Raw genomic sequence first — 140406 nt, 5'->3', positions numbered from 1 at the left:
ATGGAAACACCATCAGCCAGCGAGCCAAGCCTGCAGCCTTTCCGGGACCACACCCCCCTGCCAGGGAGTGACTGAGTTCATCTATTGCACGTTTCCCCTTGGATCTCTTCAAGTTCACCATCCACATGAGAGAAAATGGACTCACTCAACAAACACTGACGCCTCTATGAAATTTGGCCCTTTGGAATTAAGTCTCTTTCCATCACAAGGAAGCCCTCTTCCCCAAGCTCCATATCTGCGTATATGCCATTGCCGTCTCAGTTCCTACTTCTCTTTTGCCTTCTGTTAATTAAAAAAAAAAAAAACAAAAACCACTACTAGAAGGCCCCCTCCATGTGCCAGGGACCTGAGGACAGGTAGTTCATCCAGATGCACGCTTATTTCAGAGACGTTTCTGGGGGGTGTCTTCCTCCTCCGGGGGCTCTCAGCATCCCTTGGACCAGAGCACGGCTTTCTAGTTGGTCAGCATCCCACCAACTTGGAGGTCTGGTCCAGAGACAGGGCCTGCAGGTGGGCGCTGCCGTTGTGGGGACCGCACTCACTCCATGCCTGCAGTGTCGAGATGGTGGCCCCCGTTCTCGGAGCTGACCGCCTGTCTGATCAGTCCGGCCTCTCTGGCTGGAAGTGCCCAGTGGGAACTGCTCAGGGCAGAGCCACCATGTACCCACCGGGACAGGCTGTGTCCTGCCAGCCCCTCCCACCTCGACGTCTTCGCACCTTCTCACCTAACCAAGCCCACGACCAGTAACCTCCAGCAAAAGAAAGGAGGGTGTTGCTACTAGTCTTGGTGGAGGCAACAGACTTGGTTGGGATCACACCAGTGTCCTGGTTCTTAACGTAAGGGGGACAGTTCCCTCTCAGAGCATGAGACTTAGCCCAGGGGGGTCTCTCAAAGATGACCAATGCCATGGTTCTTTGGGTTGACAAGACCTTCAGTGGTGACCCAGGAAGAGAGAGAGGAAGGTGATGGGGTGAGGAACGTTCCTTCCCTCTAGACTCCTGGGCCAAGATGGAAACCCCAGGGGTCTCATCCCAGGGCAGACTCTGGTACTCACAAGTACCACTGGGACTCAAGAGGCACTCTCCAGACGCCAGGGGAGCTGTGGGTCTCACTTCCTCTCCTGAGTCCACGCAGAGGCTCTGGGCAGCAGGCTTCTCACTCTTCGGAGAGTATTCCATGGGGGTGGAGGCTGGGAGAAGCAGGGAGGGGAGGTCACGGCAGGCTTGGGCACTCGGGACCCTCATACACTCTTTTCACCCTCGCTCTGTTCCTTGCTGGGAGGGGTCTTGTCCTGGCTGCCATCCGGAGGCGCCGGCTTGGCCGCGGGGCTGGGGCTGCTGCTGGCCGAAGGCAGGAGGTTGGCCGACTGCAGGACGGCCTCCGAGTGCTCGCGGGCCTTCATACGCAGGGCAGCCACGCTGGCCGTGCGGTTACTCTGGCAGCCGTAGGTGGGGAGGAAGGAGAGCCCCATGTGGTCTGGGACGCAGCAAGAGCACAGTGGGCCCCCTGGAAGGAGGAGAAACAACAGGCTGCCATCACTGTCCACATTTCGGTCTCATGGACTTGGGGTGGAGGCCAGAGGATGATTGATTCTGTTTGGTTCCAAACACTAAGGGGAGAGGTGCTCAGGACCCTGAAGATGCACAACTCAAGAGATCCAGTTGATAGTCCAAACGATTACCAGAATATCAGAACTCATCAGTTTTGGTTCCCTCACCAAAATGCTGTGTGACCTTACGCTAATATCTTGGCCTCTCTGAGCCTTGGCTTCTCCTTATGTAAAATGGAAATATATTAGATATAATCCTCACAGGATCATTATGAGGATCCAATGACATAATCCCAGCCTCCCCAAACCATGTGCCAAAGCACGTCTACGAACTCCCAGGGGCCCTGCAGGAGTATTTTAAATTTTCAAAGGCAAGGGGAGGCCAACCACATCTGTCTGACCACATGCAGGTGCTGGTCGAGGCAGTTCACAGCTTCAGCCTGAGATCTCACAGCACTTTTTTCAAGGATGTCATATTTTTGGGCAGCTGGATTTTACAAGCATCACACGAATATCTACGTGGAACCGAAAATGAAGGGTGGTGGCATCCAACCTGATTCCAAGTTCAGACAAGCCTGGCAGAGCCCACTGGGTACGCATCCCATTAGAAAGTACTGGAAGCTATTTAACAGTAAAAGAAAAATACCATTTTTCTTTTAATTTCTAACTATTATCTTTCAAATGGCTACTAAGTTCACGGGACATAAACACATACTGAGTTGCTTAAACTTAACCATTTAATGAACCGAGCCAGTAGGCCATGGCCCAAGAGTCCCAAGACATTAATTGAGGTTTCAGAGAACCTCCGGGCACCATGAACTAAGGTTTGAGACCCTCTGAAGGAATCAGTGTGGAAAGCACTCAGCACAGGTCCAATGTGTGGAATGGGGCTTAAGAACAATTGCCTGGCCCCCTGCCCGCCAGCCAGTGCTGCAGGAACCACTCCAGGAACAAGGCCAGGAGGGCCCTCTGCTGTGCCGGGTTTGAGAAACCTCCCTCCTCCCAGGTCATCCTCAACTGCGCATTTATTCAGTGATTATCCCATGAGCACCCGGCACTGTTCTTGGCCCTAGTGACCACACAGCAGGAATAAGGCAGGAAGACCCTGGCCTCACGGAGCCCAGTTCCAATGGAGAGGCACACAGTAGCCCGTCGATCCCTGACGCAAAGACAGGCAGTGGTAAATTCTAGTAAAAAAGTGAATGGCAGGGGAGAGGGTATAGCTCAGTGGAAGAGCACATGCTTAGCACGCACGAGGTCCTGGCTTCAATCCCCAGTACCTCCATTGAAATAAATAATTTTTTTTAAAGGAATGGAGCATGATGCTTGGCAGAGACCTCAGCAAAATGTCAAGAAACAGGCATGTGACTGTCCAGGAGAGAGCATGACAGCTAGGGAGAAAGCAGACCAGTGCATGGGCACCGAGGTGGGGACAGAAGTCACCTGCTGAGGGAGCAGCAGGGTATTCAGAGTGACCAGAGGCAAAGACTGCAGGGGAGAAGGCAGCAGATGGGTCCGGGGCCACCAGGGTCAGGCAGGACACAGTGAGGGGAAGCCTCAGTGGGTCTGAGTAGAAAGCATCTCAAGCTTAACTGCATGGAGGAGAAGAGGAGGAGGCTACTGTGATAACGCAGTCCCAGCGGACGCAGCTCGGCCCAAGGTGGCTGGAGGGGAGGCGATGAGAAGTGGCCAAATTCTGGGTTGATGCTGAAGGTGAGAGCCTGCGCGAATTGCTCGTGGACCACAGTGGAGGGTGATGGAAAAGAAGGATTCACAGGCGACACCCAGGTTTGGGCCTGAGCACCCAAATGAATGAACAGAGGTGTCATTTCCAAGATGACGACAGAGAGGGGTGTGTGTGAGTGTGTTTGTGTTTGTGTATGTGTGTTTGCATATGCATGCATGTAGGGGCTATGGAGAGTCTGGGGAGTTGAGCAGTGCGGCCACCACCACATGGGCAGGTGTGGAGGCGGGAGTCACACAGACCTGTGCCCAGACCGGGTGGGTGGATTCAGCCGCTGGCATGACACAACTTGAGAGACTTCCCACCCCTCTGGACAGGTCAGATGGTGCCCCCCCCACCCCTTACATGTGATGCCTGTGGGAGACGTGCACCCCACAGTCTCTGCCCCCAGCTAGCCTAGGCCAGCTCCAGAGCCCGATCCCACCAGGGGAGCGGGAGATGGTGCACCGCGGCCCTGCCAAGGACAGCTGGGAGTCAGTGCCTGTTCCTGAGGCCTGAGACCTGGGAGGGGGCAGCAAAGCCAGCCCCTCCATGCTCCGCCCACCCTTCGGCTCTCCTGCCCGCGCTCGCCAGCTTTGGAAGAAGCAGTATTGCAAATCAGGAGTATTTGGGGATCAAAACCCCTATCTGTTGAATGAAACCAAATTCCTCCCTGTGGCCTTCAAGCCCTTGTGTGCAGGGGCCTCCACCACCCTCTCCTCCTTCTCATGTGCTGCCCAGGCCTCCTTTCAAATGCTCGGACCACCGTCACAGCGAAGCTGTGCACAGGAGCCGTACTAACTACAGCAAACACTCGTATGGACCAAGCACACGGTGCATATGCATCATGCCTTCATGCATCTCAGCTTTGGAACAATTCTAGGAATTCACCTTTAATATTATCCCCTTTTGCAGACGAGGAGACTGAGGTTAAATAGTAAGTGGCAGAGCTGGACCTCGTGCCAGGCAGGGGGCCAGCTCCTTAACCACTGTGTCCCTCTGTCTCAAAAGAGGACACATTCCTCCCCCGATCATCCCTCGGGCACTTCACCGGGCTCCCCCTAAGAGTGAAGATGCCCTCCCTCCGGCATGGGGCTCCCTCTCTCTCTTTAGGGCTCCATTGGACCATCACTCATGGAGCCCTGTGGGACTCCCCATTCAAGGCAGCCTCCCCGGTCATGCCCCATCCCAGCACTGTGCTCACTTCTTCACGGCCCTAGTCACAGGCAGTGGGTGGAGCTTTAATGGTTCGTGACTGGTTTGCCATCTGTCTGCTCCTTCACATCTCCAAGGGGGCAAGTATCTTTCTGCCTTGTCCACTACTCTGTCCCCAACCCCTAGCACAGTCCCCCGATGGAGCCAGGCCCTTGGGAAATATCTGTGGCTGGAAGGAAGGAGGCAGCACGGCGCCCACTCGGAGGCTCGGCCTTCAGGAGGCAGCCTCCGTGGCATCAGCGATGCCAGCAGCTGGGGCGACTCCACCCTCGGTTCCCAGGGCCAGGCTCCCTTCTCTCCTGTCAAGCACATTGGGCATCTTTCTCTTCCTTTCCAAGCCTGCTCGGAGAGAAAAGGAAGCCCAGCTTTACCAGCACCCACTGTCACCTCTCGTCACCATTCTGGCCACCCTGAGGGGTGGGCATCACTCAGCCCCACATTCCAGGTAAGGAAACGAGGCTCCGGGAGTAACAGCCCAAGTTTGCACAGTTTATTGCAGAAGTGGGACCAGAACCTTCTAGTGGACTTTTTCCCTCCAGTGTAATAGGAGGTTAAAATTCAGCCGTCACTTCCTGCCTCAACGTTGATGGAGGGGCAGACAGAGCAGGCAGCAGCTACCAAGATGAGTGTGAAAGGAGTCCCAAGTGCCCAGTTTACAGAAGGACTCCTGAGAGCCCGGTCCACAGCCCCGCACCCCTGGCCAGCTACAGCCTGGTGATGTTTCCAGCCACAGTAGGAAACAAACAAAAAGTTACATGGGCTCAAACCCCGAGTCCTGATGGTCCCCACCTCTCCCAGCAGCTCTCACAGAGACACAGCCACAGCCACACGCTGACACCAGTCTCAGCCCCGCAGGAAGCTGCGGTCTTTGCTGGGAATTGTGCCTGTGCCCTGAGCCCTGGGAGCCATCCCGAGGCCTAGGACCCACCCTACGAGGGAGGCCATCCTCCCTACCAGGTCTGCTTCCCGGAGGGGGCACACGTGTGAAGAGAACAGAATACGGAGAACAGTGAAACCTGAGCAGGTGGAATATTGAAAATTTTCCTCTGTGTCTCCTTAGAATTTTTCTCACTTTTCTCCAGCACCTGTGAATTTCTTCTCAACTCAGAAACATCGCTTTAATTTTAAATGAATGTTAAAAAAAAAAAAGGGAGGGAGACTGAAATTAGAACCCCTCACCCCCAGCACATAGGAAGAGAGGTTTCGAGGGGCTGGGGGTCCAAGGGGAGCTTGACTGTAGGTTGTGGAGGACCCAGAGTGACCGTGGTCCCTAGACTCAGACCTGGGCAGCCAACCCCACGTCAGGCCAGCCCGAGAGGAGCGAGCTTAACACCATATCTCAGGCCGATTCTTGTCCTCAGCAAGGCCTTGCTCTGACATAGGCATCAAAGGGGGTGTTAACTAGTCTGTGACTTGCTGATGACCACATCACCTTCAGGATGAAGAAGTACCCCTTGGACAAGACAGAGCCTCCTGGACCCACAGCCCACACCTGCGAGGTCACACCTGCAACAGGCAAGGCCCCACAAAAGCCACTGGTAACCACATTCCCAGTCTGCAAATCCCAGATTCAGAGATCAAAGAAAGAAGTTAACCCAGGGAACTGAGGCACAGCTCACCTGAAGTGGGAAGTCCCATAAAAAAGACCAGCAGGATCCCCAGGCAGGGCCACTACTCTCCTGCCAGCACCATCCAGTTCCCTGTCCTGGTGGCGTTATCTCACTCTTTGCCTCTGAAACAGCTTACTTCTAGGAAAGTGGAACTTACCCATAAAATTCTATTGGTTCCTTGAGCTAACTCCTGATCGGTCCATTTGTAGTACTTCATTTGCATGGAGCTCACTCCTGATTGGTTATTTCTGTCACTCCTGATTGGTCCATTTCCCCCACTCCTGATTGGTTATTTCTTTCCCTCCTGATTGGTCCATTTCTACAAAGCTTGTTCCTAATTAGTCAACTTTTGTTATACCTTATTTGCAAATGATGTTGCAAAGTATAAACTGGCAGCCTATAAAAACCTGTGTAAACCTACAGTCGCAGTTTAGAGTGTGAACTCTTCTGGGCCTGCTGTTGTAATAAATCTGAGTTCTCCAAGTCTCTGAGTGCTGCTTGGTCTCTCGCCCAGATCCAGGTTGCTGTCACAACTGAGCTGTAGCACCGAGCTGTAACACATTTTTCTGCAACAACCTAGTTCACCCCCCTCACTGGATGCGGGGAAACTAAGGACCAGACGAAGCCAACGACTCTGGGAGACACTGGTGAAAAACTCTAAGGGCTGTGCATACAATGGAGTATTTGTTCGGCCCTAAAAAGGAAGGAAATTCCGACTCGGGCTACAACATGCATGAACCTCAAGCACATTCCGCCAAGTGGACTAAGCCAGTCAGAAAAAGACAAATTCTGTCTGAATCTGTTTGTAGGAGGTGCCCAGAGTCAAATTCAGAGAGACAGAAAGTAGGATGGTGGCTGCCAGGGCTGAAGGGAGGAGAATGAGGAGTTAAGGTTTAGTGGGGACAGAGGTTCAGTTTGGGATGATGGGACCATGACAGAGTCCTGGTGACGGATGGTGGTGATGGTTGCACAGCAGTGGGAATGTATTTAACACTTGGAGCTATACACTTCGACATGGTTAAGAGAGTAAATTTTATCATATGTGTGTTTTACCAAAATTACAAATAAAATATATTCTTAAAAACAAAACTATAATACCAAGGCAGAAAGGGGGTGGGAAGGGATAAACTGGGAGTGTGAGATTTGCAGATACTAACTACTATATATACAATAGATAAGCAACAAGTTTCTACTGTATTGCACAGGGAACTGTATTCAGTATCTTGTAGTAACTTGTAATGAAAAAGAATATGAAAAGGAATGTATGTATGATATATATATATCTAAAACAGTATGCTATACACCAGAAATTGACACAACATTGTAAACTGACTGTACTTCAATAAAATAAAATAAAATGCATCAGAGGTAAAAAACTGTAAGAGCCAAAAGATAGTTCAGGTGAACGTCATCGGGCAGATGAGGACAAGCCGAGGCTGGGATTCCTTTATGGTTTCTTCAGCGGGTTTGGACTTCCAAAGTGCCTGAGGCCACCCACACTCACCCACTGCACACCCACTCACATTCGAGGGTGGCACCCTCGACCCACCTGACCTGCAGGTCTTTGGCTGAGGAAGCATCACGTGGTTTGCACACTCCCTTGAGCCCTGCCTCGGTCCTGTGACTGAACCGTGCCCGTGGGGTGGTCATTTCCACAGCAGAGGGCAGACCCTGCGAGATAGACCCAGCCCAACAAAAGTCTTTGGCATTAAGCCCCTCACAGACATCACCCTCTTCCCTCATCTACACTCCAAGTGCCCATCAAAGCAGGGCGATACTCATAACGTCTGAACAGCCACATCGAGAAATGCTGAAAAAATGAACCACTGGGGGAGTCCCCTTCTCTCTGTCTTGCCCTTCCCTGGAGGAGAACACAGATGAGATCCAGAAGGCAGGTACAGACAAGGCTGAGATTGGCCATCTGGACAGCAGACAAGATCGAAAGCAAACCAGGAGACAAACCTAATTGGACAGTATTTTTCAGGGAAACAGGTAAAGTGTATAATCAGCACCCAAGGATCCAATTGTACAGATGGGGATGTGTCTCAGCAGTAGAACATGTATCAATATGACTTCAGTAAGTCGTAATAAGTAAGTTCACTGTGACGCCGTATGGTAGTGGGTTGCCTTAACAGAGGCAGAACCTGTAGAAAAAGGGAGGGTAAAATCCTGGTCAGATCATCAGACCAGAGAGAGCAAGGGGAGAGGGAAGGAAGGAGAGAAGAGTGAAAAAGTGAAAGAACTGGGGCAATTGAGTTGAGCTGATCCCAAGACAGTGGATCTGAGGTAACTGCCTCTCTCTGGGTGCAGGTGGAATAGAAGCCATGGTGGAGTGAGAGAGAAAGAGGGGCTTTCCTTTCTTCACCCTCAGAATGCTATGCACATGCAGAGGGCTCTCTCCAGAGGATGGTGGATTTCCAAGTCCCCTGGACTGGATGTTGTATAGAATCTTTGTGCATCATATGGGCTATTGGACAAGACAAGTTTCTGAATCCCTTTCAATGAGAAAAGGACTGGTTTTAGAATGAGACGTGAATTACAAAGCAGAGTTCCCCTTCCAACTTTAACAGGTTTTCAGAATTTCAATTGATTTCAATCTAACTTAAATTGTCCAACAACCCGCATCTCCCCTAACTCTCACAACCATCTTTTAACACACACACACACACACACGCACACAATGATTTCTACAAATGGATCCTTTTAGAACGAACTCTTGATCTCTCCAGGATATCACAGTAGCAAGAGCATCACGAGGTTTCTCCATGTGCCTCCTGCCCAAACAGCTTGGTCAAAGCTGGAGCACTACTGAAAGCCAGATGTAGCCAAATGGGGAAGTCTCCCCTGCGATGCTCAGGGCGGCAGATGAACAAATAGTTACCGAGTAAAAACCTAGACCCCAAAGCACGTGCACTTTGCCCACGAAAAGCAGGCTCAAGGCTCTCACCAAGTGCTTAAAGACTCTTCCAAGTGCACTTCTAAGTTCTAACGTAAGTTGTCTGACTTACCAGGCTGCCGCTAACTAGAAAGCAATGAAGCTGCTAATGGCCGACACATTGATGGGTAATATTGAGAAAAGAGACAAAAACTTATAAAACAGCCCCAAAAGTCAACACACACAGTAACCTGGGGCCACTGAGTACAAGACAAGCAAAGTAGCATAGCTGAGGATGGGTGAGGCCAGCTGTCACCAGGGGAACCATCACAAGGGATGGTGTTTGAAAGGGCTTTGAAAACCACACCAAGCCTTTGTCTATTAGTGATGGAGTGACGCCGAGTCGGCTCTAAGAGGCTCTGTACTGATTTCATTATGTCAGGGTGGTGACAGGCACTTTGGAAAACGTCTACCCCAAAATTGAGAAATAATTATCAAAATCCTATAAAATGAGAGTGGCAATAGGACGTCTCTGGGGTCTGAAAGCCAGGGGCAGCCTGACGAGGACGGAGAAAGTGGGCTTTGAAGTTTGGTACCACCGTTAACCAGTCATGGGACTTCTCACCATCTTTCCAACCTCTGGCTTCCTCATCTGTAAGAGGAGGTGACACACCTACCTTGGGGAGAAATTCTATGAAGCCCGAAGCCCTCCAACAATGATCATTTCCATGACCCCATATAAATGAAAGGGCAAGACTAAGTCACCACTCACAGCTTATTTCAATTAACAATGCGATTCAACGGACAGATGAAGAACTTGACTTGCTCTGAGCATCCCTGGAGGACACGCAGGATGAACAGTGGGATCTGCCTGAGATGCAGGATGCGGGGAGGTCCGTGAGCATCCTCCCCCGCCCTGCTCCTCCATCCTGCGTTACAAGCAGTCCTCCACTGTCTTCACAGCTGTGAAGCCTTTCCCATCAGACCAAAAAGTAGCACCTTTTATTCTGCCAATAAAATTTTGAGGAGTAAGCCAAAGAAACTTTAAAAATCTCGTCTTTTAATGACTAGATTTCCAGACTGGGGGCTCTAGTTTTTTTTTTTTTTTCCTTTTCTTTTTTAATCTCTCAGAAAGCTATCATCATGAATGGGCTAAAGATTAAATTAGCTGCAAAGGAAGTTATCCCAGTGTGGCATAGAGCAACAAAAAACTATAGATAACCTAATTGCCCAATAATAGAAAATTGACTAAGTTATAATCACCATATTGAATGCACTGAAGCTGTGACAAAATTATATTGTAGGAGGCTACTTGGTGCCATAAAAATAATAATAATAATATAATATTAAGTTTAAAAAGCAGGTTAAGAAAGAGTAAGTCAGTATGATCCCATTTTGGTACATGTATGTCTATGTACATACTCATATATACACAGTACATACATATATATGAGTTCATAGGTATATATAGTATATAGTTTTATTTAGAATCAGAAAATATCAATAAATTTAACCTTTTTTGGTTAAAAAATTTTAAATTTCTAAATAAGGTCCAAAATACATAAATGTATTAGAGATATCTATTTATAAATGGGAAGAAAGCAGATGTGCCAATAACAAATATTCAGAGTGTTTGGTTCTGGATGTTAAAAATTATGAATGATTTTTATATTCTTCTTTGTGTTTTGCTGTTTTCTCCCCTTTTTCTAAGTGGACCAAGTATTACTCTCACAATAAGGGTATCTTTTTATGGTGACTCGTGATTTCTCATCTCCTTTCATTCAGAGGATGGGATGGATGCTTTCCACTGAGGTGGCTAAGGAATTAGGACTGGGTCCTAGGCACCCAACTGAGACCCCACGACTGCTAATGGCCTCAGTCTGCACTGGAGTTAGGGACCAGAGAACATGCAGCTAAGGGCTGACCATGGAAGATCCACCAGGAGCATTCCATCCATCTCCCTTTCAGTGGGGATTGAAGTCAGTGGCCCCTTGCCTGGGATGCAACCACCTCCCACCAAGCCAGCAAAGCACCTAAAAGGCCACGACTTCCTTCCTCCATCTCTACCACGTGTCCCACCACCAAAGCCCTCGACCCCCAAATGCAGCCTGAAAATCGTTTTGTTTGGAGAACCTACTACCTCCTGGACCCTAAATTAAAACACACAATTAGATTTCCATTAAGTCACAGCAAATTCTGCTGAATTGATCTAATCGGCCTCCATTCCTACATGACATCATGCTTTAAAGGCTCGGCCTGAACATAAATACTTAATGTAATAAATACAGTCTGAAATATTTGATCTCCTTGGCAGTTTAATTGATCTACTACAGAGACTGACAGGAAAAATTAAGTTAGTTCTGTCTCGTCTCTGCCGAGAGCACTTTTTCACCATCAAAAGGGAACAGGAACTACAAGTTTGGTTGCAAGGAGCGCTCTCGAACGCCGATTTCTTATTGAATGTTCACGTTAAGGGTAAAAGAATTGAGCAAGGAAATGAGGAAGTGGATTTATGAGACCTTCCACACAAATGCTGTAGTTCATTTCTTTTTGCTTTAGAGCTAAATTAATAAATTGACATATTCTGTGATTCTTAGTACCGGTTCCTTACACTTCAGAAGGAGCGTTTGCGTGGCAGGGCTGGTAGACACCTGCGATATTCAAGCAGAGATTTTTTTAGATGCTATGACTGACTGTGTTCACCAACAAAAACACAACAAGGTCAAATTCACTCCCAGATGACTTCTCCCACAGAACCCCTGACGTGGTTTCTCCTGTCCCTGGGTTAGGGTTTTTATTGCCTCTTTGCCACAAGCTGTATTTATTTTTATACCCACCTCACCTCCCAAACTTGCAGGGTAAGCGCCCTTTGACCACGCTCAGCCCACCCTCTGTCCTGATTCCAGAGCTAAAAATGGCCAATTTTGGTACAAAGTAAACACTCGAGTCTTTGGGGAAGGGAGAAAGGGAGGGAGCGTCTATCTTTCCTGCCTGAGTGGATGTATTTTAGTTCCTCAATGTTACCATCTCCCAGGTTCTAAGCTTCCTCAATACCCCACGAAAAGAAAAACTAAGGTCATCACAGAGTTATCCGGTCTGATTAATGCCCAAGTCCCCAGGTTAATTTGGCAGGTTATTCTGGGGGAGTTGATGCTACACCCCTCCCCTGGCTCCACTGCACATGTGCGCCCACTGTCCCGTCAGCTGCTTATTCACTCAGCACACCCTCCCCGACAGGAGTCAGCTCAGCCTGTGCCTCAGGGCCAGCGCCAATGCCCCCTTTCTGTTTGGATACCTCTGGAAGGGCAAGCAAATAATGACAGCGCCCAGATCCAGGACCCCGGTCCAGCCAGAGGAGCAGCAGGGATGCACGCTCCAGGCGGTCCGATGCCAGTGAGCACCGTCCTCCCTCCTCCCGGCGGGAGCCAGCACTCTGGCCGGGCAGCCTGCTTCTCCTGCTGCCTCTGGGCACAAGCCAGGAGCCCTCTGCTCAGCTCCCTGCACTCCAGGGCCCCATTGATTAGCAGGAAGGGCAAACCCATCAGCACCCATAGGAAATGGCTTCTGGAAAGTGAATTGCAGTTTTGAAAGCCAGAGAATGACAGCAGGTGCCTGTAAAAGGCAAAGAATCAATACAGGGCGTGGGGAGCTGGGAGGTGGGACACCGGGGTCCCTGGCTCGTCTGACAGAGGAATTGTGTGACCTCGGACAGTCTTACCCCCACCCTGGGCCTCAGTTTCCCCTACTGTTTCCTGGTAACATACTCAACAAACAGATTCCTTCCAAATATCAACTGCTGGCTCTCTACCCCCATCTTCCTAACATCAGCTAGGCATGGAGGGGCCAGGGCTGACCCAACCATGAGGGGTTGGGTCATGAGGACAGAGCACGTTCTATCCTTCCAGTTCCCTGTTCCCCAAACATCTGTACCTTCAGAAACCAGCCCAGAGCCCCTGGAAGGCTGTCCTGCTCTCTGGGAGCTGCACATTGTGGACCTTGTGGACTGAGCACAGGGTCCTGGGAGCCTCTCCCTTGAGGAGTGAGCCCCTGCAGGAAGTAGGATCCTCTGCCCCAGAGATCCAAACCCAAACCCTAATCAGATCACAAATGACCTTTGGCCTCATCGTCATAACCCTAACAACAATCACCAGCACCTACTGGGCACCAGGACGTGCCAGACACAGATACACACCCTATAGACCACAGGCAATCTCGGGTACTGAGGCCATGATGACCCTCATTTGACAGATAAGGAGACCGGGGTCTGCCCTAAGTTGACCTTATAACAGGAGGGGCACAGTAAAGGGCCGTGGCTGGTCTGACTCCAGAGCCTGGATTCACGTGGAGACTACACCATCCTCTCCTAGGACCGTGGCTCCATCCAACCTCACGCTTTGCCCTTTCCTCTACATTGCATCCCCACTGGCTCCAGGCCCTTTGCTCATATTGTTCTGTCTGCCTGGAGTGGCCACCCACACTGGGTAACTCCTCTACTTCCTTCAAGGCCAACTCAAGCATTTCCTCTGGAAACCCCTCCTCATTCCCACAGAGAAAGAGTTCCTCCCGCCTCTGGGCTTCCCCCACACCTTCCATGCCCTTGTTGGGAGTACAGGACTGTGTCCCATGCCATAGCATCCTTTATTGACCTGTTTGTCTCATCAAGCCCATGCCCAGCCTGTGAGCCCCATAGGATAGGGATGTGTCTAATTCATCAAAGGATGCTCAGTTCAGAATCGGGCAAAGTAGGGTGCTCAGTGGGTGCTGAATGAAAGACAGGAGGGCCCAGCAGTTTCTAGGCCCAGCAGGTGGCCAGTGGTGCAGGGCCACACCTAGTAGACTGGGGTCTCCCAGAGCAGCATGACCTTCTTTCCTCCTTCACCCAACTTCACTATCTCTCACTCTGCACCAGACCCCGTGTTAGGGGCTGAGTGGTCTAGAAGGGGGTGAGTGGCTTAGGAGGACCTAGAGGTGAGTCAGGTATGGCCAGTGCCCTTAAAGTGCTCATAGTCAGGACTGAGAAGTTAGGTCGGTTCAAAAACAAATGAACACCCCGTCTCATGTCACGAGGCCCAAGTATTCTCAATGCCTGTGTAGTCAGTCTCTAAAGAGGGCCTTCAATGAACCACTCTCCCAACAGTCACAACTGTGTGCAGGTCCCTCCGCTTGAGTCTGAGCTGGCTCTGTGAGCAGTTTTAGTCAATAGAATAGGGCAGAAGCAACGCTGCCTGTTTGAGCGTAAGCTGACATCGTCTGCTTTTACATTCTTAGGACCCAAACACCATCCAAATCCCACCAGGCTCACCATGGAGAGAGTGAGAGAGAGACAGGAGAGAGAGACAAAGTACCCAGCCTCCCAGCACCCCTGCCAAGGCACCAGGCAGAGAAGTGACGCCATCTTGGATGGACCAGCTCCAGCTGCCATCTGACTGCAACCTCATGAGACACCCCAGGCAAAAGCAGCTGCAGAACTGCCCGGCTGAGCCCAGCCAGTCCTCAGAATCAGGAGAGATAATAAAACTGCAGGGCAGTTTGGCTTCTGCTTTTTTTTTTTTAATAGAGATCCTGAGGATGGAACCCAGGACCTCATGCATGCTAAGCATACACTCTACCACTGAGCTATACCCTCCCCACTGCTGCTACTTCTATTATACTAAGTTTGCAGGTAAATAAAACACTACTGAAACCTGGAATGAAGATTATAAGAAAAGAAAATCAGAAGCTAATTTCTTCATGATCATACATGCAAAAACTCTAAACAGAGTATCAGCATATCCAGCTATACATGTAATTTGGGTTTATTCCAGGAATGCACAGTTGGTTTAACACTAAACAATCAATCAATGTAACCAACCATATTCATATACTGAGAAAGAAAAATCATGTGATTGTCTGAACAGCAGCAGAAAAAATGTTGGATGAAACTCAACATCCATTGATAGTCATGATTTTTTAAAGAATAATTAAAAATAAAACTCTAGGGCAAGAGGAAAATATCTTTACTTGATAAAGGGTATCTTTAAAATTAAAAAAAAAAATAGACAGACAGTAAACACGATTGCGATTATGAAATTGTGAGGGCTTCCCCCGGAGATCAAGAATAAGGGAATGAGGCAAGGATCAGGCACAAAGACCACACATGTTATGATTCCACTCATGTGAAATGTCCACAATGGCAGTCATGGAATGTCCAAGTTTTATAGACGCAGAAATGTTCGTGGTTACCTGGGGCAGGGGGAGTTGGGGGAAATGAGCAGTGACTGCTAATAGGTCTGGGGTGATGAAAAAGTTCCAAAGTCGATGGTAGTGATGGTTGCACAACTCTTGACTACACTAAAAGTCATTGAGTTGTGCGTTCTAATGGATGAACGGAACGGTATGTGAATTGCATTTCAATAAAGCTGTTATTTTTAAACAAACAAACAAACAAAAGAACAAAGCAAGGGTGCCCATTATCACCACTTCTATTCAATACTGTACTAGAGGTTCAAGCCAACATGGCCAGACAAGAAAAAGACAAATAAAAGGTACAGTCTGACCTTCTGTTTCTGTGGGTTTCGCATCCCCAGATTCAACCAACCGATTAAAATCAATCTGCAGGTGATAGAATCTGCGGATGTGAAACTTGCGGATACGGAGGGTCACCTGCATTCCTTACACCACATTTTACATAAGGGACTTGAGGATGGGCGGGGTTTGGTACGGAGGTTGTGGGAGGAGGTCGTCCTGGAACCAATCCCCCAGGGGTGACTATATGAAGACTGGAAAGAGAGAGACAAACTGTCTTTAACCGCAGATGATCTGATCATGTACATAGAATATCGTGAAGAATCTACAACTAACCCTAGTTACGTGGATAAATCTCCCAAACATAATGCCAAGTCAAAGAAGCCAGACACTAAGAATACATACTGTATGACTCCAGTTATATGTATATACACACACAGGTCCAAAAATTTAAGACTAGACAGTAGTGTTTTTGAGTGCCTACTCAGCTGCTTGGCAAAGCTGTGTTATCAGAAACATTAGGGCCGTGGTTTCCTCTCTGGGAAGGAAAAGTGATGTGAGTAGAAAGGGGCCCAAATGATGTGGGGGCTTCCGGGGTGCAGGCTGCATAAGTGCTTAAAATCATTCATTAAGCTCTCGATGTATGTCGTCTAAATTTTTCTGGTTATCATGTTTCAAAATAAAACAATTTTCATTGTTTTCAAAAACTGTGATTTAAAAAAGAAATCACAACACAAAGGAAAAGGTGATTAAAGAGAAATAGGGGGGAAACGCTTTGTGGGGGACTTGGAGGGGGAAGAGGCTGCCTCCGGCTCTGAGCTGAGCCTTGGTGGGCAAATGTTTACTGGCCAATAAAGCCCTTCCAGTCTCAGACTCTGGGAGATTTACTCTGGCCTGGAAGCCCAAGGGCCAAGGCCAATGTGAAGCAGTGGGGTGCATTCTTGGCTAACTAAGGGGCCTTGCCCTCAGGAAGGACATGGTCAGACCGTTTCCCAGCTCTGGACACCCTGCCCTTCACCTCCTGCTTCGTCCTCACACACGTGATGCAGGCCCAGGACTGTTAGTCCAATTGCTAGCATCTGCTGAGCACTCACCGCGTGTCAGCTCCAGGCAGGGTGCCTGGCACACAGCATCTCCATCAGCCCTCACAGTCTCTGCAAGGCCTGGGTTGACAGAGCTCAGCTGCAAAGGTGGGGACAAGTCTCTCTGTCTCTGGGCTCCTCCTCGCCCGGGCGACCGAGGAGCCATGCAGGACCACAGGGGCCATCTCTCCTCCCAAGGAGCGGATGGGGAGGGGAGCTTAAGAGAGTGTCAGACCTCATTCCTCTGCTCTGCTGCTGTTCTCTCACCTGAGACCTGACTCCAGGGTATCACACCGGGGACTGAGTGCCCCCACAGGCCCGGCGTGCCCCGCCGGCTGCCCACCCTCCCTCCTGCCCCCTCCGGTTGTGGAAGGCCAGCCTTGATGCCTCCGCCCTGCGCACCGCCCCGCCCAGCGTGGGAGAGTGGCTGTGACTCCGGGCATGAGCGTGGGCTGGGTTCGGCAAGCTCTCCCCTGGCAGCTGTAATGAGCTTCCCCCTCACACCCAGCTCTCCGATCACAGGTTAGAGGCAGCCGGGCTAAGTGCGCCAGGGAGTGGGCCTCGGCTGACTGCGGCCCGTCCTGCGGCCAGCACTTCCCCGGAACAAACCCAAACGCTTCCCTCGGCCATTAATAACCTCCTCTGCATTAATGAATTGTGAACGCAAGGCTGGCCATTAAGACCGGGCAGGAAAACTCTTTGTGTTGCAAAGGCTTTTTCTCTGGATGCTCATTATTGTTATGTAAACCCTGGCTTGCAGGGGGGGCGGGTCTTGCTGCCCTTTGATTTTTGAATTTTTGTGAAACACCCCATATAGAAACATACTGACTCCCTGCCTGGCTGGGAGGGGCCCTCTCTGGCCACCCCAGAGTGCAAAGCACATCACTGGTTTCATGAAGCCCCGGGGAGGGGACCGGCACCCTGATCAGAAAATCTTCCCAGGGGCGGGAAGGGCCTCCATCGTTGCCAAAAATCAGAATGTGAGGGTTACAAGCAAAAGGTGAATGTTAGAAACAACATGGGAGACATTTGGGAGAAAAGGCATTTCCTGGGGTCTTTTAAAGATGTGAGGGACCCAGTGACTGGGAAATGAGAATGGAGGAATCTGGTTAATAATGAGAGTGTTTACTGAGCACCTCCACTGGTCTAAGAACCTCAGATGTTCTAACTCACTCTCTCCTCATTCCGTCCTATGAATCGGTCCTATGATGGCCAAGATGGCCAATTCACAGACAGAGGGAGAGTGTCCCACACGACATGAAATAGTGAGCTTTCCTCTCGGGAAATACCCGGCAGAGCCTGGATGACCACAGGAAGGGATGTGTGGACAGAGGTTGAGTAAGATGCCGACCTTGGTCCAGTCCAATTCTAAGATCATATAATTGTTGAATAAATCAATAGGTACTTAAATCAGTTTTAAAAAAAAATAGGTAGAAGGTTCCAGTACTTTACTCACGACTTACAAGGTTAGAGAATGGAAGGATGAGGATTCACACGAGGCAGACCACCCAGAGCCCTTGCTTGAAGCCACTGTGCTAGTTGACTGCTTGAAAATTAAAGGATAATCAAAGGAGGGAAATTCCACAAGTGCCTGGTTTTTGATTACCTGGCTCTGTCCCGGTGGGCAGTTTCCTGGCCCTCTCTGATGGGCCACAGCCTAGCAGAGGCCTGCCTAGCAGAGCCTGGGGGGTTAGTCTGCCACACCTCCACGTGTAGACACCCCATTTAACCAGCCATTCCTGAGGGACCACAACCTCAATTCTTTCCAGGGCGCCACCCCCACCTCCCCTGTTCCCTGGCTGCTGACTGCCTGAGCAGCCTTGCTGACCTGTCCAGACACATCCTTCCATGCACACGCCACCGCACACCCCAATACTGAGCCTTGCTGTGTTGTGTGAATGGATGACCCCAGTGCTTCAGCCCCAGGGCTGCAACTCAGCCTCTTGCCCAAGCCGGGGGGCAGGAGAGGGGGAGCTGGCAGCAGATCACAGTCCCCCAGCACAGAATGGCAGTACTGTAGCAGATGGCAAGGCTCCAGAAGTTCTCCCCCCTCATCCCCCTACCAGAGGCAGAACCACCAAGCCCCTCGGCATGTACTGTGGCAGTTCCAAGCTGTGCAGGTTTTCCAAAGACAGACGTCATTTCCAGCCCCATCTTGGTTTCTCTAGCCCTCCAGCCACTTTCAAAACCCCAGGCCCCTGCCCTCAACAGGTATCCCCAGGGAATGAAAATTAGGGCCTCTAATTTCCCAAGAAAACTATAATCTGAAGTTTTCTGCTACTGACTTAGTCTGTGTGTCAAAGCTCAGCAAAGCAGCTGAAAGACCTGTCATTTCAGGGTCACGTCCCCCCACCCCATAACCTAAAGCTAAAAAAGCAGAGTCTAGATACCCCAGCATGTTCTGGGTCACAGTCACAGAGCTGCCTGGGTCCAGCTCGTCCACCCGCTCACATTGGAGGCGAGGCTTGGAGACACAGCATAGCTCTGTGTTCTGGGAATCGTGGGCGCCCCCACCTGGCACATTCCCTCTACATCCAGCAGCCCCCTCTCCATCCGTCCCCTCTTGCCCTCCCCCCCCACCCCACCCAGTGCCACCTGCACCCGGAGCAGATCACCAGTATTCCATGAATGCTCCTGTTATCAGAGCACTTTCAAAACCGAAGTGTTTCTAGGCGAGCACAACTACTTACAGTAACTAAGGACTTCAAGGACCACTGCTTAGAAGAACTCAGCCAACTGTACCTCAACAACCCCCATGCTACACCCACAAACACTCTTGGAGGCTCTCTCAGTGGTTCCCAGGCAGCGACATCGCATCAGTCACAACAACGCCTAGAACCAAAAGACCAGGACCCTCAAATCAGAGTCCTTCGACTGTACACAAAGCTCCTCAGGCAGTTAGTTGGCTCTGGGACCACTCCTTGGGGTGCTCCATGTGCCCCGTGGGAGAACTGACCCTGCCCGGGCCCTGGGAGCCCGCATTCCTCCCGGGCCAGGTGCTGGTGCAGCACAGGTCAGCCCTGGCTTGGATTCTCAAGCCCTGGTCTGGAGTCTCCAGTCTGGAGTCTCGGGAGCAGCTGGAACCTTGGTGGCCTCCCCAGACACTTGGCATCATGAGTCCAGGGCTCTGGGATTCCACTAGGACCACAAAGCCTGGGGAAGGAGCCACGACTGCTGATTTGGGGCTGGAGGCTGAAATTCACTTTGATTTCTTTCTTGTCATTTGTAAGTGCCCTCAGGCCTGGAGAAGTGGGTTGGGTTCTCTGGGCTGGAAGGGGCTGCGTTGCTTAGCTCACAATGGTCCTGGTCTCTTGGGTGAGTCCAGACTCCTCCTCCAGGGCTCACAGCCAATGGACTCACAGCTGTCCTCATTTGCCGGGAGAAGGGGGTGGGGATCCCAAGCCTCTACCAACAGGTGCCCACCCAGAGGAATGAATGAATAAATCGTGACTGGAGGAAAGGGCACATCAGGATAGTGTGGAGAGCAGCCTCCATCTCAAAGGGGAGACCTCGCTGATAAGTGACATGTAAGCAAGTGGTTTCCCCTCCCGGAGCCTCGGTTTCTTGTTTGTATAAAGAGGGATGGGCACAGAAACCTTCCAGCACCCGCAGGCATGAAGCTCCTCCCAGTTAGCTGAGGGAGCCCCCTCGCTGGCCAGAGTCCCCTGGGAAGCAAGGCTCAGACCACCAGGCCTGCCAGCATCCAGCTGCTCAGTCACCTCTGGGGGTGAGCTCACGTAAGGGAGGCTGGGTCACGGCCCACAGGTCCTGACACTGAGCCAGGACTAGAAAATTGGGTCCGTTTCTCTCTTGGGTCCAGACTAGGTCATGCACCTAACTTCTATAGCTTAAGGAATCCTGGGAGAAGAAGATGTAGGCTGTAAAACTCTCAAAGATGTTGGCCTCGGACCACTTAAATGTTCCACCAAACAACTGAGGGTTGAACCCCAGACTGCCCAGCACCTGACTTGTAGGTACATTTTGTCACCCCCGGTCCTGAGGCAGAGGCATGTCCCACAAGCGCATCTCCAGCGGAGCGAGGCTGTGATGACCAGCTGACTCAGAGACTTCCAGCTCACTATATCTCACTCTGCGTGGTGCCACCACACGGGGTCTGGCACTTTTCAAGTGCACAGATATCCCACCCAGTGCTATCTCGGAGCAATCTCAGCTCCACTGATGACCTGTGCAGCTAGAGAGCCTCCTGGAGACGATGTTTGCTACGCCACCCTACCGTGAGAATTCAACGGGACCCCACAGGAGACCACCGGGCAGAGCAGAGCAAAGGTTTTCAATAATCACTCATTTCCTTCCCTCTCCAACATGACTTAGAGACTAAAAAGCCAGCTGCTTGGTGAGGCCAGGTAACAAGAGCCAAGGTGAGTAAGGGGGTCACAATGAGCCACAGGAGGGGAGCTTTGCTGGGGGGCAGGCTTGGGGAGGAGCTGTGCATGCCAGGAGGAGAACACAGAAGCCTGCGTGCGTCTAATGAGCAAAAGCTTATTTGTAGGTGGTGGGGCAGGCGGGCGGTGGGGAGGGTGGTGAAGATAGTGCTTACACAGACTCAATTCACTCATCGCCTGCCTGGTTCTGGAAACATCTGAGCGTGCCACTGGCCCCAGCACACCTCGTCTCCCTGACTGTGGCCAGGAAGGCCTTCCAGTGGGGATGTGCAGGCTGACTAAGCAAGTGCCACCACAAGGCACAAAGATGTGCCCTAGTTCGGTGAGCACACAGTGACTTCTGTCACCTCTGCAGAATTCTGCGCACCCCCACCCCAGCCCCCACCCCCCTGCCATCAAAGGAAAGTGTGTTTCCAGTGAGATAGGCACAAGGCAGACCCCAAGGGAGGTGCTGGGGTTGAGGGGAGTACATAAGAGTGAGGAACAAAGAGGAAGGGTGACAGGTTACTGGCCCCTCCCTTCAGCCCTGCTTCCTTCTGCTCTGTCCCTCTCATCACTGCCTTATTGGCTGGCAGACACCATCCCGCCCTCCCTGCCAGCAACCTAGCCCTCTCTCCCTTCCTTCAGCCCCTTCCGACCTCCACCAGGGTCTGGGCTTGTTACAGACCAACCCCGAGGGCTACCCCACCAAAGAGACATAGAATTCACCTCCAACTCATCATGAGGCTGGAGCGGAGCAAGCAGAGAACATTTAGGAATGAGACGGTTACTCTCAGGAGCTGAGCTGATCCTCACCAAAGTAGAGAGGATTCGACAGACAGATGGATATAGGAGTGCTCCTCTGCCCAGACCAGTTCCTTGAATGATACCCACGTCCCATTGGTAATCTGCTTCCAGAAGCCCCTTCCAATTGGGACTCCACCTCCACAGTGCCCTACCAGCCTATTGTGTCTGTGAATATGTCCCAGGGCCACTCTGTCGGGGGTAGAGGGGACTCTACTTGGCCCCTGAAGCACACAGACCCTGGAGCTGAAGGAAGCGCCGGGGCACACGGCACCCAGAGTTGGATGGAGCTGAGCCTCATCCTCCCACTCCAGCCATCTGAGCCCAGGGATTCGCCCAGCTGCCTGGACCACTCAGAACTGGCTCCAGGCCTCAGGGCCCCAGCTCCTACAGAGGAAAATCCAGATGCGGGGGTGCGGTGTCCAGGGCCTGCAAGCTCGGGCCCCTCCACTTTATCTCTGGGCACTCTCCTGTGGGCACCCAATGTACCGGCCATTCTCCAGACAAACCTGGTTCTCCTCCCTGCTCCTGGCACTCTGCACGTCCTGCTCTCTGGGCCTAGAATGTTCTCTCCTTTTTGGAGAATCCCCAGGGGGGCTCCATCATGCCTTCATTCAGCTTCCAGAAACCACATTTGCAATGCAGATCATCACTCTGTGTGTGTGTGTGTGTGTGTGTGTGTGTGTGTGTGTGTGTGTGTGTGTGTCTGATCAATCTGCTGGAGGAGGACCCCTCAAGGGCAGAAGACCCCAGACCTTAATGCAGAACAAGCAGGAAACACCCTAGGGGGGGCTCCCCCACTGCCTATCATCAGGAAAAAGCCTACAGCCAAGCCTGCACCCCCACCTCCCAGACCTGCAGAGACAAGACAACCGCCAACATTAACACTCACTGCCCTGGACCCACTGTGGGGCCCCGCCCTGCTCCCGGCCAGCACAGCTGGCTGATCTCATGGCAAGAAGAGTGGGTTTGGGACCAGGAATTGACAGATACTGGATGGGCCGATTCATCCAGTGTGGGTGCCCCGGTGATCCCCAAGGAACAGTCCCATCAGAGTCCCCCTCTCTGGACCTGACAAAAATGTCCCTAACAATATAAACTGTACAAGGACCTAGGTATAGCACAGGGAACTATATTCAATTTCTTGTCATGAGCTGCAATGGAAAAGAAACTGAAAAAATGTATATATATATGTGTATATATATATATATGTATATATGTATAACTGAATCACTTTGCTATACACCTGAAACTAACATGGTAAATTGATTACACGTCAATAAGAATAAAAAAAAAATGTACTTGCAAAAAAAAATGCCCCTAATAGTTTCCAGCCTTCAGACAACAACAGCCTTTGAGAAGAAAGCAAATCTTAGAAAACCACAAACCCTAACAATTCAGAGTCCTTGATATTAGGAGACCCTGGAGAAGGCGGGTGGGCAAACTACACGAATGAAGAGGGTCTTCATGAGCTGGGACAATTGTCCATCACAGGCCTCACCCAAAAGCTTCAAGCTAGCACCCAAAACTGGGACCAGTGAGAGGGAGCAGTCTGTGAACACTGAAACAGCCGTCCCTCAGTCAGCCCCCAGTCAGGTGCAGGGATACGAGCTTCACCTAGGTTCTCAGGTCATGTAGAAGAGGAACAAGAGAGCATGTTTGGAAACTGACTCTGGCTGTGACTGACAGAAGAAGGAAAGGAGCTGCACCGGCCCCAGGTGCAAGGATGGGCCGGACTGAGAAAGCAGGACAGGCAAATGATCATCACAATCCCCTTGGAAGTGGTGCAGGCCAGCAGGGCCAAGCAGGGTCCCCACCCGGCCCAGCAGGCAGCAGAGCCCAAACTCACCTTTCAGGGAGGCGACGTGTGACAGGGCCTGGGCATACGTGGCTGTGTTCAGGAGGGTCCCCGGCAAGCAAGAGGGGAAGAAAGGCCCTGTGGGACCCACAGTTCGCCCGAGGCTGGCAGAGAAAGAGAATCACACACTGAGTTTCCAACCGTGTGTACCCGCCAGCCCTCCCGGCCCAGGGGTCCAGCCAGCCTCACCTCTGCTGGGCCTCCAGGGCCTCCTTCTTGCTCCGGGCCTGGTCCCCGGGGGGTGGGGAGTTGATGTTTCTTGTGGGCGGGGGCGTCACCTCTGCCATGGACTCCTTGGCTCCTGGCTCCTGGTCAGAGGCCCCTCTCTCTGTTTTCCTCCATTTGGCCCTTCGGTTCTGGAACCAAACCTGAACCCCCGATGGAAACCCACACCCAATGGAGGCAAAAAATCAGACAGAAGGAGGGAACTAGAACTCAAACCCAAATGCCCGGTCCCCGTGCCATGGCTCACAGTTCACCTTGCAGCAGGCGCGCAGGAGCACAGCCTCCTGTCTCCAAAGGTCTACCAAAACAGAACTCTCTGAATTACAGCTTCAGACCCACGAGTGGCTCAGAAAATCAGAGTAGAAGGTGTGACAGGCATTTTTAAATGAGTGTTAAGGAAGAATCCAAATGCACTGGCCACAGTGAGGGTAAAAGTACATCTCGTGGAAAGTCTCAGTGTAGGCAAGTACATTTATTTGATGTGAAATGTATTCCCTATGGGGAAAGGGGGGGACTCATCATCAGAGCAGTTTATAAAACACCACCCTGGGGTTTCTTCCTCAAAAATACTTATCCTGTCTTCCAGCAGGTCTGGCCTGAGTGTGTCCAGCCTCATACATGTGATTTCACCCTGAAATCATCTCTGACACATCACGACAAGTTCATGACCAGCAGCACTAGAAACACTGACTCCGGAGTCATCCCTGGTTTAGAATTCTGGACCCCAGTGAATCTGGCTTAGAGACCCCTGCAATCCTTGAAGTCAGGTAGTTCTACTAGCCCCATTTTACAGATGAGAAAACTGAGCACAGAGAGTGTAATTAACTTGCCCGAGGTCATTCTGGTGGCAAATGGCAGATCTACAATTTGAAGCCCAGTGGCTTGGCTGGGGACGGTGATCCAAATTGTCTGGGGGTGATAATAGTGGCCACCCCCAAGCATTGTTAGGAAAATTAGCATAGAGAAATGTGACTGAGCATGGAGCCTGGCACATAGCAATCACCCGGTGAATATTAGCAGTATTATTTGCACCATCCTCAGGTTAGGAAGCGGCTTGTGATTCACTTGCTCTAATTGCCTTCTTACAGGCTGAGGTGGAATTCTTTAAGCCTTGGAAACCAAGACTGCATTTACCGGACAGCCTCATGGCAACCGGGCAGCCTGGGTCCAAGGTGTTCCTGGAGGTCAGTGAAATCCTGCAGCTCTTTACTCCATCCAGCTAAATCTCTTCCCCCTTTCTCCTGGGAGATAATTCCTGGCTTTAAAAAAAAAAAAAAAAAGGCTGGCAAGACCTTCCTCCTATTCCCCTGGGCATCCTCTCCTCCTGCTGCAGGCAGACTGGCCCCAGAGAGAGCCTGGGTCCCTACGCTGAGCCTTCCGCCAGCCCACCCCACCTCTGAATCTTCATTCTCTTTTAACTGGTTTCTTTCCTTTTAAAAAAAAAATCTAGTTGGCTTTTAATTGCACATATCAGCGACCATTGAATAATGATTTTATCTATATTCTAAATTTAGGGCAGTTAAATACAAAGCAAAATGCAGACACTTTCTCGCGTCTTAATTGAATGAAGGTCACAGCTATAACAACATTTAATTGAGCTATTTTTCATTATCATATTTTAATGACTTTGCACTGACAGTTCACCTGCTTCTGAGGAAAGAGCATGATGGAGTCGTTTATTTCCCTATTTAGTTATTGTTTGACAACATCAGCTTCGATTAAGACCCTGCTTTAGAGAACATTAATCATATTTGAATGAGCAAGGGGTCTAAATGTAAACACATCTCCCTTCCCGCCACCGAAGCCATGTCCCCACACGCAGGCTCACTAAACAAATGCTTCAGAGCCATTGTCTGTTTGTAGAATAGCCAACAATAGCCCCAACAACAGTTCCCCGCTTTAATTGTCACCACCCCTATCTCACCCTTGCACCTTTCAGGGAGAAGTTATGATCTTCCACTTCTGAATGCTCAATAATTGTGTCATTTATCTCAATTTGCAGTTCAGTCTTTAGGCAGCTATTGGCAAGCTGGCATTAAAAAAAAGAAAGGATAAACGACATGCTGGCCAAAGGAGATTTTCATTTCCAAATAATAATCAGTTTAATTTGCCCGCATATGACCAATGATTCATATTCAGATTTAATAATCAGGATCACATAATCTGATTATAGGGGAAATAATTTGTTTACAACCCCCAATTTACTGCTCAGAATTCCATTATCTCTCTTCAGCCATTGGTTTTTAAGAGATACTAACATGACCCAGGGGAACCAAAAGCAAACTATTATATTTCCTACAATTAGATCTTTTCATAGTCTTAACCCCAAGCCCCTACATAAAAAAAAAGAACAGAAACAGCATGGAGGAAACCCCATAAATAAAATGAATATATAATTGTGCTCAAAGAATGGCTCGCCCCGGAGAGGCGGCGCTGCGAATCTGTTCCTCCCGTGTCCGGGCACATCTGCTGGGCTCGGCGGGTTTGTGCACTTAAACATAATCACCATGTAGCTTCTAAAAGAGAAATCCTGCTTAGAGACAGTCACCGTGGGCCACGCTCGTCTCCAAGGCAGCCCTTTCGCTGCTGCCGCTTAAAGACTTTTCAATTGCCCATGGTCTTCGGGTCCACTTCACTGAAAGAGTCCGCGTGCTGGGGAGAAGTTGGACATGATGCAATTTCTGGAAAGCAGATCCTACCCTGTTCCCATATGAAAACACAGTTCTCTGCAATTGACCGGCCTTACCCCAGAGCGGTCAGAGCGGCTTTGAGAATAGCATCTCAGCTCTTTTTTTTTTTTTCCAAAGCAAGGAAATGGATGTGCATTGATGTAATTTAGTACCTTAGAGACGCGGACAAATTAGTGTAGAACATTATCACTAGTTAATTATGAATGACCGATTAATCAACCTAATCTAATATTCCACATTATGTTGATGTTATTAAAGTGCATCATGAAAATGACAGATCATCTTCATTTGCTTTCTTTGGCCAAATGTGCACTCTGCAGTCGTGATGTCAGGGAAAAAAAAAAAAAAGTTTGCCAGTTTTAATATTCGAGAGTTAAATAATTAAAAAGAAGGTTTACCTGCACTCTGGCTTCTGTGAGGTTTATTTTCATGGCTAGCTCTTCTCTGGTGAAGACATCGGGGTAGTGTGTTTGGGCAAAAACTGCCTCGAGAGCTTCCAGCTGGTAAAAGGAAAAAATACTTACTGGTGAGAGGTTGCAGCTAGGTGAGAGGAAGCAGATGTATATTTCCAATTTGCTATGAGTGGCGAGGAAGTAGTTCCCCAGACCAAATAGAGGAAGAAGGGTAGAAAAGGGCTCTTTGAAAAAAAAAAAAAAAAAATCCCACAGAATTAAAATTGCAACCGTGGATGACTTAGGAGCTAAGCTTGACTAGCAACCTCAGTGCTACCCCAAGAGGTAGAAATAAGAGAGGCACAAATATTTATATGCGATTTCCATTTAAATGGATCCAGAGGACTCAAAATCTAAGGCTGGCCTTATGAATTAGCGCAATCCACGCAGCTTCCACCATCGGGTATAGGAGAAGAGCAATCACTTGCAGAAGCCCTCACTGTGTTGTGCCCACAGAAACCGCCGAGGGTCTCTGCTCCAGGGCGCTCTGGGAGAAAGACAGATTTAAGGGAAGGAGCTCGGATCCTGGAAATACAATGTCAAGGCTCCAGTGGTAGCCCTTCCGTTTATGGGCAGTGATAACTTCTACAAAGCAGTCAACCTCTTGGGCCCCAGTTTTCTCGTCTATCTATTGGGTAAGAATGTCTGACTGTCCCCAGACTCAACCTAAGGCAGACCAGAGCCGCCATCATTGTCTCCTCACTTACTATCTGGGATTGAGGTCGAAGTCCTCTGCCCCCTGCCCAGATTCCTTGACACATAAATTCAAGAAAACAGAAAGATCCAATTAACACAATCAGTTAGCCTTATTCTGAAAGACAAAGAAGAGCTCCTCAAACTCTGATTTTTTTTTTTCTTTTTTTTTGGAGGCAGGAGATAGCTGACTCTCAGAAGGGGGGCATCATTACCTGCTGGAGAGTGAACGTGGTCCGGTTCCGGCGCTGTTTTCTCCGTAGAAACCCATCGTCGAAATCTCCCGTAGAGTGGTTACCAAAGGGAGCGGTGCCTGCTGGGAGAAAACCGGATCAGCCTGAGCAGAGGGCCCCCCAGTCCTCACACTGACCCCCTGCCGTGCACACTTACTTGGAGGCAGCAACCTGTCCCCTCTAGACAGAGCCCTGTCTGTCCCAAAGCATCCTTCTCTGCTCCTGTAATTAAGGCTCCCTCTTTTCCACTCTTTTGTGCTCTCTCTCTCCCAGTAACCTTTGACTTTAAGCCCTACTATGCCTATTTCATAGCGTGAGTGGTGACCTTACTCCCCAACACAGCCACGTCCACTTCATGTGGAATTCTGGACTCCAAGCCAGAAAGGGTCACTGACTTGAGATGGAGTCTTCACTGGCCCTCCAGCTCCCAGCTACACCTTTGTCCCAAGCATCTTCATCTCATCCCTCCTACCTCTGATCCTTCAGTAGAAGCCTCTAGGTTTCCTTTTTTCTCACCTGTTATTTTACTTTCCCTTGTTTCTATAAACAATAAGGATTCAAGGCTAGGGAGGACGGAGGAAAGAAATCACCAAGAGTTTTCCACAACACTTTTCTCCTAGAACTTCAGGACACGAGGAGGTAAGAGGTTTAGAAATGAATATTAATTACCATTGGTCACAGCTCATCAGCACCATAGTGGATCTGTTATAGAGATGTCAATTAACAAAAAATCTGCACCAATAGCAACTTTCCTGAATTCCAAGCAGACTTAAAAAGGACCGCTCTCAAAGGGCATCCCACCCTCTGGCCAGGCTTATAAAAGACCCTCTGCTCCTTGAAAAGAAAGGCTTCTTTTCCACAGTCCTCCCTTGCCGCCTCCAAAGCTTCTATTAAGCCAGAACAGATTTTGGCCCCAAACGTATATTCAGATCATTTTCCAAATGTGCGCCATTTACTTGACAGTCCACAATGGCTTCTTAGGAAAACAAATGAGCAAGCTCCCATTAGCCAGTGAAGGCTGTACCTGCCACAGGCTCTGGTAGCAGAATCACTGCGTGTTAGGCATTAGGAGCCGCCAAGTCACACTGCCCAGCCATCGTTTCTCAGAAGGACCTCGGTCCAAAGAAGCAAGGTCTTTTAGGCTTTTTAAAATTCTGTCTACTACAGGGAGTCCCTCCTATCTATTTCCAGTGCCACATCCTTTGCCACAAGACCTCCACTCTCTGGGGAAGCCTTCTCCTTCCGTCGTCCTGTCCAAATTGCTTTCTTCCTCAAAACCCCAGTTACAAATATTTCTCTCCAGCCCACTGGAAACTTCAAAGAAACAGTCTCAGTATTTTTTTTCAAAGCAGTCTTATTTCCATTTTTATGGACAAATTGTCTCCTTTTGAAACAAAGTTCTTGACGGGTGAGGATGAGATGCAATCTCTGAGGCTCTCCAATCACAACCAGCCTCACAGACGTATACCTGCCTGTCGCAATTATTTCACAAAGTGTGCATATAATATCTTTAAACGAAACACGGCATGTCAAGCTGAATCCTGAAAAAGGCTGACAGTTCATCACATTAAGAAGAACAAAGATGGACAACCTAATAGAAAAAAGGAAACTATGAGAACAGGCTTTTTACTTAAAAATAAATAGAATGGGGGGAGGGTATAGCTCAGTGGTAGAGCACATGCTTAGCATGCACAAGGTCCTGGGTTCAATCCCCAGTACCTCCATTAAAAAAATAAATAAATAAACCTAATTACCTCCCACCCCTCCAAAAAGAAAAACTAAAATAAATAAATAAATAAATAAATAAATAAAATGGTTGATAATGCAACAACAATGTTGAACCTTGCAACAGTTAAAGAAAATATTTTTGCAAAAAAAATGCATAATTATATCCAGTACAGATTAGAGTGCAATGAACTGTGCACACTACTCACCATTTGTAGGAGAGTGAATTGGTGCAGCCTTATTAGAGGGTAATTGGACAATATCCATCAAAAATTTAAGTGCACACACAGCTTTGTAATCTATGAATATACTTATAAAGTGTGCCTAAATGGAGAGAGACTATTGTTCCTGGTAACATGGTAAGAGAAAAAAAAAAAACTGGAAACAACCAAAGTGCCCAAGAGTAGACACTTTCTGCACAATGTATAATGGAATACTACACAACACAGCTGTTGAAAAGAAGCCGTAGCTCTGCCTAAACTGACATGGAAGAATCACCAAAATGTGTATAATGAAGTGAAAAAGGCAAAGTTCTGAACGATGTGCTGTATGATCTCAGCACAAATAAGACATAACTTACCGAGAAAAAATACATAAATGACAATATACACAGGTAAAAGCATGTTTTTCCTGTAGAAATCACAGGAAACCAGCAATATGGAGTATCTTTAGAAAAAGAGGTAGAGAAGGAAGATTTCACTTTTCAAGGGGTTCTGTTCTATTTGAATTTCCAATGCAGGTGTATGTAGTACTTTTTAAATTTAGTATCAGCAGAATTATCTGAGAAGCAAGATTATGAGCCATGCTTCGCTTTCTCTTGCATGCCTCTCTAAATAAAAAATAAAAATTAAAATGCTGATAGGCAATAATGAGATGTCATATTCCAAGGGTCTGCCCTTAGCCTTTCCCTCTGCCGCTGGTCACCTCCTCCCCAGTGACATTAAACTAAAATACAACATCCCTTTTTGCAAAACTGGTTTCGAAACACATCTGTGAAGGAACAAAAAGGGTCTTAAAGACCCGTCTCCTTTTCTTCTGGTCACAGCAACCAGAATCAGCACCGGGATGTGGGATGTGCCCCAGGTGTGGGAAGGAAAGGTGAACTGAGACGAGAGCAGCAGGCACCTCAGTGTGCTGTGGCCACGACAGGCTGGCCAGGGCTCTCCCCAAGCGACTTCAGCCTCCCACCCTGCAGACAGAACTTTCCCCTTCAGTCACCCAGGCAGCCCACCGCCTGCTAAGTGCCCAGATCTCAGCCTTCCTACTTTAACCAGAAGGGTGGGCTACTGGGTGTCAGTAAGTCCTAACCTGAGGTTCAGAGAGGAGCAGAGGCTCCCCCTCCAGTCCTGCGGTACAGTGTCAGGGGATGCACCACTCAGACCTTTACATGACACCCATCTGCATGAGTCCTTGGAGGTAAAAGCAGGTGAAATGGAGCCAAGTGTCTGGCCTTCCCTTCCTAGGGATGCTGACCGAGCTGGCAGGGATTAAACACTGGTCCTCATTGGCCTCCTTTAGAAACTCCTGCTGAACTCTTAAAAGCTTCCATGGGAAAACAAAACAAACTTTCTGAAATCCTGGTGTGCATTGGCCAGCTGAGGGCAGCTGCTGCTCAAGGTAACGGGGGCAAGGTGAAGGAGTATCCTCTGATTTCTCAGGTTCCCCAGTGTCTCACCACCTTTTGCCCTGCCCCATGCCTCCCTCAACTTCTTTGCCTCCAAAATTCTCCCACCACCCCCCACCAAAAAAAAAATCAAAGGAGTAGGTTGCCAAAGCCAAGTGCTGGTATTGCTCCCAGTTATGTAAGTCCTAATAGCCCGTGGCGGAGACTACTGGTCTGAGGAAAGCGCTGTTAAAGGGCCAGAGTGTGTTAAAGGGCATTTGCCTGATGGATAGTACAGCCCTCCTTGTGTGGAGGCCCCACCCTGCAGGATCCCCCAAGACCAGAGATCCAAGCTGTCCCCTTCTCACCAACCTACCCGCACCTAACAATCCAGTGCAGAGACCATACCAAGGATCCTGAAACAAAATTTCTTCTAAGAACTGGAGCCCCTCAAAGACCCAAACCCTGGCCACAGGCTGCCCCTGGGAGTGGGAAGTGGTTAGCATTTGGTGTCAGAAACCCAATGAGTCACAGAGGAGGGGCCATACCTGGGCACTTCTGGCAGTGGTGGGCAGGGCCACCGGCTCCTGAGGGCCACATCGGCCTGGAACAGAACTTGAGGACCTGGAGCAAGACGGCCTTGGGCCAGGAGTAAGCGCAGCCTGGCAATGGGTCCTTCCAAGCTCATGTCCAGTCAAAGACCATGCCGGCCAACTCCCTAGTCCACACTGGCTTATCGGGATGTTTGCAAAACACCGTGAAAGATTGATGCGGCCCCCTGGGCAGGGGAGCCCCGATTAGAGGCGTGACACCAGCATCTGTGCTGGGAGGACCCCCGTCCCTGCAGCGCTCATAGCCCGGGGCACCGAGCCCAGGAGGGGAGGGAGGTGGGAAGCAGGTGGCGACGACGGGGAGGAAGGCCGAAGCGGGATGTGGGGAGGGGGCCAAGGGCGCCCCTACCCACGGCCAGGCGGCTGCGTCCCTCTCAGGGCAGGGACCCAACCACCCGTCAGACTCCGCTGCTGATCTGGCCCTTTCTGGCCGCCGCCGCCGGCCTTTTGGGTCACCTCCGGGCATGGCGCTTACTCACCCTCTAGCTGTGGCGGACAGTGGAAATAAAACATCTCCGACGGCCGGATGGGCTGGACAGCCAGGACTCGGGAGGGTAACCGCGGGACCCACAAGGCGTGCGTAGATCTGGCCTGGCTGCAAAGCAAACAGCGGCAGAGCCTAAGTCTCCCTCAGCCTTGGCCCCGGACCGGCCCTGGAGCGCCTCGGGCGCTCCCTTCCTGGAAGATCCCCTCCCAAAGCCTTCAGCTCACTTTGGGGACCGGGTGGGAGGTGGCAGCGCCATCGCAAACCAGGGCCCCAGTGGGAGAACCCTTCGGTTCGGGTCTGCCACCCTGATAGTCGTCCCCCAACCTCCGCCCCAACCCCAAACCCACGCAGTCTGGTTCCCAGCTCTCAGGAGTCCCCGCCGCAAGCCCTGCACCCAGGCCACCGCAGCCGAGTCCGGCGAGCGCGCCAGGCGATCTCCGCGAAAGACAGCCCGGGCCGGGAAGGCAGCCCAGCCCCAAGGCCGGGCGCGCAGGGCTCGGTGTGTGGGTCCGGAGCCGCTTGTACCTCGGCGGGCGGCGGGCGAGGAAGCCCTGAGCGTGACCGCCTCTGGTCCGCTCGCCCCGCTCGACTGGAAGCGGGCGGGGCTCCGCGCGGCTGGCGCCCGCAGGACCAAAAAAGTGACTCGGGAAGTGGCCAGATGTCTTGCTGTCTGTCTACAGCGCGCGCCGCCGCTCAGCACTCCCCTTTATAATCTCACGCATAATTGGCCTTAATCTGATTATTTCCAGCGCTGTCTACAGCGAGTAACTTGGATAGGTCTATTGGGCCTTACAAATGGCCCACGTGGTGTAAAAAAAAAAAAAAATCCGTCATTTCTCAGCAAACATCAAGAACGTTTTTCCTCTTTTCTTTTAAAAAGAAAATTGAATCAACCACCACTACCACCACCCGCCATAAAGCATTAATTTCTGAACACTCCACCCCACCCCCACCCTGAGTCCCCTCTTACTCAAACCTTTTTCGGTGAGAGCTTGGCTTTGGGCTCCCCTTGTCAGAGGCCTGGCGACTACCGGGCTGCAAATTGACAAAGCGCTGCTAATTGTCACCGCCGGATGGGTTTTGGGGGGACTCTTTGCACACGGCTTCCCTTTCCAAGCGACCGTACAAAAGGAAAGTTTGATTTTGTTCTCAGCAAGGGGTCCCTGAATTTATGTTCGCTTCTCCATGCAAATGATATGCGGTGGGACCCTTCGCAATTACTTTTAAAATGCATCCGAGGCAGACACTCAGCGGAGAGAGACCGCCCTTCCCTCTGCCTGGGTGAAAATTAAACTCTAAAGTACCGGGCTGAAATTTTCAAGTCAGGGGCGCAGGATTGGATCAAATCACATAAACTGCAAAAAAAGCAAGTCTAATGGCGCATAATTGGTTCTGTAATAGCATTACACCAGGATAATAGCCCGTTACGGCCCCCTGCACTATTAAGTGCTTCCCTGGCGGAAAGCCTTTATGATATTAAAGGGGGAATATAATGATATTTTGGTTATTAAATGCGTGTAATTAATTTATGCACCACTGAAAATAAAGTTGGCATTATGACCCACTCAAGATGCATCAGAAGATGCAAGTCAGACAACTGTTGATAAGTTCTGGTGTCTGTGTTCCGTCTAGACTGCTGATTTTATTTTGGGACGATGGCTTCTTGGACAGACTGCATAAATTGAATATTTTATGAACATTCTAATGCTGCGTTCGGGAGCCCGAACTAATTCTGGTGAGGCGGTGGGTCGGGTCCCTGCATCGCCTGGGATCCAACCTTGATCTTAAAGACTTAGTGAGTTGGAAACAAAAGATCTGGCGGGCCCACACGTGGACAGCTGCCCCGGACGAGACGCGTCGAGCTGGCGGGCAGAGTGCCGGGGCCCTGGCCCGCCCGTGGACATCCCTCCGAAAACCGCTAGGAAGAGGATGCAGCACCTCTCTGGAAGAGGCAGGTTGAGGCCTGGTGCACTTCAGCGGCCCCTCCTGGGCTCAGCCCGCCCCCGCGCGGAAAGTCGACCCCGCAACGCGGAGGAACCGCTAGAAACGCCGGCTCAGTTCAGAGCTGAGAGAGCCCGCGGCGCCAGCTCCGCCAGGGCCTCTGACTCTGCGAGTCCAGGCGGCCCGCCAGCGGGTAGCACGTCCGCAGGTCTGGGAGGCGGGTGCGGTAGCAGGTAGGGCAACTGAGAGCGCCGTTTCCGCTTCATCCAGAAAGGGCTGCAGCCCTGAGAACCGAGCCTAATTCAGCTCAAGCCAGGAAGCTCGGCGCGGTCTCTGTCTCTCTCCCTGTCTCCCTCAGAGCACCCCTGCTCTCTTTTCAAGAGCCCGAGTCTCCCTTTGCGCGCCTCGGTCTGCCAAAAGCCCCCTCAGACTCCCACCTGCCCTAGGCGGCAGCTTCCCGCCTGAGGGCCCTGCGCGTCCGGAGCCGAGTGCCTGTGGAGGGAGGTGAGCAAGATATCCGGTACGGGAACCCTCGGCACCAGGCGCCCAGCGCTGCGTTGGCCCCAGAAACCAAAGTTCCAAGCCCCAGTCTCAGCTCCCCATCCTTGACATCCTCCGAAGCAGATTCAGATTTCTATTGAGGCCCAGAGATGTCCTGGGTGCTGAACAGGCTTGTCCGGGGTCTGCGGGCCCCGCGCTTCCCGAGCCTCCCGAGCCTCCCGACCGGTCAGAACCCTGGACAGCGGCACCGGTTCCTCCCGCGCTTCGGAGGGAGAAGAGGCCAGTCCCAGGGGCCCCTCTGAGGCCCCGCGCTGCGCTGCAGCCGGACACGCGGCGGTTGGATGCGCCGCGCCGGATCCGGGTGTTGGGGAACCTACTCCAATCCTCTCCCGACCCAAACCTGAGAAAGTTACTTGGGACGCGCACTCATTGCTCGCAGTAGGGCCCGAACTCTGGACTCCACAGCCCCACGCGCATCTCCTGCCCCGTGGCTCCAGCCAGGAAACGTCCCGCGGCGGGTGGCCGCCTGGTCCTGGCCTTACCAGCGTCCCCGACGCAAGCCTGGCTGTCTCCCTTGTGGGACACACAGCCGATCTCCCGCAAAACACCCACCTCGCGCGACGCTCGGAGCCCGCTCGGGACCCTGGGCCTCGTCTGGCCCAAAGTCCCTCTCCCGAAACCCCGAGGCCGGGCTCGTTCCTGTTGGCAAAACAAAGAATAAACAACCAAGCAAGCAACGGTAGAAAGGAAAGGCTACAGCAAACTTCGATGACGCGGGCCCCTTCTTGTCTCCGATTGTCTCCGGTGGCACTCGGGGAGGGAGAGGTGACTAATATGTATTCGCTACCGTCCCCCTCCCCGCTAAAAAACGGGCGTTAGTAACGAAAGGGTTATTTTTCCTTAATTCTTGTGCTGTAAAACGTATTTTCCAATTAACCAAATTCACCGATCTGTCCTGCTTGGACACTCGAGTAATTTACAACCTAAAAGTGTACTTTCTTTATCTAAAGACCAAGGTGACTGCTTTTAATTTTCTCTAACCTCTTTACACTTGACGTTCACCAGACTCATAATGTTAATTGGCTTCGTATACGGATCATCAGTTTAATGAAGAAATAAATCCTGTGTTGCTTTATGTTTTAACAGTGATTGCTTTAATGAGGAATGTGACGTGTTCCAAAATCAAAGCTGCAGGAGATATTAAAGGGGGCTTCTATTAGGACGGAAATGCTTATTTAAAGTTAAAACCACGGGTCATATTTCAACAGATTCTCACACTGCCGGCCCTCCCCACCCCCACCCGGGTCGCTCCCAGCCTCTGGAAGGAGACAATTCTGTGGCTGGTCCCCAACGTGCCTTCTCTCCGTACTTAATACACGGCAGCCACAGTCTCCATTCCAAGAATCATCTTCTGGTTACTAAACAGGCGTGCTACTTTACCTCCTGTCCAACAGAGCAGAGAGAAGCCGGGATGAAGTGGGAAGTTCAACTTTCAAGGTTGTTCACTTTAAAAAAATAAATAAATAAAAGCAAGAGGGAAGCGAGTAACACACACCCTGAGATTTCGGTACAGATGTTGCAGAGTGGCTCCCCCAGCGCAGCGCATCCCTACTGCTGAAAATTCAAGCCTCCGCTCTTAAAGACAGGCAGCTCCAGCTTGGGCCGAGTGGGCTGCTGCTGACCCAGGCTCTGGTCCCTGAAAATGTCTGCAGGGGATGCGCTAGGCTCCCGTCTGGGTGATGGGAGCGTTCCATCTCTGCATCAATTAATAGGAGAATAAATCTGCTTCCTCTAATGGGTGTTTGATTTTTTCTAATTTTAAGCTTGTTCTATGAAAGGAGAACTGTCATCTCAAAAACACTGAGAGCAGCAATAAAATGCTGAAAACTGGAGTAGCTATACCTGGAAGCCCTAAATTGTCTTTTAGTTGAATTATGAACTATTTTTAATTGATTCCTGAAAAGAATCCCAAATCCTTAGAAAATGTAGGGAGTGGAGGCTCCGGGTCAGCGTTTCAGACGCCACACATGGCATTTGTTTCTTACTATTTGCTCTGTTCTAGGAAAACAGATGAACATTTGGAGACATGACTGTCAACATCTTTTGAGCCCAAGTGCAGGAACATATGCTGGATTTGGCACCTCACTTGTGCTCAGAAGAGATTTCCCAACTTCCCTTTTTATATTTTCTTTAGCAGAAACAATTTTAGTAGACTTGGTTTAAAAACAAGTAGAGCAGATAAAATACTTCAATTTTCAGGGAGAAAAAAAACCACACTAAATTCCTAATTATGTGTTTTAGAAGTGTCTGGGTGATTTACAATATTGTTTTGTTGTTAAATTCTTTTTAAAAGCCTCTCTGATGTGATCCCCAGTGGCTACACAGCTCTCCCAAGACAGAAGGTGACGCATACGCATGCTCAGTAAGGACCCCGCACATTCTCTATTTATCGGCAAATCATTGTCATTTTGTGGTTTTGGAAATTGCCAAGAAAGTTTGGGTTAGCTAAACACGATGGAATATGTGGGGGGAAAATAGCAGCTAATTGAAATTCCAGATGAACAGGGGACTATAAATGGAAAATATATATATACAACAAGGGATAGATATGCACTTTATTATCTTGGAAATTTCCTCTTGTTCATTAGTTTTACTGTCATGTAAAAGGAATAGCAGCTGCTTAAATACAGGCCAACTTCCAATAACTTCACCTGCAGTGACCACAGGGCAAAGTGTATTCCTGTGTGGTTCTCAGGGAATCTTTCCACTCAGCTCCAGTCTGCCTAATCCTTCCAACATAAGGAAGCAGTGAGGCAGGCCCACTGCCTGGAGTCTGCACCCACCTCTCTTCATTCAAGCAGGCTCCAGTCCTCATGAGCAAGGTAAGCTTGAAAAGATCATGTACTCTTTCTGAACCTCCATGACTTTCTCCATGAAAGGGGGATAAAAATGCCTACATCAAGTGCTGTTTGGAGGATTAAAAAACAGTGCTAGAGGATTTAGGGTAGTGAAAATACTCTGTGTGATACTACAGGGGTGGATACATGCCATGACACTTCTGCTAAAACCCATAAAATGTACAACACCAAGAATGAACCCAAATGCAAACTACAGGCTCTCGGTGATTGTGACCCATGTGCCCATGTGGATTCATTGACTAACATCTGATGGGGGAAGTTGATAATGAGGAGGCTGTACCTCAAAACTGCTCTAAAAATAAAGTCTATTTTTTTTAAATTAAGGGGGGAAACGTGATGAAAACAATGCCCAACACACAACAACTACTCACTAGACACCAGCTCTAACTGTTCTACTGTCATTGATATTATTGTCTTGCCACAACAGTGGCCCACTAGGGGGCCATATTCCTGGAGAGGTGCTGCCCTGAGCTGCTTTGGATACTTACAGATGGCACCTGCCTCTTCTGGCTGTCTCCAAGATGAGTCCACCGTGGCCCAAAGCAGCGCCACCGTGGGGAGAGCTCCTCTGTGGCTCCTCCTTCCCCCTGCTTGCTGGTCTACCACACTTATTTCCTTACATTTTCCCCTTCATGCTTCATGGCTTGGTTTGTTGAATTTTACTCAGCACACACATATTTGACTTGAAAACCCAAACCAAGGGCCTTCTGGCTGAATCAGAGGCATTTTATTTGGCCAACAGAAATTTTTTAGAAATTCAAATTGAGTGCCTTTAGACTGAGCATGTGAACTCTCCATAGGCCCCACTATTTCCTCCAAGTCACCTCTCACATTTGTGTGATCCACCTGGATCCTGCAGACATCTGACTTTCCTACCCCTGACATAAATTCTGTGTGAGTCTATCATCATTTCCAGACTGATAATGCCTTATTATCAAATGTTAGGATGTGTATTGAGGCCGACTAAGTCCACAGCCTTGAGTTTCAGAGTCTAATTCTGTCCAATTCAAAAAACACTCACCTAGCACTGACTCTCTGCTAGGTGCAGGGGATGCAGACCTGATGTCTAGGCTTCAGGAGCCAGTCCCTAGAGATTCTGGCTAGGAAGAGAGATGGAGTAGCAGGAAGAAGGGAAACTGGCACCATCTGGTACCACACCAAGAGGCACTGGATTCACTGGGTCTTGCCTCCTCTACCCTGGAGACCTTTCTGGAAGAGCAACTCTCAGAATACAGCCCACTCCTAGCTGGGAGAGGGGCTCCCATGCTCATACATCTTTATGCAGCTTCAGATGGAGAAGCACCCCCTCTCCCCAGAGTCCCTGGATCCAGTCTTCCCTATGTCCCCAGTATTCAAGTCATCACACCAGAGTCCAAGCATCTGGACAGAGCTCACCCTCCTGCTTCCCAGTTCCAGCTGCAGGGCGACTCTCAGAGGGCTGGACCACAGTCTAGGATACATCCTATCGATGCACATATAGGATTCAATTTCTAAGATCCCACCATCTAGGACTACACTGATGGATTTACTGGAGTCACTGACTTGGAGCAAAATCCTTTTAGAAACATTTAGTTGGTATAAGTCTAGCCGGCTATTATTAAAGATGTAATAATGAATTGCTAATAAGAAAATGAAATCAATCCAAGGAAATCTCAAATAGGATCCAGCCAAAACTAGAAGAAAGATCTGTCTCCAAATCTAAATTATCTCACCAATGAACCTCTAGGATAAATAACTTTCAAGGTCAGCTCTTTGGTGCAAAACAGTTCTCCATAAGAATGAAAGAACAGAGTTGCAGAAGGTTAAGAGGAGGAGTGGGGAGATGAAATCTTCAGGAGCTCGTTAACAACAGAAGCAGGACCAGAATCCATCTACCATCCCCAAGCCCAGCACTCTTTGCTGCGCCCTCTTTAATCAGACATGTTTCTCCTAAAACAAAACGCACAGTTAATTGCCCATGCTAAGTGCTCAAGAAATGTGCAGAATTTAATTGAAATGACTATTAAAGAACTGAAATAAGTTTGCTCCATGAATGATTAGTAAGCACAATGAAAGCCTTCTAATTTCTAATAGTCTTGAATTATGTAAACATCTATGGTGGGAGGGGAGTAGGTTTTCAATCAGGCAGACGAGGGGGTCAACTTTGGCTTTTTCTTAAAACCCTTTTTCCTTGTCTACCAAGTAGGACTGACAATGCCTGCCTTTCAGGATCTGGCCAACCATCAGTACATCAGAACATCAGTACCTTATTTTCTCTCTCTCTCTCTCTTACACACACACACACACACACACACACACACACACACACACATACAATAGTGCTTCATAACTGTGACTTCTCTGTGACTTCTTTGTGAAACTAGATTTTTAGGAACCTCCCTCTTCCCTTCTGACCTGCCCAGTCCCATCCATGGTTATAGCCCACCCCTCCAGGATGCCGTCTGCCACCCCCACTCCCAGTCCGCAGCTCAGCTCACACTGTCTGGTTCTCCCTTTGTGACTTGGTTCGCCCTGGCCTTGCCGAGCACAGACAGGCCGTGTGTGTATATAGCAGGACTTCTCAGCACATTCAAGGATAGGGTTCTCACTGCTTCTCTTTCTTCCTGCTGCCCTCGGCCTCACTCAATGGCAGGCTCTCAGAGCACATTTACATCCCAACATAAATATTTATTGAATGAAATTGACTGATGCCTGAGCAAGGCTGGTGCAGGCAATTCCCACCTCTCAGCCTCATCACCAATCATCCTGCAGCGCCCCACAAGCCAGCTTGGTGAGGGGCAAGGTTCTGCTTGACAGACTGGACTGATACACACCCAGGGCATTCACCATGTACCTGTCTACCCATCTGTGTCTTCCTTCATTCCACAGACAGCTGTGGGGCACCAGGTTTGTGCCAGGTGCATTTAAGGGATGCACTTGCAAATAAGACCCCAAGGATTGAGAAGGCTGGTGTGTCAGGAAAGTCTCTCATAATCATTGTAGCGGTGCTTACCAAGGCCCAGGCTCCAGGGGCAGGCTGCACCCTTGAAGGGGAACCCGGCTGCCCAAGGCTGCCCCCTACCCTCCCAGCTGCATGGCCCAGCATCCCAGCCAGAGAGGCTGAGCCCCACGGCTGCAGGAGGGCAGCAGGCTTTTGCTGGGGAGGTGGAGGGTCCCAGCACAGCTTACCCCTCAGGTCCATCCTATAGTTCAAACATTCCTCTTCTCCTTCACCCTCTCACTCCTCCAACAGATGCTCACTGAGAACCGTGTTTGTACCAGACTTATGCTGCAGGCAAGAGAAAAGAGATGTCTTTTTTTCCGCTGTGCTTAAAACCTTTCAGATAGTATACTGTGACTTTTTTTTTAACTAATATTATCTCCCCAAGTAGGCTAAATGCCATGAAGGTAGAGAACAGGTCAGTGTGGGTTCATCATGACATTCTTACCCCTTAGCCCAATGCCTGGCATTCACTAGACTTGCAGGAAAGAACACATCAGAATAAGACAAGACCTACGGGCTCGAGTCCAAGAGAACACAGACATGAACAGAGCATTGGGCCATCCATGCCTCTCCCTGCAGCGCCGGTCTTGTGTCCTTTGATGCTCTCTGGGACGAGTCAGGGCATAAAGAAGTATATGAATCAAGGGCAATCAATTGTCTCTTCTCTCCTGTAACTCTTACTAAATGTTGCTGAGGGTTTTCAAATAGTCACAAGCAGTCACCTCCAAGATGGTCCATGAGCAAAATGGACACACTGTCCAGTCTTACAGAAAAGGCTACAGCCGGATAAAAGCACTTCTCCTGGGCCGTTTGGCCCAACTCCACTCACAAGCAATTCTAGAACCTTCTCTCTTCCCATTCTGCTGCCTGGAGGAGTAGAACGCACATGGTGTTGGGTGTCTGAAATCCCCGTTGCTACTTTCCAGCTCCCGAGTTATCTTAGCTTTTTGAACATCATATGCCCTGTACGTGTGGTGGTGGTAGTGAGCATGCGTGAGCGCCCTTTCATAAAACTGAAGAGGAGCAGGGATGGGGAATGGGTAATAGCCCTTCCACCTTCACATCCTCCCCCAAGAGTGTCTGTGTTGGCTCTGGCTGCTCACCATTTTCACCCCTTTAACCAAGAAGTAGTGTTTGGATCGGGGCAGGTAGGAGCGGATAATCAGAAAAGGTGAGGGGACCCCTCATGTCTTACTTTATAAAGGGGTAGTCCCCTGGCTGTTACAGTGGATGCTTTGTTTGTTTATTTGTTTGTTTTTGTTTTTCCAGAATCAATATTGGCTCTGTTTTAAAAAGTGCACACGTTGCCTCTGCTTTCACAGTGTTTAAAATGTGAAAACAATTGTACAAAACACAACTCACCAAGGTCCCTACCCTGTCCCTTCACACAACGATAATTTCTGTCTGACTTCTGAAGGCAACTGAACTTGCCATCCATGGACTTTTTTTTTTTTTTTAAGTGCTGAGTTTGGGGCTGACTTTCCTTTCATTCTGCTCCTCAGGAAAAAAGAAAAGAAGTTGTCTAAAGGAAAAAAAATCAATCAATCAATGAATTAAATGTTAAGATTTTTTTAAGAAAGTGCATTGGGGAAGATAATGAAATTAAAAACACCCAGCATCTCACAACCTAAAAGAACCATTACTCACATTTTATTATGTAATTTTATATGAACTTGTTTTGTGCTTGCTTTTTAAAAGAAAAAAAAAATGTGATCATGCCACTGCCTGGTTTTGGATTTTCTTACTCACTTAATGGTGTATGATGAGTGTCTTTCCCTTCTTCCACAATATTCTTAGTGGTTCTACACAGTTAGGTTATAGGTTTAGTGACTGAAATAAAGACCCACAATAGTGGCTTAAACAAGACAGTCCATTTCCGTCTAGTCCAGATACCCAGTCTGGTGTGGTGGCTCTGCTCCAGGAGGTGGCAGAGCTCCCTTTAATCTGCATTCTTCCCATCCCTCAGGTGTCGCCTTGTCTTCATGGCCCCAGAGGACCCCTCCCCATGTCTGCCCTGCAGCCACCAGGGAGGATGGAGAAGGCGGGTGGGTGGCACAACTTCATTGGAAGGCACAGCCCTTCTGGCACCTGGAAGGTGCACGCATTACCTCCACTCTCCTCCTCTTGGCCAGGACTGTGGCTGCACCCAGCTGTTAGAGGCGCATCCATATGCCCAGATAAATATATCTGTTATCATGGGAGAAAGGAGAATGGATACTGGGGGACAGCTGGCAGTGATTGCCCCAACACTGTTTCATTTGGTGGGCTGTGGTGGGACATTCACACACCCGTTGTTATTCTCTTAAGACAAATTTTCAATAGATAAGCTGCTTGATCGAACAATAAGCATATGGTTTCCCAAGATTCCCGAGACATTCCTACTTCCTCTGGATGCTGTGAAAGCCATACCCACTTAAATATTCCCCTTCCAGCTTGAGCACCCTTCAACTTTCCATCCTTTAATCAGGGGACCAGTCTGCATGGGTGGTAGACCTCAGTAAGCACAGCCCTGAACTGAAAACCAAACCCATCCCACTAATCCCACAAGCCTGATTCAGCCCCTTCTAGCTTCGGGTGGCAACTCTGGAGCCAGGCAGGGCCTCGAGGACAGCCCAGAAAGTCAGATAACTGCTGGTGAGGACCAGCAGGCCAGGGGACAAAGGTCTGGATGGCAGCCCTTGATACCCCCAAACAGACCTTTGGGAGGCTGGTTGGGGACAGAGGTCACAATCAGGAAACCGAAGGCCAAAGGACACTGGGGTAGAGGCTGGAAGGCAGGTCCTGGAGCAGGCACGAGGTCAGGGCTCTCTTTCCCAGGCTGAGGAGGACAATAGTAACAAGGTCAGACACCAAGGGAGGTAAGACACCAGACCACCGGCTGATTTCTCCCTAAGGTCGGACATCCAGCAGCGGTCGTCAGGATCTGCTCGAACCCACTCAGCTCCTTCTGCCACCAGCAGATGGGGTGCTCTGCTTACACCCCCACCGGGGGACCATAATTCCTGGGTCACCATTCATTACTGTAAACTCCATCAAAACGTAAGTTCAGATTAAAAGTGGAAGTGTGAGAGAGGCAGGAAGGGAAAACCCTCAGCAACCCCCATCTTGGGCAGCGGAAAAGTGGATTGGGGTCTCTGTGTCCCCAGTTCTTTCTCCCAGCCCTGTTTCCTCACACTGGGCTGACAAAGTGCTGCCAGTGTCCCACAGAGCGCCACACCCCAGAGTCACCCCCATGGATTTAAGCCAGAGCCAACAGCAGCCACCAGGTGGCACCAAACTTCAGAGACAGTAGCTCCTTCCCCTTCGGCAGGAAATACTGTACAGACAGCCTCATGTCCGAGGCTGGAGCCCCAGCTGATTTATCTGGGTGTTGCCTGCTCCCCGACTGAGCGAGAGCTCAGGAAATGTGTAGATGTCTTCTGGTCGCAGGATGGACAGTTGGATGGATGGATGGAGTTGGCTCCCCCTGCCGGAGCTGGGCACTTCTCCTGTAAGTGGGCACTACAGATGAGGCTGGGGGTGTACCCTCGGCCTCACAAGTAGCTCCAACTCCAGAACAGACCTTCCCAGGTGCCTCAGCCCCTGGCTCCACCTGGGTCCACAGTGTGGGGAGAGGGTCTTTACTATACACATTGGTGGTCTACCCCCACACCAAGGGGGTGACCAACAAGAGGTCGCTGGGGTGTCCTAATGCTGCATCTTACCTGGGGCAATCAGAGAAGCCCCTCCTGTACCCAGTCCCCACCACAGCCTGGTCACCTCCCGCCCCTGTCCTGGCTCTTCTCTCTGTCTGGGAAGCCTTCCAGGCTCTGGCCCTCACTTCATCCGTTCGCTGCTCAAAGTCATCTCTTCAAGAGAAGACTCTCAGGGCCACCACAGCCCCACTGCCCCCACTCTCTCCAACTTTCTGCTCTTCTGCCTTAATTTCCCTTTTAGCTGTCAACACTTTCTCACGTGTTTGGTCCATCTCCCTGTTGCATGCAATCTCAGTGGTGCAACCCGGGGTCTAGAACAAACCAGGCACCCAGCATTCTGCTGACTGAACCAATCCTAGCTCCTTCCCCAGCTGGACATGCTTCATGCAGTCCCTTGTTCCCCCAGCCACCCCGGCCAGGACTCCCACCACCAGGGAGTGTTCATCCCCACCACCCCCACCCCCTACCCAGAAGTGGACCTTTACTCTACAAAAATGAAATGTCTCCTTAATTACCCTGCTCATGGTAAGCCCTACAGTCCTAGCTCTGCACCACCCCATTGCAAACCTTCTCTTACAAAGTCCAGGATAAACAAATCCAATATATTTTGTTTTAATTATCACTGTTTAATGAGCCATAATGAAACTATGGTGAGGGTGCACGAAGGAAGATCGTTTAGAGGAGGCACTGGTGCAGAGCTGCTGGTGGGTGAGTGCCTCACCTGCTGTTCGAGTTTCATTTACTATAATCTGGCTGCCTGTCTGCGCCCAGCAACCCACCCAGCATCCCTCTCTGCCTTTGGTTCTGAGCCTGCCACCCCGGCAGGATGTGTGCCCTCGTGGAGAGCAGTCAGGAAACCAGGGACCATGGGGACAATAGAAGCACCCACAGCCCGGGTGCCTGAATTGTTCCCCAGACTCATGGAGGCAAGTGGGCAACTTTTATGCAATTTCTGACAGTCTGATAAGCCATACCTAAAAAAGGCATCTTGTTTTGAGGTGGGAAGCCCCATGAAAAAAGACTGCAGGATCCCCAGGCAAGGCCACTACTCTCCTGCCAGCAGCATCCAGTTCCCTGGCCCGGGGGCATTATCTCACTTTTTGCCTCTGAAACAGCTTATTTCTAGGAAAGTAGAACTTACCCCTAAGGTTCTATTGTTTCCCTGAGCTAACTCCTGATTGGTCCATTTGTAGTACCTCATTTGCATGGGGCTCACTCCTGGTTGGTCCATTTCTATCACTTCTGATTGGTTCATTTCTACAAAGCTCGTTCCTAATTAGTCAACTTTGTTACACCTTATTTGCATTTGATGTTGCAAAGTATAGACTGGCAGCCTATAAAAGCTTGTGTAAACCTACAGACGGCATCTAGAGCTTGCAGTGTTAACTCTTCTGGGCCTGCCAGTGTAATAAACCTGAGTTCTCCGACTCTCCGAGTGCTGCTTGGTCTCTCGCCCGGATCCAGGTTGCTGTCACAACTGAGCTGTAGCATTGAGCTGTAACACACTTTGCTGCAACAGTTTTATCTTCTCCTTTTTAAAAAAAAATTTATGGGGTTAAGCAGTTAACTGTACAGATATTGCCTCTACTGTATTGTATATTTTGGGGGTTTTTCTTTCGGGGTGGGGACTGGAAATCTTCTTATTCCATGACTATTTTCCTGTTGGAGGGGTCATGATTCCTACTAGAAGATTAATGATTTGTAAGAGCTCTAGATGCAGTAAGGTTTTACTCCTTTGTTTTTCATCTGTGTTACAGACGTTTTTCTAGGTTTATTGTGTGGCAGTGGCTGTGTGTCCCCTCGGGACAATCCCAACTGCTCTGGGCTTTTGCCTCGGTGAAGGTGGGGGTTGTCCCCTGACAGCTCTCATCTCATCTCATGAGGCGGAGCCCTCATTCCTCACTCGGGTGCTGGTTCTCTGGCTACCCAGGAAGAGAGAACCCCCCTCCTCCCTAGCCCCTAGGAGGACCCAAGCTCACCTGCATTGCCCCTATCACTGCTCCCACACACACACACCAGCTCTGTCCTGTGTGCCGGCATCTCTGTTTTTCCAGCCACTCACTCTACTCTAGTCTTACATTTAGGCTCCTGGATCCTTTGACTCTCCTCTTCTGCTTAGGAAGGGGCTGGGGAAGGATAAAAACAGCCCTGGGGCACCAGTGAGAGAATTCAGGAGAAAAAGAACTCTCCAGAAAAACCGCACAGATGAACCTGAGCACCCCCTCCACCATGGCTTGTCCTACTTGTGTTCACAGAAAGATTTGAAAACTTGTGGTCGGTCTATGAGCAGGAAAGAGTGAGGGCTGCTTTCTCACTGCTGTCCCTCAAAGGAGTGTTTGATGGTGGAGTTTGGGGGGCTGTGTCAGCTGCAGAGAAAGTGGGGGGAACTTGGAAACAGCCGAGGTGACTCTCAACTCTGCAGAGCCACATCTGGTCACTCACAAATTGCCCCTGACCCGTGAGAGCTGGAGCGCTGGGAGCGAGGGGCAGGCGCCCCCTCACACAGGATGTCCTGGCTCAGCCTGACTCTGGTCCTGAGTGCAAAAATACTTGGGGGCAGGGGACAGAGGCAAGAGCTGGGTGGTTTGTCTGGCCCCTAACTATAGCCAGGGGATTATTTGAAGAACATAGGTATTGTGTGTGCCTTCATCTAGTCAATCAACAAACTGTTCACAGGGAACTATGTTCAATGGCTTGTTATAACCTGTAATGAAAAAGAATATGAGAAAGAATATGTCTATATCTATATCTATATCTATATCTATATCTATATATACACGTATAACTGAATCACTATGCTGCACACAAGAAACCAATACATTATAAATCAACTATACTTCAATTTTTTTTTAAATGGGGAAAAAAACTGTTGCCAGTCTGGAGGGGCCAAGACATGCCCGGAGGCGTCCTGCTGTCCAGGCATCTCTGCAGTAAAGCAGCAGCAGATTCTGCAGGTCCAAAGAATCCTTTTCTATTTTGCTCTGCAGACAACCAGTGTTCCCATAGACTCGTGCTGATGTGCTTGGGTTTTTACTGCAAAATGATAAACTTCTGTCTGAGATGGGGAATCAGGGACACTGATGGTTGGGAGCTGGGTGACCCATGGGCCGGGGTCTTTGAAAGTGAACTGGTTCTGCAGGCCCCAGCCCCACAGAAGGTGAGAGAAGAGGGTAAAACCACGGAGCTGTGGTGGGACTGAGCTGGGGCAGGATGAGGCACTGCCAGTCCACCCCCAACTCCATCACGATGGACTGATGGAAAAACAGCCAGGATGGGAATCCAGGTCTGAGGGCTCAGGAGTTGTGCCGTGAGTGGAGCCTGAGGAGTTTTATGCTGGCCAGGCGGGCAGGACCCTACGGAGAATAGTGATTAGGAGAAAGGGGAGGGGTGGAGCCCAGGGAAGGCTGGGGAAGGACTCTGCTTGCAGCTTCCGCTCCATCTGGGCCCGTGGCCAGCACACCCCTGCCCATTCAGACAGCATCCCTGCCTGCCTTCCACAGCACCCGACTCCCCTCTCACCTGCGAGAGCTCCTACCCATCCCTCTAGCCCAGTGCTTCTCAACGGGGGTAATTTTGTCCCCACGGGACATTTGCCAAAGTCTGGAGCTGTTTCTGGTCATAACTGGGGCAGGGGTACGGGGTTGTTTCTGGCCTCTGGTGGGAGAGGAAGAGGATGCTGTTAAACACTTGCAATGCAGGGGAAACCCCATCCCAGCAAAGACTCCTCCACTCACCTTCAAACACCAATAGTACTGAAATTGACAAACCCTGCTGTACACCCAGCTTGTTCATTCGTCCATTCATTCATTTGACACATATTTATTGAGTGGCAACAATGTGCCAGCTCTAATGTCCCCGCTACCGTCATGCCTCCCCTACCCCAGGCTCCGTGGGTCCCTCCTCTCCCTCCCCTTGGCCCCATTATCTCCCCGGTGTCTTCTTTAAGGAGCAGACATGTCCCAAACCCCAGCTCTGTGCCAGGCCTCATACTGCAGAAGGTCCAGCAACACACACTCCTCCTCGGCTCTCCCAGCCCTGCCCCGCACCGTCTTCTTTGCCACCTTTTATGTGACCTAGTGTTTATTCTGTCTCCCTCACCAGAGGTGAGTGTCTCTTTCTCCTTTTTATTTGCTTTCTGTACAAATTTCGATTTCCCCTTCCCCTGCTGATGTCCTAGAAGTCAACATAGCCCTGGTACCTCTGGCAGGCCACAGATCCCTTGGAGCTGAGTTTCACACTCCGCAGCCACCTGGGAGGGGGCCGCCGGCGATGCATGATGGCGACTCTTGCTGGGGCAGCCGCTATAGCTCAGAGGGCAGCGGCAGAGCTGCGGAGGGCAGCACAGCGATCTGCATAGCCTGGCCTGAGCCCCACTCCCTGGGCCTGCCGCAGCCTTCACCTACCACCTCTGTCCTCCAGGGGGCAGTGAGTACAGGTAGGGTTTCCCGTGACCTTGCAGGTGATGGCCCACCCACTCCCCGCTGTGTGCTGTGAGCAGCGACACTCAAGGGCCAGACCCCAGGAATTGGGGGTACAGATATACAACACGTGCCAGCTCCAGGCGGCTGGAGTTAAATAGGAGGGCCCTGCAGCCATGCCACCTGGGGTCAAACTCTGGCTCTGGCTCTTACTAGCTGAGTGGCCTTTTTAAAGTGCCTCAGTTTCCCGCTCTGTAAATAGCAATAATAATACACCTCAGAGGCCTGCTGAGAACACTAACGTCATATAACTTGGTCTGAAGGAGCTTAAATAACTCATTCAGCCCTGCAAGAGGTCCCAAACTGACCCAAGTTTTTGCAAACGGGAGGAAGGTTTAGACAGCCTGAGTAGATGGACCGAGTCAGCGGGAGGTAAAGGGCAGAACTAGGGTCTGAACCCCGGCAATGTGGCTTCAAAGTCTCTGTTCATAACCGCTACATGATCCAGCTTCCAACTGGCCTCTCTGTGCCTGTTGCCCACTTGTAAGACGCCGCCGTCACCTCTTGGTAAAATCTCTGTGCTGGTGTGATCAGAGGGGGGACATAGGGGAGCTTTGCAAATGCACGGTGTCACCCATAGATGGGGGCCTGACAGTGTCGCCGGGCTGCCTGCTGAGACCAGGGCCCTGGGTCTCCCTCTGGCCAGACCCCCTTCCTGGCCCACTGGGCACCCTCTTGTCTGGTGCCTCTCCTGCCTGTCAGAGGGGCCCATGACACCCAGCACACTGTCAGTAGAGCTCTTGCCCACTCAGGCTGAGTGTGAGGCTGTCCTCACTGTTGGACAGGGCTGGGTAGTCCCCCAGGGGGCTCCTTGCCCCTGCTGTTGGTGTGGACGTCACACAAGGAATTCCTGGTCCCTTTCCCGTCCACTTCCGGTTGGTCCTGCATAGCTGTCCTCCTGTGGCGTGCCCATGTGCTTTGTGGTCAGGGCCAGAAAGCTCCTGACTGAGACCTTCCCCTGGATCCAGACAGATACCTGGGGATGACATCCGAGTGCCAGGGTCCAAACAGGTAGGAATCAAACAGGATGGCCCTGCAGCCCCACCACCTGGGTCCAAACTCTGGTTCTTATTAGCTGAGCATTTTCCCCCTCAATGGGTAGCATTTACTGGGAACTTTCCATGTGCCAGGCACCTGGTACTTTAAGCACATTATCTGAAACAATCTTCACAATAACCTCATGAAGTAGGCACTATATTCATCCCCATTTTACATATAAAGAATCTGAAACTTAAAACTAAGACGGGTAGGGGGAGGGTAGAGCTCAGTGGCAGAGCGCAGGCTTAGCACGCACAAGGTCCCGGGTTCAGTCCCCAGCACCTCCATTAAAAAAATAATAAGATGTGTAGAGACAAGGAAATGTCTTCAGTATGAACCAGTTTCCCTGAAACAAACCAAATGAGCAAGTCATTGGTTTTCTGCCTAAACAGACACAAGCCAGTGCATGGTTTTAATGGAAAGACAATCCCAGTAAACATTTTATCTTTGTATATTAACAACGGAAGAGATCTTAAATGTCACGCAGTCCCACAAGCCACACCCCAAATTAAGAAAGCAGAGATTGGCATCCCTGGTCACCGTCACAGATTTGAGTTATGGCAGCCCCAAAGGACCCTGCCCCACTGAGTGGCATTTTATGCCTCGATTTCCCCATCTATACAATAGCGGTAAAAATGATATAAACCTCATAGTCTTGCTGAGAGTATTAAATTCCTCTGACTTGGTATGGATGAGTCATCTTTCTTAGCCCAAGCCAACTTTCCCATGAGCTGGGCATTGCCAGCACTCAGTGCCCCCTTGGGGTTCAAAACCAACTCCAGTAAAATGATTTCATTCATTCATTTCCCACCTTTGCAATGTGATACAACCAATCCAGGCCCCACTGTTGACGACATCGTTTTCTGTAAATCACTTCACATTGGTAACCCAAAATTTATTTTAAATGAACATTTGAAAGCAGCAGCATTAACCCAGTATCTTCGTGTTCTGAGGATGGACTGAAAATAAATACACAGTACAAATGATACGATCTCAAGGAGCATACACAGTGCTCGGTCTCTTAATACTATTCTCCACTAAAACAGGAGCCAGGTTTGCAACTGCTCTGTACGTGTGGAATTATTTCAGAATAAAAAGTAAAAAGAGAGAGAGAGAAATTGAGAGAGGGATGGGGGAAACACGACCCCTCACAGAAATAGCCGACTCCAGCTCGGGCAGAAAAAGTTCACTCTGAGCCTGAACCGTCCTGATGCACCAGGAGGGAAGGAAGTAGCCAAAAACTATGGGAACATGTCAAAAGGCTACACTTAACGCAATTCCTGGCCAAGACTGGGACTATCTGAGCATCAAAATAAATGATGATACTAATGGATTATCGTCTACTGAACAAAATAAGACTCTCTGAGTCCATTCTGCTGTAAATAAATAAACAAGCAGAAACAGCTCTTCCTTCCAGTAAATGCCAATAATAAGTATAGAAGGAATGATGGAGTTAGAAAATCCTCTGGCAGCCATCATAGATTCAGGCAAATCTCAACAATGAAGGTCAAAAGCAGTGGGCAAAATTTTGACGAGGAATGGGGCAGCCACATCGTCTCGAAAGCATTTCCCCCACAAATATTTACTGAGCTCAAAGGGAAGTGGGGGTACAGATATACAACAAGTTTCTTCTGTAGAGCACAGGGAACTATTTTCAATACCTTGTAGTAACCTATAATGAGAAAGAATATGAAAATGAATATATGTACGTACACGTATGACTGAAACATTATGCTGTACACCAGAAATTGACACAGTGTAAACCAGTGAAATTTCAATTAAAAAATTTTTTTAAATAAATAACCAGGGGAGGTGGGGGTAAAGCATAACCTAGAGGGAAGGAACTTGGGGGGAACCCATCATCTCTAAGTGGTCAAGGTTGACATGACCAGTGTGGCCACAGAGGCTCATCAAGCCTGCCAAGACCATGCCCTGAGGGGACACCACACCACCTCTGCTAAAGATGCTTCGCTAAACCCTAAACATGAGCAAACACCCTGCGGCCTCAAACTGAGAGACATTCCACAATGACCAAGTTGTGAAGGTCGGGAAGGCCAAAGAAAGATGGGACTGTCGCCCTTAAAGGAGACGGAAAGGATGGATGACCAAAGACGGTGTGTGGTCTTGCACGAGGGGGTGGCAGGAGCTGCAGGGGACAGAGGGGGCAGTTGATAAAATCTGAACATGGACTTCGTGTCAGAGCACTGCGTTGTAGCAATGTTAAATTTCTTGCCTTTGATAACTGTACTGTGGGTATCTGAGAGATAGTCCTCGTTCTTAGGAAAAACACACTGAATTATTTAGGGGCAGAGCGGTATGTCTACAACTCACTCTCAAATGGTCAGGAACAAAAATGTGTACGTGTGTGCAAGCAAACAGGGGGAGAATGGAAACAGTGCACACACTGCGCACGCAGGGAACGTGATCAGCTCGTGCCCAGTTCTCTGGGTGATGCTGAGGGAAGAGGGCGGTCAACGCTATCAATCCTTAGGCACCGGAAGGTCTGGCAGGCACCTGCTCTTGATCATCAAGTAGTTAATTTCTTCTCTTTGGTGGTGGTTTTTAGCATCTGAAAAACTCAGGAAATATCCATGAGATACTACTATCTGGGTACATCAGAGAGGAGCTGCCGCAGAGGATATGGGGAAGGGGTCTGTCCTCTGAAGGTCCCCAGGGTCCTGCTCGATTACACAAGCCAGTTCTCCCAAGTAGGAAAGGAAGCCGGAGCATTTTTCCAGAGACGAGGGAAATATTGCTGAAACGCATGACATGGAATCTTTGTTTTATAGTCTGAGGGCAGCATAGGACCCAGAGAGGAAGAGAGACTGTCCCAGGTCACCCAGCAAGGGGCTCCTGACCCCTCACCGGGGCCTCTGAGCCAGGCAGACCCCTTCCTCACCTCCTTGGCAGGATCCAGGCCCAGCCAGAGGGCCCCTCCTTCCAGCACTCAGGGCTTGCTCCTCACTCTGCTGCTTGCAGCACTGTTTTGTCAGGAAACTCTCACTACTCCCCTCACCCAGCCCTGGTGGGCTGCACACAGGGGACCCTGGAAGTCAGCCTGGAACACTTCCTCTTCCCCACATGCCATCCAGTCCATCCCCCAACTACCTCAGTTCTCATTATAGCTCCACTTCTTACTAAGCAAGGTGTTAACCTCTCGGTGCCTCAGTTTCTTTGCCTGTCAAATGGGGACAACAGTCATACCTATCTCAGGGGGTTGTTATTTTGACTAGTAAGGAAGTGCTGGGGGGAGCCCTCCGATGTGCTAAGACTTGTCTAAGTGCTGTGCTCACAGCAGGCTCTCACCCGACCCCCATCAGCCTCATCATTAGCATCATCACCATCTTCATCATCACCATCCTGGCATCTCTCCATCTCCCCCAACCCGGTGCTAGGCCATCACCTCCCACCTGCACTCCTCCGAAATGGTCTCCTCACAGGCAGGGCAGCCCATTCATGTCTCTATGGTCTCTGGGATTCTTCCAAATGCAAAGCTGACCCTTTCCACTTCCCCTTTACTCTTAGGATAAAAGCTAAAGTCTTTGCAGTGGCCCATAGGATGGGCATGGTTCCCCCGGTTCCCTCTATAACAGGAAACTGCCCCCACTGTCCTCACCCACCACCTCCTACTCTCCCTCCTGACCTTGCCCACCCCATCCTGCCCCCTTCCTCCCTGGCCCTCTGTTCAGTGTGAAATTGCCCCACCCTGGGGCTCTCCCTGTGCCTCTTTGAGCTGACACCTGCGTTCCCAGCACTCAGTTCACAGGTGATGCAGGGCTCATGCTTAGCAAATATTTCAGGAATGAAGGCATTAATGTCCAGACAGTAACCAGGATTTGGTTTCTGAGCAGCCTGGTTTTGTTGTTGTTTTTGTTGTTTTCATTTTTTAACAGCAACAGTATTTACAATTGCCAAGATACGGAAGCATCCTAAGTGCACATCAATAGATGACTGGATAAAGAAGATGCTGCATATATATTCTCCCATTCAGTAGGTTATCTTTTCATTTTGTTGATAGTTTTTTAGTTTGATGTAACCCCACTTATTTCTTTTTGCTTTTGTTTCCCTTACATGTGGAGACATATCCAAAAAAAAATACATTACTAAGACCAGTGTCAAAGAACTTACTGCCTTCGTTTTCTTCTACAAGTTTTATGGTTTCAGATCTTGCATTTAAGTCTTTAATCCATTTTGAATCTACTTTTGTGCATGTTGTGAGAGAGCAGTCCAGTTTGGTTCTTTGGCACGTAGCTGTCCAGTTTTTCCAAAACCATTTATTAAAGAAGTTGTCTTTTTCCCATTGTATATTCTTGCCTCCTTTGTCATAGATTAATTGCCCACATAAGTGTGGGTCCTCTTCTGGACTCTCTTCTATTCCACTGAGCTCTGTGTCTGTTTTTGTGCCAGTACCGTACTGTTTTGATTACTGTAATTTTGTAGTATAGTTTGAAATCAGGGAATGTGATACCTCCAGCTTTGTTCTTCTTTCTCAAGATTGTCTTGGCTATTTTATGGGTCTTTCTTCAGGGTCATACAAATTTTAGAATTACTTTTGTGGAAAACGTTATTCACATTTTGATATGTATTACATTGAATCTGTAGATTTGGTAGTATAATCATTTTAATAATATTAATTCTTCTAATTCATGAACAAGGTGTATCTTTCCATCTGTTCGTGTTGTCTTCCATTACTTTCATCAGTATCTTATAATTTTCCTAGTACATGTCTTTTAACTCATCAGTTAGATTTTTTCCTAGGTATGGTATTTTATTCTTTTTGATGTGATTAAAAATGGGATTGTTAATTCTTAATTTCTATTTCTGATAGTGCATTGTTAGTGTATAGAAATTCAACAGATTTCTGTATGTTAATTTTGTATCTTGAGACTTTACCAAATCTGTTGATGAGCTCTAAAAGTTTTTTGGTGACGCCTTTAGGATTTTCTATGTATAGTATCATGTCATCTGCAAACAGTGACAGTTTTACTTCTTCCTTTCCAATTTGGGTTCCTTTTCTTTTTCTTCTCTGATTGTTGTGGCTAGGACTTCCAGCTCTTCCGTCCTTTTAACACATCCCTGCTGTTTTGTGGGCATGTCCTTAATTTTTGGCACAAGATGTTGCAAGCTTCTCTTGTATTTAACTTGCCCCAGCTCTGGAATGAACCATTTTTCCAGGGATCTTTTTTCCTTTTAGGGGGAATATTATGTATACACCAAGATCTGGGTACCACACCCCAGACCCCTTAACAAGAATCTTTACAAGTCAACTGAAATCATCCAAACCAGAAGTAGGCACTTGGCTCTGCCCTCCCCATCACCATCCCAATCTGATTGCAGAATCCAGGCCCCTTGAGCTGAGCTCCACCTGGCCTTCTCCCCACAGGACTCCAGAGCTAGTGCCAGAATGTGGTTGTCAAATCCCCTGCTGGATCATAGGAAGCTCCAGGCCTAGGATTGCCCACCCCAAGCCCCTAAAAAAGGAGACCACCAACCCTGGGAGCCCAACTCAGGCCCTGCTCACAGTTACCCAGGCAAAAAGGTCCACTGATGGGAAAACCAAGTGGCCACAGGGACACTTTCCTTTCAGTTTTCTGGGAACTCCTTTAGCTTCTCCATGCTCGCTCAGCCATCATTTGGGAATATAACCAAACCAACAAGTTCCTGGCTGCTCACCCCACTGCTCCTCAGCCCCAGGTGTCCCTCACAACTTTCACCACCGAGATCCAGCCCTGGTGCCATAGGAAGTGGGGCTGCAGACACCATTTCCTCTCTCCATTCTCCAAGCACATCAGCTCACTCGCCAGGGCCTGTGGGCGTGTGACATGGAGACAGAGGCTGTGTTGGGGCCACTCACCCCAGAGAATCAGTGCATGGTTAGAGAGATGAAAGAATCCCTCAGAGCAATGGGACTCTTTGGTCCTTCTTTAATCTAATTTTTAAACAGAGCAATATATGTATATATCTTAAAAGTCAAATAGTGCTTAAAAGCTGATCATTAAACAATAACATCCTATGACTTGATTGGGGTGGGAGTCCACGGGTGTGTGCACTTGTCCTCAAGTGTCAGATCCTTACCTGTCCATCCTTACTGCAGAGTGAGGAGTCACCAGAAGTTGAAGCCCCATGTTCAAGGACGGGGCAGGCTGGCCAGTGGGTTTTCCAGGAGGGGCCCCCACCATCTCCCTGGAAGACTTGAACAGTGAGGCCTTTTCTCTATAACATTCAGTTTTCCCAGAGAAGAATCTGCCAATTTCCTGCTAGGGGGTGAAGTCTGGCCATCGGAGTCTGGACACAAGTTGGAGAAGGTGGCTCAGCTCCCACCATTTCTATAAATATCCACTTGATTTCCATTTTGCTGATGTCTTCGTAGCCCCAGCTTCTGCTATGCCTGATGCCCAGATCCCACAGCTCCTCCAGTTCATTTCCGCAGAGGGTCAGCGTGCCTCGGCTGTGCTAGGGGGCAGTAGGAATTTGGACTTTCAGACTCGGCAGTGATTCCCCTGAGTCTAGCCCCCAGCAGTCCCTGTGCTTCTAATTCTGAGCCTTTCTGGCCATCCAGTGTATTGTCTTCCTTCCCCTTCAAACTTATCCTGCTAAATTACTTACTCTCCTTCATCTATGTTCTGTCTTTAAAAAATATTTTTAGTATTTCTCGTCCACTGTTTCCTCCCCTGTTCTTATACCCTGTGGGTCTACACCATCATTTCAGGAAGGAGGGGAGATAACTATGACCTCAATCATTCTTCCTCACTGGAGGTCTCTGGTTCATTTGCTAAGCTGCTGTGTCACTTTGACCTAATAAACATTTATAGCACCCCTAACAATCACATAATCTGCTCAGTTTCTGGACAGCAAAGCTGGCCTCAACAAATATCCATTTTAAACCACAACAACGACATGCAAACTGTGTCCTCTGGCCACAGTAAAATAACACTAGAAATCAATAACAGAAAACGATCTTTGTAAAGGCTTGATCTCCAGAATATATAAGCAGCTCATATGACTTAATAAGAAAAAAACAAACAACCCAATCCAAAAATGGGCAGAAGACCTAAACAAGCAATTTTCCAAGGAAGACATACAAATGATAAATAGGCACATGAAAAAATGCTCAATATGACTAATTATCAGGGAAATGCAAATCAAGATGACAATGAGGTATCACCTCACACCAGTCAGAATGGCCATCATTCAAAAGTCCACAAATTTCAAATGCTTGAGAGGCTGTGGAGAAAAGGGAACCCTCCTACACTGCTGGTGGGAATGCAGTTTGGTGCAGCCACTGTGGAAAACAGTATGGAGATTCCTCAAAAGACTGGGAATAGACTTACCGTATGACCCAGGAATCCCACTCCTGGGCATATATCCAGAAGGAACCCTACTTCAAAAAGACACCTGCACCCCAATGTTCATAGCAGCACTATTTACAATAGCCAAGACATGGAAACAGCCTACATGTCCATGAACAGATGACTGGATAAAGAAGAAGTAGTATATTTATACAATGGAATACTACTCAGCCATAAAAACAACAACATAATGCCATTTGCAGCAACATGGATGTCCCTGGAGAATGTCATTCTAAGTGAAGTAAGCCAGAAAAAGAAAGAAAAATACCATATGATATCACTCATATGTGGAATCTAAAAAAAAGAAAGAAGAAAGAAAGAAAGAAAGAGAAGAAAGAAACAAAGAATCAAATGAACATAAATACAAAACAGAAACAGACTCATAGACATAGAATATAAACTTGTGGCTGCCCGGGGGAGGGGGTGGGAAGGGACAGATTGGGAGTTTGAAATTTGTAGATACTGACAGGCAGATGCAGAATAGATAAACAAGATTATACTGTATAGCGCAGGGAAATATATACAAGATCTTGTGGTGGCTCACAGTGAAAAAGAACATGACAATGAATATATGTATGATCATATATAACTGAAAAATTATGCTCTACACTGGAATTTGACACTACATTGTAAACTGACTATAACTCAATTAAATATATATATTAAAAAAAAGAAAACAATCTTTGTTTGTGAAAATTCAAAACCTTTACACAGCTTATGAGGTGAAGAAGAAATCATACTGGAAATTAGAAATTAGAACCGAGTGATGATGACTATATGACATTATAAAATATAGACTACACCTAAAACAGTCCTTGGAAGGAAATGTTTAGCTTTACATGCATGTATTAAAAAACAAGGAAGACTGAAAAATCATGAAACAAGAGTCCATGATATACTGAGCAATACTGTAGCCTGAAGCAAAATGTAAAAAATCGATAGTGCTAATCTTGTCTTTATCTAAAATGTTGACATTTTGTCCATCATGGATGCTTGCTTGGACTTAATTTTGATTTTTTTTCAAATATTACATTAAAATATTATTTACCTTGGGGAAAAAAAAAAAGAAACAAGAGCCCAACTCAAGACATTATTAAAAGACTACCAGGCTAAACTCCAAAACCAGAGAAGGAAGAAAATGATAAAAAGTATTTGGGAAAATAAGTGAAATTAAATCTCTACCTCACACCACACATAAAAATCAATTCCAGCTGGATTAAGTACTTAAATGACAAAAGTAAAACATTTATTAGAAAATATAAGTAAATATCTTTCTGAATTTACTGTAGGAAAGATTTTTTTTAAAACAGGACACAGCAAGCAACTAGCATTAAAATAAAGGACTGATAATTTTGACCACATCAAAACTAAGAACTTACGTTCTTCAGTAAACACCTCAAAGAAAGAGCAAAAACAAGTTACAAAATGGAAGTGAATGTTTGCAACATGTATAATCAAACCAGATTAGTATCAAGAATGTGAAGAACCTCTACAAATCAAGGAGAAGGACAAATAACCCAATAAAAATGAACAGGAAAAAGAAATTAACAGGAAAGGAAACACACATGAAGAAATGTTCAAAGTCATGAGTGAACAGGGAGAATCAAGATAAGATCAGGATGAGATTTTATTTTTTTTATTTCAGGGTTTTTTATTTTTAGTTTTAGTAGGATGAAATTTTGTATTTATTTGATCCACAAAAATTATCCACTGATAGCATGAAGTGTTGGAAAGGATATGAGTCAGCAGAATTTCTTATACTCTGCTTGAGGGGTAATTTATTGGTACAAATTGCACTCCTGTTATATATTCAGTAAAACATGTCCGATCTTGCTCATGTATACCAGGAAGAATGTATCAGAATGTTGCTAGCTGCAGTATTTATAAAGTAAAAACCTGAAAATAGCCAAATATCTTTCAATAAGAGAATTGATAAACTGTGGCAGAACAGTGGTTACTCACTTGGCGGAAGAGGGGTGAAATAAACAGATGTGAGCTATTGAAGGTGCCTTTTCTCTCGTGTTGAACAGTGGGTTCCTATGTCCTTATTATTACATAAACACAATAAAACAGGACATGATAGGATAGTGTTGAGCATTCTGAGCCAAGAATTCTCACTTATCCAATCTGAGCACCCAGGGTCCATTAGAATGTTAATAACACAGTCATCAAAGAAATAATAGAATGACAAAACCTAAAAGCTGGTTCTTTGAAGAGACTAATAAAAGACAAATTTCTAGCACGATATTGAGATGAAGGGAGGGAAAACACAAAAACAATCTTAGAAACACAAAGGAACATAATTACAGATACAGTCAAAATTTAAATACTCATTTGAGAATAAGATGAGAATGTTGACGCAAGTAAATTTGAAAATTTGGATAAAATGAAACATTTTCTACATAAATATAACTTAATAAAAGGAACACAAGAAGAAATCGAAATGGAGAATAGATTCTTATCTATTTAAGTTGAATCAGTAATTAAAACTCTTCCCACAACAGACAGTAAAACAGGTGGGTTTTCCAAAATTTCTAGGAACAGAGAATCTTAGGCAAATTGTTCCAAAGAGTTAAAAAGCAGGAAAACTCTCCCAGTTTAACATACGTCCTAAATAAGAACAATACACAAAAGGAAAATTGTACTCCAGATTCACCTATGAACACAGAAGCAGGTATATATAAAACAGAGACAGGAAAGCTAATGGTGTATTCCCCCAAAAATGACAAAATAGGGTTTATCACAGAAACACAAAGATGATCTCACCTTAGAAGCATAGATGAATCTTATGCTTCATCATATTAAAAGATTCAAGGAATGAATAAAGCCACAATCACCTCAATAGCCACAGAAAAAGCATCTGATAACATTCAACACCCACCTGTGATAATAATTCGTAGCAAATTCAGAAAAGGCAATTTCCTGGTCTGATAAAAGCCAGCCAGTCAGAGCCTAAAGCAAACAAATAGTGAAGCTTTGAAAGCATTACCTTTACATATTTATTTATTTATTGGGAGGGAGGCTTATTTATTTTTTTTTTAATTTATTTTTTAATAGAGGTACTGGGGATCGAACCCAGGACCTCATGCATGACGTGCACTCTACTGTTGGGGCAGACAGATAGCTAGATATGAGCAGAGAAAGAAAAGCAGGAACCTCTGGGCTGATAAGCCATCACACATTTTGGGATGACAAAGTGGCCTTGAGGCTGAAAAAGCAAGGTGGGAAAAGTCAAGAGTCTCCACTGTCCAAATGTAACCTTTTGCTCATTATGCCCTTATTTCAATAAAATTAGCCTTGCGGATTAGAAGTACCCATCAGGCACAGATGCCATGACACTTCTCATCCTGACTAAATAAGGACAAATATCCCTTCTCCCCTTGAGAAGGTGGAGCTGGGATGAAAATCAGCAAATACGACCCCAAACCCTTCCCTCCCCAATGAATATTCCACCCATTCATTTTTACATCCTATGTAACCAACTTGCCAAGGAAACTCAGGGCAGCTGCTCACCTGAGTCTGCCCGCTCTCCCCTTGAGAGTGTATTATCCATCCCTAAGTAAATACCCATTTTACTTTCTTAACCTCCATGTCTCATCTCTGGATCCTTTCCAAGATAGGACAAGAATGTAATCACCAGCAACACTACCGCTGAGCCATACCCTCCCCCCCTGGGAAGGCATCACCTTTAAAACAAGGAATAAGAATTTTCTACAAAGGAAAAAGAATCTACAGATAAAACTAATAAAACTAAGAGGAGGATTAAATCACCAACTGATAAAATATATTAACAAACAATTAGGAAATGTCATTTTTACAGGCATTAATCACAATAGCAGTAAAATCTATAGGTATTTTTGAACAAGTTTAACAAAAGATGTGTCTGCAGAATGTTATTACTATGTTATTTGACTTTTCATTTTCAAATACACTTAAAATAGAGATTAGGATAATTAATGCTCACCTCTTATAAGGACTTAGTAATTGTTACTGTTTTACCATATTTCCTTCATCCATACAGGCTTTTAAAAATCTCTAACAAATAAGGATTTTTTTCCTTCAAACATGACTACAATGCTGTTATTACACCCAACAAAATTAATACTAGTAAACAAAATAAATAGTAACTCCATAATACTATCCAATAACCAGTTCATGCATAGTTAACCCCAGTTATTTAAGAAATATCTTTTACACTTGACTTATTCAAATCAGGATCCAAAGTCCACACTTTGCCTTTGGTTGATACACCTTTTAAGTATCTTTAATCTATAAAACTTAACCTTCCTTTAGTTACGCCATTTGTTTGTTGAAGAAATGGATCCTTTGTCCCGTAGAATTTCCCATGTTCTAGTTTGCAGATTGTACCCTTGTGATGTTGTTTAACATGTTTCTCCATCTCTTCTATTTTTCCTAAATTAATGGTGCTTGAATAGATTCAAGTTTAAATGTTTTGCTGAGAAGGTTTCACAGGTGGCGCTTTGCACATCTGTTGCATCACATCAGAGCCGTGTGAGGTCTGCCTGTCCCTCTTTCAGTGACGCTAAGATTCTGTGGGCTCATGTGGTGTCTCCCTGATTCATCCGGTATAATGGTCCCCCAAGAACTTTTCGCCTAGAGGCTTTAGCTTTCTGCTATTTGAATGCCAATTTGTCTAACCCTTTGCTTGATCCCATAACTTTTTTTAAAGACTTTTTTTTTTTCTTTGATGGGGGGAGGTAATTAGGGATTTATTTATTTAGTTAATTATTTATTTCTTTTAATGGAGGCACTGGGGATTGAGCCCAGGACCTCGTGCATGCTAAGCACACATTCTACCACTGAGCTATACCCTCCCCTCGCCCTCTATGCCATACCTTTTAAATACTGCCTTTTGAGTTTAATTTATTAGGTATGTGCAGGAAACTGGCTGCTTTGGGGTGTGAAGTCTGGTGTGTAAGGGAGATAAGTGAATAAACTGGATACAACTACAAATAAAAAAGATGTGTATGAACTCATCGCTAAAAGTGTAAAACTTCATAGAAAGATACAAAAGACCCACATAAATGGAGAGTTTTATCATGTTTGAATAGGCTCTTCAAGATCATAAATGCAGCAATTCACACTAAAATAATTGGTCACTTCCATGCAATTCTAATTTAAATCCCAACAAGATTTTTTCATAGAAACTGAAGAGCTGATCTTAAAATTCCAGTGGAAAAAAAGAGCCAAGAAAAGCCACGTCCCTGGTGAAGATGGAGATGATGGAGTTTCTACTTCACACAGCAAGAACTATCCTAATGGTACAGAGATTATATACTGTTTCAATTCATATATATGAAGAATCATACACATATACATAAGCATGTATGTGTGTATGTATGTACACACACATATGTGTGCATGTGTAAAACTACCTGTCTGACAGAGGTAAAAGTATAAATCAATGGGGAAGGAATAAATAAATTGTGCTGGGTCAATCAGCTATCCATATAGAAAAAGATAAAATTAGACTCTTAACACACATCACCCACAAAAACAAATTCCACACAGATTGAAGACCTAAATATAAAAAAAAAACACTTATAGATGAAAATATAGATGATCTTTATGGCACTGGGGAGAGGGAATGAGTTGATGAACATAACACAATACATTCATACCATAAATGAAAAGACTGCTAACTGAATACGTCTGTGATAAAATATACGTAACACAAAGTAAAAACACAAACCACTGAGACAAAATTTGTAACATTCAGATAAAAGATTAGTATCTAAAATACATATGTAAGATCCTAAAATCAGTAAGAAAAGGCTAATAGAAATGAACAAATGATATAAAAAGGCAATTCACAGGAAAGGAACATAAATGATCTCTTAACAAAGTGAAAAGATGCTCAAACTTATTAGTGATCAGATAAACAAAAATAAGCAATGAGATACAATTTCACTAGCTATCCACTCTTTTAAAATGTTTTTTTAAATGTTTTTTTTAATGTGCAAATGTCTTTTCAATATAATAACAAGCATTGGCAAGGGTATAGCTCTCATAAACTTACTGGGAGAGTAAATCAGTACGTTTATGGAGAGCAATTTGTCAGTTCCTAGAGAGGCTAAAAGTGTAACCTCACATCTAGACGTCTACTGTAGAAAAGCCCTCACCTGTGTGCACAAGGTAATAGGAATAATGCTGTTGACAGCATCATTCTTGGTAACAGCAAAAAAAAAAAAAAAAAGTAAACCCTTGGCTTCATTTTAACTGCTGTGTAATATTCCATTGTAATCTGATTCCCAGCAGTGAAAATGAACAAATAAGAATTATGCATTACCAACATGGAACAAATCTCAAAAGCATAGTGTATGAAAAGTAAGTTGCAGCAAATATGTGTAGTATGACACTATTCCGTTTATTTTAAAAATTTTCTAAACAATATTCTATTTAGTGTATGAATATATACATATACAGCCAATGAAAAAAAATATGCCTGAGATTAATATCTGTCAACTTTAGATTAATATATATCAGCTTTGGGTATCCAGTTACCTCTGGGGAGAGAGGAAGTGAAAAAGAAATGAGATGGTTAATTCTTTTTTGTCACATTAATTTCTTTAAGGAAAAAGATCTGAAACAAATTTTACATAATCTGGATACTTGCTATGTCTGGGCAAGAGAGACACGGATGAGATATCATTTATTTCTGCCTTCACAAAAGAGAATAACCTTAAAGGTAGTTCATTGAAAACTAGTAAGAATTTGCTCAGAAACAGGGGGAAATGCAGAGGGAGAAAGCATCACACGAATAAAGATTTATCCTCAGGAGTAAGAAACTTGAGGGAACAGGGGGGCTGAAATCTCAGAGGAGAAACTGATGAGCAGTAAAGCTGGAAGTTACTGGAAGGGATGGGGGTGAGGGAGGAGAAGCAGCTGGAAAACCCTATGGAAAACACGACCTTCCCACCTTGACATCAGTCGTCAGTCACGCTTCCTGTTCCCAACTGGTTATCAACAGGAGGGAGCCTCGTTTTTAATGCAAATAAGTCGTTTCTAAAATGTGACTATTTTAAAAGTACAACTAATGAAAAGATTTTAACCCACTTGGCCCTCTTAGTAAAATCAGAATAAGCTCTTTACAGCTTCCTCTTTTCTTCTGATATCTTATTACAAACTCTGTATTATGACACAAACTCATTTTACACGGAGTACAGTTTTGCATTCTGATTTCTTAAACAATAAAACGTGCTGTCCCACGATTTTCTCCCTCTGTGGGGGCCATTCCATGCCCTCCTGGTGTCCCCCAGTGCGGACAGGGGCACAGATTTCCACCCCTGGGTGCCGTCCGGGGCTGCGTTCCGGGCCACGGTACCTGCAGCGCGTCCTGGACTCTAGCACCGCTTTACAAAGGTGTTTTCCCGATTTCACAGGTTTTTTCAACGGCGCTTTGTTTATTCTGATGACTGGTTACGATCCACTGCAAATCAAAAGGAGGCAAGGTGTGAATGTGAAAGAACCAGGAAGGAACAAAGGGCAGAGAGAGAAAAGGTGCTTCAAATTTAAAGTAAAACTTTATTTTGTGAGATAAACCAGAAAGTCTCCTGAGAGCAAGGGAAACCTGAGGCGTCTCTTCCTCTTTCAGGATGATCTTTTCTGGGCTTTAGCACACACCTACGCAGGGTGTTTGCATCCACACAAGACTCCTGCCCCCGGAGGTTTTAGCCTCCGGGGAAAACAACTGAATCGCCACAGTAGAAAATGTCCAACTCCCCCCCGCCCCCACCCCGCTGCCACCAGGCAGGAGAATTCAACAAATGCCTAGTTTTTCTAATGGGCATCGCTATCCTCTAATTTTCAGTTTGGGACAGGTAAGGTCAGGGTTACCTGAGAACCTGGTCCACGGTCTCTCCAGGGTTTTCGCCTCCCGCTGCCAAGTGCAGAAGTCCCTGTGGGCTGGAGGGTCTTGTCTACCCTAATTGCCTTGGAAAAGCAGAAAGTCAGTTTGTAGAATTCCTTGTGGAATACTTCCAAGGCTGAGGGCACCCAATTCGTGGTGGAGAAGGAAATAATAAATGGTGGTGGCCCGTATTCAGAAACACCATTCCTCACTCCAAGGTCCAAGCTAAGGTGCCGCTCTTTCTCTCTCTCCAAAGAAGCAGAAAATTATAACCAGCAACACTGCCATGGACAGTGCCAAGGCTAGCGAGACACATTGGTCCAATTTTTTTCTGTCTTAAATTCAGGGACCATCCAAAGCAATAATCAAAATTGGAGCTGGATTCCAGCCTTTTTTTCCGATCTGAAATCCACAACACAGGGAAGGGGAAATGCGCAGAACGAAAGGTTTGGGACAAGACTGCTAGATTGAACATGCCAGGCAGCAGAGGTCAGAGAAGGACGAAGAGCTTCTCCTGTTAGAAGGACTGATCTTATTTACCCTTCACCCTCACTGCATCATTCTTTAGTCACTTCCATAATTTTATTCCCATTTTTAGTGAGAAATATTTTCCATCATAGTCTGAGTTTAGTCACCCTATATTCATTAAACAATCATTCCCCATAATGTCCTTTAAATATTTCCTCTTCTCTTCACTCTCTCCTCTCCCTCCAGTACTCCCATTACACATACACAGGTGCACTTAATGGTGTATCACGTTTCTCTTTGGCTCTGCGCATTTTTCTTCATTCTTTTTTCCTCTTTGGATAGCATGATCTCTATCCATCTATCTGCAGATTGGCTGAATCTGTCTTCTGCCAGTTCAAGCCTACTGCTGAGCCCATCTAGTGAATTTTCACTTTGTTACTTCCTATACTTTCTAACTCCTTGAACTTAGTCCCTACAACTTGGAGCTGGAGAGGATGAGAAATGCTGGCAGCACACCCCTCCCAGTGAGATACCGTATCCTTTGATTGGGAATTGAGGGAAGAAGCCCCGTTTCCTTGGCTAATCCCACCTGGATAATGGGAGTCTGTCATCCCACTGAGATGGGGAGGAAGAAGGGGAGGAATACGTTGTGGCTCAGGAGTCCCAAATTTTTGCTGTTCTTACGCAGACTTAGTAGACTTTTTTGACTATCTCTTCATTTACAGTAGGTCCTTAGGACTATCCAGAAATATTAAATTTTCAGGAGTGGGGAGGGTGGTTTGTCTTCTAGAATTTTGTCCAGTTTTTAGCTATTTTCCTGACTGCACATCTGCAGGGTCCTTTATCCAGCCATTCTGGAAGTGGAAGTCTTAAAGATGTTTTAATGTTGGAAAACTTAATTGTGAACTTTATAACACTAAGAGAGAGATTAAAGGAGAAAAACTACACAATTAAATCAATAGATGCAGAAAAAGCACTGAATAAAACTCAGCACTGGATTCAGGACTGGGAAGAGCACTTCCTTAACCTGATAAAGGTCATCTGCCAGGAGACAACAGCAACTGCGTATATAATAGTAAAACTTTAGACGTTTATCTTCAGTGTCAGGAGTAAGGCAAAGAAGCCAACTGTCATTTACATTCATTATCATATTGGAACTATATAAAGTGTAAGTATTGGAATGGAGAAAATACAATTGTCATTATTTGCAGCCGACATGATTGTTACATAAGGGCAATTTTATACTTATTGGAATTGATACAAAAGTCCAGCAAGGTTGCTAAATACAAGACTAATGTGTAAATTCCAACGGTACTCCTATAAACTAGAAAATGTGATTTTAAAGGAACTGTCACTTACTATAGCAACCAAAACTGTAGGATAACTGGGAATAAATGTAAGATGTGCATGATCTTATAAAATAGAAGTGAAAGACACATGGAATTATGTCTTTATAATAAATGCATATTATAAATGGGGTGATGTGCCCTGTTCATAGATGAGAAACTGAGTATCATAAACGATCCTCCCCAACTAACCCGTACAATCAGTCATTACCGTTTCAAAAACAACAAAATCTAAATGTGACAAGCTGATCCCATAACTTACATGGAATAAAATTCAATAACTAAGGCATTTTGGGAAGATGAGAGGAATCATTCTAATATACATGATTGCCAATTTAAAGCTACAATGATTACAACAGTGGGTTATTGGCAAAGTTAAGTGGACCAATTTAACACAGTACAGAGCCCAGAAACATCCCTATAATTACATGGAAATTGGATATAATGATACAGGAAGGCTTACCAATCAAGAGGGAAAGGATGCAATATTTTTTTTTAAAGAGGCTAGAAAAAGTTAACTATCCGTACGGAGTTTACAAAAGAACTTAGCAGAATTTTATCATGACTTGGTTAGAAGAGGGTTCTTCAGTAAGGAAATAAAACAAAACATGAAAAGACTGAATCTGACTACATTTAAATTAAAATCTACTGTATGAAGAACAACATCATAAACAAAGTTCAATGTTCTGATTCTCATTTTCATGTAAAAGTAAGAAGGTCCACAACAAAACCAAAAATGTATAAAATAGCTGGGAATAAACCTAACAGGAAATGTGCACAACGCTCATGAAGAAAGTTATTAAAATTCCAATCTAAGAATATAAAATAAGAATCTAATAAGATGTGGCCTAACAAGATAATGGGGAAAACCACATTAATTAAAAGAAGTCTATTACCCTCAAATTAATGTATAAACTAACGCAATCCCAATCAAAGGGGCAACACAATTTTAGCGGAACTTAATTTAATTTAATTAATTTCTGGAAACAGAAAATGCACGAGAATAAGGCATGAAGAAGGTGGGGGGAAAGGCAGGGGAACTTGCCTACAGATAGCAAAACATACTACAAAGTCAATGACAGTGACGCATGCGGTCGGCAGAATAGAATCTTGGTCCGTCATCCAGAAACAGACAAGTTAGCGTGTGATAACTTGGCAATCCAAACGGGTGGAGAAAAGACTGAACTATTCAGCGATACTAGGAACAACTGCCTTTTCTTTTTTGTTCGGAAGGCAGGGGGTAACCCTAAGAGAGAAAATAACCAATTTAAAAGTAAGCAAATATGACATGAACAGGTAACCTGTAACAGAGGATCTACAAATGGCCAAAAAAACACAGAGATGTTTGGTTTTATAAATAATCAGGGAAATTCAAATTAAAACAAGGTTGTTTTCAACCACAGTATTGGTTAGGAGAGGGGGAAAAGAAATCACCAGAGCCTGATACTGCCTACTGTTGGCAAGAGTGTGGAGACGGAGTCCGCTTAGGGAGTGTGAACTGAAGGAAGCAGTTTCACTATGTCTGTTAAAATAAAAAATCTACATAATTTCAAGTCCAGCAGTTCCACTGAAGATGGAGTTATACTTTACAGGAATGAAAAGATGTCTTGCATAAAACATTACATGAAAAGTTAGTTGCAAAATAATAAGGATGATAATCATCCCATTTATGTAAATCACATACGTAAAACAAAACCAGCTGCTGTAACAGAAGAGACTCCGAAAGACAGTGGTTTAAACAAGTCAGGAATTTATTTAGCTCTTCAGTAACAGGTGAAAGGAAAGCAGTTTAAGACAGGAAGGGGCCAACCTCTCCGTCCTCACCACATGACTTCTGTCCACCTCATGTCACTGCTGAAGCTCCCACTGGTCTCTCTGCCAGCAAAAGGGGGAGTAGGGAGAGGCAGCTACACCCAACTCCTTATTTAAGGGCCAATTTAGACATTCTTTTTGCATCCCATTGCCTGGCCATGTGGCCACAGTTAACTATAAGGGAGGCTGGGAAGTAGAGTCTTTAGCTGAGCAGCCACGTGTCCAGGTGAAATTCAGGACTCTTACCAGTGTAAAGGAAGAAGGGGAAACAGACATTCCAGCAGCAGTCTCTGCCACGTGTACTTGCAAATGCAATGAAAATAGCCCAGAAAAATACACACCGAATACAGTACTTATCTCTGGAACAGGAACAAGAGAGGTGGGGAGGCAGAGTATTGCTTGGAATTTTATTTACAACAGTGATGGTGTATTCATGTATTAACTCAGGAATTTTAAAAATTTCATAAAATTGTTAAATCCTTTATTGTAGCTTGATACCAACATAACATGTTAAATACATTAAATCTACCTACATTGTACAAAGCTTTTAAAGTTCTCAAAGTTAGGTTCTATCTAAATGAGTAAGTTACTCTGCGTTGTTAAAACCATTACACTGAGAGCATGTTCCTCTAAGTCTCTCCACCCAGAGGCCAGACAATGTTTACAGACACCAGCACTGAGACACAGGCGAGGCAGTGCCTACCCAAGGTCACAGCATGCTGGTGGCAGAGCGAGAACCACCTTGCCTTGAATGCATTGTTAACTTTTGACCTTATTTTCTATTTGATGTGAAGATTACAACTTCCCTAGCTCAGTAAAGTCTAGATTTCAGACAATAGAGCTTTCATGCCCAAGGACTTCACACTTGGAAACTGCATCAGGACCTCAGCCTGAGAACAAGAGGGATGCAATTTTCTTATAGGCTAATGATTACAAAAGTAAAAATAAAAAAAGAGCTCCCCCTCCCAAAAAAGATATGAGTTTTGACTCCCTTCTGGGCCAAGTGGTCAAGTTTAGGAGGTACTGACCTGTTCAAAGGTCTTTTCTATTATTTCTAGATAATGATGGCAGAATGAGGAAAGTAATAGAATCTTGCTCCTTGAATGACGAATCACTCTAAAAACAGAATAAAATGAACAAGCCAGAATCCAAAAAAAGCAGCAGAAAATCCTGGTGGGAATTATGAGTCTGTAACATCTCCTGTCTAAGGGGAGGGACTCATGGCCAAGCTATTCAACAAAGTCTCGGAACAGAAAAGTAAAACCCAAGTCCTCCGTCCAAAGGCTGCACGCTGACAGCAGAGGCTCTCCCTGACCCCCAAGCCCACACCCTTTCTCTCTGGGTGGCAGGAAAAAGCACACAGGAGATCTGGACCCAGCTGCCCACTTAACAGCACGAGCAAGATGTAAACAAATGGCATGGGAGCAAGGCAGGCCTAACACAGAAAAATCAGAAAGAGGGAAGAGAACAGGCCAGAGGAAACAAATCCAAGAAACAAACCAAATGCACTGCTGACAGCTCCGGGAGACACTTTGGGAATCCAATGACTTTAAGAAAACAAGACTTCAGCGCTGAGATGATAAAACGCCAATGAGCAGGAAAGAAACACAAGCCCAAGAAAACAGACTAAGGATGAAAACAACAGCATCCCCGGACTCTCAGACACAGGACAGACGCAGCTGAAACCAAACCTCTGAGACAGGAAAGTCATGGTGAGTGCAAACGGAAAAGAGACAGGAAGACGGCTGAGCAGGAGGACAGTGATGCCCGATGGAAAGTGATCAGAATCCTTCGAAAGGCAAACAAGGACTAAAATGAAATGAAAATGTTCAAAGTTCCCTGCACAGCGTGCAAGCAGGGAGAGGGGCTGGAATGGTGCTTCATGGTAATGGTGGTAATGACGGTATATCTGGGTGTGGTCTCGAGCGACAGTTGTGGGCATGTGTGTGTGTTGGGGGGCTTATTTCTACTTACTTTTGGTTCTGCTTGAATTTTTTTTTTTTAAGATAACACATTTCATTTTCCTAAAACCAACAGTCACTGTGGGGGAGAAAAAGGTTCCTGCCCTTTGCTTAAAAAAAAGCTATTGTAAACTGAGGAAACTACAACTTTCTGCAAATGCACGTCTCATCATTTATTACCAAGCTATTTCATGCTTTACTAGTAAAAATACCTTCTAATTTAACAGTACGTTAAAAGGAAGGTCATTTAAAGGCAACTAATATGATTCAAAAGGTAACAAACCTAATCTCTTTTTGGGTGGCAAATGATAAATTTTAACATTTAAAAGCTAGGTACCAAAAACAATGTGTTATCAAATACTGATGAACCGATTTATTGAACATGTCTAACCAAATATAAGACATGTTTAGCACCGATAAAAATTCTTGAGGGTTCTGGTGTATAAGCTTCTAAATGAGTAGTAGTGTGTTCCCTGACAGCATCTTCGCAGTTAAAGAACAAATCTGTTCCAAGGATTAACAGTTAGGTCCCTGATTTTGTAATTCATTTTGGGGGAAAAAAAAAATCAACCCAGGTATTTTTAAAACTTTAAAGTTTCAGAGAAGAATTTCTTCTTCCTTAAAGTTTTAATTGTGAGGTAGCTATCATTCAAAGTAAGCATCAAATGCAGCTAACTTCCATCGACAAAACATATGATTATTAATCATGAGATTAATAATCAGAAATTTTCACTAGAAAAAGTCAATCAAAAGTTCAGAAAGTAATGTTGATCAACAGTATTCTGGCTTGAGTTTCCAAATTCCTTCGCCACCCGGAGTTCTATGAAAAGTGCACAGATTTCTCAACAGTTCTCGAAAGACACAAGACTGTGACGCTGATAATTTGGATTCGAACTCTTGCAGTATCTCCCGAGTGCTGGCCTGGCCATCGACTTGGGCCTGAAAGGCAATGAAGTTTCTCATTTCTACCAGCAGGTCATCGTGTTCTGCGCTGGAGGGCGGCGGGGCGGCAGCCTCTGGAAGGGGCACACCTTCACTTTCTAAGCGCTCTGGCAAAATCAGGTGATTTCGAGCTCTCATTTTAGCCAACAGTGAGGATGAAGTCAGGGCCCCGGATGAAGACTCTGCATCTTCCATTTTTCCACTAAAATGCTCAGAAACATGGTTTTTTCCATCTTTTTTCATCATGCCATCCTGGAGGAAGAAGACCAATGCATGGAGATATTTAATGTCCAGCCTCTGCTCCCATTTATTTCCCCAAAGGCTCCGAGGGTCATAAAGTGACACCCGTGCCCAGGGCGCTGCGGCTGATGGGGAAAGAACAAGACCCCGTCTAACACAAAGGTCTAAATCTACCCGCTCCTAGAGAACACTTCCTAAGGAAAACAGAAAACCCCAAAACTACACTATTTGTTTCATCACCACCCTGAGTGGTGAGACCAGAGGGAGGGCTGGGTGGGTGGGGGCCGGGCTTCCCGAGAAGGCTTCTAGTCTAGGAAAATGCCCGCCGGGGGCACGGGTTCTGTGGGCTTTTCCGGTTCTTCCGCCCACATTTTCCCAGACCTGGGCCCTGGGGGATAAGGAACACTGTTGTAGCTGCACTTCTTTCCCTTCACTTTTTTTATTTTTTAATATTTGCTGAACCCTGCTCTATTTTTTTTTTTTTTTTTTGGAAAGGGGAGGTAATTAGGTTTGTTTATTTAGTTATTATTATTTTTACTGGAGGTACCAGGGATTGAACCTAGGACCTCCTGCATGCTAAGCATGCACTCTGCCACTTGAGCTATACCCTCCCCCTTCCCTTCACTTTTAAATCTTTTTTTTTACTACTTGACACCTCATGTGAGTTTCCTTAGAACAGCCACACAGCTCTGACTTCCCTTCACATTCCGACTGCTAAAGAACGGAACGTGGGAAGTCACAGCAGGCTCTCTGTTCCTGAGTGTGCTCGCGTTCATCTCAGACGGGAATCTGAACTTGGGAGTTCTCAAATTTTATAATTAACATGACCCTTAACTGGAAAAAAAAAAAACCAGACTATTAAACGAGAAGAGTAAGGTCTAGTATTTACTCTCAGGGAAGCACTCAAGGTGAACACTCGGGGCTTACAGGGCAGGGGGAGACCAGCACACAGCCCCGGCAGCCAGTAGATTACAAACGACACCCACGGCAGTTTCTGGTGCCCAGCATCATGTTTCAGTCGTACACATACGAACATGTGTTCCTTTTCAGATTCTTTTTCATTATCGGTTACTACAAGATATTAAATAAAGTTCCCTGTGTGATACAGTAGAAACTTGTTTATCTATTATATTCATAGTAGTTAGTATCTGCCAATCAAAAAAAATGTAAACAGTGAAATTATAATAGACTGGAAGTTCTTAGTTTGTGAAAATTCAGCAAACTGCACACTTAGGACACATACACTTTGTGATTATGTATTATCAATACAAAATTTTTAACTAAAAAAAAAAAGAAAAACCACTCAAGGCAGTTTTTTCAACCTTGATCCTTTGGAGCTAGGACTTCACCTGCGGGTGGGGCTGGCTGTATGCGCAGCAACTCACACATCACCTATCCTTGTATCAACTTTTGGAGGGCAAAAGAGAGATCCTACTGTAGATCTTGGGTTAAAGACTTTGTCTTTTCTAGGAGGTTGGCTGGCCCTTTCAAGTTCAAATGAAAGTGCTCCATGAATCAGAGCACACAAGACAAACACCAGATGTCATTATGCCAGCGCTTTGCTTCACCTGCGGGATTGGGGGAACTTCTCATGGCGGTTCAATGAAGTCTCACAAGGGGAAAGCAGACAGGCCATCATGTTACCTGGCATTTCTCCTTCGGAGATGCTGAAGGAGGCTGCTGCACAGAGAAGCTGGAATTCCTTTTCTGACCAAATCGGCTCCTAAATGAGGAAAAGAATCACAGAGGATAAAATGTTTACTTCGTGACTTAGAGATGAGAATGCCCTGTCCACCACGAAACGCTTCGTGGACGAATTCCCCTCTGCACGGTTACTCTTTCACAGCCGTGCGTGACGCTTCTGCTCTGTCCCCTAGACGCCTGTTTCCCCAAGGGAAGCCACTACTGCTTCTCAAGTAAGGACCACTAAGATCCTTGGTCAACACATGATGGAAACCACCCACAAGTTCTAGGCAGGAAAACTACTCTGAAAGAGCGCACTGAACGGCACAGGAATTACTGGTTGCTGAAACGTGACTCATCATATTAAAGTTTAATCCTCATTCAGTATCTCTTACTATTTTTAATGATATCTCTTCAGCCAAACAGATCATTTCTCCCTTCCCTGAAAAACCAGCTTCGGAAAGGAGGAACTGAAAGCCAAGATGGTAAGAGTGTAAGTGCACTTCCCCACGCCACGCAAATCGGGCTGACCCAGTCCCTCCCTGAGAGATGTTCTACCCCGGCAGATGAACAGGAGGAGGTGTCCACCTGCCCTGACCTCATTCCCAGCCTGGGCAAGCATGGCGGGGCCGCAACCTCTTACTTTCTTCCTGCTGGTGCACCGGCCACGCCCCTTTGGCCGGTCCAAGTGGGAACACCGGACGCCGCTCCCAGACACCGCTGCCGGGAGAGCCTCAGCGCTTTGAGGGCATCCTGGGCCACGCGGTTGGCCTCCGCCTCCACCAGCACGTAGTCCGGATTGGCTCCGTCCATGATGGCATCATGCTTCATGACACTATGCACGCCGACTGCGAGAGCAAGAGAGACAGCGAACGTGTTATTTTGGTATTTCGTACACCATCAAGTGCTTCTTCTGTACAGTCTGGGGCACCGCCGGTGGAGACAAACTAGTGGATGTTTTTGGCTGCTATTTCCCTGGGACCTCCGGGACCTCAGAACCTTCAGATGCTGCAGCGCCTCACCTGCATCCCTGCTGGACGCAGGAGGGACCATCGACTGTCCCCGCTATGTAATAACTGAAGCATAACATTTTCATTACCGCACTGCAACACCGCCTCCTCCCTGCTATCTGGACAATAATAAAACCTTCTACTAATACATTCTTTATTGAAGGGGGAAAATATAAGAATATGAACCCAAATTAGAGAATTTCTAAAAAGTAATGATCACGAAAACACTACATATCAGAAGAATCTGAAGCATTTATCAGTGGAAAATTCAGAACCTTAAATACTTAACAGCAATAAAAAGGAAAGAATAAAAATAAATGAACTAAGTTCCAAATGAAATAGTTTTATAAAAATTAAGACCAAAAAGCTCAGCAAAACACAACAACAAAAACGAAAGCAACAAGGAAGATAGTAATGAAGATAAAAGCAAAAATTAATGATACAGAGAACAACCACGGATCTAACTAATAAATCAAAATCCTGGTTTACTGGGGGGGGGAGGGGATCACAAAATAAACTACTAGCTTAACCTGATCAAGGAAAAAGGGAGAAAAATATACAAAATTAGAAATGACAAGGGGGAAGGTATCGTGAAACAGAAGCCAATTTTTTAAAAAATTGTTACAAGAGTGATTTCTGTGCCTCCATGTAAAGGAATTTGAAAATGAGACAAAATAGCTCACTTCTTAGGAAACAGACCAGGAACTGCAGAAAAAATAGTTAGCAATGGAGATGCCACACGTACATAAACCTGCCTTCCTGAACAGAGGCCCACTCAGCGATCTCTGGTGACTTGAGGCCGTCACACTGGGAAGACGGTGACTGGTGAGGCCTGAACGAGATGACAGTCTCAGGGATGACTTAGCTCCCCAGGACCACCTGTCCCCAGGGCCCTGAGCAACTGTGGAGTCTGCACCTCTAATTTCTCTCCCTAGATATTAGCCGTCAGCTTTCCTACTCCCAGGGTGCCTGCCTCTGGCCATGCCCCTGACTCTCTCCCCCAGGATCTGTCACTCTAATCTCCTGTAACCACAGGAAAATCAGATAAACACAGCATGCAGAGACATCTCCTACGAATGTTCCGATGGTACAAATCTATTTTAAGCCCTGCAACCCTCCTGGATGTGCTTAGTAAGTCAAGCACTTTTGTTCTCCCAAGGTTCAAAGACCCCTAGGTGTTCAGGAAAGACAGGTGAATATAATTTTCAATAATGTCAATATGTTTCAAATCTGGGTTTTAGAAGAAGAAATCCTTTTTGAGTTGAGAGCCCCATTCCGCACCCACACGTGATCTTCTTCCTAGCACACCTGTGGCAAACTCAGCAAGAGGAGTACCTGATTTTTTGAAAAGCTTTTCCAGAACATAATCGTCACTGCTGCGTTCCTGGGTCTCACTCTCGTTTTCAGCGTCTTGCCTCTGGTACTGCCTCTTCTTCACAAGGTGTGGGATTCGGGTTCCCTCGAACTTGGCATCTCTGCCACGTCTGGAGTTCTTAGGCTTTTGCTTCGGCCTCGGATGTTTCTCCAGGGTCTCTTCTTCTGCCACACGATGCTTCGTTTTTGACTTGTGCTTGTGAAAATTATTTTCTGTTTGCTCATTCTCCCAAAGAGGTTCTGTCGGAGCCTGGCAGCTTTCTCTTTTATCAGAAAGACCCTCCCTCTCATCGATGCTGTCCTCACCAGGCGCCCTGCATGCTTTGCTGACTCTTGGAGAATCTGAACCTTCCCCATTTCCACTCGTCCCTGCTGACTCCTGTGGTCTGGACGCCACATCCAGCTCTCCTCCAAGCCTCTCCCCGCCGGCGGGACTGCGAGGTGTCTCGGGGCCATCACTCGGAGGACCACCTTGATTAGAAATGACTGTATTTGCTTCAGCGCCTGGAGCTGCAGATTTCTCTTCAGAGGACGCGGCATCATTTGCAGATGTGTTAGAATCAGGAAACGTTTTGCCCATCGGGACGTTAGGGTCTGTTCCAAAGGCCGGTGGAAATTTTCTTTTCAAATGGCGTTTGGGTGTCTGAACATCTGAACCAGTTCCTGTGAAGGGGGAAACCATGCGGATGTTACGCTGCGTAACTCTCACGTCATTCATTACTCGAAGTTAAATTATTTTCTGTAATACCTGCAAATATAGCGCTCGTTTCAGTGCTCTGGGATGTATCGGGACTAGTCAGAGTAAACAGCTCATAAAGGTCATTGGACTTGAAAAACCGTCTTTGCTTTGGGTCTTTTAGGACTCGATTTGTCAAAAACTGCTTGAAGATTTGTCTAAAAAGATAAAAATTAAACCAGTATGAAACAATGTTTAGCTGTACCTCAAAATTCTAATTATAAAACAATATAAGAGACATAATTAACTGTAGCTGTACAAATATCTAAATAATCCCCCAAACTTTTAGCCTCAGAAAATTACAATTCAGGAAGAACATAAAACATCAGGTGGTCTCCTATGTTTTACAGAATTTAAATTAGAAATAACGCCTTATTATTATTTACACCCAGTGAGATTTTTCAACTTCCAAGATTCATCACATTTCAAGAAACACCTTTTCACACGCGTTCATCCTTTGACGCCGCCTCTCTGAGCTGGAGGGGGTGGGCCTCCCTGCCTCCTGGCCCCAGGCTCCCCCTGCCCTGTCCTACTCAGGATCCTTCTGTGACGGGAATCAGGAAACTGTCTGATGGGCTTTGCCAAGTTTTCACCTGGGCCCTTCTCACCCAGCTTCCACCTGCTGGTCCACACTCCACGCCGAAGCTCCACACCACCGTCACTCTGGCCCAGATACACCCACAAAGGAGTCCTGCCTTCTCCCAGGTGATTACTCTTCAGGCTGAAGTGTGCATCTGAGAGGAAGCTCTCCCTCACAGGACTCAACTCGGCTCCAGGCCTCTCATGACAAGGCGCCTGAAGAACACGAACCGGGAGTGGCCCTGCGCACGGTGGGAAGCGGGGGGCCTCCCTGCAGGGGCTGGGGAGAAGGTGGCACTATCCCTACGCTACCAGGGAAGTTTCCCTGCCGAACCCCCCGGTCCCTGTGCAGTGAGATGGGGCCAGAAGCAGGTGTCCTGGTCAACCTCTAAGCGGCATCGGCGCCAAAGCCCGCCAGCCCCGCCCTGATCACACCGCGTGGGGGGGGGTGTAAGCCGCAGTGCGTGCGAACTTCACCTCGGTCACCTCTTCTCACTTCTGTGAAAGAAGACGGCGCACGGCAGTAGGCAGGAACATTTCTTTCAAACAACAGTTAACATAAAGTTTACACATATAGGTTTAATAAGATAGAAAAACAATCAGGTTCAAACACGTTTTTTAAAAAACACACAATAAGCCATCTAAGCTTATTTTAATGAAAAAAATACAAAAAACAAAACAAAATAAACACACACACACACACATATCGTGTAAATTATAGCAACTACTGCTCTAAGATGGAAAGACATCTTAGAGGACTAGTTTAAAACTCCCCTGCAGCAGACGCTGGGGGCGTCCCGCACACACGCGGCCAGGGGAGCGGCCCCGGGGTGGGGAGCGGCCGTGCGCACTGACCGGTGGTAAATCTTTTCCTCGATGGTGCCCGCGGTCAGCAGCCTGTACACCGTCACCTGCTTCTTCTGGCCAATCCTCCACGCGCGCTCCCGGGCCTGCGGCAGAGAGACACGTCTCAACGAGGGCCCTTCTCTGCGACAAGCGCTGACTAACAGCTGGTGGCTTCCCTCCACTCCCGAAGTTAGAAGTGTGGCTAATGAGGCTAGAAAGACCTAAGGCTTACTGAGGAGATAAACAGGCAGGTGGCAGAGACAGACCGGGCCGGCTCTACCTGAAACACAAGGTGCGTCCGTCCCCACCCACATTCTCTCTTTATCCAGGTCTAGTGTGGGCGCTATGGACAAACTGGGAAGACCCTTCCTGTCTGTGACACTTCAGGGTGTCCCCCTCTAAGCTGAAGACAAGGCACAGCCAAGATGTGAGCTAGACACTGAGGCCAGCCAGCATGGCACCAAAGAACACTGCTGAGTGACACAGTATGCCACTGACACACTCCTTTAAATACATAAATAAATAAACAGACCTGCGTGTCTGTACTTGGGTTCCAGTCAGGATCATAGATGATGACTCTGTTTGCCCCCGTCAGGTTGACTCCTAGGCCACCCACCCGAGTGGTCAGGAGAAACACAAATATGGACGTGTCCTAGAGGTAAGATGCACAACACTCAGTATGCACATCTGACACCAGTCACAGCTCCTCCCCGCTGCCCTGCCACACTCTACACATGGACACTGGGTCCCAATATGAGCAAAGGGCTATGCCCTAGAGACCTCTGGTCAGTCAAGATCCCACCTTGCAGCTCCCACTTTTAATATCCATCATATTAGCAATATTTAAAAGCTGGGTTTTCAAGAAGGAATACACATTCTTTGTTTAAGCACATACACACCCCAAATAATCCAGAAGTGCACCGAGTTAAAAGCACCCACTGCCCAATCCCAGATGTAGGTGCTGTGGGCGCAGCCCTCTCCTCCCTCGCCGTCCGCACCTGGGGGCGCTATGTGACTTTACCGCTACGTTCACTTGTTACCTCGTTGTATCTTGCAATCAGTGGCTGCCTTGAAGCTATCGCAGTGGTACCATCCATCTTGAGGTAGGAATACTTTCGGGCTCTAAGGAATACTTCAAGTATGTCCAGCATCTGTATGGGAGAGGCGGTGGGGGATAAGAGCTTCAAAATCAAATGCACACCTGCAGTGAGTTCTCCACCTGTGTGTGAACACTCACACCCTCCCCAATAGGCTGGAATTAAAAGGGGTTTCTTGGTTCAAGGCAGATAAATATAACCACTACAAAAGAATTTTTGGTATTTCCATACTGTTCATTCCTGCAAGTTTTGTAAACAGCAGGGCATTTATCTGAGTCCAGACCCAAACTCATCAGCGCCCCAGAATCACATGGTAAATAAGCCTTTTTAAAAAAGCCAACTTCTGGGCACAAATTCTAGAGAAAGATCCAATCCCCAAAGAGATGTGCAGGCTGCCACCTCAGTACCAGTGGGTGGCTTTGCCTTTGGAATCGTTATTTTAGATTAAATCGCATTTTTTGAATTAATGGTTGTAAGTACAAAGAATTGGCATGGTTCCACATGAAGTTTGTACACGCACCTGTCTTGACTGAGAAAAGAGCAATACTCGCTGGCCCTGCTTGTGCCATATTTTCAGCAAGGACTCAACAACTATCATTTTCCCAGAACGTTTCCAGTAGCCAAACTGATCTTCCTCCAGGTCCTCATCTGGAACACCTTTCACATTCTTGGGGCCTCCAGAAAAGAGGTCAGGGTGGTTGCAGATTTTTCTTAGGGCCACAAGTCCAGAGAAAATCTATGGTATAAAAGAATTACGTGCACTCAGATTACTCCATGTAAAATAATATTCACTCGGGAAGGAAAGGAAGGAGGCTGTTTGAAATGCAACACAGATTAAAAAGTAATTCTTCATCAGCTTCTTAGTTTCCTCCCAAATCACAGCATGTTAGGAGCTGGAAGAAACCAACCTTACACATCCTCTTTTTTCCTGATAGGGTAAGTTCTCTAAGACAAAAAAAACCCCGTCGGACCAAACATGTCTACCACCGTCATATTCAATGGCTAACAACTTATTTTCCCTCTAAGAAAAAAGGTACGCAGTTCACAGTATATAAAAAACTGACTCATCTCTCAAATATAAATAAAAAATGTCATGCCCGTCTAATACTTGGAGAAATCTGTCATGTAACTTAGCGAATGCATTTAAATACTGCACTCCTAAGGACCTCAGTGAAAGTTCCATAGCTTAATATATGAGTCAGGGGTTGAAGTTCCATTTACCTTTACATTAGTGTATCAGGAAACATACACGGATGGGAAAATGCACAGGAAATACATGGATGGGAAGGATATGCAGGATGGTTCACGCAGCAGGAGAGGAGACCCAGACTGACAGCCCGCCCGCCCGCCCGCCCGTCCCAGCAAGAGGGCATCTTTCACAGCTTTCTGCATGTGACTCAGATCACACTCACCAGTATAGAAGCTCAAACGGGAAAAAGGTAAACCATAAAGCAAGCCAAAAATCAGAGTACGGTAGTTTTAAACTAGTGAACAGTTAAATAAGCAATGAAAGATCTGAACAAAGCAGCAACAGTGCCAGCGCTCGCCTGCCCCCTCCAGATCTGTGCTGCCCAGGACGGCAGGCGCCGGCCACACGTGGCTGCCAAGACAGGAAGCGTGGCTAGTTCCAAATGAGAGGTGCTCCCAATGTAAAATGCCCAATTTTGAAGACAGTATAAAAAAGAATAAAATATCTCTGTAATTTTAAAATTTTAATTATATATTAAAATGATACTTTAGACATATCAGGTTAAATAAAATATATTACCAAAACTGAGTTCACCTGTTTTTCTTTTTTTCTTTTTTTTTCTTTTTATCTTTTCTACTGTGATGACTAGAACATTCACAATTACACGTGTGGCTTGTGATAGGCCACCTGAGGCTTCACAACTTGGAGGCACATGAAGATAAGTTAAGGGGAGATACAGGAGAGAGGAATAAATGTGAATGACTTAAAAGTCTCCTACAGATGCCATGCTAGATGAAATAAATTGTGAGAGATGGTTAAAAGAACAGTAATCTGGAAGAAAAATCAGGTGATGCTGCAGAACACAGGCAGCCTCGCCACCCACATTCATCTCCCTCTGCCTCCACGTAAAAAAGCAGCAGAGTGCATTTCAGAGCATCCCTGCTACTCAGCTACACTCCCGACAAGGACAGACCAAGGACTAAGGGAGCCTTGCATGTCACATAAAGTACAGTTCACACTTTAAGGTACTGAAGCACAAAGAAGCTCAAGTGTTTACATGAACTTACTGCACGTGCTTAATGAACAGACATTTACCCACAGCTATGGCTGAGTATAGCCCGTAACTAAAATGTTACTACTTATTAAACAGAAACGTGTAATAATAGTTCTTCCTCTGTGCACCTGCTAACCCCAGCAGTCGGGGGCTGCCCCCTACACTCTGGACAGGATCAGCAGTCCCTGTCGGACTCCCCACGCCGATCCCGCTGTCCATTGCGTTCTCCCACTAGACCACACGGTGCTGGGTTCAAGCCTAACACTGCTGCGGTACAGATAAAAAGGGAGCGTGCTCAAATGAAACTGTGGGTCCTCACACTCCTGGAAGGGCTTCAAATAGAGGGAAGGTTCACACCCAGGTGTTTTCAAGAGGGTAATAACAGCGAATCCATGACTAGGGCTCGTTTCCTCCCCTACCCACCCCTCACTTCCCTTGGACCACAAGTCATTTCTCCAGCTTCCATTCTTCAGCTGACCTGCAACTCTCCATTGAGAATTCTGTAAACTTCTTTGGAATCGATGAAACTTTGGTAGACTTTATGTTGCTCATCTGTGAGTCGGCAAAATAAGACCTAGCGGGAGAATAAAAACAGAATTGAAAAGAAAAATTTAACAGAACAAAATAATTAAAATATCAACAAAATTTCTAATCAAAAAAGCACAGTGTACACAATTTAAACAACGTAACTCTTATTAAAAACAGAAAAAAAAACAAACAAAAAAACCAGTACTGCATCTCAGAGTTGAACAAAGAACAGTTCGCCCCTCTCCACAGCCCCCTCCATTTCTGTCACCCATCCACCTTTTGGTCCCCATGCCACTTGGTCCCCACCCCTCTATTCCACCCGTCCCCAAAGACTGGCTTTCTGGTCACAGGAAAGTTTGAGACCAGGTGCACAGCGTTTCCTCCATCCTAGCCTTCAAGTGCCCAGACCACCTCAGCTCCCAAGCCCCTCACCTCAACTTGACTTCAGCACACCTGACCAGGGACCTTACCCTTGCCTGGCTTGCCCTCTTTCCTGGAGTTCTAAGCCAAACACAAGTTTACCAGACTCGGCTCTGACAACAACCCCAATCCTGCGAGCCCAACTGTGCCCACCACCCCATGCCATCACCCTCCCTGACTTCAGCCTCTCAGCCCACCTCTTTGTTCCAAGACCACTGCCACCACCTCACGGCCTGACTGCGCCTTGGCTAGTCATAAATCCATGGGATTTTCCTTCAGCTACCCCTCTGCCACCCACTGATCTGCCCTGTAAACTTCCAAACGAAGAACAACTCAACTGCCTGCCTTCCCTCCTCCTTTCTGTAAGTGCTGGGCACTGCCGGAGCCCATCCCACCTGGGCAGCGTGCTCCACTGCCAGCCCCTGGTCACTAGGGGAGTCCTAGGCAGGACCCCTACTCAGCCCGTCCTCACATCCCGATGGCTATGACGAGCTCCTCTCTCCCCAAGCCACCCACCCACCACCCACATGTGCCTCAGCTTCCACTTAACATCATCAAACAGATACAAAACAAGAGAAACAGAACCTGAAGCCATCAGTCACAGTTCCCCAATCGTCACTCCCTAAAAGGTAGCTACTTCCTCATCTGCTTCACCTTGTGGTTTTGCCTTCATCTCAGGCGCAGAGGTCCCTGCATGGGATCCAGGACAGCCCTCCCATCTTTGTACCAGATCTGAAACCCACCCACATCCCTCAGGGCAGTGCTCCACGCCTTACACTCCGGGAGGCTGAGGGGAAAACTCCCTGAAAGAATGTGTATGATCACCACCTCCACTTCCTCCCCTCCCAGCCATTCCTGATCCGGCACAAGCCTGGAGGGCGCTTCCTCGGACACCAGTGAACCTGCCGTGGACGGCTTCACCAATGCCCTCCTAGCCGCCAGACACACGCGCTCCAATGGCCTCACGATTCCACCTCCCCTAACCCACCTCCTGCTGCCCTGCCTCGGTCTCCTGTCTTCCCAGCCAGCTCCTCCTCTTCTCTCCTCTCCCCAGTGTGCAGTTCCCCTGGGCTGTGTGTCTCTTCTCATTCTACACAGACTCCTTCAGCCAGCCCATCCCTACGCCTGACTTTAACATCTTCCTGGCTCCAAGGTCACGGCTATGCGACAGCCTAGAACTCTCCCCAGGGCTCTGGGCCCACAGGTAACTGCCTTTCGGGTAAGCAGGTGCTCCATGGGCACGTCCAGTACATCCAGCCTGAGCTCACCAGCTGTCTCCTCTGCATCCTCATCCTCATGAAGCCTCTGTGCAGCAGAGCCATCCGGCATCTAATCCGGAAACCTGGGCGTCCTGGGCCTGTCAGCCCCCTCCTGCCAGCCCGGCCAGCTCCTCTCCCCTCCTGAGGACTCCATCGGACTGGCCGACTCAGCCCTTGGCCTCCAGTTTTTCTCCCCTCCGATGCTTTCATACACTGCCTGGATAATCTTTCTAAACTATGAACCTGAGTGTTTATAGTCTTAATTTCTTACATTCACATTTCAATCCTTTATATACAACGGCAAGAGAAAAATCCTTCCTTTCAATCACAAAGTTAACTGAATAAACGAATCAATTCACCAAACTGTTCATTTGTCTATCGTCTGCATATCACTTTCTCCAGGTTACACGGCATTTTCAGATGGGTAAGACAGAGCCCCAACCTCAGGGAGTCCCCGTGTAGCAGGGACTCCCGTGCAGAGCCCTGTGGGATCTTAGCATCTCTCTGTGTGTTTGCTGGGGGATAGAAATCCCAGCTGTGGGGGGGGACATTACATGTAAATACAAAGCCAAGTGGCAAGTGTTTAGAAAACATAAAGAGATTTGTCTTGGCTACTTCGTGGAACCCAAGGAGACATTCTGGGATTCCACAATGAAAATAAATTGGTACAAATCAGCTAAATCAGTATTCCTGGAGGGGACAGGGACACGGAAGGTATGTTGGTAGGTGGATGAGGAGCCTTGGAAAAACTAATCCGGTCCACAGCAACTGGCTGATGTGGAAGTGAGACAGCTCAGGGCACTGTGGCCTGAGTACCTGGCAGGAAACGGAGCTCAGTAAGGGGATGCTAAGGTCAAGGGCTGAACGTGGAGATGAGTTCTGGGGAGAGGGAAGAGGCAGGGACAAAAGCAGCCTTGATGACAGAGCTCCAAGATCTTTTATCATTTCAACAAAATCTACGATGCACTTTCTTTTAGATGCTGAACAGAAGGTGTAGTCATCTACTAAGATGATAGGGCACTAGGATGGAATTTAAAAGGATGATCCTTTTAAAACCTGAGTCAGGTGACATCACTGCTTTGTGTTTGGTAGCTCCCCATGGACTGCCTCCCCCATCAAGAGTAAAACCCAGAGTCCCCACCATGACCAGCAGGCCCCTGTGATCTGGCCTCTGGCCAGCAACCTGGCTTCTCCCTCTAACTGCCCTCCTCAGGGCTCCTGCCCTCCAGCCACACTGGCTTCCCTGCTGGGCCCTGAGTGTACCAGCACCCTGCCACATTCCAACCAACTGGAATGCTCTTCTGCCAAACCCCCATGACTCACTCCTTCACCTTCTTCAGGCATCTGCTCAAAGGTCAGGTTATCACTCTTCTCTGACCACCCCTTCGGAAAAGCCTGCCTCCCCAAATCCTGGCCCTTGGCACCGCCCTAAACCCCCTGCTTGTTTTTAATCCACATTTATCACCACTTGCCATCTGATATTTCTGTATGACTCTGTCCCCACAAGAATGAACGTGAGCTCCCTGGCAACAAACGGGTGCGTGCTCGCTGCTATCTCCCAGGTATGGGGTTGGTGCCTAATACAAGCTGTAGCATGAACTGGGGACTTGCAGGCACACACAGATGTAGACCAGCCCGCCCCACAGCGCCAGCAACCACACCCTTGGCCTCACCAACCCTGCGTGTGAACAGGAGAGTGAATGGACAGGCACACCTGTGCCTCAGGCTTGCTCGGTCGCCCTTGGATTTACAGACCTGTTCATTTTTATCTGGCAATGAAAGGCTCATTTTGACGTCCGACTTCATCCTCCTCAGCAGGTACGGATTTATGGTATCGCGTAGGACACACGCACACTTATAAGCAGTTTTAACCTTTAATAAGAGAAATGGGGAAACAATTACTACACATTTGAGGAGTACATTTATTCCTACCTCTCGACTGATTCTGATGCTTTAAATTTTTTTTTTAAAAGAATGACCAATGGTTGTACAGAATTGTTGGACGTGGTTGGAAAATGGTTGGTAAAAATTAGCATTAAGTTCTAGGTACTCCCAGGAGGTGATAGCTTTTATAATAATATCATTAGTGAAAATAAAAACTTTTTATGAACCAAAATGTACAAAAGAACAACCAGTAATTCTGTGCCCTGTTCCACCTCTATTTAATTACTATTATTTAGTTAAACTCGAAAGCAGAGTTGTTCGGTTCTCGACCACCCTTTAGGGAAAAAACTGCTTTCAAACAAATCTCAGCTTATAATCTTGTACTCTCCAAAGCTAAAAGGAACTGCTACTCCACAAGACTGGAGATCAAACGCTAACCCGGGGGAAACGCCGTCGCAATGGGAACACCAGATAATAAGTAGAGATTACTGCCCACTGGAGACTCGGAGAGCGAGCTCAAGAAAGCCCTATGATCCCAGAAACGAAAGGTCACTCCAGCCTAAGATGGAGCATATGGGTCCGTAATGGTACATAGCCGCACGAGATGGGTATTAACTGTACGCAGGAAAACAAAGACCCACAGCGCAGGAAACCACTCCCTCAGCAAGTCACTTAAAGGCAAACAAAGAATTCACTAAATTATTGATACTTTAAAAAAAAAATCTAAACAGGCTTAACAACCTAGTAAATTACTACTTAATGGAATAAGAAAATTTCCAAGCAATGCTTAAATTTGAGCAAGTTAGCTGCAAAGTGAATAAGAAAAAGAGATCAACCATACAGAAATTCGTGCCAATAAGATTAACGTGGTAAAAAAATAAAACATTTTAAAAGATCCTAAGAACACCTAACTCAAGTCAATACACACATACGTGCATGCATGTGTGTAAACCTTGTATGCATAAATATTAAAACAGTTTTACTCAGACCAGCAGGAAAACAGCAAAGAAGCTCCACTAATCAACAACTTGTAATTAACAAGAACCCTGTAAATGTATCATTCAGACCTTGATAAAAATTACCTTTACAATGATCAGGTATATTTTATGGTTTGCAATGCAGAGATGATTAAATTTCAGAATTAAACAAGACACTGCAGTCCTACCAAGGGAGCAAGTACATTGTTTAAAATCTTCCTAAAAATACATACCGTGTGTTAAGGAAACACTGCTCGCATGCTGGCGTCTACCCCCAGTTCTCTCCTCCAGAAGAACGAGGGAGCTGTGGTGGCGCTGGAAAACCAGGGCTGGGCTGCTCAGTGGCCTGGCAGCCCGCTCCCGCTCTCTCCTGCCTGCCCACCCTTCTGGAGAGTTCTTTCCCCCTCCCCTGCTCCTGGCCCATTTGCGGTGAACTCGCCAGGGTCGGAGCTCAGGCTGGGGATGGGTCTGTTTTTCACACCTAGCTCTCCCCAGAAGAAGATCTGAAGCTCTAGACTGGGGCGGGGACGTGAGAACAGGGAAGACCAAGAGACCCTGTTTTAGTCTTGACATCAGGCCACATTCTCCAGCCCAGCTTTCCTGGGGCTCCTGTGCTTCCGGCAATAGAGATGACTCTGTGGTCAACTCTTGACTGTCTCTTGTGTCGGTGTCTCTGTGAGTAAAAGCAGGTGGTGGGGCTCCAGCTGTGTTTCTCCATCACTCCCACCTCCCCAGTGCCACGGAAAGTGGACATTATGCTGAGCACGCCCCCACTTCCTTCCTGCTCCTGACAAAGCAGAGTGGTAACTACTCCCCAGTCCTGCCTCTTCCAGAGCTGAGTGACCTTAGGCAAGTCGCCAGAATGCTGAGTCTCAATGCCCTTGAGCACAAAACGAGAAGGTTCAACCAGATGTCTGCTCGGGTTCTTTTCAGATCTAAACTCCCCTGCACGAGCTTAACACACAAATCCAAGAAGCGGCCCATGTTTTTGGCAGTTACTGTTCCTGCCCCTTTTAGGTCCTGATCCTCCCTTGCCCAGGAAGCCTGTCTGGCCTCCCACAAGCTCTGACACTGGCACCATCCCTCATCACAGTCCTCACTACCCTGCACCCTGATCATCTGTTTCCTTACCACCTCCCCTCCGCGCACTCTTCCCTGGGCTGGGAATACTGTTTGAGGGCAGGTTCTGACTGTCAGCCATCTCCCATCATTTCAGCCCCAGCCTGACACAATAAATATCTGCTGACAGGCTACCTTCTGGAGACTCGGTCATTTTTGGTGACTATAGATGTCAACAAAAAAGAGCAAATAAAAACCACACCTCTGACCCAAGGACTTTACAGTCTAAAAAGGAAAAAAGATTAAGCGCACAAACTCCTGAAACAGGGACTTCGGGGAAGAAACAGACCATATTTACATGGTCTCAAAGTATCTCCCCATCGATGACTTACTCATTATAAAGGAGAAGCAACTTCAAAGAGTTTAGAAATCTGGCAAACACCACCTTACCCAAAGTATCAGACCACCGGGCTAAACTGACAGCGTGTGCCTCCAGAGACAAAGCACCGAGGAAGACGTCACTTCTGGGACAGACGTCAAAGACACGTAGCCGGAATCGAACCACGAAGAACGGAAGACAAACCCAAGGCAAGGCACATTCTACAAAATAACAGGCCTGCAGTCTTCACAAGTGTCAAGGTCATGAAGGCAAAAGGAAGATTAGAGGGATGGCTTCAGACGAAAGGAGACTAAAGAGACACGGAAATGACAGGAACAACTTGCCCAACGTGAACGGCACACAGAGCGGATAACAGAATTACATCAAGGTTACATTTCCCCCGATTTTGATGTTTATTCTATGGTTATGTAAGACAATGTCCCTATTCTGAGAAAATACACACTGAAGGACTTGGAGGAAAGGGGCAATGGGTCTGCAACTTGCTCTCAGATGATTCAGAAAAATAAAAAAGTATAAATTTGTGTAAATAAGAGACAGGTAGGGGAGAGGGAAGGAAGGAAAGATAAAGCGAATGTGGTAAAATTTAGCAAAATGCTAACAATTAGTCAATGCGAGCGAAGAGTACACAGGAGTTCTTCTTACAATTCTTGCAACTTTCCATTAAATCTGAAATTACTCTAAAATAAAAAGTTAAAAAAAAAACCCACAGGATAAATGAAAGGCAATAGGGATTCAGTCAAGAAAGAGAGCTCTTATAAAATTTAATCAAAAATCAAAACTCATTCAATCTCAAAATTGAAAAGGTATAAAATGTTTTTTGACAGTCCTCTCATTTTAAAGGCCTAAAATTATTTTTCCAGTTAAATATTTCAAAATATGTGAATGTCTCTTTTGGTGGCAGGCTTTATTTCTGGCTCAGTCTTAACCTGGCAGGTGCAGGCCCCCCTACCTGAGGGCTGTGCAGAGACCCTGCCTCTCTTGGAGGCTGGAACCTGCCCCCAAATGCCACAAACTGCCCTCTAGCCAGCTTCTCCTCCTGACACTCCCATCTGTGACAACCCCATTCCGCCAGTAACCCAGGCCTGAAACCTCAGGGGTCAGCTGCGAGAAGCTCGCCCACCTCCCCACATCCCACTTCCTTTATCTTCTCAATTTCCACATCTTGTTTGTTCCGCATGAAAAAATGCCACTTTGGGCTTTTGCTCTCCACCTTCTTTCTCGGGACCACCACTCACATCCAGGTCCAGACCCTCATCACCTTCACCCCCAACAACTCCCACAGGCCCCTCGATGCCAAGCTCCCTCCCATAACTACCAGCAGCCTGAGTAGCCCTTGGAGAACCGCCCACTCCCAGCCTCCTGCTTAGGCACTTTCAGTGGCTCTTCCCTGCCTAAGACCTTCAGCCTCCCTGTCAAGGCCCCCACTGCCGGCATCCACAGCTCTCCTGCGACTCCCCCACAAGCATCTCTGGTCCAATCAAGCGTGTCTCTTCAACGCCCACAGCCACATAACGTGGCCGCGTTCTTACTGTTGCTCTAACCTAGAATGCTCTGCTCTTCCCGACCTGTCTTCCCAGAATCAGATTAAAGACACATGTCTCATTAAGTCTTCCCTGGCTTCCCCTTTTCAAAGCATTTACGCTACTTTATATGATGCACTACCCCAGTTTGCACTATTACATGCTGTCCAGAACCAATCCACTTTTGTTTCGTAATTCCTGACTGCTTTTTGAATATTGTACATGATCTTTTTAAAACCCACATGGAAAATTATGAGCTTTCAAGCAAAAATAATTTTGTGATTTTTATCAGATACCATTTCCCTTACATTCTGAATGACTTGGCCACAAAGTACAGTATTTAGCAGCAACGGTTTGAATATCAAAATGCCAAAAGTGTTACAGCATACGTTACCTGCACGGGGGAGGCGTTGGAATACCCGCCCATGGTGATGGGGACGGAGAACTGTTCCATGAATACGGGCAATGTGCCCAGCTTCCCTGGGAAGATGAAGTCAAAGAGCGACCACAGCTCACGGAGGTTATTCTGCATCGGTGAACCCGACAAGATGATGCGGTGAGGGGTGCGGAACTGTGCGGGGAAAGAAAGAACTTTTCTCTTAGTTAAATTCACCTTTTAACAGATGATCACTGACCCTACCCCAAAGCTCTCCCAGTCAATCTTATTATTGAACACAACTCCATATCTTGCTGGTCTCCTCCAAACACAGACATTTTATGCAACTTTAATTCTCCGATTACATAGAGATAAAAATATATATACAGGGAAGGATTTTTCTTATTGTTCAAGATGAAGACCCTGGACTAGAGTTGGATTTGGTTACATTCTAACAATGGACCCCTAAAAGAGACAGTGAGTAATGTGAACAATTTGAATTTTAGAAAAAATGATTAAAGCAAGAATAAAACGTTTTCTGCATTAAGGCAAAATGTGTATTTCAAACTCCTTCTGCAAAAAGCACAAGGAAAGATTCAATAAGTGTGTTACTCAAAGCAGAGAGTTTATTCTCAATTAAATATTACCCGCGTGGAAACCACGCTTGTTGTAAGAGGTCACACCTGTTTGCAAGCAAGGGTGATGGCAGCATTTGGATTGCGAATTTTGTGTCCTTCATCCAAGATCACGTAGTGCCAGTCGTGCCTGCTAATATCATCTTGCATCAGTCGAATGTAGGAGTAAGAAGTGATCAAAATTCCATGACAGTGAGCGATGTCTCGAATTAGTTTCTCCTAAAACGATGACAAAATAGTAAAGCCAGTTGGAAATGAGAAGTTAAATGAGCATGACTCTTAAAATCAACCTTGCGATCGTGATGCAATCGAAAGCACTTTCATAAATGTACACAAACATAACACATACAACATAATTCTACCTGATCAGCACTGGAAGTTTATTTTATGTTTCATTAATCTGTAAGTAATGAACACTGACTATCAAATCCACTACTGCGGGGGAGGAGGGCTCAAAAGAGGACCAGTGAAAGGCATAACATGTGAACACTTGCCCAATTTTTATTTTTTCCAAAACATCCTCTGTGTCAATCCTTGTTAAACTTCAAACATAGATGGAAAATGATTTATTATTTCAAAACAAAAGCAAGAAAGGAGATGCAACAAATCCAGTAGCTTTAACAACATACAATGTGAATTTCAGGAGGGAAGAGTAGAAAGGATATTAAAAAAGTGATTTTTAAAAAATGATAGAAAAAAATTCTGAGGAGAGACTGGGAGTCTACAAAGTAAAACAGCCTAGACTGTCAGGCAGAAATACAGAAAAAGCCATACACCTGGGTATACACCTGCTAGATGTCTGAATTCCAAAAATAAAATAAGAGAAAATGCTGTAGCTTCCAGTCAGAACAAAACAGGAAGAGAAATGATTCCCTTAAGAGGAAAAGGATTCTACCTGCGTTGGATTATCTTTTCTGCCAACACTAAAAATGTCAGAGAGCAAAGGGAAAAACCTTCCCATAACTCTAGGGAGAAAGCGGTGACCCTGGAATCCTGCATTGATCCAAACTAGCAGTCATGCTTGACAGAAAGAAGTAAATGAATTCCACCTTCAGACAGGCAAGGACAGAAGACAAACCAGCAAGAGACGGGCTAGGCGCAGCTCCCGAAGTCCAGCCAGGGCAAGTGTGCAGTCGCCAAATGAAGGCAGCCCCTTCCGTGGGCGGGAGAAGGAGGGTGCCCAGGCCACTGCTCTCTGCGCAAGCGCAGACACAGAGCTCCCGACCGCGGTGCTCAGCCCCGATGGAGCGCTTGTTCCCACTCGCTGCGACAGGACAGATGTCCTTATTAACCCCGATGTACAGATGAGAAAACCGTGGCTTAGACGCAGTAAATAATAACATCAGGTCAAACAGCTGGTAGGTGATGGAGCCAGGATCTGAGTGCAGAAAAGAGGCCAACTCCAGAGCTGGTTACTATTAACTATTAGGCAACACTGCCTCTTACTCTACTACAAAATAAAACCCTTGTAAGGGAAGATCACATGTAGCATATCGACCAGTTCTTAAAACAGACTGTTAAAACAGTAATTAAGTAAATATTAAAACACTGTTTTAAATATTAATGAAGCTGTTAAGAAAGGATCTAAAATATAAAAAGGGATATATTTTTGCATTACTATAATTCCAGTTTAATTTAACAAAGCCTAGAGTGAAAAGAGGGGAAAATAAGAGTGTATTAAAATTCTCCTCTTATCCAAGGGCAGAACGGGGCACAGGTGATGAATACTATTAAATTCCGTATCAGGAGAGAAAAATAGGTTGAAATACATTTGTAAAAAAAATTTAACCCCATTTATTGATTAATAGTTGCTACTTCAGCACAAATACTAGAAAAGAAATAGATTATAGAGCTATCAAACCACTATCAGGGAAAAAAATAATAAGAAATAGAAAAACAATTAGGGAAATATAAAAAACAGACAATATCATGAACAGAAAATAAGATAGCTGGTCTCAGACGAAACAATCACGCCGGCGGGTTGTCAGCAGGGAGAGCATGGCCAAAACCCAGCCTTGTGTTTAAGAGACCCAAACCAGACTGGCGCCGGGATGTTAAGAGTAAGGGAACTATCAAAGATGTACCAAGGAAACGCAAACAAAAAACAGGGCAGGATTAGAAATACAAACAGCAGACAAAAAGAACTGAACAGAAAAGGCAGGGCTAGTTCGCATTTTAAGGAGACAGCACACCAGAGAGAAGAGCCACTGCCTGCCCGAAGCACAGCCCTCGGAGCTGCGCTGGCAAAGCGGCTCATCCACTACCCGCAGCAGATGCGGCCACGGCCTCTGAGTTTGCCAGTCAGAAGACAGGAAGACAGACTAAGGATAATCGCAAATTTAAAAATAAGGAGCCAAAGATCTGAGTGTCGCCAGCAGTGGGCTCCTTGTAACAGCTCTCAGCAGAGCCTTAGCCCACACAGAATCCTCCCTCTCCGCTGGGTCTGAGATCAAACCCCGCGGCCAATGCCGTCGGCTGAAAACAGCACATTGAGACGGTAAGGTAAAAACAAAAACTAGTGAAGCTTAAGGAACAAACCTGGTAGAGCTGATAAAGCAAAAACCTAAGTGACTCTTTGAAAAGACCAAAAACCAGACAAACCTCTGAAAAGTCAGCCCGAGGAACAGACTCGGATGGGCAGCGTGAGAAACGATAAAGGAGTCGACCGCGGATGCAGAGAACTGAAATCTTAGCCCATGCCGTGTGCAAATCTAACGCCAAAGAACCTGAACATTGACAGAGGACGGGTGTTTCAAAAAAATGAATTACCAAATGGACCCAAGAAAAATGAGACAAACCAACCAGACCAATACTGAAGAACTTGAAAAAGATGGTATACTTTCCCACCAGAAGCCTGCCAGACCCAAGGAGTTTTAGAGTGAAGTAGGAATCAACCCTGTTATTTAAACTGTTCTGAAACACAGAAAAAGACAGAATGCATTCCAAGTCATTATTTTAAGGCTAGCAAAACCCTCTTTTCAAAACTGACGGACGCAACACACTTGTGTACGTACCCGCAGCCCCACCCTGACTAGAGGTCCATTACTTTATAAATAAAATCTAGCACTATATTAAGCTAATAAGGCATCGCAGGAATAGAAGAATAGCTTAATGCTAGGAAAACTAATACCACAATTCATGTAATCATAATCATACAAATTTTAAATTTATTAAATTTAAAATTCAACATCCTTAGAAGTGGTATTAACTTAATAAACAAGGATTCGAATATTTTTAGTTCAATAGAACATGAAAGGGTGTAACAAGGGCTAAGAAAATTTTGAAAGAGGAAAAGAGAAAGTCTTCTCACGTCATAATACACTCAAACTTCAGAGCTAAGAGCTCTAATACCGGATACGATTAAAGGTTTGACTGGTGAGAGCTGTGTTATTATGACTATTATTTTGCCATCTTCCTATTCACAGTTTTCATTGCCTGCACAATCCTACCTTGAAGGCCACATCTGATTTAACCACTTCCTGACTTCTTAACCTTATGACAAATGCAGCAGTAAACACCTCAGGACTCACAGGCTTTCAAACGCACGTACGGGCTCTTCCAGGCCTCGCCTCCACCCACTTCTCTGGGGCGACACTGCTACTCCATTGCCACCAGCCCCGCCCCGGCAGCGAGTGTCCAGTGAAGAAAAGCAGGCTGTCCAAAGACGCATTGCTCCACCCTGAACACATCCCACCGGTCCTGGGCCTTTTAGAAGCCAGGAGCTTCCATAGCTCCTCCACATGTCTATCTCCCACTGAGATTCCGGGCAGGCAGCAATCCCCATTCCATCCTCATTTCCACCTCCTCCTAGGAGAGCAGAGGCTGCTAAGAAGTCAAGAAGCAGGTAGGACGGGGGACGACAGCCAACCAGGACAGGGGAATGCTCCGTGCCCGCTCTACTCCAGGCACGGTACCGCATGTGCACAGAGAGGAATGGGACAGGAGAACAATGACAACTGTTTGGGGCCCGAAGTACAGCAGAAGTGAAATTACCAGTCACATAAAATGTCCACTGGCTCGTGGCCAAATCCTGCCCACGTGGGTCCACTGGCTCACGGCCCTGGGACTCCTAACTGCTGGACGCACAGATGCGCCACAATCATTCCACTACCCTCCAAGGAACACCACCCCGAGCCCGACTCTGGACATCCCTTTGCCACCAGTAAACAAACGAGATGCCGAGCCTCTCAAGTGGCTCAACCGCAGAAGCGATGTTTCCTTCTGTTGCATGTTGAAGAACTGAGGTTAATTCTGTAATGTTAGCTCCAGAAATACAGAATTTCTACCATATTCAGAAAGATGTATGAGGATGAAGAATCAAGAAGATGCTTTTATAGAAAAAAAGTAAAAATCGTCCAATGTCCCCGTTGAAAATATAACCTCCACTTAACAGCCACTGGGTAAAAACACATCCAAGACTATTTGTTTTCACCTGATTCCATCTCAGGATTCTATAACCACCTAGCCTGGAGTTTCAATAATGGTGAATTGTTGAATATTATGGACGTCTCTATCCAAACACTTAAGACAAATCATCTCGGGCGGTTTCAAATTAAAAGCTTGTAAAATATGTAACCTCTCCTAGTTTTTGCAATTAATAGGGTACATCTGCAATTAGCCTGACTTACTGAATGCAGCGCTGTTGTCATTAAAAGATGTCTGTGAAAGCGCCGCCGTTATTACGGAGGCTCAGGAGACCAGTCCCTCCTAGAGGGCAAACAGTGGACTGGTGGAAAACAACAGCCATAAATCACGCTGTCAGGCAGCGGGGGGAGCGGCGTGGAGCACAGGCACATGAAGGCCATTCACGGGAAGCAGCACGGCGGCTTCCCAGGCAGGATTTACTGCACCTGTAATTAATTAAAATTTCCTTCAAGCTAAATCTTTAATAAACAAGGATTTGTGCTGACAATGGAGGAAAAAAGGGCTCCGGCAACACAACTTCACAATAGCCCTCACAGAACGAGCGTAGGTAGCATCTATCATTTCTTGTTGTACTCAGTGTATACGCCGTCGCTAAAGTTAATAGGAACTCCATCACTTTGTGTTATCATTTGTGTACCTGCAATGGGTCTGAAATATTGAGGATGCTTGAGGAACCGTGTGGCCCTCTCCTACTTTCATTTGTTATGTTTTCAGTTGACTCCCTTCCAGCCTGTTAAAAAGCCAAGTCTTTTTACACTAGTGTTTTAGAAAATGAACCTTTTCGAAGAACACGTGATGACAGGTGCATCAAATGGTCGTGTTCTTTCTATGTGGTCTGTTCTATAATCACCCCTTGCATTTCTCAAAAAATTTTAACATTCTATTTCACTGTTTCCATTTGGGGCCAACACATCTGGACATGAGGGGAAAAGGTCTAGACATGAAAGACTATGAATATTTTTGATACAGCAGGTGCAAATCTTCTATCAAGTGTATTTATACGGAATCCATTAGAAACATCAGAGCCTCTTTTCTTTTCTCAGGTACTGAGATGACAAGGACTACTACATTCTTTTTTCTAATAGTAGGAATTACCCAAGTAAACGTTCTGTGCTGGGGACCACACTAAGCTTACTGTGCACACATATTAACCCAACAAATCCTCACAAAATTACCCATTTTCAGGAGATCAGTCTAGGCTCAGAGAAGCTAAGTGACTTGCCCCAGGTCACAAAGCTATAAAATGGCAGATCCAAGATTCAAACCCTGGCTCTGGAAATTATAAAATCTATGCTTTTAAGCCTTTATGCCACGGTTGCATTTTTCAATCTGATGCCTCTAAATGCCATGAATTGATCAAAATGATAAATCTCTCTGAGTTATCAAAAATATCCCACAGAGTTACAAAACCCTACATAGCAGGGAAAGGTGGGAAAGCTATAAAGTGACAACCATCTCAGAATATAAGCAAGAAACTTCTCACACACATCTTCCAACAAACTGAAAAAAGGGTCCTTAATAATTAAATGAACTTTACAACACAGTGCTAAAGATGCCACCACCCACTGTGAGTTATGGGGTAAGTACCACAAAACTGCCTTCTTTTATTATCTTTTCATATTATTTTCTTTCCCCAAGAAAATGGTGAGCTTTTCAAGGTCAGTTAAAAACATCATATCCATTTTTGGAGCCCTAATAACATCAAATACCTGCAATACTGTGTTTATAGTTATTCAACAAATAAATATTAATCCACTCACAGATCAAGTTTCTCTCTGTTAGAAAAAAGAGATCATAAAACATAATGAGAAAAGGAAAATCCTTGATTCCTGTTAAATGAGATTTCAACTGACCATTAAAGGAGATTCAGAAGCCTGAAAATGTCTTTATCTGATTTGATCATTTGGTTGAAAATATTAGCCACATTATTTTTTGCACAGTTGCTGGGTGTGCATTTGATAATTCTAAATTATGCTGTCAACCAAAGAGAGTATTAACAAAGATGATACAGGATCACGTGGTGAGAGAGGTGGGAAGCTAAAAGGCAATGCAGGGAGGAAGAATGACAGATATATTCCATTTACAAACTGATCATTTGATCTCTGCTTCCTAAATGAAAAATTTACAAAATTTTACTTCTTATCATATTGATTAGAAAAGTAATGATTTTTAATTCTGAATGATTAGAAAAATAAAAATGATCTATTTGAACGAAAAGCAGAATACTTCTGGCATTATGATGCCTTTAAGTTCCCTAAAAGAGAAATTCTCTTCTTTTCCCTATTTTCTGCAGCGCTGAAGGCCCCTGTGCTGGAACACCGCTATTACACTTAGACAGGACAGCTGGTGGGCACAGAAAGCTGCCCCATGGAAAGAGGAATCTCAGCCTGTAAGGATGGAAAGGAAGTCAGATATTAGACGCTGGGTTAGAGGACAGACCAGCATTGGTAGAACATCTGAAATGTGATTAAGAAATGTAAACTCTATTGCAATGCAACACACACCTATAAGCCAACAGGTGTGTACAGGGTGGTGACAAGACCTGTACATACAAATATAAAAGGAAGGGGCAAAGGGAGCAAATGCCACCTCGGTGTTTTAATCCAGAAGCCAGAGCTCTGATCTTGTAAGTGTTACTAACCAGGCCTTGTGCAAAGGAATGAATACATTCTCAATGCGTCACCCTCACAAATAATAAACTGATATTAACATTAACAATAAACAGTAAACTGTGTTTCTAAGTGGAGAGTATGGTTTGAAAGATGCAAAAGGACTTTTCCATCTTTTGCATAACAGTTTACATATCTTTAGAGATCTGAGATACTTTATGATGGAAAAGGAACTGTCAAAAGAGTTAAGAGTCAGAGTAAATAAACAAGTCCACTGCTTTTCCTCAAAAGTCAAGTGACAAACTGCAAGTTAAAGTCCTTGGTAAACTGTTTAGCGCTAAAAAAAGGCATGGACGAGCGTTTGTATGCATGTGTCTGTATGGGCAAAACCACCTCAGAAGGTGCGATCTTTGTAAACAAAAGTGAAATGATACATTCTTCAAGGTTTTGTCTGCCAAACAAATTAAGGAAGCAAGTCTCACCAACAGAGACACTGACCAATGTCAATTCTATCTCCACTAATGAGTCAATGTATTTCATGAAGATTCTTTTTCAGGTTATAGTAACAGAGGAAACGCAGGGAAGCCATGATACGGTGAAGGTGTGAAATACACACTCCACCAGTGCAGAAGAAATGAAAGGATAAAGAGGAACATATGAAAAATTTGCCTTTTAAAGACATTCATCAATGAATGAATCCAAGTGTAGGATTTTCCAATACAAAACACTAGGAAATGTCAACAGACAACAGAAGTGAAAAAAGGAATCAAAAATGTTTTATGAGGGTGATTTGATGACAGGATAGTTACAACAACTTAGTTGGACTACAAAAATAATCTAAAACTGTTATTTTCATGCTGCTAAAAAAAAAAATCACTATCTTTTTTTTTTTTTGACTGCGGCATTTACCCTACTTCATTATTTCAACTCACTTGTTTTCCATTTTATTATTTAAAATTCAGGGCAAAGTTAGCTGATTTTAATAACAGGTAGTAAAGCAAGACTCTGTGGCATCAAACTGGAGCTACGAAATTACAGATACTCTGATTCACTACTACCAAAAGTTCCACTTACTTGCGATCACGAACAGAATGGGAATTTGGAGGAAAGGGGGTACTGGCAGAACTGCAAAGACACTGGAGGTTAGCGGCTCACGTGGATTTAACCCAGTGAGGCCGACGTTCAACAGCTCTTTCAGGGGGCATCCTTTCACGGGGGCGCCGAGAGCTCACTCATGGGCTCCGAAGACTCGGCAAAGAAAGAAGGCACAACAAGCTGCCACTTCTTGTCTACAGAGTGACCTGCAAACCCACGGTGACAATGTGTAATTACTATTTATTCAGCTATGGGGCACTTGGGATACAAAAAATGAGGAAGACATCCCTACTCTGCAGAGCATACAGTCTAGCTGGTAAGTCAGAGGAGAATAAAAAAAGCATAATACGGTCGACCTATCTCTGCTAGGGTAAGAGATGGTAAGACTCTCTTTTGATAATGTGGCTAAAACTACGAGTAAGTGAGGAAATGTGACTTTCAAAAAAAACTGATTATACTTACATGGCGATCAAGAATTCAGAGAACAAAAAGCAACTTAACTCAAAGGTACCAATACAAATTATGAAATTCTCAAAATGGCAGGCTGTTCTTTTGTTCATTAAAACAAGTTAAAAGCACGTTAACAAATGCATTTACCAATCAAGAGTTACTATACTTTTGTACCCACTTTCCTAAAACTGTCTAAAGCTACTAATGCCCCAAATCCAGCCAGTTAACCGCTGCATAAGTCCCTGTTTCCAGTCCCACTCACGCTATCAGGCCAGTCGCGCCCTGTGTGTGCCCAGTTGTGTTTCACGGGACAATAAACATGTCTCAACGCCTCCTATGGACAGTTAGCACGAGCAAGACTAGGTTCATAATTGTTTTGAAAATACAGAGCTCCAAATTAAATCAATAACAATACGTTTAAATGCATGAAAGAAACACAGAAACATACATTTGAGTAATACATGGATCAAAGCAAAAGAAATTAAGTAAAATGCAAGGCTTTAAAATAAAACAAGCAGAAGAGGTACTCAAGTATCGTAACGTTACCTTTTTGTGGGTAAAGGACCCGGTTTCGTGCAGAATTGCCACTCTGAACGGAGGCCACCACGTGTGAAATTCCTTCACCCACTGATGCATCACTGTCGTTGGACAGACAATTATAGTGGGACCCAACCCCTCGAACCTGCATGCAGTGTCCAAGAAGAAAAGACAACCATGAATGACAGCACATGGGTCATCAACTGCCAAAAAAACAAAGAAAAAAAAAGAAACAAACAAAAACTTAGCAGTTCAAATAAGAAAATCCTAGTTATGGAAATTTACTGATATTTTCTTTAAAGAACAAGGTCTTAAGGATAAAACCCACTAAGTGAAATCCCTACAACCCTATTCATCAATTAGTGGGTGCAGATGTTAAGGGGAAATGCCGGCCTGCCAACACGTTAAAAGGTAATGTCTATTGCAAAGTAAAAGAAAATCAAACAAAAATCACGTGACAAAAATACTTTTCTCTCCTTTCTATTCCAGACCAGTGAAGGTACTAGACGATATATCTTACACTACGTGAACATAAGAGTAGCTTCGATTGGTTGGAAGCTTTATAGTCTACCCAGAGTTTCCACCCAGAGGCTGTCAATCAATCTCACAGCCCTGGGAAGTGAGCAGAACCAAAATCCTGCACTGTTAGGGGATGCTGAAGACTGGCGGGCCAAAGGCGACATGGGTCCCAGGAGACGGAGCAACGCCTCGAGTCGGTCGTCTGATTGCTGCAGCCTGTTCTTTCACTACATCATGCTGCTGGCTCCTCCATGTGATAAAAAATACCAGTGGGAGAGCATCACAGTGACCACTTCTAGAAAGCCCACGCCAACAGACAGCAAGTTGCGCGGTTTTCAGGGGAAGCAGCTGAGCATTACATGGCCAGAGCCTTAACAAGGGGCGTGTTGACCAGACAAACACTGATGGGTCAGGATACACGTGGTAGCATTATTTGTGCTGCGGGGAAAGTGGGTGCCACCTGAACATCTGTAAATAAGAGAAGGGTTACAGAAACCATCTGATCTGACTACAGCACAGGCTGGTGGTTAGGAGCACTGTCTGGGTCTGAATCCCAGCTCTGCATACACTAACTGAACCTCGGTGTCTCATCTTAAAATAGGAGTAATAATAATATTGATCATACAGGGTTACACGAAGATTAAATCAATATCTATAACGTACTTGGAACAGTATATAGTAGATACTATACTAGAGTTTGTTAAATAAGATGGAACACCATATAACCATGAAAATGAAGAATACTTAAAACCTGAAAAATGCTCATAAGTCTTTTAAAAAATGACCTTTTTTATGGAATCACCCCAATTTACTTACACACAGGGAGCCAGTAAACTGATTACGGCCACTATCTCAACATCCATCTCTCCTCTCTCTGCTTCCGAACAGAATCACAGTTTTGTGCAGGCACCCCCTCCTCCTTCCCAGACATGTCCTTGGTGGGACTCTGGCCACTGTCTGGCTATGGCGAAGAGGAGTGAAGCCACGCCTGCGGCCCTTCAGCACACAGTACTCCCCCGGTGACACTCGCCAGTCCACTGAGGGGCTGGGAAGATGCCTCGCACAGGGTAAGGAAGGACTTAACACTCTAGGCTGTGGAATCGCCTCTCTTGGTCTCCCCTGCTGCATGTGGACAAGGAAACTGAGCCCAGTGGCCACTGGCAGCTGGGCTCCAGTGCAAAGAGATCTCATGGCCACAAGAAGAACTGCCCTCAGGAGAAAATTAAAGTGTCTGGGCCCCTGATGACATCACTGGGATGTTGATCATGCTGTGTCTACAGCCTACCCTCTTTGTAGGTTTCTAGGTATATCACACATTTTGTGAACATTTAACCCAATGTAGGGCCAGGATTTTTTTTTTTTTACCTGCAATCAAAATACCCTGATCAATTACGTACCACGGGCACCTGACTGAATCTGTACCATCCTGCCCCCCTTCCCTGCTATTACATGGAACAGGCGTCCCTTTTCCTGTCTGAACCCACACCCTCCCGACATCGATGCTCCCATTACTGGAGTTGCTTCAACTTCAGTCTTGCTGGGAGATGGGTGCTAGCTGGTGCATAAAATGAACATTAAGCAAAAGTCTAACTATGTGGCTCTCTTCAGCATGAGACTCACACCCAGCTTACGCTACCAGAGACAACTGGGAGCCAAGATTTGACAAAGGACCCTGGAAACCCACATGGTCCACCTCTCACTCATTCTGGAGCAGAGTCACCGGCACTTTTTAAACTGTCACTCTCTGCTCCCTACCTTTTTCCGCCCAACAAGGCTGCTGAACATCTGAAGCTAGATGCACCAACCCACTGCACACACCCTCCCCACGCCCTCTCGTAACTCTCAAGTGTAAGTTACTCCCTAGACACTGACGATGCCAGTCTAGGTCTCCAGCCCAATCCCTGTCCCAAACTCCAAAGTACCAGAGGCCTGAAGGTCCAACTGCTGGCTGATCTCTCCACTTAGCTGTCCCCATGGCACCACACTGCAACCTCCCCTACTTCGCCTTCCTCCCATGTCTCCTAATTCAGTGGGAAGAACTGTCACCCATTCTCCAGGCACCCAAATTGGAAATCCAGGCCTCATCCCTGCTCTGCCCTTCTTGTTCTCCACTGCACTTCCCAACCTGGACTGGGTTCGTGTCACACGTCCACCTCCTAAACGCCTCCCAGAGTCACCGTGTCTCTGCAAATACACTGTTGATAACTCCACTTCTGGCCACTCTCATCTCTTACTGGGTTACTATACTTTCTAGCACAATCATTCAAGAAAGCAAAATCTGAATGACTCATCCCTTTGCCCCCTACCCTCAGAACAGTCCAGGTACCTTAACCTGGCACATAAGGCCACAAGGACCTGATGGCGGCCCACCTCCTCAGCCTCACCTCTCAGGGTTCCTGTGGTCCAGCATGCCCCTGCAAGCACGTCTTCAGTTACTACAAAGTGCATACTCCTCCGACCTCTCAACCTTCGCCTTTTCCCTTCATAGCCTCTCCTCCCAGCCACCCTGTACCTGCCCTTCAGCCCTCGGATTCTTCTACAGCGCGCTCCCTGTCCCTGTCTCTCCTCATAGGTTAAGGACCCTTCCTCGGTGCGTGCACACTAGTTAGGACCCCATATGAACCCCGTCATAACAAGCATCGCCCTCACCGGGCTCCTTGAGAGTACAGAGGCAGCCTCTCCCTCAAACCATCTCCCTGCACAGGAGACCACAGGCAATAACTAAAGGACAGTGTCTTTATTAAATGGAATTTTTTTTTAAAGGTTGGAAGAAATTATATTGAAACATTAAAAAGAGATTATTTCTGACTTGGGGGGATCATGGGTGACTTACATTTTCTTGCTACTGTTCAATAAATGATCCCTGAACTTAAAAAAAAATTTTTTGTAAATTAGAGTAAATCACATAGTGCTTGAAAAATTAAAAATAATCTTCTTCTGCACAACTGAAAAATACCTTGCAGTTCTAGAAGAAAAACAAGACATAACTTAAAGGAGGCTTACCCTTAGACCCCAGTGTAACAACGTGCCTCCACCCATTTCTCAAGCCACTCAACCTCCAGTGACAAGTCACTGCCCCTGCCCCTCAGATTGCTGACACTTCCTGCAGAATTCCCAAGCCCTGCTCTGCTCCTCCCCAAGGGCAGGTCCCAGGCAGGCGCCCCCTCAACTCCCGGGGGAGAGCATGACTCCACCCTGGCCCCCTCCGTGACAATATTCCTTTCTAAAAGGATTAAATGCACCAGCTTCTTTATATCCTCTGAGGGGAATCAAAGAGAGTTATCATCAATACTCACTTAGCAAGGATTAAGAAACAACCAATCAAAGCCCATCTAAAATATTTAAAAACAAACTCGCTTTCCAACAAACACAAATACATACGTATGCTTTCGTAGGTCATAGATCATTTCTGTTCTTTTTATAACACGCTCTCCATAAACTGCTACATTGATGCCTCACACTTTGTCATTTAAGGCCAGTATTTTATTCTAGCTGAACATCTATCTGGCATTATGATGCCCTTTAATTTCTGCCATTCTGTCTATTAGAAGACTAAGGAGATTTTCCCACTGAGTGGAAATCTGGGAGTGGACCTAGATCGTTCCTGAACCACAGAAGGGGCTATCAGACCCATTAACGTTCACATCAGCTGCACCACCCTTCTGCAGCCCTCAGTACCGGTGAGATGTGCGGGAGAAACGGCTAAATGCACTGCAGTGATTAGCATCAATTACCAAACTGGCTGCAATTCCTTTCATCTTCGATTATCACTGATTACCTAATGAGTTTACGCCACGCCGATAGCTCCGATTTCAACTTGCAGGATGGAAACCTGTAAGCCCTTACCAGGACTTACAAAGTAAAAATATTTACCTTTGAAAGTTTATTAACTTTTTCAGGCTAGTTATGTGTAATTAGGAATTTACTAAATGATATCCAAGATTTCAAAGTATTAACTGAAGTTGGAAAGGTGACTAATATATTTCCTCTCCATCATAAAATTCTGAGAGCCTAGCACTATTGTATGAAAGTGAAAAGTGAAAAGAAGCTAGTGTACACATTATGAATTGAGAAAACAACCAGTTTAGATTTTTGCTAACCACGTGTAAATATGCTTTCCCCTCTTTAAAAAAAAAAAAAAAACGCACATATAAGACACGTTAAATAAACAAAAATTAAAACTTCCTTTACCATGAAGTTCCTTCATGGTGCCTGAGAAACTTACATGGTTTCAGTGATTGTTGACCTTAAAATTACAACACTAAGACCATCTCAAATTAGGGCCCCCAAATTCACAGCTCATGAGAGTTCAGAGGAAATGTACAATGAAGCCAACGATGCAAGGCTGGCTCACACAGAACTTTGTTTGACTATTCATCTGAATGTTTTTCTTGAGCACACAAACATAGAGGAGAACTCCAAGTTCATCTAGCTTCAGAGGAGGACGTATTATAAAATTGTGAGAAAATGTCACACAATTCGCTTCGGCACATGGACACGGAGGGGACCACGCTCCTCCGTGCACCTCTATTCCTGAAGAGCCCGGTTGTTTGGTTGATGTATAACTGCATTCTGGGAAGCCACTTCCACCAACGCCATTTTAATAAAGAGATCTGGGCTATAGTCCAACGTGCCACACTACTTCATTATGGGAAAGAGGAGCGCTGCATTGATAGTTAATTGATTACAGCTGCTGCTCATTATTAGCCCTGACTTCACTCCTGGTAGGACTGTCACCACTCGAGAGAGCATGTTTTAATTTTTCGATCAAAACTAGACTGCAGGGATGACTTTAGGTTTCCTAGGCCCAGCGTATTAGACGCCACACAAGTTTCATGGTGATAGGAAGGGAGGGGAAGAAAAGAGATGGGAAATAAGAAAATCCCAGAAACCATTTAAGTAGAGAAAGACAGTGCTAGAAACTATTTGGGGCAGCTTGGGGCTAATTCTAGTTATCAAAACACAAACAACAAAAAAAAAGTAGAGGTGGAGAGCCAAGCCAACCAAAGAGCTTATTAGGAACAGAAAAAAGCATTTTTTAAAACAGTAAACTAATGACATTTATAGTTAAGAAAACACTAATGCCCATTTTCATCTTTGATTTTTCCATTGGGATGGGATATTTTCACACAAAATTAACAAAAACAAAACTCGGAAGATTCAAAGAAAAAAATTCTTTACTCAGTGGTTTACAGTTTGTATTTGGCTCTTGACTAAGTATCTCTCTGCTGATGAACCAGCGTGCAGGACAGTAACTTTGTGCCCTGTCAAAGGGTCACCCAGTCATATCTAGCGAGTGCCTGAGGTTTCTGTGACGTACCCATCTCGTAAATATCTTGCTGTTACTCATTAGATAAGCCTACTGGAATCCAAAGAGTCCTTGATTATCTACGTTCAAGATTAAATATCCTACATAACTTAATCTAGCATTATTTTTTACCAACACTGATTTCCATAAAGCCAATTTACAGCTTAAAGATGGAAATGCCCACTATATTTCAAGATAAAGTATTTCAGTCCTATCATTCAGAACTAACACAGTTTTAAATGCTTATTCTTTCAGAATAGTAAAGCTTTCACAGTTTATTTAAATTCCTAAAGAGAATAAAGATTACAACCTAAAATTCATTTTCTATCATTTTAGCCGGTTGCTTAGATGCTGGCTTTAGAATTTACATAAAATTCTTAAGGACTGGGAGAGGAAGTAGACAACATAGTGAGCACACAAGTACATAACTTCATTTAAAAAAGAAAGCCCTATCTGCAAATGCTAACATGCAAAATGATTACAAAAGAAATTCGGGAGAATGGCTTCTCCAAAGCTTCAACTTTCCCCATGAAGAGACTTTGTACTTACTGTAATGCTCACCTGGTCCCCTGCCAGAACAAATATTTTAATGTAAAATTTAATAAATGGAACTAAAGGTATTATGTCTAATTTAAAATTCCATATTGTGTAAACTATTGATATTAACATAATTGAGTTTGTAAACAATCCATTTGCAGACACTAACCTTAGACACTGTATTGACCCAAAATATCTAGTGGGGCTCATCTGCAAAATGAAGCATCAATGCCTGGAATTCATTAAAAGTGTTACATGTTTAATTTCTCCTGCCCTACAGCTCCATTGTCTCGTAAAAATTTTCCTTTGATGTCCCCCACTAAAAGAATTAAAGGAATATTGTAATTGAAATGTCATCAATAATTCACAAGACCCTCCTCCACAGCAATACATCTGATGAAATATTAATTGAGCTCCACAGACTGACAGTCTGCAGAGGAGCACTTGCCTGTAATTTGAACCACGAGTCCTGATCTTGCTGTAGCTCAGACCTGCCAAGAAGGCAATTATCTGGATGGTCTTGCCCAATCCCATTTCGTCTCCCAGAATTCCTCCTGCCTGCTGGCAGTGCAATTCCCACAGCCACCTAACACCTGTCTGCTGGTACCTACAACAACAAACACCAACAAGAAAAAGAAAATGGCAAATGGTGGATAATACAGATCGTAACAGCAAGTACTCATGAATTAATCATTTGGCGAGGTTCTAGCACCAGTCAGAGAAGCATGCCGGATGTGTGTTTTACATGAGTATTATATTTATAAGGTCATACATTTTTGATTACCTAGGCATAAAATCACAAATTTTTCTTTACAGAAACGTTAACACATTTCTAATTAAACTGATAGATGGGGTAATTAGGGACTATTTCATTTCTTTTCCAACATTAGAAATAGCCTGGTAAACAAGCATAAACTTATTATCTTTTATTCAATACTTCTATGGAAAAAAAACTCAAAATACTTTCAGTTATGTAAAGTTTCAATAATTTTTTTATGAAAAGAGGCATTAACATTTGCTTTTGCAATGTGAACAGCATCAAAAGGCAGGACAGAGAACACCAATTTACAGCATATACTGTTGAGAAGTCACTTGGTAATCGTATTATCTTTTTATGGGAAAAATTAAATTAAATTTTAAGACCATAAACAAGTCTGAATAATAGGGCTGCTCACAAAATTAGTACATAACAGACGATTCTGTCATATTACTAGCAGATGCAAGAAAAAAGAACCAAACAGTTTAAAGACTCAATACAAAAGGTCTTTTAAAATTTTAAAGCAGAACTTGATTCAAGGACTTTATCATAGAAACAAAAAGGTCAGAGCTATTAAAATTTTAAATAGGGAGTACAGGTCAAAGAGAAATAATACATTCCCCTCTTAAAAAGAAAGAGTTGGCAGTTGCCTTTCTCCATCAATGGTATATTTAATTCAATAATCTAAAAATGAAGTTAAAAAGGAATAAAGCAAAATGTATTATTGAGAGTGGAAGAAAGATTTAACATCATGGAATGATATGAAGATATATACCAAGTTATATAAAAAAAAAAAAACTAAAGCAAAAAAATGCTTAAAAGACAGTGAAAGAAAGCTGAAGGGTTCTACCCCCTCCTCCAAACAAAACACCAAGGCTAATGAGCTGCCCACCTTAAAAGACAGGGGTGGTGGTTTTGCTGTTTTACTGCCCAGATGTTTACTCTCTGGACCCTGGTGTAACTAAAATCTCCTTGTGGATTTCAGTCCTTGTTAAATCAGTTCTATTCACACTCCTCTTAGTAAATACGTCATAATTAACTTTCCCTCAGTATTTTGCAAATCAATTCCAAAAGTATGACTCTAGCTGCTGCCATTACCTATCACATAAGGAAAGCTCCGAATGAGAATTCTGCTGCTTAAGTTTGCTAATTATAATAGACACATTGACTATGCATCCTGGAGAAGAAGATGTAAAATCAAAACAGTGAAGTCTAGTATGGATAAAACATCACTTAATTTGGGATGAAGGACAAGTTCTATGAACACACACTATATAAATTAGAATAAAGAGAATAAAGGCTACCGATCACTTCAGGGGCCTCCAATCGGGGAGGCACCAGGTGGTTTGGATACAACCTGCCCACACAATGAGGATCAGCCCATTTCATAGTTAGGAAATGAAGGCACAGAGAGGTTAAGGTATGTGTAAAAGGTCACACTGCTAGCACAAAATATGAGCAAGCCAGAACTGAAATCCAGAACCTCTGATTCCAAAGTGCTTTCACTTAGGAGATAATCTTGACCAGCAGTTCTCAACCAGGAATTGGGGAGTTGGGGGGAGGGTACACTGCTCTCCAAGGGGACATTTGGCACAACCTAAAGACATTTTTGGTTGTTACACCTAGGAAAGTACAAATGTTTTCTAGTGGGTAGAGGCCAGAGATGCTATTCAACATCCTACAATGCACATAATGGTCCCTACAACAAAGAATTATTCAGCCCTAAATGTCAGTTGTGTTGAGGACGAAAAATTCTGATCTAAGAATAAAAGCTGGCTGTGAACTAGTTACACTGGACTGATCTCAGCCATGGAAAAAGATGTAGTCCAAAAAGCTCTCCAAAAAACTGATGTACGTTCAGGATCACTGAATTCTAATCAATCAATCTCCTTTCATTGAGGTGCAGAACAACTTTGGGACCAGCTCCTCTGGGCAGAGTAGGCGCCAAAATCTCCTGGTGATCATTCCAGTGTTTTACCGCTACACCACACTGCCTCCACCCAACACAGACCAAGACCTCTTTCTGTCTGGGGCCAGCCAACTTGAAGTGGGAAGAATCTAGAGAGGAGCAATCGAGAAACCAGAAAAGGAATAAAAAACGGTGACCCACATGGTATCCCAGAGGGAGTCAGGAATGAGAGGCAGAGACAGTGTGCCAGGTGTTTCCTCACTGACAAATGTTAATTCCAAGGGTGTTCAAACAGTGTATGATTGTGTGTTGCAAGAAGATGATTAGCACTAAAGAAATGACTTAGCTCCTGGGCAGCCCTGTAAGTCACATCACTACATGGAAATCCCCAACCATGACTGGGGACGTGGTACAAAGATGCAAAGAGTGGCTCTTTCCATAAAGGCCCTCGGGCTTCTCCAGCACACCGGCTGGCAGGCACAGTTGCTGTTGGAGGAGTTAGGGAGTGAGCCTGGGTTCTGGTTCCAGCAGGGGCAGTAACTGACTCAGGTTTTGTTGCTTTAATTTCCTAATAAGAGACATTCTAAAACACTACATACTTTAAACGAAAGCAGGCTACAGAATTCAGTTTTCAGAACCTTTGAAAACATATAAAAATTACTCTTTAGGGAATGTTAAAGATTTTTACAAACTATTGTAAAACAACAGTAAAGAAACTGCTTCCCTCACAAGACTGAAGCATCACAAAATAGCCACAGAAAATTGGTATATTTCAGCATTGTCACATTAACCCAAGATTGCATTTACTAGAGTGGCTAAAAGCAAAGTCAAAAGACTGAATTTTGTCATCTGACTGCCAAATCACACCATCAAATACATTTGCTGGGCAGACGTTCAAAACAGAATTTTAAAAGTTAACCATGATCTTACAGAACATAGCACTTAAATAGATAACTATGCCTGCTGACTCCCTTGTGTACAGATATACCTTGTTAATTTAATTCCACAGAGTGCGGTAAATACAGTAAAAATATATCTACAGCTTAAAATTAAATTGGCCTGGCTAAAACTTAATCATGAAAGAAAAATGGAGACTCTATCAATCCCATTACTTTTTTTTCATATAGCAGAATAAATAGAAGTTTCATAACATTTATGAAATATTTAAAGTCCTGATTTTGAGAGATAAAACAAAATACTTTCCAGGAATACGCAATTAAGACAAATTTACAAAAAAACCCTCATGTATTTACATTAACTACAAAAGGGTTAATAGTCCACACACTGAATCCTATATACTCTTAGTAAAGCAAAGTTTGGTTCTAGTAACTGAAATTTCCTTGCTAGAAAAATCTCACATTTATACAAAAATGAACATTCAACTTGATTCCTGAGGATATTTGTCAAATCACTTAATACACATGCAGAAGTATCCTGTCCTTATTAAATCAATTTACTCTATAATTGGGCATTCCTTTTGCTATTACAACACTAATGCCATGTGTCCTGTTCCTTAATAAGCAATCACTTTAGAGAAGATGAAAACAGTTGCCAATACATATTATCTTTATTCACCTTTCCATAGTTCATTTTCATTTGGGAGAAGCAATCAACAGAGCGGCCACCTCTCTGGCTCTAAAATATCTACAAAAATTCCTAGAAAGATTCAGATTCGAATTTCTCTATAGTTTTTCTGTCTAGTTGTGGCACCCCAGCTGAGACACTTTACATCTTTAGGATTCAGCTTTCCTATATGTTTAGTGAGATAAAATAAGTACTCCCTTTGTCCCCTCCACCCCCAAGAGAAAAATTAAAATGATAATAAAAGCATGCCTGCACAAGTTCAGGGCAGGGCTGACAGCTGAATCTATGAAGGAGAGCAAACATAACGGTCTTGAAGAAAGAAGTTTGCATCCTGCACCCAACTACCAAGTGATGACACAAGAGACAGAAAGAAGCTAGTTAATGGTTTGACTTCCTATATGCATCGAAGAAACCTTCCTAAAGTACCTTGTTAAGTAAACCCCAGGAGTGATGAGGCTGAATACAGGGCTCAGTATTTACATTCATCAAGGGAGACTCTCCCGGGCCTTGCAGGCTAGAGGCATGCATGTACCACGCAGCATCCAGTTATCTGCAACCCTGGGCCACTTCACATGAGAAACACGGTCACTTTCAAATAGCAACTTAATCCTATAGGTGTTTGCCTATATCTTCTCTTTTGATACCAGAATAGCATCTACACGAAGTATTTAGAAGCACGTATGGTTGGCTCAAAAGTATTATACCCTGAAGCACAATAGAAGATGCTCAGAAAACAATCTCTACACAGTTTCTTCTTTCAACCTAGAAGTAAAAACCCTCACCGATATTGATTTTAACAGGCAACTCTTCTTAATTAATCTGATTTAAGAAATTAGAGGTCTGGCCCCTTAAAATTGCTAAGAATAAAAAATAACTCAATGTAGATGGCTTTTAAATGTGTTGCTTTTAGTCTGCTGAGACAGGTCCACACAGATTCATCAGTTTACAAACATACCCAATGTGCACTCTGGCCAATTTATTATCATCTCGTTTTAATGAACAGCATGTGGCTAAAATTTCATCTGACAGTATCTATATTAGCAATAAATTGCTGCAAGTACCGTAAAGGCCCACAGGTAATGACTATGTAATTCCTAAAATACTAATTTGTACACAATGGCTTGATGACGGATGTAAAGGAAAGAACACATGGCACGTACTTAAAAAGCTTTTTGAACAGAAAACCCGGCATTTTAAAACCTTCGTCAAATTCGGCCTCGCTCTCCTCAGAATCCTCTTCGAGCGTCAGACGCTTCTCTTTGTCTTGCAGCCTCAGTTTATTCCATCTCCTGCCACAGAAACAAAAATCACATTTCCGTTACTTTGTTTCCAAACCAGATTAAAATAGAGAGTTCTCAGTAATGCTCAGGAAAAAACAGACAAATTAGCATGGTCTTTTAGCCTTCTGCTGCCATCAGATTACCTAAAACACTGATATTCAAAGAGGAAAAAAAAAAACAAAACCCAACTGATTCTCTTTTCCTTCCTTTTCAATTCAATTCTCATTTGAATGATTATAGCTGCTCTAGAAATATTTCTATAAGGTCTCATTTCATTATCAAAACTACTTGCTCCTCTCCTGGCATACCCTAAGGGAAAATCTCCCTGCTAGTTCCTAAGATATATGAACTTAATTCCAGAAAAGATTCAGTGAAAATTTCGATATAACTAAATTTATAGATGCTAAATGTTGCATCTCCAAAATGACAATGTAAGAAAAAATAGATTTTATTTATAATTATTATTTCTGTGCTAACGATGTGACAGTCATAGCATAAAACAGCACAGGATCTTGAACAAAAAGCAAATTTTGGCCCCAAATTACTATATATCAGGCTCACATATTGATTACTTAATTGGGGGAGGCATCAGTAACATAAAAGAACTGATAATTACACCACTGAGAAGAAAATGTGTACACTAAAAATCTAAGTTGTAAATTTAGTAATACGATGCTTTTCAGATACCAAGTAAGCTGAATATTTGTATTTCAGAAGACACGATTTATGTGTAACAGAAAAAATGTCTAAAGATCTGAAAGTCTTGGCGATACACCAAGGCTGCTGGGCAGGTGCAGCCATTCAGCCAGACTAATTTTGCACCCATATACCTATAATGGACACTGGTGTCACGAGTGAAAAAAAAAAAAAGCCAACAGCCTCACATTCTAGTCATTTCCAAACTAGAAGGATGGCTTTTTCCAGTATGCATGCAACTGACACTGTGAATTTCACAGAATGGTGGAAATGAAATAAACCAGTAACACAGAAAAATGCCTTCAAAGTAAAAAGCTCATAGGAATGGAGTGAGAACAGAAACATATATAAGAAGGCATTCATCTGCCACTGACTGCCCGAATTAGAGAGGGGGGTAAGGGAAGGTAAAGGAGACAATGGAACAGTAAGACCACACACACCACCCGGCTGGAGGAACGGCATGTTTTCCAGTACCAGTTACCAAACCAGCACAGACGCCAAACACAAGAGCAACAGGCAACCCCATGCAGGGAGCTGCTGGAGGACCTTAAAGCATGTCCTCTGAGGAACTGTTGCCTTGTTGAAAATTTCAACTCATCAAAGTAACAAAAGGAAGGGCGAACTGAGGTTTAATGGTGATCAATAGAGAAGAACTAGCTGGTGATCTGGAATTGCTTCGCAGGGTACTAAGAGAACCTACAGACAAGCACTGTTGGTGATCTGCAGAGAACAGCTGATGGAAAAGGCAGTATATGACCAAATCTGAGGAAACAGCTATCATAGAACTGTAAGTTTTAATATGTGACAGTCTTTTTATGTAAAAAAATTTAACAGCCTTTTTTTCTTAACTTCTAAAGGCAATCTCTTCCTCTCTTTTATTTGTATTTTTCTTCTTTAAAAATCATCTCCATGCAATTGATGAAATGAAGTACCTTTAAGTGGCTGTAACAATGTATGCCACTCTTCTGGGTTTCACATTATCTACAAATTTAGGTAAATGCAATGGTGTACCGTAACTGTTCTCAACTAGGGGCAATCTGGCCATCCTCCACAGGCGATGTCCACCCAGGGTAATTTGACAATGTCTGGAGATACATCTGGGTGTTACAACTGCTGCGGGGAGAGAAGAGAACTCCTAGCATCTAGCAGGTGAAGGCCGGGATGCTGCTAAACATTCTACGAAGTACAAGGCAGTCCTCTACAACAAAATGTTGCCTGGTCTCAAATGTCAACAGTGCCAAGGCTGAGAAACCCTGGTACACAGGTATCCCTTAACATCGGAACTTAGAAGCCAAAATGATGTCTATATCTGAATTCTGCTGCTCACTATCTGAAATTTAGCAAGCAAGCAATTTCAGATAAGGAGATAGTCCTCAGTAATCAAATTCTTACCAGAGCTCGGAACCAAATATCTTCATAATAAAGGATATTCGTTTTTAGTAAATTTGTGGATAACACAAAGTTTGTGGAAAAATCACAAAAATCACACAAAAAACCCAGCCACTTGAAAATACTTCATTTTTCAACTACTCAAAAATAGTATTACAGGAAGAAAAAGAAAAACACCAGAAGATGCTGGCTTTAGAAGTTTGGCACAACAAGATCATTAAATATTGTACATAAAAGAGTATCTATCACACATTAAACTTCATTGATAAATGATGGCTATTTCCTTAGACTTAGCCAGTTAGTCTTTGTGGCTGTTAAATTTCCCATGCATCACTCTGCTTCACCAGGGTTTCGGCTTCCTCTTTTCCCCTCCCTCTCTCCTAAAATATACAGGCATCATGTCACCACAGAACACACAGCACCTAGGAAACCACATAAGCCACTACAGAGATGATTGCATCCCAGTGCCTTCCGCTTCGTAAAGAAAGATGAAAAGAGACAACGTTTATTCTGTCTGGCTAACGGATGACTAAAGGTGGTGGGGAAAAATCATTATTGCCTACAAGTATTGGTATCATTGTAAAGACAAATCGCCCCAGTAGAATCATATACACATATTAAAGACAGAGACTATCAGAGCTATAAAACCACATGCGCATGTGGCTCAGGCTAAGAGATTCTCCTGTTATATAAAGCAGTAACTCCTCACGTGGCTTATAGCCAAGAGACCCCACCATCAAACCGGCACCCACTGAAGCAGGCAGCACCAAGTGCTGGTCGACAAGAAGTACGAGGGGGCACAGTGGTGGGTGAGGGCGGGGATGGGGGTGGGGAGGAGTGCCAGATTCACCTGAATTCTGAAACAGATGCCTTTCCCATCCGAGATGCCACCAGGGTCTTAAAGTTGCCATTTAGTGTGCTTAACTCGCTGGTCCTACAGCCTGGTGGGCTGAGCGATCAGTCCAGCCAGCAGGTGTAAAGGGGGATTCTGTGCTATAAATAACGCAGGTTTGACATATGCAATGAGCAGAGGCCCAAACTCAGACTCTGGTCTAGAATCAAATCCTTACTGCCACGTGTTAGCACTCCAGCCCTCAGCAAGTAACTTAACCTCTTCAGCATCTAAGTTTCCACGACTCTGAGACGGGGACAGCGGCTCTGACTTCACAGGACGTGGGGAGGGTTAAATGAGGGGCCACATGTAAAGCACTTAGCACGAGGCTAGAATACAGTAAGTGCTTAATGAATTAATATACTACTACATATAATCATATCTATGCACTGAAATCTTCACACAACCCTGAGAGAACCATTACTATGCTCACTTACAGAGGAAGAAATGGAGGCAATATATCGTCCAATCTGCACGTGGTAACGCAACACACCACAAATGCTTGACGGAAACCCTGAACATGTCCATTTGAACAAAACTATGATAGTCTGCCAAGCGGATGCTCAGTAAAATTATTATGAATATTATGATCACCATGAATAAAGACACCTAGACATCGGAAAGTATCAGCTAGAATATCTCGATTTTAAACTTCTATAACAGATTTGCAAACAGTAAATTGCCATGAAGTATGGTCACCTTTTATTCTACAGTAACAAAAAGATAGATATAGAATGACCTAAAATTAGTTGAGGGCAGGTCAAAATTAAGACCTGGACCCAAGTGACCTGAAAATCTTAAAAATTAGAAACAGCCTCAAAATGTCTAGAGTCTGTTATTTCAATAAACAAGCTACATAACTGATTTTAAAAGTGGAAGGGAGCAGTAAAGAGTCCAATATTTACATTTTTTGGAAAAGAAGTACCTTTTTCATGTGTTTTATCCTCTTGTTTTAAAAGAGCCATGCATGTAATAGTCACAGCTGCAGCCACATAAAACCAGGCGGGCATGGCGTTCACTGGCAGGGTTTCCAGCTCCTCACACAACTGCCATAGTCAGCCCACTGGTGGCTCCACTGGCAGCCACTTAGAAGAGAACCCAGTAATAAACATAAACTGACAATTCCAATCAGATGCAGGCAGAGAAAATGCTCCCTGGCCTTGCCACATTCACGCAGGAATGAGAACCTGGCCCAGGCTGTGGGGCCCGGGGCTGATTCTGCAATAATGATCCGTCAGAAGCAACTCAGACCCAGGGCCAGACTGCTAGCAACACTGTACAGCACAACCAGTGGAGCTGCCCCAGGAACATGTCCTTCAGTTGCCATGCCTTGTCAATAGAACCCTAAGAATATGCCTGAGAGGTTGATTTATTTTCAAAGGAGAATTTCTAGCATTCCAAGGATGCCCAAAATGCCTGCGCAGGAAAACACGGCACACCTAGCTGCCGTTATATGAGATGCCTCACGGCCTCCTCATCTCTGCGCATCTGTGTGCCCTGTGCGGGCCCCGACCTCCCTCCCCCAACACACACATCCACACACCTGTGGACCCTTCAGACCTCCGCCCGAGTAGCATCTCTGGAAGCAGCAGCCCTCACTGGCCAGCGGGTTAGGCGTCCTGTCCACCAGGTGCCTCCCCAGGAGCACACCTGACGTCTCTACCAGAACGCTGGCACCTACTCAAGTGTTAGCATCTTCTGAAATCCGTATCTGTCTCCCCCGTTAGACAAGGAGCCACTTCAGATCAGAGATGGTCTTAGCCCTTTTCATATCTTTAGATACTTACATAATGCCAGCTTCACCAGATGCTTGATAAATGCTGAAGGAAGAAATGAAGGAGGCTCAGAATTGGGCCAGGGATATGGCAGACACCAGCGACAGAGAAGCATGGCTTAAAAATGGTCAAAGTGGGTCACTCAGAAATAGGTTCAAGAAACACTCTGTTTCATCTTCTTTACAGCCTACCTCCTTCTGCGCTTCCCAACCCTTCCACACGGTGACTTCAGAGCACGTCTCCGAGCCACAGCCACTGCATAAGCATGGCTGGGGTCAACTGCAAGGAATGAGGCATGGCAAAAGGCGACTGCAAAGTCAGAGCAATTTTTAATTTAGAAATTTCTAAGGAGAGAAAAAGAGGAGAGGAGGGTAAGCGCATTACAATGAATGACAAAAATTTTGTAAGTTATTTTCAAAGCCTGACTTCTGTTTCAAGGGTTTCCCAGCGGATTCACTTTTCAGGGAGACTGTCTTTGCACACAAGCTGATGGGAAGAAATCGAGAGTCCTGAGTTTGGGTCCAAGCTTCCAGAGGACCAGGTGGGAAAGGCTGGGCAAGAGATTCAAGTTTTTATGAAAGAATTCATCTTCTAGCAGGGGAAAGAAGACGTTTAACTGGCCCGAAACTGTACTGACATGACTAGAAAGGAAATAATGTTTCTGGTGTTCCCTCTTTCATCCTTTTCTTTAATCCATACATGTTAATAGTCACAGCTGCAACCAAATAAAAGGAAGTGAGTGCGTTACTCACTGGGAGGTTTTCTTACTCCTACAGTCCCTCACACTCTAGTGGCAGCCGCTAGAGAGGAACTCAGCAAGAAAGTTAAGATATCCACCGGGAAGGGAAAACCAGATGCAGGCAGAAAACTACATCACAGGTCTATAACTAGCAAGGGGAGGTCCGAACTTTAGAAACTTCAGTTAACATCACTGCATCTGTCTCCTCAACCACAAAATGAGCCAAAAAATAGGTTCCTACAGGACTCAATAAGATAATATATGTACTATACCCTTTGTAAATTTTTCTTTTTAATACTACATATGTGTTGGATACTATCTTGTAACTACTGGCAGGAGGTTACACAAAAAAGTAAAATTGAGAAACTGTAGTTAATTGCAGGTTAAATGTGAATACAAAGTAACAAACGTCAAAACCCCTAATGCAACCTTGGGCAGACAGCAGTTAAGTGCAGCCCCCAGGTCCAGGAGGCCGTCATGCTACTGCACCTGCACTAGCAGTCATCATCGCCCTAGAACACTCTGGACACCGCGCCCTACACACCTAGCACGGCAAGAAGTGTGGAAGTCAAGCCTTATAAAGTACAACAGAAGAATCTGGAACACTGACCTTAGAATAGAGAGAAATGGAAGGAACCAGAGCGTAACCTTCATCCACCCACGCTCAGCACCTGTCTGTGTGCTGGCTGTGAGGGCGGAAGAAAGTCCCCTGGGCAGATGTCTAGTGCCCCCTAGTGTATTCAGAGGAGAAATACATTTTTATTCTCTCCAATTATTGATACTGTCCTTACAGTCACATAGCTATTGTATCACTACATGGACTTTAATCATATCACTAATTTAATCATATTAATAAAAAACATATGAAAGGGAAGAAAAGCCTAACATCAACGGAACTAAGTTACAACAGCTAATGAGTTGACTGTGTCTGTTAATATCAGTCGTTAAAGTGCTTTCTGCCTTGGGAAGAGGTCACCTTTCCATAGATATCACTGGTTATGTAAGCTCTTCTCCTCACAGACCCTCTTACTGGCTTGATGGAATCCCTGCAGTAGATGTTGTGCCTGGTGGGATGTGAATAACAAGACTAGGTAATATTTGTTGCGTGTCTCACATTTGCCAAATCTCTTAGAGGTATTACCTTCTGTAATCCTCACATCACCCTTGACAGAAGAACTGCTGGGATCCTTGTTTCACAGGCGGGAGACGCACAGGATCTCAGAGCTGCTGGGTGAGACCCTGGCAGTCTGATTCCACGGCCTGTGATTTCTAATCCTACGCCACACATCACCTCCTTAAGTAACGCTGGCGAGCTCTGGACATGCTGTGTTTAGACAATAGATATACAGCCATATTATACAAACTCTAAGTAATAATAACAACTAACAGTTACTGATGCTCACTGTGTGCTGGGCACTGCTTTAAGTGTTTGTACGCATTAAATAATTTCATCCTTCCTGAGACAGATACCACTCTTAGTCTTTTTCACAGGGAAAGGAAGGTAGGCAGGGACAGGTGAAGCAGCCTGCCCAAGGTCACCAGCCTGCCCAAGGTCACCAGAGTGAAGCTTCAAACCCAGTCTGTGCTCCTAACTGCTGTATAATCTTGCCTCTGAAAAAAGTATTTTCAAACTTCCTAAAACCACCCCCTTTCTCATAGCACCAGCCAAAAGGTCCATAATCACCTCTTTAAAGGCTATCCAATGGAAACAACTGTCCAAGAGCAAATCAAATTCTGAGACTTCAGACCAAACTTGTCTTAAACAATGTCAGTACTAAAGTCTAAGGAGGGAAAAGATGGCCTCCATTTCTGTACATAACGGGACTCCTTCCCCACCTTGATGCTGCACAGGGTGAGTCAAAACTCACCCTTCCCTGGACACCTGCCAACTTTTCCAAGTAACAATAAAGTCGGCTTAATAGTTCTTTTGGCTACAGATAACCTGGGCTGAACAAACACCTAAGATACACTCATCAGACAAACCAATACACAAGCACCCCTAGGAGATACTGTAGGTTCAGTTCCAGACCACTGCAACAAAGCGGATGTTGTGATAAAGCTGGTCGTGTGAACTGCGTGGTTGCCCAGTGCATGTAAAAATTATGTTTACACAGCACTGTAGTCTATTAAGTATGCAACAGCATTATGTCTAGAAAAACAATGTACACACCTTAATTAAAAAATACTTTATTGCTAAAACAACGCTAATCATCATCTGAGCCTTCAGGGAGTCCTATCTCTTTGCCAAAGTAACATCAAAGATCACTGATCACAGATCACCATAACAAACATACTAATAATGAAAACGTCTGAAATGTTGTGAGAACTACCTGCATGTGACACAGAGACACGAGGTGAGCAAATGCTATTGGGAAAGTGGCACTGATGAGAGACTTGCTTGTGGCAGGGTTGCGACAAACCTTCAATTTGCAAAAAACTCCGTATCTGGGAAGCGAGATAAAGCAAAACGCAGTCAGAGGAGGTCTGCCGCTACTCAAATGCCTACACCAACCCACAAGAAAGGAAAATATAACTATTAGGGGGAGTTGTCAAAAATTAGTAGCCTGAGATCCTATATTAATAAAATGAACATGCCGTCTCCAAAACCTCAAGGAAGTCACATTATTTTGCTGCTTGAAATTCACAACTGACCCTACTGCTCTCTATTTATTTTTACGTTGCAAGGGCCACCAAGCCCGGAGCAGTTCAGATCTGCACTGATTGTGAGGGAAAAGTCACACACCATACAGTTACATTGTTCTTAATATAAGGTGAAATTTTAATCTCAGGACCATTCTCCACTTATTGCAATATCCATGAAAGAAATTCTACAACAGAAGCACAGTGAGTACAATTTGATTTTTAAAAATATATTCAAGGCACCAAGCTGGGTATTTAATATAGTTTGCATTTCTGTGGTGCAATAGGTTTTCTATTTCAGACAGCTAAGAATCCCTTACAGATTAGTCTAATTTGCTAAATTGAGATACTCGGGGTTTTACTTTTTTTATCTGCCTTTTTACGGTCTATCTGGGTGGACTTAATTGGCACATCTGAGCAGATGAAATACCCTCAGTTAGGAGTCCAGATCTCACAGAGTAAATTAAGACTGATGCAGACAATTATGCACTGGAGCTGAGGACGAGGGGCGTGTGCACAGCAAGGGGCAGAAATAGTCTTCATTTGTGTCTTAGCTTCGTCATTTAAAAGAAGTCAAGATGCTCTCTAAGAAAACTCCTTAAGGGAATTAACTTTTTCTTCTCTCTTTAAAATATAGATATCTAGGGAAAAAAAAGAAAAAAAGAAAAAGAATATATGTTTATTTCTTGAGAAAGAAATTAACTCCCAGAAACTGATGATATGAACAATCTTCAAATAATTAATTATATTTAGGTTTCCAGATCAAATCCAGATTGAACTTTAACTAAATTCAGATCTTTAGAGTTCAGATGATTTGGGTTACAAAAAAAAAGGTACAAGCAAGCAAGCTCTAATGTCATTTGCCTAAGTGTGACCTCAATCTGCGTCCAGTGCAAACACAGATCCAACTGGAGGATAAACATGGGACAATCTCAATGCAAAGGGAGCCGCTCTTGGCAAAAGGAAGAGAGAGAGGTTCCATGAGGACAGTAAAGTGCAAAGAGGCTCCAGGGGGCATGGCCTTTAGCAGCGTTTCCAGCAAGGAATGGGACCCACAGGAGCGTGGGGTCGGTCCCCATCAGGTGATGGGAGAGACCAGTCACCGAGGCGATGCTCTCCGCGCGTCCACTGCACCAGACCAAGCTGACAGAGCACACTCCCTCCTGCCCCGAACCGCCGACAGGCCCCTCCCCTTTTCCAGGCTTCTCCACTGACTGTCATCTCAGGCAAATTACTTCAGCTTCCTTGGGTTCCCATCTCCGAGGGGGTTGTGAGGACTAAACCAACAGGCCTGTATAAAGGGAAGCATGGCCCAGTGGCGGGCACTCAGTACCGTCAGGTCTCTGTTCTAACACAACATCCTCCCACCCGCAACAGACGCCACCCTTCCTCAGGGTCCACATTTCCAAACTCAAGAGACTTTTTTCAACATGTATCCTCCTTGGCTTGACCCCACTCGGCACCTGAAAATAGTGACAGCCTTGCCCTCCTAGAACTATGCATGTATACAGCCAAACCGTCCGAACAGGGATCCAGCCCGCCCTTGGCCACAGAAGCCACAGGGCTCAAGGGAGAGGATGATGAAGATAATCTTCTCCCAGATGATGAAGCTTAGAAGATATTCTGTAAGATTTACACAATGAATGGAGCCATCAGCCCTTCTTAAGTCAAAGTTATTCACGTTAAATAAAGTAAAAAATGGCCCACTGTAAATCAATACACTTCAATTTAAAAAAAAAAAAAAGAACAACCAGCATGTTAAAAAAAAAAAAGAATGGGGCAAAAGAAAAACCTTTAATGTCAAAATGTATTAACAACCAGTTCCACCAACAGGCATCATGACTACAGATCAGGTTACACCACATCATGAGGCAAATTCTATCCCCACCCACACCGGACTTGTCACACCGGACTTGTCAGGTTTTCCAGACTCCCTAGCAATCGCCCCAAATCTTCATCCAGCTGGCTTGGGCTGGGGTTTGGTTTCCAGTTCAGGGAGGTAGAGGCAGCTATGTCCTGATTCTTGGCACCACCTTGTGGCCATATCTAGATATTGCCCATTCCACCCAATTTCACAAATGAAAGGAAAGTGACATTTACACAACCCTGTCCTGGCTTCAAACCCCAGCTCTACCCCTTTAAACAGTGAGATCATGGGCAGGCTGATCAACCTGAAAGGGCCGAGACAGGGTGTTTGTACAGCCTACTATAAATGTAACAACTGAAAGATACATACACACAGCATCAAAGACTGGAATGAACTGTAGAAAAGTAACCAAAAAAAGAAGTGTAAGTAGTTTTTTTCATCTTAGTATTATCATAATTTCACTACTGAAAAACCAAGGAATCATCAAAAGTGAAAGATGGGGGGCAGGGTGTGGAAACCCTGCCTATTAGGAGGTACCACCTCAAATCAGTTTCAGGCTGGGACTCAAGAGTACCAGGTAATCTGAGCAGACTCAGTTCCTGAACTCTACTGTGTTTCACTGACTGGGGATGCGGTGGTGGTGATTGATTCCAGTACCAAGCTAACTCTGGGCTACAGATGAGCATTCCATCCTCAGACCCCAACACCCTTACCAACCACTCTTCCCAACCTCCTCACAGGTTTCCTAAATGGGAACACAGTGAGAGCCTATAACTCAGAATCACTGGGAGCTCGGTCAAAGCACAAGTGCAGTGCCCACCTCCTCCCACCCCAGGCCGAGCCCTGAAGATGCTCCCAGGTGATTCTGAAGCACACACCTTGCCAAGAACCAGATGATCCATTATACACAGCACGGAGCTGAATAAACTGACCCCAAGCTTCCTCCTCAGGTCCTCTCCTGTGTAAAAATGATTGTGCGGGATACATAAAAGAGGATTTTAGAGAAAATGATACACAAACTGAATTTGCCAAAAGCTATAGCCTCAGAAAGGAAAAGAATATATAAAACCAACCTACATATGTCAGGTAGTTCCCAAACTTGACAGTGCATCAGACTCATCTGGGAAAGCCTTCGTACATCACTGCCTGGGAGCCCCACGCAGACTTCTTGAATCAGCACCTCCGAGGGTAGGGCTTCCAGGTGATTCTGCACAATGAGCCCATGGGCTGGGAACCTTTGCTTTAGTCTACACTTGTCGCCAAGGAAATACAGGCTGTTAGGTTAGCAACTTAAACAGCAATGGCTGGCAAATGGAAACAGAAAGAAGAGCTTCAAGGTATGGGTTTAAGTCAACGTACAAACACTGACCCTCGCTGCGCCACCAGGAGACAACTTATTTGGAAATGCATCCTCTCCTTCAGGATGTCACCTGATCTAACGCCCCAAGTCTGACCCAAGCAGTGCTGACCCCTGCTGGGGAAAGAGGCAAGAGCTGGTGGCCTTTTTCTGTTTGCATTAGGTCTCAAGTTTGGCAAATAGCTGGCGTAAGTGCCACTGCGCCGCCCTGCGGTCCCCGTGCCATGGCAGACATCACCAGTGCGCTGTGGTGCTGCTTCCCAGGGAACCCAAACAGGCCTCAGCTCCCCTGAACAGCCTAGCAGCAGAATGATTTGCTTCTAAGAAGTGGCTCATCCATGATGGTGCGTTATCAGAGGTGTGAGTCAGCGAACACCACTGGGGAGACAGCCTCCAAACGCAACAGGACAGAAAAGGAAGCAGGATAAAAATGTGGGAAAGGCAAAATACACAGGCGGCGTAAAAGATGGTTAAAACTTCCAAGACTGCTCTGAGGTTTGGGGCTAAATCAGAGAAAGCAGGATCATATGTGCTATTACTCAGATCCAGAAAAGGTCAGGCTGCAGAAAAGGCTTGATAGGAAATTCCCACTGAGGATCAGCTAAAACCACGATGCCTAGTTAGGTCTACCCTAGAGCTAACGAGAGACCTCATACTCTCCAGCTGAGAGAATAAAACAGATGAGATGTCCAAGAGTCGCCCATTTCCACTTTCAAGAGTTCAAAACAGCATTACAATTAGCAGAGCTATACCCAATATATATTTAAGTTCAAAAGGTAACTAGCCTGGGTACACATTCCTAAATTCTAACCATAAGGAAAAACTCATTTTCTATGTTGTAAACTATATAGGGCTTTTTTCTGCTCATCCATCACCAAACCACTGCTAAGAAATCCTGAAGTGTTTTTTCTTTACTCAAGGGAATAGCATTATAGTTTCACTCTGTCTACAAAGATCAACAAGAAATAGAATATAGAATGATTGGCAGTTTTAAAATATTCTTCATACGCTTCTCAATCCTAAGCATTTTATTTTTTTAACACCCCCCAATCCATGGAATACCCAAGGAGACGCAGCATAAACACTTCAGTGTGGATATCTGCAGTTTAACAACTGTCTTATAACTGCAGCTATAAAATTTTAAGAGCTATTGTATTTTGGTGGCAATTAGACTTATTGATATTTTGGAAATTCATTTGAGACTCTACTCTAACTTGAGCAAAAAACTAGCTTATGACATGGCTTTGGCAATAACAGTTTTACAATTTTAACATTATTAAGAAAAACTTATTTCAGGAATTTAAACTAAGCCCGTATTTAAAATTCAATCAAAATAAATTGCTCTTGATCACAATACTGATATACTTAAAATATGTTTAATATTGACTCAACTTAATGGGAAGAATATTCGCTCCATTAATAATCAATATGTGGAGATTAACACTTTTATTAATTCTCTACAGTAGTTAAGAAAAAGACTGACACCATTCACTGTCCAAGAGTACTGAGCAGTATCCCTTGGACAACTTTATAGATGTTAAATGTGCAAAATAACATCACAGTTGCGATGAGAGATGACAAACATTAAGCCACTCTTCAACTCAGTCTCGCTGCACAAGGTACCACTACAATCTGAGTGTAACAGCTCTAGGGAACCGGATTTAGGATGCAGGCCCTCAAATGATTTGTGAAAAGAACTATGCTGCAGCTGCTTCTAAAAGGTCAGGGAATGTACGGAGCAGCCTGGATGTAATGCATCAGCACTTCTAAATAGCAGAAGACACCAGGTCAATCTCTACTCACGAAGGCCAGGGGAAAGCTACAAGAATTATAATAAACCAGGTCTCCTGACACTGAGAAACAACAAAAAACTGGCGAGGATTGGAGAAAAGCCATCCTGGAGCAAATATTTTAAAAGTTATCCATTAAGCAGATTCTCCCATCCCTCCGAGTTTCTCAGCGCTCTTAGTAAGCCAAAGTGTCTCGGTGGAGAAACCTACACGGACTGGTTTTCTTGGCTCATAGAAAACGTGTGGCCACACGCGATGCCGACTTCATGAACAAACGTGTTCGCCTTCCTTTTATCTCACACCCTATACTGATAAAGTCACGGAAGAAGGTCAAAGTTAGTCTCTAGCATTAAAAAAGACAGTGAGCAGGAAGGGTGCGTGGTGCCTACCAGGCCTGTTTCTGGCACGATATGGTTTATAATTCTGTAGAGAACTCCTTTTTCAAGACAAGGAAGGAGGGATTTAGGAAAGCAAGCTTATTCTTTCATACACGAGAGCTTCTATTTCAGCTCTTTTCTGAAGGAAGGTCTCCTAAAATTCCTCTCACCCAGCACACACTGCATTCGCCAACCTCCTCCCTCCCCTGACCGTGCAGCGAGGCCCCACCCGCTGTGTAAAGGCACACAGCTCATGCCCTGGTCCTCTGCCTGCCTCTTGCCCCAGCCCTGCCCCTCATCTTTTCTTCTTAGACTTGCCCCCAAATGTGAATGAAGACCCAGAAAGAGAAGCATTAGGGGTGAGCCCCATCGAGGGCTCAGGGGCTCTGATGGTTCCAGCAGGCTAGGGCTGCAGGGTCCCCAACCTGGGGATGAACGGGGACCAGAGCTCTCTATTCGTAAACCTACCACCGACAGTAAAGCAAGCAGTACTGTCCTTGCAGACTCACCTTAACCGCTGCTTATAATAATCTTCATCTCCATCATCTCGGCGTCTCACTACTTTCCGACCTCCTCCTCCTCCGCCTGCAGCGTCAGCTTCCTCCCCGGAACTCGGGAAAAAGTCATCATCGATCTCCTGCTCTGTGACTTTCTTTTGCCGTTTCCGGCGACTGAGCACCGGCCCGCGATCACAGTCGGTGCCCTCCCCCGACAGGTCGGCCTCCTCGCGCTCCTCCTCGGTGGGCAAGTACTCGGATTCTTCACCCTCAGAGTCTCCCTCTGCCCTCGGCCTCGCGTCAGACCCCAAGGGTTTCCTTCCCTTTAGCAACCCCACTTGCCCCTGCAGCTGACGAGCCCTCTTCTGGAGTTTCCTGATGTGCTTTTTCAAGCGCTTATCTGTTTTCGAGAGAACTTTGCTGCTCTTGTTGGGTTTTTCACTGAGTGTTGAGCTCAGCTCAGAAGTGACCAGGGCCGCAGCTTTTCTAGCTGCTCTTTTATTACGAGCTTGCTTCTTTCTTTCAAAGGACAGCTTTGCTTGATCTGCCAGATACTTCTCAAAGCCTGATGCTTCATTGAGCATTAGTTTCCTGGGCTTCTTCTCCTGCTTCTGAGGGATCTGGGTACCAAAAGGTGTCATCTGGCCAGTGCGGACGAGCTCCTCCCAGGCGGTCTCCTGAGCGGGCATGAGCATGCTGCCGAGGCAGGACGGCCCCGCGTCTGAAAGAGGGATGACAGTGCGTCGGGCACAAACACAAAACCTTCCATGAGAACAACAGATGCATGCACTTATTCAATACACAGATTAAAAAAAAAATACACTGATGTACTAAAGCGTATTATATATAAAGAACAGCATGAAATTTACTGTAGCATTCATGGCACATTTAATATACTCCTATTCAAAAAGGTAACTAACTTCTCAGGAACTTTTCCCAAGGCAATGCACTATAAATATACTCTCTGTGCATCCAAAGATAAATCTAGCCATATGCAACATATAGAGAGAAATTTTGCTGTTTCCTTAACAATTAAAGAGTAGCCCTTGAGGAAGCATTCTCCCAAGTTTCCGCATTATTGCTTATACACCAGCATTCAGATGGACTTAAATTCAAGAGACGGGGAGTGTCTGAAAACAGACATCAGAAGAATCAGCATGCCCGTAAAGGGGTAAAACATAAATGTTTGCTCTGCACTGTCCAACAGGATAGTCACCGTGTGGCTATTTAAATACAAGTTGAAAACTCATGTTCTCAGTTGCACTGGCCATATTTCAAGTGCTCAGTAGCCACACGTGGCTAAAGGCTACCACAATGGACAATACAGACAGACAGCATTTCTATTACTCCTAGAAGGTCTACTGGACCGCACCGTGTTAGATGCGTTAACATTCGTTAACCGAAGGAATGAACTGAAATTGGAAGTGATGCCCTAACAATATAAAGCCACCCAGAAATCATCCCTCTTTCATTAGTTGAAATTAATCTCTGGCAAAATCACTTTACCCAAAGCCAAAAATACCCAAAGAAGTAAGGATTCACAGGAAGGAAGCCATATTTTTAAATCTACATTTCTTACAGACCAGTAATACCACAGTGAGTTTTTCATTAAATGTGCAGTAACGAAAGACATATATCAGAAAGTGTACAAATCCTAAGTGTCCAACTCAATGAATTTTCAGAAGAAAAAAAAACACACCTGTACACCAGCATCCAGATCAAGCAGCATAAATTACTAGGACCCCCAGATATGCCCTTCATGGCACCTCCCGGACTTCTACACCACAAAATAGCGACTGATCTATTAACACTGTGGACAAGTTGCACCTGGCTTTGAACTTGATGGAAATGGAAATGTTTGTACTCGTGCCTGGCTTTTGTTCAACACTATGCTTGTGAGATTCACACCTGTTGAACATGGCTGCAGTCTGTTAATCCTCATTGCTGTCAGCATTCTGTTACATAACTCTACTACAATTTTTCCATTCCATTGTTAATGGACATTTGGGTAGTTTCCAGGTTTTGACTAATAGGAAAAACACAGCTATGAGTATCCTGGTACACATCCTTTGGCAACATTATGTATATAATTCTTCGGATACATTAAGCTTTAGTAGATGCTACCCAACAGATTTCCAAAAGTGGTCCTATCAGTTTTAAGTTCCATCAACAGCGTTTGAGAGTTTCAACTGGTCCACATTCTTGCTGTTCCATTTTAGCATATTTGGTAGGTATGTTGTAGCACCACTTTGTAGCTGTAATCTGCATTTCCCTAATGACTAATGAACTAGGGAGACTTTTCATAGATTTATTAATCTTTTGGATAGCCTCTTTTGAAGAAAATGTTCAAGTCTTTTGCCCATTTTTCTCATATGCAGTCTGCCTTAAAAAGAAAAAACTTCAAGGAGTTCTTCATACATTCTGGATTCAAGTCCTTTGATACAGATTCTGCGAACATCTTCTCCCACTCTGCGGCTGCCTTTTCACTCTCTTAGTGCTATCTTTTGATGAACAGAAAGTTTTAGTTGTAACATAGTTTGTTCATCGAACTTCTTCCTTTACAGTGGGCATTTCTGTGCTTTGCTAAATCTTTGCCCCCGGATCATGAAAGTGTTTTCCTATGTTATATTCTAACAGCTTTGTTTTATGTTGAGATCTACAATCCATTTGGAATTTATTTTTGTACAGGAGTCTGAGGTGTTGGCTGGAGCCCCAGTGAAGAGACATAATGGGAACCAGGATTCAGGAAAGGGGCAAGGCAGGGGTCTCCGGATTTGTAAGATACTAGAACCCAAGTGGCCACAGAAGTCACAGGGAATGGATGAGATTATCTGGGGAAGGGCAGTAGAAGCAGAAGAGGGCTCAGCAAGAAATCCTGAGAATAATCAACATTTACGATAAGCCCAGAAAAGCTGGTCAAAATTAACTACACAGAAATGGTCAGAGGGCTGAAAGGGAAGCCAGGAGAGAGACAAGGATCCTGGAAGGCACGGAAGGACCAGCTCCTACAGACAGGCCACGTGGAACTTCTGGATTTGGGGAAGTAACAATCAATCCTGGGCCAAGTTTTCCCAAATAAGCAACAGGAACTGAAAGACAGCAGGTAGTTTTAGGTAGCCAGACAGGAACAAAGTTTTTTACCAATGAGAAATGTGGTATTTCAGCAGCAAAAAATATTGGTCATACGCCCAGTGAATTCTGAGACTGAACTTTAATTTACAGTACATTTTCCATCACCTCAATTAATTCTTCACAATTCTTTTGTCTTACTGAATAGACTTCTGGAGCTAGCAGAAAGTATTTGCTTGAAGGGCTTAAATGCTAAGAAGTCTTAATCTGTATTTCAGGTAGTAAATAACTGAGCAGCTACACACAATTTCTAAACACACATACACACACACCGACTACAAAGATTTCACTTTCATGATTTTCCCAAAAGGTTTTCCAAAAGACAGCCATCCAGGACAGTGATATAAACAAAATCATGGCCCTGGAATATAACCTGGATTAAGACACCTTTTCTTAACAGAACTGACGCGTGGAAAGCCTACGAAATATGTCCCAAAAAGGTATGTGAAAGCAACTCTATGAATGGATGGTGACAAATGATGCTGGGTCTACAAAATATAATTTAATCAAAATGCTAGTTATCTTTATGAAATTAATTATACAAGAATATTAAGATTCCTAGTTTTTTAAACATCATACTAAATGTGCACCAGCAGCCTCTACTGGACTGAGTTAAAAATTCACTTTCATTCTCTAAAACCCATTAAGACTTAAAAGAGGTTTGGTTCTACAACTGTAGAGAATAAAATTTTCCCATTTCTGTTTTGACACTAAGTAAAAAAATGTATTTTTCCCACATCCAGGCCGGGACTGAAGAGAGACCCTCCAGTGGTTAGAGGCATTGGGCCTCAATGCAGGAACAGAGACACTATTCCCAGTCCCCTCACCTGCCTCCTCCTCCTCCAGACTGGCATGCTCTATTTCAACTCTGACCTCTGCTCCTCCAAGGATGGCCTGGAGACGTTTCTGTTTTGCTGTGATCTTCTTTAGTTGTTGTTCCTGAAATGGTAAATACTGAATACAGCAAACAGCAACGAAGTGATTTATTGTGGAATACAAAAGACAGCGTTACAAAATTTTTTAAACTTTCATCAAGAGCAAAATGAAAATAAAATGGAACTTCCATACGTTACCATTACTACAAAGAACGTAATTTGAGTGATGTCCACTTTTATTCTAACAGAAGTAAGCCTCAAAGCATGTCCTGTGGGTGGGCACCCCCCACCCCACCCCCTGTCCTGACTGGGTGGCTCAGCTCTCCACACGCCTGAGCACCTCAGTTCAGGTGCAGTGACTCCCCACTGACCTCGGAGGTGGAACCGCTCCCCTTGGCTTCCCCGTGACACACTGCGTGAATCACTACATTGCTCTGTTTGACCTTAGCAGCCAATGGGCTATGAGGTCAACAGGCTGCAGGGATAAGAAACATAAACACAAATACTCGAGAAGTTGAAAAAGTCGGTCCCCTCTGATAACCTACCATATTCATGACTGTCCTTTACAGTATTCTGCACAACACAGAATTTTAACAGGAAAATATATTCTGATACACCCTTCTACCCTGTCCTCCCCAGGCCCCTCTGTCCTGTCTCCCTCTGCATCACCAGAGCTCGGCCATCCCTAGGGCCTGCCCGGTTAATCAGGCCCGTGGTAGCTGGTTCTTCTTCCCAAGGTCAAGGCCGTTTAAACAAACACCAGATCTGAGTGGGGGGCAAAGGGACATCCTGAGTATAAACGCCATATTGTATGACTTGCAATTTGTTTTCTCCTGCAGTTTTTCTCTCAGCAAAATCTCACTGAAACAGCCTCCCTCTTTAAATAGTCTATCTCTAAACATCAAAGGGCTGCTGAAGGAAGCAAGGAACGCGTAACTGCGTTAGACTAGTACCCAGAGCGCCTCTCTGCTCCCCGACACCCCGGCCCACCAGAAGCCCACTCTTCACGCGCTCCCACAGAGGCCAGACAGCCCCGCCTCTGCTTTGGTGACACCCCAGCTGCCTCCAGCCGCTGGGAGCTCTGTTGCTGTGGGGTTACGTGAGAGAGATGGCGTGGTGATGACGATGAACGGGTGAGTGGAAAGAAAAGGAGGGACTGGGGCTGACCACCCCCCGACCCCGCCAGCAGAGCCCAAGGAAGGGCTGTGAGGACCGTCCTCACTGCAGTGAAGCAGCTGCCAGCACAGGGCGAGCTGTCAGTCCTTTGGGATGGCAGCAGTAAAATGGCCCAAACTAGTCCTTTCTCTCCACTGCGATGCATTCGCAGGAAGTGTACATAAATTCTAAAAGACATTTCAAACCTCATAAACACGATGTCCTAAGGAACAGGCAGTGCCTACCCTTAAGTCCTACAACCCGAACTGCTGACCAGGTCCGTGGGGCTGGGGCAGGCCGGTCTCGGGGGACAGTAAGCAGGGGTGCGTGAGGGGCAAGGGCTGTGTCGGCAGGAAGGGCGGTGCAGACAGTCAGTGCGAGCAGGTGCCAAGCAGAAAAAAGAGAAAGTTCCTGCACCACGAGGAGACTGAGCGAGAGGCCAGCACGCCCAGCAGGGACCCGCCCTGGATGCAAGAAAGCGGTGACACAAGACTATGAAAGCACACAGGAGAGAAGGCACGCAAAGCCAAAAAAGGGAAGTCTTTCTCAATTACACACATATGTGTACACATGCATGTGTATTTTTAAAAACCCTCTTTAAACAGAGGATGTTAAAGGGAAACAGCTGAAAAATTAAACTTACAAAAGGAACTCAAAATTTTCTATTATAAATTTGCTTCGTGTCTTTCAAGTACTTTTCAGAATACGCATTTCCTAAACATTCAATGAGCCCGAATAATGACTTTTTCAAAAATGCAAGAGTTCATGTGTTACTTGGAGTCACCTTGTTATACTTCTGTCGTTTCACGGAATCCAGTTTCCTGCTGATGTCTTTGTTGGTGGCAGCTTGAGGGCTAAGTTGTTCAATAATTTTATCGATTTGCCTTAGGGATGTCGTACATGACCTGAAAAATAAGACAAAATGTCTATTTTCCACTTGTAACTTTTTTTTTAAATGGAGGTCCTGGGGATTGAACCCAGGACATTGTGTATGCTAAGCACATGCTCTACCACTGAGCTATTCCCACCCACCCGTAATATTTTTTACAGTATAAAATGAAGAAAGAAATGCTAAAAACACGTCCCTTTTACCTCTTATAAACTAAAAGACCAAAGAAAGTAAAAGATCAAAGAATATATATTGTTTTTGGCCACCAATAGAACTTGAAGGGTTGTTAGAAGTCTAAGCTGACTGTTAAGTATTTTACTTTATCTGGCTAATTTTAATCAGCCCATTTCCACTTGCAGGCTGATTCATTCATTCTACAAGCATTTTAAGTGTGTACTTTATTCAAGAGACTGCAAAAACAACATGCAATAACTTGTCCTTTGAGATGAAAAAATGCATATATTTTTTTTTAGGACTTTATTTTTGAGAGCAGTTTTAGGTTCACAGCAAAATTCAGAGGAAGGCACAGAGATTTCCCTTAGATTCCTTACCCCAAATATGCACAGCCTGCCCAGTTGTCAACAACCCATACATGGGTTTTTAAAGCCCATTATGGAAGTCTTCCAAAGTTTGGAAAAGTACTGAAAACACTTCAACATTTTCTTACATAAGTCAGGCATCTGTGACCACCTTTTCCTTTTGCATGACTAGAAGACTTACTTGCTATAGTATTACACTCCGTAGTATGAAGAAAAAAAGTCAATTTATAATACATTGCTCCTAAAACTGATACCACAGAACTGCAACTCTCAATTTGGAAAACACAAATTCAATCTTGACCCTTGTGTAATTTTCTGTTTGTATCCTTTGTGGATTTCAGGAAAAAAAGATGTGATCAAAGCAAGTTTCTGGTGGTCTCAGCACCACGTGTCACCACCTGCCTAGTGTTCACCTGCCCTGTGACTCTGCAGCACCCTGCTCTATCTGCTTGGCAAGCAGTGGACACGTTTCCAAGGTCAAATGTAAAAGGAGTGTTCATTACAAGGAACAGAGGTCCTCACACCTGAAGGTCAGACTACAACTATCTGAGAACACTTGCTACTCAAGAGGCCCAAAGAACACGCAAGAAAACTGTTAGCAGAAAACACGTCCTTTAAGTGCTAACAGCCACCTGCACCACAGCGTCCCCCACTGGTAGCCAACAGCTCCATGCTCCTCCCTCCTCTCCCCTCCCCCAGCCACTCCCACCTGAGACCACATCATCCCTTCATCCAGTCCTCCCCCTCTCTTTCCTGCTTGCCTGACACTGCCAGAACACTAGCCAAGGGAGAGCAGCCTGGCAATGGAGAGTGAGCTCAATCCTCTGACCCCTCTTCTAGCCCAGGTCCAGGGTCCCCCTTCCCCACCAATGTGTTATGCTCAACATGGCCCCAATTTGTTTCTCCCTTAAAACGCAAATGCAGTCTCCACGGGACTTCACCCTTTCTTACGGAGTCAAAAGTAGGACACAAGAAAGGAAACGCAGGGAGTTGTTTCTCACCATTTCTAGAAACGCAAACCTGAAGGGGTACCAGAAGACTGGCACTCAGTTTAGGGACAGGAAACTGGAAAGACACTATAGGACAGAGGGAAATGTGAGGGGGCAGGTGTGTTCCTGGTACCTTGAGTAGGACACATCAGAACTTTAGGAACACTTCTCCTGAGAACCATTTTGGGCTCAAGCTTGTGAGATCTGGGGCCCTTTGAAGAGCACTCCTCTCCAGGACATACACAGGCTGCCGGGAACTGAACTGAGACGCTAACTACTGTGTACAATGCTCCTGAGGGTCAGGGCTGGGGTTCAAACACAAGGTCAAGGACCCTCTTTATTGATTCCATCCTCCGACTAAGAGGTTCTATAAATCTCCCAAATGTCTGCACTATCACAACTACTGTCTGAATTTCCCCATCATATGTAAATACAAACTCTGCAGTCAGAGAGAAGGTGGTGCACACTCACGTGAGGTCGTCCAGGACTGACCAATACTCCTTCTCGGCGTCCGCAAGCTGGGCCGCGCGGCCGGCCTCATGGATGGCGCTGCCCACCTGCTGAAGCACACCTTGCTCCAGCACGTCCTGGTCGTAGACATCCACCCCCAACCCCTGCAGTTCCAGGGCCTGGGCACTGGGCTCCACTGCCTGGATCTGATGTCTGTCGATGTGCAGCAGGCCTGGCCCTCGCCTCGGAACTTCGGACAGACGCCCCTCGGCAGAAGTGGATGGCCCACTGGCAGAGGAACAAGAAGGGAGGCTCTCCCCCAGCTCCGCATCGCCATCATTCTCCCGCTTGACTGTCACGCCTTCACTCTCACAGACATACTGACTCTGCACACCAGCTTGATCCTGAGTTTGACTTGAGTGGGGGATTCTCTCATTCGACATCCTCTACACACCACCTAAAAGGAAAAAAAAATTTTCAAGATGCCCTTTGGGTATACAGAATGGATATTTATATAGTTTTTTAAATGCTTCAAAGCAGACCGATTTCTCAAAAGATCAAGAAATTATTCTCCAATTACATACGCTCAAGCTTCCAAGTATTATTTTTCTTAAAAGGGCAAAACCTGTATCTTCTTGAGTTCTTGACAATAAATAAGAAAAATTAAGAACAACAACAGAAAAAAAAAATCAGAAGAAGAAATGCAGTATCATTAACAAAGGACACTGCGGGAGCCAGCTAAGAAAGCTGGCAGCCAGAAGCCAAAAGTGATGCCCGCAGAATCGTCTCCATCCAAATCAACTGAAGTCATTTCATGCTGCTTTCTAACCTAGCCTCTTCACTGCATTACAGCACAAATGACCTACATTTAGCAGCACGATCAATGGTAACATACAGATTTAGTGATAGAAGGAAAGAGATTCTGTACAAATCTAACACTAGAAACTTTTGGGGGAATATTTACTCCAACAAATAGAAACTCTGAATTGGAGATAATAAATAGCACCACTCAAATCAGATTCTGAGGAAGATTCATTAAAGCATTCTCAAAAATAACTCCATTTCAATGCATGATAAAATCTCTCGCCATCAAGCTGACAAAAACATAGAGACTGACAATATCCAGTGTAGGCAAGAAAGATCCACCTTCATACAATGCTGGTAGGAGTGTAAATTAGTAAAATTCTTTTGGAAGGCAACTTCGCAGTATCTATCAAGATTTAAAATGCACATCACTGGGTATTTATTCCAGAGAAATACTCACCTAGACACAAGGATATTTATTGTAACATGGTTTTTAAACAGTTTTAAAAAGGCAGTAAGTATTTTCAGTGGTACTGATACAAAAGCCAAGAAAAATGTAAAAGTATGAAGGCATTTATATTGAAAAAAAATGTGTATCCACATCTGTGTATCTGGAATGCATTCAAAATGATCTAGAGATACATATTAAATCTGCAACAATTCGGAGAGTGAAGCAGAAGGAACAGGGAAGAATGGAAAGGAACTTTCACATCTTCCTCCCAATAATCAGAAACTCCTTGAATGAAAATGTGTTTGCTATCTTGCCTGTATAACTCCATCTAATACATTTAAATATATTACAAGAAAAGAAAAAACCAGTGACAGCCTTTCTTTCTACTTAACTATGAATAAACTAGTTTCTCTCAGCACTAAAACTTTTATCTCTATGAAGTGACCCCAAGTTCCTCTAATAAGCCCCACTCATTCCTCATTAAATGAAATGATCCCAGGGGCCAAGTGCTGGGATACAAAGATGCCAGAACACAGTGTCATCCTGCCCCGATGAAGAAGTAGGTCAGTAATAACCCAGCAGGGCAGGTCGGCAGGAGAGGCACAGACAGGAAGCCAGGTGAACACAGAGAAAAGGGACAGCACATTGGGAAAGGGGTTCAAAGAACATAGATGAACTAAAGCTTTGAACATGTGACCCAGGACCTGAAACACAGGTGTTCAACACATGCGGAAAGGAATTAAGGTTCAGAGAGGAGTCTAACATAACAAGTCTGGTCTGGACAACTGAGTCACCGGTGATTTCAGTCACAAAAATATGAATCAGAAGGAAGCAGATGGGAAAGCGGGAGAGGGGCTGGTGGAGAGCTGCCAGGAACGTGTCCTGCGTGCAGTCAGAAATGCAAATCTGGGCTCTAGAGACAATCTGGACAAGATGTGGGTGTCTCGGCAGAGTAAACAGCCTCAGGGATCCCAGGGCTATCACGGATACCAGAGATCCTTTCAGAGGCTAAGAAAAGGCTCACATTGAGCGGGTTAAAAGTGTGCAGCAGAGTAAGAAAGTTCCTCCATTTGGGGCCCTTCTGATTATTTTCAGGAGAAAGGATCAGCCTGGTGCTGTAGCATTAGCTAGTCTCCACCTGCAAGAGAGAGAGCAGGATTCTGGCTCACAGCCTTCATACGAGCTGGAATTTAACAATTCTGTTTCATTCTTCTTATTTGTCTGTATACAAGAATGTCTTTCTCAGTTACCAAAAAAAAAAAAAAAGATATTAAATCAATCAAAAATATTAAGTAATAATATTGTAGTATAATGGCAAGGTTAAAATAATCATGTTCAGAGAAAACCTCTAACGATAGAAAACGAGTAACAGGGAATGGTTAGAAGTGAAAAAATAATATGGCAACTTCACACAGAAACTAGAAAGTAGATGGAAATGAGGTCACTCATCATTTCAGTAAAAGAAGTTTTAGTTGGTGGGGGAGGACATCGCTCAAGTGGTAAGGTGCATGCTTAGCATGCACAAGGTCCTGGGTTCAAACCCCAGTACTGCCTCTAAACATAAATAAATAAATAAACTTAATCACCCCCCCAAAAAAAAATTAGTAAGAAGTTTTAGTTGAGCAATGGGGATAAAAGCTGGACTGTAGTGAATTAAGAAGAGAGTAGGTGAGGACACGGAGGCCACAAATGGGTAGCCTATCCCCTGAAGGAGCTTGGCTATGGAAGGGAAATAGCTGGGATAATAATGTCACCGTAGGCTTGGGGAGGCAAATTAGGTCAAGAAAACTACAGGATACAATCAATAGCTGACAGGGAACGGGCAGGTAACCTACTCAGAAAGTTGTACAAGAGAGCAGCAGGGAAAGATCAGGTACAGACGTAAACAGAAGGCACAGCACATCTTTCTCTGACTCCAGCAGAAGGATGGCTTCTGATGTACCTAAATTTGTAAGTTCAGAGAAGAGAAGCTGGAGTGGACCGTAGAGAAAATATCCCGTAAGGTAGGAAGTTCAGGTATTTCCTGAGTCAGGGGACAAAGATGGGATGAGGGCTGGAGAAGAAGAATAATCTGGAAAAAATAACCTGTAGGAGAGAAAAGGTGATGGGGAGCACTGGTGAGAGGTGTGGAGGGTCTACCTGAGGCTGGCCCCCTAAAACCATGGATTGCCAACAATCCCCAAGGCTGTACAATCTCCTCCTTCAGTAATGCGCAGTCCTGGGGAAATGACACCGATGGGGGTCTTCAGAGCAGAAGCAGTAGAAGGACAAAATGGTGTGGGGCATGGAGGTGTTGGGTGAAGATGCTGAGGAGGAGAAGAGTTCAAGTAACTGACTTTGGGGTCCAAGCTGGGTAGCTTAAAAAAAAAAGACAGAAGGGACTGGAAGAGGGAGAGAAGGAGGGATTAAGGAAAGGAAGGAAAGAAGGGAGGGAGGGAGGAAGCCAAAAAGCCACTTGGGAAATGACTGTGGAACAAGGGGCAAGTCTCCTGGGGAAAGGAGTTGAAAACCAGGAGGTTCAAAAGTGAAATAAATTATCCATTCAATAAATATTTACTAAGAATCAGTTACACCAAACAATGTACTACATTAACTAGTCTCTGTCCCCATAGAGCTTAGGCACATATTTTAGGATATGTAAATATGTGTATTTATATACAAACTATACACACACAAATGTAACTGTGGTCACTGCTGTAAGAGGAAGTGCAGGACTCTTTATGACAAAGTAACAAAGGAACTTAATTGACATTGTGGAAGTAGGAGGTGTGAGGTCAGGGAGGCCTCTCTGATAAAGTGGTATCTGAGCCAGTATCTGAAGGATGAACTGGAGTTAACAGGCCAAAAGTGAACATTTTGCAAAGAAATAGCATGTTTAATTTCTAAGGCTGGTAAGAGCTGATGAGTTTGGGAAAATGGAAGAAGGCTGGAGCATAAATGAGGAATTTTTACTTTATTTCACATGAATAATAAGAGTTAAAGGAGCTGATAATGACTCCACTTATTGTGTAAATTCTACAGAATATCTTCTAACACTCTGCAAGGCTTCATCATCTGAGAAAACAATATCTTCATTGTCCTCCTTGAAGCACAGAGGCTTCTGTGGGATGAGCGGGATTCTGGTTTGGAGGTCTGGTTGTATACATGTATTGTTGGGGAGGAGAAGGGGTGTTAAGTGAAGACAGAGGGGTAGGCACAGGCCAGATCACACAGGGCCTGGGAAAGCATGAACTTGGATTTTTCTCCAAGTGTAACGGAGTGACTGAAGAGTTTTTAAAAGGATGACAATGGCATGAACCAACTTATATTTGTAAAAGTCCATTTGGGCTGCTGTATGGACAACGGATTGGAGGAAACGGTGCAACATGGACATGCTGGGAGGACATACTGGTGAAAAGTGACAGCAGCTTGGAACAGGATGACAGCAGTGAAGACGGATGCTACGTGGGAAATCCTTCTGTTACAGCAATTTTATGCGGACTGCTCAATCCTCCTCCACATGCACCCACCTGATTATATCAATGTCTGAAGTGCCTGAGTCGTATTTACCCCGATTCTGTCTTTCAAATGACAACTCCAGTGTTTTAATCGAGATCAAGCAGGGCCCAGCTGACCCTGCGCGCGGGGCCGGACAGAAAGCAGAGAAGTTGATGCTCAGTCGCTGGATCGCCGGCCCACGGCGGAGCCAGAGGATGGGCCCCCAGGGCCCCCCAGGTGAGCGCGCAGCATCGTCACTTCCGGCCGCAGGTGCGCCGGCACGCAAGGCGCGCGCCAGGCCAGCGGGCCGGCTCCCGGCCACCCGGGCGGACGGCTTCCTCCCGGCTGCCAGGAGTCGGGGCGGGGCCGCGGCCTCCTGGGGAGCCCGGGCGGGCCCCAGACACCTCCCGCCCGACGTTCAACCCGGCCGCCAGAACACTCACCCAGGGCCGCGCGGCCACCCGTACGGAAACGTAGACGCAGCCGCCGCCGTCAGCTGCCGTGGAACCCGGTCTGGGACCGGCCACAGCGCGTGCGCCGTCTGCCCGCCGTAAGCACCGCCCCCAAAAATGACCCGGCGGGCTTGCGCGGCTGGGGCCTAGGACGCATGCGCCGGCTGCGGTTTATTTTGAACCGCGGGCCAGGCCACGTGGTTTGAAGCAGAGGATGAAGCGCCTCCTTATCTGCTTGAGTCACGGCTGCGAATGTTGTCTCGGCTCCTGACCTGTGGCTTGTGGCCAGCGCTTCACTCATACCTCTAGAAAGGCGGTTATAAGAATTACAAAGCATGTTTCCAGAAAAAGAGAGGTACGTGTACAAGTGTGCTGTACTAAATCAAGTGCTTGCAATTAACAGGGAACCCTAAAGAGAAAGTAACCTTGGGGAAGGGAGCTGGCTTGAGCGCCTCACATTTCAGTAGCCGCTCACGGTTGATGCTGTGGCCTTTCCTGGTCATCTGGCACGACTGTTAGCCTGTCAGAGATAGGGAGAGGGCCATTTACCCCGGTTCCCTTCTCCGCTTCACACACACACACCTGTGCGGGGTGCTGTGTGTGCATAGTGGGCGTACGTGAATGTCTTGATTGTGTTAGTGAGTCAGTCATTTAATATTTGTCTTCAGACCAAAGTGGTAAGGAGCTGAGATTTTGACCTTGGAGCATTTGAAGAACCAAAAATGTCCACACACACACAGGTTCAGAACAGAGGAAGGAAACTGAGCTTCCCCTGAAGAAGGAGCAGCCCAGGATGGGTGTGCCAAACAGCAGCCTCTAAGCTCAGGGATTGCTGCTCTGGGAGAGGGTGGATTTTCCAGGGGCCAGAGCAAGAAAGCCCTCTGGGAGTGGCAGTTACTGTGGGAAGGATCTTTGGGGCCTGGGTAAGGACATGTCTTCCTCATTTTGAAGCCTGAATTTGGACAATAGGAAAAGGGGGTTGGGAAGTGTACTTGTACTTGGTAATGCTCAGTCATACCACTGTATCTCTCCTGTTAGCAGGGCCCATCTACTTAAGCCTGGAGCCATCTCACATAAAAATGTAACTTGTTTTTAAAAAGGAATGAAGAATTCTAGTGATCTCTTGCGTAAAATATTGAAAATAGTAATGCATTGTTAAGATACTAGTTTTCATGCTTGAAAATGAAAACAGTTTCTCCCGGATATATGGTGGTTCCCCACTGTTTTGAGAAGGAGGCCATGGTAGAGATGTGACCAAAAAGTAAAGACTGTTCCTCAGCTCCACTTCATACTCCCCCCTCCAGAGCACGAGGACTGTCAAGCACTTCAGATAAAGAGGTGCTCTCAATTCATCGACCCATTGGGGACCACAGATCTCAGAGCCATCAGCTGTTCTAAGGTGGTTCCAAGTGATGGAGCTTTAAAAATATGCCCCCTGTAGTCTGGCATGAGCCCCTACCCGCAACCGCCCTCATTTCTATGAGGGCTGTGTTTAGGGACTCACAGATTCCTCAAGATGTTTTTTAAGACTTCCTGCTCTTAGCTGGCAAACTGTTAATCAGTTTGTGGCAGCATAAATAAAATTAGAGGGTTTAATTAAAACTAATGAACGAGTGAGTGGAGACCAGCCTGGCCATTTTACTCTCTGAGCCTCAGAGCAGTAAATAATGAAAATGT

At 45.6% G+C, this 140406-nt stretch overlaps 2 protein-coding genes across 3 annotated transcripts; both read right to left on the bottom strand.

Annotated features, from left to right (window-relative positions):
* Positions 1–1241: 1241 nt before the first annotated feature.
* On the bottom strand, positions 1242–32348 carry DRGX (dorsal root ganglia homeobox). The gene is made up of 6 exons (XM_010985314.3): positions 32315–32348; positions 27879–27976; positions 26917–27018; positions 23793–23971; positions 23595–23707; positions 1242–1507 (listed from the first exon to the last, which is right to left on the bottom strand). Exons 1-6 carry the CDS (start codon positions 32346–32348, stop codon positions 1242–1244), a joined length of 792 nt encoding a protein of 263 aa, XP_010983616.1.
* A 36294-nt stretch (positions 32349–68642) lies between these two features.
* On the bottom strand, positions 68643–138821 carry ERCC6 (ERCC excision repair 6, chromatin remodeling factor). 2 transcript variants are annotated; one of them, XM_031460970.2, is made up of 21 exons: positions 138721–138821; positions 133567–134002; positions 131463–131583; positions 129476–129587; positions 125532–126240; positions 111381–111509; positions 106419–106577; positions 99616–99751; positions 90539–90709; positions 89874–90050; positions 85395–85511; positions 81911–82006; positions 79710–79925; positions 79133–79243; positions 78625–78744; positions 78102–78196; positions 76680–76825; positions 75893–76594; positions 74191–74395; positions 73509–73587; positions 68643–71876 (listed from the first exon to the last, which is right to left on the bottom strand). In XM_031460970.2, the coding sequence occupies exons 2-21, from the start codon at positions 133986–133988 to the stop codon at positions 71454–71456; spliced, it is 4446 nt and encodes a 1481-aa protein (XP_031316830.1). In that variant the 5' UTR covers positions 133989–134002; positions 138721–138821; the 3' UTR covers positions 68643–71453. The 2 variants fall into 2 exon arrangements, with proteins under 2 accessions (XP_031316830.1, XP_064344010.1); XM_064487940.1 differs by lacking the exon at positions 78625–78744.
* Positions 138822–140406: the final 1585 nt, after the last annotated feature.

The sequence above is a fragment of the Camelus dromedarius genome, chromosome 8 (genome assembly GCF_036321535.1).
Source record: "Camelus dromedarius isolate mCamDro1 chromosome 8, mCamDro1.pat, whole genome shotgun sequence".
NCBI lineage: Eukaryota > Metazoa > Chordata > Mammalia > Artiodactyla > Camelidae > Camelus > Camelus dromedarius.
This window is presented reverse-complemented; position numbering and strand designations above follow the sequence as displayed.

What these genes read in the sequence shown, in the direction of transcription:
- DRGX (XM_010985314.3), bottom strand. Translation starts at nt 32,348, where the DNA reads ATGTTTTATTTCCACTGTCCGCCACAGCTAGAGG. An exon ending in CTGTCCGCCACAGCTAGAGG is followed by an intron (nt 27,977 to 32,314) that starts GTGAGTAAGCGC and finishes TTCTCCCAGCAG; the next exon opens with GCACCGCTCCCTTTGGTAAC. An exon ending in TCACAGAAGCCAGAGTGCAG is followed by an intron (nt 23,972 to 26,916) that starts GTAAACCTTCTT and finishes TCGGGGGTTCAG; the next exon opens with GTTTGGTTCCAGAACCGAAG.
- ERCC6 (XM_031460970.2), bottom strand. Translation starts at nt 133,988, where the DNA reads ATGTCGAATGAGAGAATCCCCCACTCAAGTCAAACTCAGGATCAAGCT. An exon ending in AACGAGCGCTATATTTGCAG is followed by an intron (nt 76,595 to 76,679) that starts GTATTACAGAAA and finishes CCCCCTTCACAG; the next exon opens with GAACTGGTTCAGATGTTCAG. An exon ending in CTCCGAAGGAGAAATGCCAG is followed by an intron (nt 71,877 to 73,508) that starts GTAACATGATGG and finishes TTCTTCCTCCAG; the next exon opens with GATGGCATGATGAAAAAAGA.